The following is a 144,179-nucleotide window of genomic DNA, read 5'->3' as shown; positions in this document are numbered from 1 at the left end:
AAATGCTCATTGTACGATTGTTGAAAGTTTTGAACATGCATGTCATAGTCGGCTTGATCGTACCCATAATCATCACTTATTAGTGGACATCTTGGTATACATGCTATAATGTGCTTGACACCGAACTGATCTACGCATACACTAAAGGTACGACACCCACTTCCTTACGGATTAACCTGTGGTTGTGGCACTCATATCGGATTAGGGTAACGGTAAGAAGTACACTTATACGAACCATCACTCTGTGTGTTTGATGTAGTGAATGACATAGTGTCGAACTCTGACATCAAGTGATCGACGCCATAGACACTACCAGAGGACATGTAAGCTCCATATCCTTGTTGAAAGTCACCGCCATAATCACTACCATAAGACATGAAGTGCGTCGATGCTCTCTATGTTCCACCGCCGTAATACGATCTGGTCTCAAAGTCAAAGTAGTCTCCCATCCTGTGAAGCATATAATATATTACTTTCTATATCAAGCATACTTACATTGTTTGAGAACTCCGAAATAAATAAATTTGAATACACTAACCTGTCTGATCTTTGACGCCGTGCCCCGTGATCTGAATTGTGTGGCTTGATAACCTTGGTCCATATTCCACGGATCGTAAAGTTGACCTCCACCACTACCACCACCAACATCTTGACTAGCAGGAGATCCGCCAAAGTCATCACCGCCTCCATCATCGTCACTGTCATTAGGACCACATCCATCCACTGATGATCCATGCAAAGTCTGACCAACGTCTTCACTCAATACGGTGTCCACATCAATTCCTTCCTCCCGAGCCTGTGAGGCAATGCGTGAGTCGGTGTTCTGGTCTTGATCATCGATGTGAAATGGTTAGATCCATTGCACGAGTCCATCATCATCGACATTGTCGCCCATTAACTACAATGATCTTTCGATCATATCCAAAGGATCTTTCCTGTCAGCGACATTGCTTTCAATGTCTCGTAATTACAACTTCATATTGTAGCTACAAAAAATGACTTCCTCCAATCTCTTGTACGTCAGTCGGTTTCATTGCTTACTGTGGACACTGGGAACGTGCTCCAATTTCTCTCGCACGCCGATGAGGAAGCAGTCTAAGACAAGATTCTCATTGGCCACTTTCTCAAAGTGCGGGTTTTGATTCCAAACATGGTCCACCATTCTCCTACAAAAATGATCAAACTCCATAAATATTAAGCTATTAAATATTACTACTATGATTCAAAGATGTAGTTCTTACCGAAAGCCATCGTTCTTCTCGCTATTGTGGTTTTGCTACCGAACATGCCTCTCACGTCGCGGAATGCCAGAAGTTTGTTTCTAATGCCGTCGCATTCATCATTCGGAAATAGCCGTTCAAACACTTCCGTAATCGCTTAAGATGCTCGGGTTGCATGACAATCTCCGAATTATATTGAAACTTTGGATTTAAGTAGTGAGCTACAAGTAAACCAATCAAAGATACCAATTAGAAATTATACAAAGACGTTCGCAATGAATATGTGAAATGAATTTTACCTGCTTGGCATAGCAGATGGGCAAGTTGTCTTGTCCATATCTCAACACAAAGCAGAGTAAATAGGCTCGAACACCTTGCACACACCATCAATATGTAGCCAAAAGTTAGTGTCCAACACTTTTGATTTCACAAATTGCCCAGCTGCAGTTTGACGAAAAGAAGATCGGTCCCACCAATCCGAAGTTAACATCTTCTTCCACCCAGATCAATTGCTCTGCAGACTTTTAAGGCTAAGTAGTTTGTGGTGAACCTTGTCGGACCTGGATGGATTACCCTTGACATTCTTCTCTCATCTTCGAGAAGACTACCCCGCGGTTGTAGATGAACTTCGTCACTTCTCTAAAAATCTTAACAACTTCGGCGACAGTTGCTTGTTTTCCCACGTCCTCGAGCATCAAATCAATACCATGTGTGGCTCACGAAGTCCAATAAAGATGGTAGCACCTAGCGAGTTTCAGACCAGCTTTCTTGTTAGCCGACCCATTATCTGTGACAACTTGAACAACATTATGTTCTCCAACTTCTTTAACCACCGTAGACAGAATCTTATAAATGTATGTAAAGTTCTTTATCTCGTCCAACGCATCAACAAACTTCAAAAATACAGTCTTACCAACCGAATACACCATAACATTTATGATGCTAAAAAACATTGGTCCCGTCCAACCGTCCGACATTATGGTGCATCCATATTTCCATTTGTTGGTCGATGTAGTTCTTCACAGATGCGACCTCGTCTTTTAAGTATGTATTATAAATCTCGTACGGAGTCGGAAGTGGGATACCTGGACCTGTAAAGTTTGAACAACAAGTATAGTTTTTTACTATAACTGCCACGACTTCAGTGATCATATGTTGAAAGTGAGGGGACTTCACTTTGTTTGCTGGAATATTTTCGTGAATGACATAGCTGTTTTAAATTTTAAATTCATCATATCGGGAATAGATTTTTGTCGCCCACTATCTGGCCGAAAATGAGGAGATGGTGGTGCACTCCCTGAACCCCCACCAAGGCCCGATATCCCAGCATCCGGCTGCGTTTCTTGTTGGCTTCTCTAAAGAGCTTGCAATATATCATGTTTGTATTGTTGGTCGGGGTCAAACTCTTCGTGAGTAAGACTCGAAGCGTGCTCGTCAACAGTTTCATCAAGAACATACTTGTTTTTCTTTTTCTAAACAGTCACCGCCACTAACGCTTTCATCTCGTCCTGTACTTCTGTAGGAAAACTCGTACAGTTCTTGACATTTTGTTCAGATCGTCCCCCCTTAAGTGAAATTTCATCCACATGATTTATCCACCCCTCGTTACCTGATGAGCGCATATTTTATGTGTGAATCTGCCCTCATTTTACTTGAATCGAGCTAGTCATTAAGTGTTTTTAACGGTTATTGTGACTTTTTGCAACATATTTAAGGAAAATGGTGTTATTTGAGAGTCTCGGAGTATTTGATGACAAACGGAAGCATTTTTGACAAAAAACGAGTCAAAATGAAGCATAGAAGAATTAGAGGATGAATTCTGGAGCTCCTCGCACCGTGATATTCTTTCGGCTTTCGGTGGAACTCCTCCAGCAGCATTCCCCGCGCCGCGACATCCTCCAGAGAACATCCTCGCGCCGCGACCTTTGTCTTGCGTAGCGCGAGAGAGCTTCGATTTTGGCGTGATTTGTTTCCGTTTTTTAAGATTTTGGGCCGAATCAACTGAATTAAAAGCCCATTTGAGCTCCGAAAATCACTATAGTTCCTATATAAACAACTCTTGTAACCTAGAAACACACTTTTGTTTTTTATTTTTAATTTCCTTATTGCTTTTACATTGTTTTTGAGAGCTTTGCTAAGAGAGAGAGCGTACTTCGTTGGAATCAACAACTCCGGCGTCGCACTTGAACTCACAACCATTATTTCTCCTTCTGCCTCTACTTTTATGTTATTGCTATCTCTTAAATATTGTTGAACATCGTTTAAATTTCAATGTGAATTTGTTTTTGCTTCCCATGCTCATCTTATTGCTTTTGATTATTTTGCTTTGCGTTTTGATTATCATGGGTTCCTTTAGCGACTAGATTCTTATGGGGTTACGATGTAGCTAGGGTTGACAATGGGATGGGGGTTTTGTTCGATTAGATTATGCTTGTTTGCTCTATCTATTAAATTGCTTGTCATGAATCATGTTTAATACTTTCTAGTTCTTGATCACCATTAGAACTGTTATATAGGATTGTTTATTACTCGAGAGAGAATTGATAATCGTGCGTCTATTCATGGCTTCATAGTTGTTCCTAAGTTAAAAAAATCTAGGCAATTTATGTAATCGTTTGAACTCTTGTTTCATTGCGTGTGATTGTTTTAATAGGATTAAAAGCCAAGAGGTTAATAATCCATCAATTGCATAGGTCTGCTAGATCACTCGAGAGAGGCTAGTGAATATTTTCGACAAAGTGAGATTAGCGTTTATAGGAGTAGATTTGTTGTTCGAACCCGAAACCCCCCGACCTAGTTAGCTCCGTTGAAGTCGTGACCCCTACCTTCTCTTCTTGCAAAACTCGTATTTAATTCTCTGCTTTAGTTTTATTATTACTCTTGTTACAAACATCTTCTTAATTTTACTTGGAGTTAATTAGCATCAAGTTTTAGGAAATCATTGTTTCTCTTGTCTCTATGGGTACAATACTCGAATTTACATTCTATATTACTTGACTGACACACGTACGCTTGCGTGCGCGGGTTATTTCGCAAAATTACCTGCCCACAATAATTTCACGTTAAGTGGTTCGGATTTGTTGCAGCTGGTGTACAATGCTTATGAACTCCTTCGTCGCTCGTATTTTGATATACCTACATATTGCATTCAAAATTTCAATCGATTTCATTTCAATATTACAAACTTTCAATCAATTTAATTTCAATTACTTTCAATTCCAACAATTTCATTTCAATATTTCAAACAATTTCATTTCAACATTTCAATAAATTTCATTTCTGACAATTTCATTTCAATTCAAAATATAACAATATCATTTCAAACTCTAACAATGTCATTTCTAGCATCAATGACAGTTTCATTTCAATTCAAAACGTTACATTCAATCTCTTACAATTTCATTTCTAGCATAAACGACAATTTCATTTCAATTCAAAATATAACAATTTCGTTTACGTATATGTTATTTAAAGACACTAGCTTACTTAAAAATACATAAATTAATTGTTGAAGATCTGATTTTTGAGTCGTCGGAAAAAATAGTGGGTTCCCGGAAAAAATGTGGTTCTCCGGAACTCGTCAAAAAAATCTGAAAATATATGTTATAGATCATCACAATACAAACATTAATGAAGTTGATTATATGAAAAAATAATCAAATTTCAATGTAAAATCAAGAAATTAAAATCTTGGTTTGGGTTAACACCTAAAAACGAAATCTGGAAATTAGTTCGCCGATTCTCGTCAATATTTTGCCGAAATTTCACTCAGCTTTATGGAAACGAAAGGAAAGGGCCCAATTTTTGCCGATTGTCACCGGATTCGTCTTCTTCCTCGTCGCCGGACTGTAACGCAATAAATCACCCAAATTTTTTATTTTTGCCCGAATGTCGTCGATTCTCCTCGATTATATCAGCGTTTTGCTCTTTTAAATGAACAAAAATAGTTGATAATTTTTGGTGCGAAAGACATGTCGTTTCTCCGATAATCGGATGATAAAACATGAAAAACAACTACTGTAAGTTCGTCGGCCGTTTTACGACGAAAACAACAACATCGGAGAAAATCAAAGATTTTCGGCGACATTTAAATCACTGTCGCAAAGGCAGTGCCTTTGGCGCGCACTCCAACGCTTAACATTAGTATGATTGCTATGTGAGGTAGGGGGCCATTATTCATTAGTTGAATATTTTTAGAAAGGTGTGCTGACAGAGTAAACGAGGGGGGGGGGGGGGGAGGGTCCTCGGTAGCGTTTCCGAACTTTGGAATCGAGTGATCTTGAGAGAGAATGTATGTGTTCACCAAAGAAAAAGTGTGTACCTGACCCTATCTGTGGAGGGGTATTCATAGTGGATGTGGAGGCTAAGGACGGCCTTTGAACGCATGGCATGAAGCGCGCGGGCATGATGCGCCACTTGACTGACACGACGCGCCACTTAACAAGCGCGGTGCACCGGATGTTGTGCGCATGCCAAATTTTTTGAAGCAAGCACACGCGAGGAGACCGTTGGTGCCTAGTTGCGGCGCGCCAAGCACTTCGCGTGCCGCATACCTCACTGCGCAGTACGCGGGTGAGCATTGCTTTGTGGATGATCAAGATGGGCCTCTTTTGAGTGAGCCTTAGCCTGTATGGACTTTTGATGGGCTTTTTAGTGACCCAGTCTGTTGGACCTTAGAATTCATAATTCAATGCAATAAGTCACATAGAATTAAATGTTTTCAGGTTTTCTGAGAACGACCGACAACACGTAAATATTGCGAAATATCGTGAAAATATATGTAGAGTGTAATGTTACAATTCTAAATATTTTGTAGCGTAAGCATCTTTAATATTAACATAACTTTCTTACCGGAGATGTTGGCGATGGAGGTTGCACAAAATGATTACGATGGAGGTCACTGAAAATGTTGACGGTAAAAGTCGTCGGAGATGGCGAGCGACGGTGACGTTGGAGCTGGGGAGGTGGGTTGCGTTTTTTTTTTAATCAGGTTTTTTAAAACAAATTATTTATCTTATTGAATAAAAAAGTATTTGTATGATATTATAAGTTTCATTTAAAGAGGAGATTATGACTTAAATTTTGGTAAGAATGGATCATTCATTAAAAAAAAACACTCACCCTCTCACTCTCTCTGTTTACCGGGGGTTAACTTAATTTGCTCGTTAAGGGCAGGGATAAAAAGGTAAATTAATATGATTTTATCAACATCAGACAGGCACCCAAGCTTAAACCCTTTTCGTTCAATTGGGTGTTTGTGTTTCATAGTCGAACTTCTTCTCTTCATTCGCACACACACAAACGAAGAAAATGATTCTACAGAGTTCTCTGAAGAACCCGAACGCGTCTCTGTCCTCAGCGCTCTCATACTCTCGGCCATTCCAACCCGTAGCACAGAGTTTTAGGCCACAGAGCTGCGAGAGAAAGAGGTTCGTCAGAGTGAGATGTTCAGTGTCGAAAGTCAAGAGCCACGGCGCGGTGGACTACGAGCGCCGTCCGACGACGAATTGGAGCGTGATATTCAAGAAGTTGTCGATGATGAAGAACCCTGAAATGGGCTCTCAGTCTGTGCTCGAACAGTGTGATAGAGAAGGCAAACAGCTCCGGAAATGGGAGCTCTGCAGGGTTGTCAAAGAGCTCAGAAAGTACAATAAATATGCTCGTGCTCTTGAGGTACGTTTACACATGGAATAAAATAAGGTTCTTGCGTATTTTGTGTGTTCTTCATATATGGGTTTTGGTTGAAATGGTGGGCTTTGGATAACGTTTTAGGGGTTTTCTCAGTGTTGGCAGGAAAAGAAGGGATTTTTCTGTGATATTTTTTGGGGACTTTTTTCTGTAGCATTAGTCGAGAAGTGTTAGAGCTTAGACAAGCTGATCTTATTCCGTGAATTTTCTTGATAGGTGTGCTGCTTTTTATTTTCTTTCTTTTTTAAAACTGGTGTGTTAAGGAATTGAACATTCAAATTGTTTTGCTCCATATAATTATTTAGGAGGAGAGTCTTCTCCTACTCGCAGATGACTTGAAACATTCAATTTTTTTTCTGTTGTTGCGTGAATATTGAGAAGTCGTTTATAACCTCATCAATAACTAGAATTGCTACTTGAGGTTTGTGAGTGAGAGATGCAAGTTAACATTAACATTTTCATTTTGTAGTATAGGCTTGAGTGAGCTTGAACGCCATCTCTTAATAGACTAATGTTCTTGCGAATCTCCATGATCATGTATTAGTGCATCGTGATTGCACAAAAATGATTGTGTATCTCCACTCTCATCGGCCTCAACTTCTAACATTTTGTCCGTTTCTGTTTGCAGGTGTATGAATGGATGGGAAGCAGAGGAGAGAGGTTCAAAATGTCCTCGAGCGACGCTGCGATTCACCTTGATCTGATAGGCAAGGTTCGCGGGATCTCCGGGGCCGAAAATTTCTTTCTCGGCCTCTCGGAATCCACCAAGGACCGGAGGGTATACGGCTCTCTCCTTCACGCTTACGTACGTTCCAAAAGGAAAGAAAAGGCGGAATCGTTGCTCGATCAGATGAGAGCCAAGGGTTTCGCCACAGACACTCTTCCTTTCAACGTGATGATGACCCTTTACATGAACCTCAAGGAGTTCGAGAAAGCCGAGGCGATGGTCGTGGAAATGACTGAGAAAAAAATCCCGCTCGACGTCTACACTTATAATATCTGGTTGGCCTGCCGTGGAGCTCAAGGCACGGCACAAGGGATGGAAGAAGTGTTTGAGAAGATGAGATCGGACGAGACGATCAATCCCAACTGGTCGACGTACAGCACGTTGGCTGCGCTGTACATCAAGATGAGGAATTTTGGGAAGGCCGAGGAGTATCTGAGGATGGTCGAGAGCAAAATCACCGGCCGGGACCGGATTCCGTATCACTACCTCCTGAGCTGTTACGGAAGCATCGGCAACAAAGAGGAGATTCTCCGCGTGTGGAACATTTACAAGGCAGTTTTTCCGACAATTCCGAATACGGGTTACCACGCGATCATCTCTTCTTTGCTGAGGATAGGCGACATCGAAGCGGCTGACGAGATGTACGAGCAATGGTTGCCGTTCAAAGCCTCGTACGACTCCAGAATCGCAAACTTGTTTATGAACCACCACGTGAAGAACGGGAATCTCGAGAAAGCCATAAAGTACGCCGAGCACATCGTTGAGGTCGGTGGGAAGCCTAATGCGGGGACGTGGGAGGCACTCGCTGTGGGACACCTGGCAGTGAGGAAACTCTCTGAGGCTCTGTTTTATTGGAAAGAGTCTTTCGCGGCCGCGGGCCCCGGGAACTGGAGGCCATGGCCTTCCAACGTCTCGGCCTTCCTCGATCTGTGTGACCAAGAAGCGGATCTCGAGAGCAAGGATGTTTTGATGGGAATGTTGAAGGAGGCCGGGCTTTTGAGTAATGAAAGGTATGTCTCCCAGATCGGATTTCCCCACAAAGACATCGATGCCACTGAAGAGAACACAGAGAGTGAATCTGCTTTCCTTCTCATCAACGAGTTGTAGGATATGAATAACCTGCGGGTATAATTTTCATTTAAAGCCAGAGCTCTAAAGACAGAACGGCCTTTTTAAACGCATAGTCGCATTTTTTTTTGTTATTTTGTATGTTTTTGCTTACATGTTGTGGTAATTATGAATAACTTTTTTTGTTGAAAATATATATTTCATTATTGATATCTTAAATAAGCTTTTCGTTCGTTTATTTCCTGTCGAGCTGTGGACATTGCTAATTGCTATAAGGAATGATACGATTTTAAGCTTTCTAAATAAATGAGTAAATTCTTAGCTGGGTCGAAAACGGTAACACAAATAAATAATGGATCACAATGATACGGTCGCGATTATACAGCTGAATTCTAATCAATACGATCATTGAATGGTGAAAATAATCGAGACTACATGATTAAATAATGGACTAAAAACAACACGATAACGATAATACCACTAAACTATAAGACACATCGATCCATATATTAGCCGTAAAGGTAAAGGCTTTCATTTAAAAATTATGCAATGATTAGATTCGAACGAAATCTAATATTGTGATTATTAGTCTAGTATATATTCATCATTATTCTATTGTATTTTTCCATTCTCATGTTATTATTCAGACTTTTTTTTTTTTAATCTCTAAAGTTTCATGGTATCAGAACCATCTCCTTCACTCATGATTTTGTTGATCGATTGAAGAGAGTTAACATATCAACTACGCTTCTCGTGGATTGAACTCTGCGGTGAGTTCGCTGGGGTTAAGAGGGGTTCGCGGATCGGCGAGTCGAGCTACGTTTTTTCGATTTGTGGATGTCGTAATTTCTTGGATAATTGTTCTGTCCATCGATTTGGTGTTGTTTGGATGCGTTGCTGATTGCAATTTTGGATTTCGATTTGGGGTTTCTCTTGGTTTGTTTAGATTACTTTTTTTGGAGTACTTGGATTGGTGTTTTCGATATGATGTGTCGTAGAGATGATTCCATTCAGGCGATTGGTGTTCAATTGGATGTAAAAAATTACTCATATTGGAGTTATGTTATGAGGAATTTTCTATGTTGAAAATCTATGTTGAGTTACGTAACCGGTGTGCGGCCTAAGCCCTCTGATGAGAAGGCAACTGATTTTGCGACTACGATTGACGTTTGGGAGGCTAATAATGCGAAGATTATCACGTGGATTAACAATTCTGTTAGCCACTCAATCGGTGCTCAGTTGGCGAAGTACGAGACTGCGAAGGAGGTCTGGGAACATTTGGAGAGACTCTATGCTCAGTCTAACTTTGTCAAGCAGTATCAGTTGGAGATGGATATTCGGGCGCTTCGGCAGAGCGGTATGAGTATGTAGGAGTTCTATTCTACCATGTCCTTGTTGTGGGATCAGTTTGGCATTGACTGGGTCAGCTGAGTTGAGGGCATGAAGGCTTACATCTCTCAACGCAAAGAGCATCGATTAGTTCAGTATTTATGACGTTTCACGACGACTTTGAGGGATTGCGTGGTGCGATTCTTCACCGCAGTCCTTTTTCTTTCGTTGATTTTGTGGTCAACGAGCTGCTGGCCGAAGATGTTCCTCTCAAGTCTAAGATTGACAAGGAGACTCCACCACCCGCAGCCCTGCTGTCCTTACTGTCCCGTATCGGCCGTCCAGTGGTAGTGCGCCCAAGCCATCGATGATATTCCCTCTTGATAAGTGTGTTTTTTTGTAAGGAGAAAGGGCATTGGAAGGTTCAATGTCCAATCTTGTTGAGCAGAGGCAAAGCACAAGAATATAACAACGACCACCTCAACAACAATGCCCACCCCAGTCTCAGTACTGCCTGACGGCTCCGTGGACACCTCGTCCACCTCAGTTCACCTACGATGTTTTTTTTCCTATTTGTGGATCCATACATATTTGAGTTGTTCCAACAATTCCTTGTCTCATAGCCTCATGCTATGTCAGCATCTTCGTCAAAATTTTTGTCCTCCTCGCCAGCCCCAAATATACCATCCTCCTGGTGGATACTTGAATCGGGTGCCTCCCACCATATCTCTCATCACTTCCATATTTTGTGTCATTGTCTTGTCGTTCATCTCTTCCCATTATGACCGCCGATCACACCCCAATGCCATTGGAGGGTGTTGGTTCTGTTGTTACATCTCATATTTCTCTTCTTTATGTCTACTATATCCCTAGTCTTGCTATAAATCTTGTGTATGTCAATCAATTCTGTGAATCTTGTTTCTTAGTCTCTTTTTCTTCTTCCACTTGTTATGCTCAGGATCACGGTCTCAGACGATGATTGGGACAAGCCGTAGGCAGGGGAGACTCTATGTCTTGAATGAACTCAAAGTATCGGATGTGGCTGCCTCAAGTATGGATTTATCTTCTTTTCGTTTGAGTCATTTGTCGACTGATTATTATTTGTGGCATTCTAGTTTGGGTCATGTTTCAGCATCTCGTTTGTATTTTTTTTTTCTACGGGAGCTTTAGGACATTTGAACTCCCATGATATTTCTAATAGTAGTGGTTCCAAACCAAAAAAGTGTTTCGTCATCTCTTGCTCCCTTTGATATTGTGCATTCTTATGTGTGGTGACATTCTCTCATGTCTACTAAGGGTGGTTCTAGATATTACGTTTCATTTATTGATGATTTCACTCGTTACACTTAGGTTTATCTAATGAAGCGTATAGATATGATTTTTTTTGGGCATTTATCGTGATTTTAGAGATCTTGTAAAAACACAACACTCTGCTGTCAGTAAATGTTTTCGTTGTGATTTAGAGGTTAAGTATACTTTTGACGATTTTTGTCAGTTTCTTGCTTCTAATAGGTCCATTCAGCAAACCTCATGCACCGACATGCCTCAACAAAACGGTGTCGCTGAAAGAAAACAACATCATCTTGTTAAGACCACTCACTCATTCCTATTGTCCGCCGAGGTTCCCAGTTTTTTTTTTGTTGGGTTGGGGGGGGGGGGGGGGGGAGCTATCCATATCGCTGCGTATGTCATAAACAGAATCCCAGAATCTCAACATCTCACAACTCAAGTTTTCCTCCTTTGAATTGTTGGGAAAAATGTCAATGATTATGCCCCTTTGCGTGTTGGTTCCACTTGTTTTGTGCTTTGACCTCATGTCGAGCGCGATAAATTATCTCATAAGTCTGTTTTTTGTGTCTTTTTGGGTTATGGTATTGGTCAAAAGGGATATCGTTGTTTTGATCCGGTTAGTAAAAAATTGTATGTCTCTTGTCATGTTGTATTTTTAGAGCATATTTCTCTCTTCTATGCTCCTGCTAGTTCTCATCACATGACCCAGGATGAACTTATTCGTATTGATCCTTTTGATATTGATACCAATGACTGATACTTTGGTTCCCAAGACACACACACACCTCCGACCTCCCTTACTCCGATTGCTCGACCATCGCTAAAGATTGCGAATCATCCTTCTCTGCGTCAGTCCACTTGTCCTTGCATGTCCACTAAACTTCCCGACTTTGCTTATTCTTCATACTCTACCTCTTTTATTTCCTTTCTCGTGTCTCTTCACTCTTTGTCTGAGCCTTTGTCCTACAGATGGTTGTTGTTGACCTCATTTGGTAGACTGCTATGGCTGATGAACTTACTGCTCTACATTAGACTCACACTTGAGACTTCGTACCATTGTCATCAAGGAAGCGAGCCATTGACTCTCATTGGGTCTATAAGATCGAGACCAAATCTGATGGGTCTGTGGAGCGGTACAAGGCTCGTCTTGTTACTAAAGGCTATTCACAAGATTAGGTATGGATTATGAAGAGACTTTTACTCCATTTGCAAAGATGATGACCATCCGCACTATAATCGTCATGGCTTCCATTCATCGGTGGAAGATATCTCAGATGGATGTGAAGAATGCTTTCTTGTATGGTGATCTTCACGAGGAAGTCTACATGACATCTCCTCCAAGTGTTGTGCATCAGCCCGGTCATGTGTGCAAGCTGCGCAAAGCTCTCTATGGTCTAACACAAACTCCTCGAGCTTGATTTGAGAAGTTATCCACCGTGATCTCCTCCTTTGGCTTTCTTCCTAGTCAGCATGATTCCACCTTGTTTGTCAAGCGTACAAGTACACGTCGTATCCTTCTGTCCTTGTATGTTGATGATATGATTATTACCGGCGATGATTATTATGTGATTGAATCATTGAAGTCTGACTTGGCTCGGTGCTTTGCTATGAAAGATCTAGGTATAGAAGTGGTTTTCTCTCCGAAGATCTACCTTCTATCTCAGTCAAAGTATATATCAGATATTTTTTAGCGCACTCGTCGCACTGACAGCAAGACTGTTACACTCCACTTGAAACTAATGCTCGCTGCTCTCCATCTAACGGGTCTCCTCTGCCCAATCCTAGTCTATACCGCACGGTGATAGAGAGCTTGCTTTATCTCACGGTTACTCATCCTGACATTGTGCATGTTGTTCGTGTCAGTCAGATTGTCACTGTTCCTACCATAGTTCATTGGGCTTATGTTCTTTGCATTCTCAGGTATCTCCGTGGTACTCAGTTTCAGAGTCTATTGTTTCCTTCCTCGTCTTAGTTAGAGTTGTGCACCTATTCTAATGTCGATTGGGCTGGCGATCCTATGGATCACAAGTCTACCACTGGATTCTGTATTTTCCTTGGAGGTTCACTCATCTCGTGGAAGATCAAGAAGCAGGATATCATTTCTTGCTCTTCCACCAAAGCTGAGTATCGCGGTATGGTCACGACTACATCTGAGACTGTTTAGTTATGTTGGTTACTTGCTGATCGAGTGTCACTCTTCATCATGCTACGCCACTGTACTGTGATAATCAGAGTATCATCAAGATTACTTATAACTTGGTCTTTCATGAGCGCACAAAGCATATTGAGATTGACTGTCATGTCACTCGTCATCATTTAAAGCTTGGTACGATCGCATTGCCCTATGTTCCCTCTTTTTTTTCAGATTGATAATTTGTTCACGAAGACTCACTCCATTTCGCGCTTCCCCTTCTTAGCTGACAAACTCTCAATGCTTATTGTTGTAGCATCGTGAGTTTGAGGGGAGATATTAGCATAGTATATAAATGTCATTATTCTATTTATGTAGGGTTATTTTAGTTTTTTCTTTATTTAGTTGTATTAGGATTATATACCCAAACTATTGTATTTTCCCATTCTTACGTTATTATTTTATTATTCAGACTCTCTCTTTTTCTCTAAATCCCTAAGTTTCAGTGATAGGATGTATAATGAGGGATTGGGGAAGTGAGAGGTGTGGCAATGGGTCGTCATGCGCTGATGAAATGTAGGGTGACAACTAAATTATGGAAAGTGGCAGATTTGGATCCTTTTAAAGGCCGGGAGGGTGTGGTGGATTGGGCTAGTTTTCTCGGAGATAATGGAAGAGCAAAAATAAAAGGAGGATCTTGATACTCTTCTGGTTTTTCCTCTGACATACTTTGAATTTGCATTCAAGGGAGGCAACATTCTCGAGTATCGATGCTCAAGTGGTCTTTTAGCTTCATCTTCAATTTATGTTTTGTGAATCACAGGACAGCCACAACGATTCCCGGTCATTTGGTACCATTATAATTAGGATTTCTCTGGCATTTTCTACGAAAAGGTTATTTGAATTATAATGAAATTAGTGGCGCATTTTATTCTTGATTAATATCCGGTAAATGTTAAGATTGTGTTCGCCAATCGGGGACATTCACGAAACGATCAATATCGTGCAGCCAGCAAAATCATGTGTTGAAAAATGAAAATGATTTGGCATGTAAGCTTAAGAAATTAATTTATGCTCAAGTTATGCGTCTAGATATGCGTTGGGCAGAAACAACTTAGAGATAGCCCATTGGAAAGTAGCTAAATTAGTCTTGCGGCAGTTAGAGAGAATCAAGATCGCTACAGGTTTGAAAAAAAATTTGAACTCTAATATAGCAAACTGAAACAAAAATAAGACATAAGTACACTCATGCACTCATATCTGATGAATGAGAATTCGTCACATTTTATTTCATTTATTTTACTGTTCATAGAAGAAAACAAACACCCAATCCTAAATCATGAAACAGTTGATAATTAAATATAAAAAAAACACAATAAATCATCAAGACTAATAGTAGTAACAAAAAAAAAAAAAGGCAAGCTAGACTATCTCTAGACGTGACTAGTTGAAGACCGGATAAACGGGAGTCATATCGGGATAAAAGAGGCCGAAGTTCTGTTCGACGCCGGGGGGCTTGAGATTCTCGTTGAAGGTGGCGAAGAGGTAGCCCTCGATGAAGGCGCCGGGCCTCTTGGGAGTGCCGATCTGGGACTCCATGCGGGCCACAAAGTTCTTGTTGTAAATGGAGGCGAGTGTAGGGGTGGTGTACTCCCCATTGCCGGCGGAAGGCCAGCCCGTCTCCGACACCACGATGTCGACGTCGGCCACGCCTTCCCTCTCCATGGCCCACACAAACGAGTCCACCATCGCGTCGAACAAGTTGCCGTAGCTCAAGGGGCCGTCCTGCACCACCGCCCCCGTCGCCGTGAACAGCGCGTAGTCCAGCCGCACCTTCACTGGGTTCTTCGCGTATGCAAAGTACGGGTACACGTTGATCATCAGCGGCGACCCCGCCGACGACAAGAACCTGTGCACATAACCAATACATTATTTTAGGGGCTAATTTGAAAATAAAAATCTAAAGGGAATTAAATGTTTTGTATAAAAAAAAAATTAACATTTGAGAGGAGGCTCTAAGCTTACTTCCCTCCTTCCCTGACTCCATCGTCGATTGTACTTTTTTATATTAAGAAACAAAAATATGGATAAAAAGATCTGTATTCAGCATTCGTCACAAATGTATATTTGCTACATGAAATTATATTATAATACGAGATTAATTGATTAGCAAAATTGTAAAAGTTTTAACATTTTTTCAGCAAATTCTGTCGTAAAATATATTAGAAAATAAAAATCTAGAGAGGGTTAATATGAAATTTTCTATACAAAAATAATGAAAAACAATAAATTAAAAATAAATTAAAAAAAAAAAACATTTGAGGGGGCTCTCAAGAAACAAAAATACTGATTAAAGATTTGTATTTATTATTCGTCACAAATGTTAATTTGCTACGTAATAATAAATTATAATGAAATACTCTTAATTGCGTCAGTTTCGCGTCGTCCCTTACAAACAATATATGATATTTCAGTTAGTATTAATTTGGCTCCGAATAAATTATTGTGGTTGATAGTGTAGTTATGACCTGATAACGCCTCTCATCTCCTCAGCGGCTTGAGCGGAGAACTGGGCGGTGGAAGGAGAGTCAGACGAGGACAAGGCCGAAGCAGGGACGACGGTGGTGGCTTTCACGCCGGTCCACCGTTTCGAATTGAGCACGGACTGAACCCAGTGCAAGACCGGGACCACGAACTTGCCCAGCGTCCCCGGAATGACCTCGTTGCCCACTGTCACGTAGCTGAACACCACGTCGTTGATGTACGGCTCCATGTGGGTGGCGATCCACGTGGCCACGGTGGTGCTCGGGTCCGCCGCCATGAGTTGGAGGTCCTCGTTTCGGATTCCCAGGGAGACTTCGATCCCGCTTCCTCTCAGAGCCTCCAGAACCTCTGGGGCTGGCTCCAACAGCCTAATCTTCGCCACCTTGTTGCGCTTCAACAGCTCGATCACCTCCCTCGCCGGAGGAAGGTTGTTGCCTTGGGTTCCATAGTTAACGCCAACGAAGTTCAGCGACGACTCGGCGGCTGCCAGGAGTGTCGCGAGGAGGAATAGGAGAAACAAACCTCTGTACTTTTCCATTACTAATTAAATTGCTTCGCTCTTGTATACTGTTTCTTTTAGTTTCTGCTTTTTATAGGCCATGCATGTTGCGACCGAAGATGTAGTCAACGGATTGTTTATGCATGAATCCCAATATTTATGGTATGTAGATTCGTTGTCCTATTATTACTTGCATTCGGATAACTGTGCGGGAAACCAACCTTACTTTTCTTATTTCCATTTTTGTTGTAATTAAGCGGATATATTTCATTATATATTCTCAGTGTATATCTTTATCCAGGATATTTATCTTTTCTTATATTTCGCATCCCCGTTAATTATGGCTTGTGGTATCAAAATCACCGCTTACCTTTTATTTTATTATCTATTTACCTTTCCTTTTCTTTCTGAGACAAAACCACTTACCCTTTCTTATTTTACTTAATTGCTCTGATGATAGTATCCTTTAACAACATTTCTAACTGTTTGTGGCTTAGTCAGTCATTTGAATTCGTTTAATTTAATAATGAAGATAATGATAATTGTATCCTTTATCTTGACATTAATTGAATTTTTACATCATTATTTATATTTAATATTACATCATTATTTATATTTAATATTCAATATCAACCAAGCTTTTGAATGGGCAATTTTAAACTTCCTAAAATGAATAATGTTAACAAGTATTAAGGATCTGATAACAATATCCAACAACTTAAGAAATCCTGTGGTTTTATAAAAGTGTTATTCTAATATGTTACCCCGTAAATTTGAGCATATACTGATCAGCATTGACTCGGTATATGCCGAGGAAGACGTATGCCATGAGGCCGGTATGAGTTTAAATGACTCGAGGATCATTAATAGAGGAACATATGGCTCGTAATTAAAATAAGAGTCAAAGCCTCCCGAACAGAGGCGGCTCAATGAATTTGGGGGCCTTGGGCGATAGGTAAAAATAGGCCTTTTAATAATTTTGGTTCCTATTTCTATTTTATTTGAAATCTTCATGATTTTCAAAGCTTTCTAACTATATTATATTTTAACATTTATATCCCAATATATATTTCCTATTTGAGATATTTAAGGCTAATTAGTTTATTATTGCTAAGAATTGAAAAAATGAATCAATGACTTATAAAATAAAATAACAAAACAAATTTAAAAAAAATGAAGAAAGATAACATATGAAAATAGTTTGTTCATGATGCATATGTACTAACTTTTTTTTTTCTATGAATTATGTTGACAGTTTTTTATTTTTTGAATTATCATCAATTTTTTTGTGGACTTTCTATAAATCAATTGAATTAAGTGAGTATAACCGTATAAATAAGGGATCAAAATACAGTTTCAACTTTCAATAATAATAAATAAATAAACGTTATGATAGCATATTGGATCAAAATGCTATTTTGTGTCTTGAAATTTGGGTTGGACTTTATTGGCCAAGACTACACAAACCAAACAAATGCTATGGGCTTTGTTAGTTGGAAACATCACAGCCCATTTAATTTAACTACATAAAAAATAAAAATAAAAAGCTATCTGAGATGGGGCCTTTTTCTGGAAGGGGGACCTTGCCCCCCCCCCCCCCCTTTGGGCCGGGCCTGCTCCCGAATAAAAATTGGGAGATAAGAAAAGTTGGCAAGTCGTAGACTAGTCAAAATAAGAGCGTAGAAACATCATAAAAACAAGAATAAATCACATTTTTGCCTCCTGGACTCGTACATCGGTTACATTTCATCCCATGTACTCGGAAATATTGCAGAACTCAACTCAGAACTTAGACACGTGTTACAACTAGCCACTTCCGTCAGTACTTGGACGTTAAGTCACTAGTACAAAAAAAGACTTTTGGGTGTGAATTTTTTCGCAAGCAAAAGTCCTTTTTCGCACCCAAAAACACCTTTAGGTGCGACTTTTTCGCACCGGAAAGTCCGCACCTAAAGGTCTTGGGTGCGAAAAGTCGTCACATGTTTAAGACGTGTACTGTTCTGAAAGGGTATAATCGTATTTTTGCATATAATGAATACTTTTAATGTTTAAATATTACAATTGTTTCAAAAATATAAATACTTTTTAAAAAAAATGAAAGAACAAATCCCGCGTACACACAAATCTAGGGGGGTTTGTTCTATCATCGCGAAAATGGTGAAACCTTCGACATCCAAATCTCCGGCGAAATCGAACCCTAGCAGCACTGGAGGAGGTTTCAGAATGAAGTCTCCGGCATAGAAAAAGAAAAAAACCTTGCCAGCGAAGTCTCCGACGGCGTACTCGAAGAAAAAATCTCAGGCTCGAAGAAAAAAAACCCAAGTCTCCGACGAAAAGAAGAGATGGTCGAGAGACAAATTCATCAGAGAGCGCATATATGGTGAGAAACCCTTTTTATGTATGTTTGGATCTGTTTTTAGGGTTTGAAAAGTGTAGGGACCACATTGTCTGGTTTTGGTTGGAGTTATGTTTTGATTTCGTAAAGAATCTAAGTAGGGACCACCATTGTTTTGTTGTTTCCTTAGTTTTGAGCGTTAGAAGCTTTAAATACAAAATAATGGGTGGACTAGTGGTTGTTGTTTTCTGTTTTTGGTTTTGTGTCCTTTTGAATTTGTTTAGTAGTTGTATTTTAATACTACTTTGGTTGATTTTAATTAAAAAATTGTTTGATTATTGTTTCAGTTAAAGGGTCTGGTATGTTCACGTTCAAAGTTCATCATGGGGGTAGAGTGGAAGTGGTGAATGAGCGTTTGACCTACGTTGGTGGTCGGATTGACTACGTAGACCACGTAGACGTGGACAGACTGTCGTTGTTGGAGCTAGACAAGATTGTAGAGAAAAATCTTGGATACTCAGCGATTCTCATGTACTATCTGGAACCTTATGGGGAGTTCTTTGCCCTGGACTGTGATCTGAGCCTGTTTATAGCAGTGTCAAAGCTGTATGAGGAGTTTGAAGAACTGAATTTGTATCTTGATTACCCTGTACAAGATGCATCTGTTGTAGAAGAGTCTGGACTATTGCCCCAGTGCCTACAGCTGAAGAGTTTGGAGCTGAAGAGGAAGAACAAGTTTAAGACTTTGAAGTGGAAGAGCCTGAAGAAGTTGAAGAGGGAGAGCCTGGACAGAGTCAAGTCGTGGATGAGGCATAGAGTCAAGTTGAAGACCCTGAGCATGATGGAGACGTTGAAGTTCTTATCGAAGACCTGACTGAAGCTCAACCTGAATTGAGTCTGACTCAACCTGAAGACCCTATTCACAATGAAGACCTGGCTTACCCTGAACCAGATTGACTAAGACTCAAACTGAGTTGGGCCAAAATGAAGGTGAGTTGGGCCAGACTGAAGTGGATTTGTGCCAGCCTGAAGCAGGGAGTGAACAAGATGACTTGGGCCAGAGTCAAGCAGATGACTTGGGCCAGAGTGAAGCAGAGGAGTTGGGCCAGAGTCAAGCAGATGACTTGGGCCAGAGTCAAGCAGAGGAGTTGGGTCAGAGTCAAGCACATGACTTGGGCCGTAATCAAGAGTTTGAGGAGTGTCAAGACCATCTTTATGACCTTGAGCAAGACAGTGGATTTGAGAACAGTGAAGACGAAGTTGAAGTCAATGGCGTTGCTATGGACCGTGGTCTAGGATTAAAGGGCAAAGGAAAGCTACCTCTTATTGATGGCAAAGCCGGTTCTGATGAGGACAGTGACTATAACGAGGAGGAAAATATTGTGCTGGAAGAGGAGTCGTCTAGTGAAGATGAACCTGAGCCTAAGCCTACTAAATTGTCCAGAAAAATTCTCCCCAAGTTTCAAGAATTCCGTGAAGACATTGACATGGCAGACCTCAAGATTAAGTTGGGCATGGTATTTTCAAGTGGGGCAGTCTTCAAAAATGCCATAAGGGAGTATTCTATCAAGGCAGACAAAGAGTTGAAGTTCAAACGGAATGATCGAAACCGAGTTCGAGCAGTTTGCAAGGACGAGTCATGCAAGTGGGTATGCTATGCGTCTGAAATGAAAGATACCACAACATTCCAGATTAGGCTCTTATGCACACCAATATGCCAGGTTGTGGGACTATGAAGCCGAGTAGAAGAAGACCAATTCAGGAACAACAATCGATTTCTTAACAGAGGCAGATGAGGAAGGTAATCCAATATTTAAGAGAGTTTACATTTGCTATGGTGGTGGTAAGGCAGGATTCAAAGCTGGCTCTAGGGCACTGATTGGGTTGGATGGTTGCCACATCAAGGGACACCAAACTGGGCAACTTCTCACGGCCATAGGAATTGATCCTAACAATGGCATGTTCCCTGTTGCCTCACTAGTACAAAAAACAGCATTGGGTGCGACTTTTTTCGCACCTAAAAGTCAAAAGTTGCACCCAATGATACATTTAGGTGCGACTTTTCCGCACCCGAAAGTCCGCACCTAAAGGTCGTGGGTGCGAAAAGTCGCACCCATGGTCATGACTTTTAGGTGCGACTTTTTAGGTACGGCTTTTTGCACTCACATTCGCACCCATAAGTCACAAAAGTGATGCGAAAAAGTCCGCGGGAAGGCCATTGGGTGCGACTTTTCGCACCCAAAGGCCTACCCGCCAAACCTTTGGGTGCGACGAGTCGCACCCAATGTCCTTCCCGCCAAACTATTGGGTGCAAAAAGTCGCACCACCCAATGGTCTTCCCGCCATAATTTGGCGGGGAATATTGACCTTTGGGGCGACTATTCGCACCCAAAAGTCTACCCGCTTCATTTTCGGGTGCGGATAGTCGCACCCGATAGTATTTTTTTTAAATGTTTTTTTTTGTTATGCTTATAAATTCTATGATTGTAATAAAATAATATGTACTAAATAGTTTATTAATTAGAAAATTCATTAATTAATATTCATAATTATAATAAAAATTATCCGTTTGTTCTTCGATTACAATAATAATTATAATGTACGACAAATAATTAAAAAAATGTTCAATCTTTTTCTTTATCTTTTCCCTTTCCCTTTCCCTTTCCTCGGTTTGTAAATCACTCCTTGAATGTTTTACTTCCTCTTCCGCCAAATCTTCCTCCGAAACTGTTGCTACCTTCTCGTGCACTACCACTCGTACGCTCTCGCTGGAACTCTGCTGAAGCTGGCGGCGTCCTTTGAGCATCTGCCATTGAAACTGATGGCGGCATTATCTGATACATAGGGTGCATCTAAGGCGACGGGTGCATTTGAGGCGACGGCATCGTCTGAGGCATCTGAGGCGACGGGTGCATTTGAGGCGACGGCGTCGTCTGAGGCATCCGTGGCAACATGTCGGGCGACATCTGAGGCATCTGTGGCATCATGCCTGGCGACATCTGAGGCAAGGGCGAAAGCTGCTGTGTGAACGCGAACATTTGTCGCTGCATCTCCTCCATCTGCTGTTGCGAGGCTCGCCTCATCTCCTCCATAGCGCCTTGTTGTGCCGCCAACTGAGCCTGGAGCTCGCCAACCACTGGATCTCGAACGCGCCGCGATGACGAACCTTTGCTGTTGTGGAGTCAGAGTGTAAAGAGTCTTGGGCATGGTTTCTAAATTATTTGAGAGATGATATCAACATCTACAATGGATACCATTGGACTTTCATAACAGACAAACAGAAGGGCTATAGGCACTCAATGGTATGTGGGAGGAGGGTTCTGTGCAAGCTGAGCATAGGCATTGTGCTCGTTCACTTGCAAAGCAATTTTACTCGGGTAAAGTAACTTCAAACACTTTCTATTTTGAATTTTCAAATATGATTTCAGTAGGTTGCATAAGAAGTTAACAGTTTCTTGTTTGTTTGTAAAATTTGGTTAGGTATTTAAGGGACAATTCTTGAAACACAATGTCATGGCCGCAGCCAAGCAGTATTCTGTGGAGAAGTTTCACCAAGAGATGAACTTAATTAGGGATGAGGATGAGGAAGCCTACAACTGGTTGTGTGAGAAGAATCCAGTGCATTAGTCAAGAGCCAACTTCAGAACTACTCCAAGATGTGATATACACCTTAACAACCTCTGTGAGTGTTTCAATGGTAACAGAACTATTTTACTAGCTAGACAGAGACCCATATTGTTTATGCTAGAGAGGATTAGGATGTATTTAATGAAGAAGATGACCAAACAACACCTCGCTAGCTGTAGAAAAATGGCATGGAGACATAGGACCTAAAATCTTCAAACTAAAAAAAAATAAACCAATAATATGTTCACATATGCAGAGAAATGATGATGTGGAGGCATTTATGAAAATTTATGAGGACGTTTTTTTTTTCCACGTTGTCTTTTACTCTAATAAAAATGGGAAATCTATTTATTATGACGTTTTTTTTTCGGTCACCATAGAAGATTCTGAAGACATTATGGAAATAAAAATAATAGCCAATACTTCAAATAAAAAGCTGTAGTCCTTGATTGTCTATCACGAAGAAGGCTCAGATTTCTTTCTTCTTTTTTTTTTTCTGTAATCAGAATACCCAATAATTATTCTTATTGAAACACAAATTGTCCATCAACATTAATATTTGTGTGATCAAAGTTTATTCCTTCAAAACATGCTGATGGGTATTGGTACAAGGTGTTCATTCTTGGGCGTTTCACGCGGGGCAAAGGGATGATTGCCGGACCTGGCCTCAACCACTTGATTGGCAAAACATTTTAAAGGCGTCCTTGAACTCTTCGCGCGCTGCTGAGATGAAGCCCGCCATTCAGCAGTACAGTGGGATCAAATTGACATTCCAACAACACATTGATTAAGCTATTTACCACGTTAAATTTGGGTAAATTATTGATACTGTTGTAGATATGGCTTGTAGAAACGGAAACCATTGAGCAGCTTAGAACACAAGCAATCTTTGAAGCAAAGAACGCTAACAATAAAATGTAATAGATGTTTGATAAAACAATATAATAGATGAAAACTCCTTCCAAAAATAATACATATATAGATATATATAATTCACTAGTACAAAATATAGTATCAGGTGCGACTTTTTTCGCACCTGAAAGTGCAAAAATCGCACTTGAAAGTACTTTCAGGTGCGACTTTAGATGCGACAAAGTCGCACCCGAAAGTCCGCACCTGATAGTCCTCTTGACTATCAGGTGCGACTAGTCGCACCTGAAAGTCTTATATTATCAGGCTGAAAGTCTTGACTATCAGGTGCGACTAGTCGCTCCTGATGCTCTTTATCTTTTTAAAAAAAAATTAATATGCTGATTATATATTACAATATATAATCAGCATATTAAAACTAAAATTTGAAGAACCATATCGGGTTCCATATAGGGAGTTATTCTATGATTTAAAAACTAAAATTTAAAAGTTATATCCAAGTCTATTAACATAAATATGAATAATACAAATGTTCATATTTATTAGATTTAAAGATTTTAACTATTAAATTATCCAATAAATTACTTACAAAAAAAAGGAAAAAAAAATATTCATTCATTTTTCAGGAAAATTTAAACTTAAACTAATCATACAAATAACCTAAACTTAATTTTAACCTAAACTAATCACATTATTATAACCTAAACTTAATTTTAACCTAAACTAATTTTAACCTAAACTAATTTTAACCTAAACTTAATTTTAACCTAAACTAATAATTATATAAATAATTTAATAGAAACACTAACCTAAACATATTACAAAGCATTAACATGTTATCAAATTAATTACAATTACAATTACAATTAACATAAACTAATCAAAATTAAATTAAAACAACTAATCAAAATTAAATTACTAACTATCTAATTAACATTTACAATTATTAACATATATTAACTTACATATTTCACATTAATACACTAATATATATTTATCAACCTAACTAACCTAGCTAACTAACTAATATATGATTATATAAAAAAAAAACTAATATATACACTAACCTAGGACGGCCGGCCGGGGACTCGGGGACAGCGGCTCGGTGGCTGGGACTCGGAGGCAGCGGGGCCGGGGCTGAGCGCACGGCGAGTGTCACGGCCAATGAATCACAGCAAAATCACAAACTCATTTCAGCCAAGTCAAAAGAATTCCCGACAGCCTGACCCACTAGCGCTTAAGCCATCATAACTCGAGCTACAAAACTTGAAATCGATTGATTCTAGCGGCAAATGAAAGTAGACTCATGTAGCTTTCTAACGAGATATTACAAGCATATATATGACAAGAATAGCTATCTCAAAAACAGCCCGTAATTCGCTGTTACAATTATGGAAATCCCGTTTTACTGCTGCGAAACACAAACTTTGGAAATTCATAACTCATTCAATACTCAATGGATTTACATGTTCTTGGTCATTTTAGAAAGCTCATACAGTCTACTATCCATGAAAAATATCCAAAAATAAGAACTCAGGTCATACAGGTCTGTCCACGTCGATTTATATAACCTCTCATATTAAAAAAAAAAACGTCAATTTCCTAACTCATCACATGACTTCTCAGATTCTAGGTTTCAATTCACGGCCAAAACAATAAACTCATATCATTTCAGCTCAAAACACACAACAAAATGCTTAATCATTTTCAGCCAAAATACACAACCCGCACTCTCGGCCAAAACCAAACCAACAGAGACCAAAAACACAAAACCAACAACGTGACCCAACACCATCAACATAGACTCAGCAAGCTCAACATTTACAACAATTCAGATTCCATATCCAACTTTCTGCCAAACAAGCTCAACCAAGTCACCTTATCGGTCAACACAGAGGCAATGAGAGAAAATTCCAACAACCAATTTAATCCATAACTAAGAATCATCATCGAATCCAAAACTCAAACAACCCAACGAGCAAAATTTAGACATAAACGAGAGATTTAAACCGGATTTCACAAAAGCCCCAAATCTTTAAATCTGAAACCCTAGAAATTGGGTTTGTGGTTGTACCTTTGTTCATTTTGAGTCTCGGTCGGAGATACTCGTCGCCCTCTTCTTCCCCACGGTTGCCTTGCGCCTCCGCGAGATCTCAACTCCGCCGCCGCCAAAATTCCTCGCCGCCACTCCTTCCTCTTCTTCTTCTCTCGGCCTGAAGCGCGCGGTGGAGGATGGGTCACGGCGGCCACGGCGAGCTCGCGGCGGTGGCGCTCTGCTCGGCTGGGACGCGCGCGCGATGGAGCTCTCGGTGACGTCTCTTCTCGGCTCCCTCTCTCTCTTTCCCTTTCTCTCTTCTTTCTTCTCTTTCTCTTTCCCGTTTCATTTCTTTTCTTTTAATTTATTTCTCATTTTAAAACTGAATGAAAAAATGAGGGGGAGAATTGGCCCGCTTAAAAATTTTTAACAATCAGGTGCGACTTTGTCGCACCTGAAAGTTTTTTTAACAATCAGGTGCGACTTTGTCGCACCTGATACTCAAAAGAAAAAAAAAATTAGCAAAAGTTTTTGGACTTCTGGTTGACAATCTGATGCGACTAGTCGCACCAGAAAGTCATTTAGATGCGACTTTTAGGTGCGACTAGTCACACCTGATAGTCATGCGCATCAGAAAACTATATTTGTAGTAGTGATTGGTGAGAAAAGAAGCCCAAATCTGGGATTGGTAGCATAAATCTTTCTTAAAAAAACGTCCCCGCCAAGTGATCGGATAGAGACCGGAGGACACCCAGTCGATGTCCTTGACGCCGTGGTCTCCGACAGCGAATCCACAGGGCTAGTCACAACTAAACCATCTAATATTCGCTACACTTTCATAATCATCACAACTAATAGTTAGGTAGGCGAATTGCGGCGGCGGAGGGAGAGTCGAGATGGGAAGTGGCCGGAGCTTGGGCTCGACAAAGATGGAGTTCGCGGCGGTGAGGGAGTGATAGATGAGAGGAGTGGAGTTCCGTCGGAGGAGGTTAGGGTTGTGAGGAAGAAAAGGAACGGAGGAGAGACGATCGGAACCTGAATCGAAGAACTAAGTAAAGAAGTGGCGGTGGTGAAGAAGACGGAGAAGAGGTGTTCTTCATCTGTGAAGGAAAATCAGGGAAAATGATCAAACGATGATTTGTTTGTTTCACGTTTCAACCTGAGAATGATAGGCGAAGATTAGGTGGTTTAGTCGTGAAGATTATAAAAGTGCGTGAGTTGTGTCCTTCAAATTATTTACCGCTTTTTTTTAATTTTCCATTCATTGCTACACCCCTTTTTTTTTTTGTATTGGATTTTGAGTGGGAATTTTTTTAAAATAATCACAAACCAGAGCATCGGTGAAATCTGGAGAGAGAGTGAGAGAGAAGAGATGAATGTGGGAATAATTTTTTATTTTTTTATTTTTTTTTTAACTTAAAATTGACTTTACAATTTTACCATTAAATATTACTCCATGTAAGTGTTTTCAGTTTAAGGTAGGTTAAATATTTGATAGAAGGACTACACTTGTTATGATGTAAGGCAAGTTTTGTACAATTTTTAACATTAAAGGGCGAAGTCTTAAACGTATAAGAGTTAAGAGGGAATCATTGTAAATAGTCCAATCAATTTTTTTTGTTTTGTTTAATTAGGATATATGATATCAATGCCCCTTGACTTTTTACGTGTGTAATGACATGTCCCTTGATTGAAATTTTATTGACAAACGTTTACCCTAAATTAATGATTGCTTACAACTCTAATCCTTTTGTTTATTTTCTCTAAAAACCGTTAAATATCTAACATAATAATAAAGGGTAAAACTGTAAATAAAATGCTGCAATCTGAACAAAGTCCAAGCAATTTGAACTCTTATGTGAGCAAGGATTGAAATCTCGCATCTCGCGGTCATACCGCACTTTTAATTTTGGGGGTATCTCGTCTCGAACCGTAGTATTCCGTGGTATTTGATGAACGTTCGGGGTATCTCGTACCATGTGGTAAACTACATTCCGCGGGATATACCGTCTAAAAAAAAGTATTCCGCGGGGTATTTAAACAATTTTTTAATTAAATTTTATTTAAATTTAGGATACACAAAAAATTAAATTTTAAAGTAAAATTTTCAACATTTCACACACATAGAATTCTAATAGAGTACAAATCAATTCACATTTAGATCAAATTAATTACAAATTACATCTAAATCAACAAAATAAATAATTAAATTCGGATTAAAAAAAACTCATTTTAAAACAACATCAACATTAACAATATCATGTAATTATTCAAATAACTACCTAAATTCGGATTATAAAAAATCCATATAAAATCAAGTGAACAAATACTCAAAGATCAAAATCTATGTCTTCTTCTTCGTACATCATAATTTCATTAAAAATCATTCAAAAATCAACATCTAAAGTCTAAATCGGGCGGAAAATCCATTCAAAAATTAACAAAAAAAAATCAAAATAACACCCGAACACTTATCCTGCATAAAATGGCGGAAAACGGCAAGATTTGAGCAAAAATGAACATATGACGGACGAAAAATGAAGATATCTCATGATCGAGATTGAGAGGGATGCGAGAAATAGCGCGAGATTTTGCGAGAAATGCAACAACTTGCGGGATAAGATCATACCTTTCTCGCAGCTTTCATTTTTTGCGAGATCTCGCGCGGGATACCCCCATCTCGCGTGAGATTTTAACCCTTGGATCTGAGAGAGAGAGAGAGAGAGAGAGAGAGAGAGAGAGAGAGAGAGAGAGAGAGGAATGAATAAAACATTATATAAAAAAAATATGATTTTACAGTTTTATCCTTTAAGTATTTAACAGTTTTAACAGAAAGTAAACAGAAGGACTAGAGTTGTGAGCAAGGATTGCCTTACCGTTACCGTTACCATTCCGGGACTTCAATTTTGGGGAGAAACTGCTTACCGGAGTGGAAACCGATGGGTATTCAGAAAAAAAAAAAAAACAAACAAACAAACAAAAAAAAAAAGAAATCTGTACCGGTAAGAAACCGCTTACCGTAGAGGAAACCGGAAAAATATAGGAAACCGATGGGTATTCAGACTAATATTTTGCAAAAATAAACATACTTTTTCATATTTTACAAAACTATATTACTTTGATTACAACACGTACGACAAAATATAAAACACAAAGTTCAAACCAAGATAAAATTCAACATAAAGTACCATAAAGTCAAACCTTGATTACAACACGTACGATAAAATATAAAACACACTAATTAGTAATTAATTATACGTGGAGTGTCTTGAATGTCTCGTCAATCATGAATGAAGAATCGATCGACGGCTTTGGCCAACCTCTTGACCCCGGAGTGCGATCTTCTTGGATCAGATAACCCCGAAGATCCACCGGGACCTTCGTCTATTTCTTCGTCAGAGTCCCCTAGACTTTTTCGGAGGTCAGCTCGCATTGACTCACACAAAATCCCACGTTCCTTCTTCTTTTGATAGCGTACGTAGAGTAGCTCCCACATTTCCTCATGTACTTCATGAGGAACCTTGTCGCACATCTTCACACTATTTGTCTTGTCTATGTTTGTCAAATGATTTTTCACACGAGTGATTCCACCACCGCCAATGATGTACCCGTAAAATTTGCATTTGCTTGCATTCGGTCGTCTTTCGACGGGGTCGCAATACTTGTATGTCGGGTCGGACGACATACTTCATAATCATAATCATTTCAATTCCACATATTCACAAATCACCATAACAATCATCAAATTAATTTCAATTCAACATAACCATCACAATAATTATCAAATTCATTTTACTCATCATTTTCATTCAAATTTCATCAATCTACTGAAGATTAATTCAACATTTCAAAATCATCATCATGACGTTAATTTAAATCAATATTTTAATTCAACTTAATAATGAAAATAATCAAATAATCTCGAATTAACATATTGGGTGCGGAAGGGTATTAGGTGCGACATGTCGCACCTAATAGTCGCACCTAAACCAATATTAGGTGCGACATGTCGCACCGGATATTAGGTGACTAAAAAATTTCGCTAATGTTTAGTGGTATTAGGTGCGACGCTGTCGCACCTGATATAAAATTGTCGCACCGAATACTATTAGGTGCGACATTCGTCGCACCGAATACTATAAGGTGCGACATTTGTCGCACCCAATGTTTTTAAAAATTAAAGTTGTCAGCAAATTCCCTCCGAATATTTTTAGGTCTGGGAAATCATATTGGGTGCGACATGTCGCACCCAATATGCTTATTAGGTGCGACAATGTCGCACCCAATATGGAAAGGGGTTATAACTCGACTGAGCCTTCTTCTTCTCTTTCACTCGGTCAAACCTCAGTCTTTACTCCCTCTCACTCTCAGTCTTCTCTCTCTCGCCGCCCGAGTCGCCTCCCTCTCCACTGCCCTCTCTCTCACCGCCGCCACGAAGTCGCCGTCGCCGCTCTCCTTCAAATCTGCTCTCCGCCGTCCCCCTCCACTCCCCGCTCTCCCTTAACCCGCGCCGCCCCTCCCAGCCCCCCGACCAAATGCTCTCAGGTACGTCCCCCCCTCTCTCTCTCTATCTCACCGTCTCTCAATCTCACTCTGTCTCTCTCTCTCTCTCTCTCTTCCAGCCCCGCCGGCCGTGACCTGCCTTGTCCGCCCCGCCGCCCGGACCAGCCTTGCCCGCCCCGTCGACCTGACCAGTTTCCCGCCCCGAGCCGCGCGCCTCAGCTGAGCCCTCGACGAGCCCACTCCATCCTTGACAACAAGCCTACCCCGCGACCGTGGAGGTATGAGTTCCTCTCGTTGATTTTTTTTTTGGAACGTGATTAGTTAGGTTATAAATTTTGGATTAGTGAGATTTTGGATTGGTTAGAGATTTTGGATTGGTTAGGTTCGTTACGTTTATGTGAATTTGAATTGAAATGTTTAATTTAGTTTAGTTTTAGATTATCGTAATTATTCGAATTGAAATTGAAATTGAAATGTTTATGTAATTGTTACTTAGTAATTTCGTTAGTAAAGTTGAATTGAAATGTTTAATTTAGTTTAGTTTTAGATTATCGTAATTATTTGAATTGAAATTGAAATTGAAATGTTTATGTGATTGTTACTTAGTAATTTCGTTAGTAAAGTTGAACTGAAATGTTTAATTTAGTTTAGTTTTAGATTATCGTAATTATTTGAATTGAAATTGAAATTGAAATGTTTATGTGATTGTTACTTAGTAATTTCGTTAGTAAAGTTGAACTGAAATGTTTAATTTAGTTTAGTTTTAGATTATCGTAATTATTTGAATTGAAATTGAAATGTTTATGTGATTGTTACTTAGTAATTTCGTTAGTAAAGTTGAACTGAAATGTTTAATTTAGTTTAGTTTTAGATTATCGTAATTATTTGAATTGAAATTGAAATGTTTATGTGATTGTTACTTAGTAATTTCGTTAGTAAAGTTGAATTGAAATGTTTAATTTAGTTTAGTTTTAGATTATCGTAATTATTTGAATTGAAATTTAAATGTTTATGTGATTTAATTAGTTAAGTTAATTTCAAATAACAATTAACGATTCACTCTCAAATTCATAGCAATTCACACTAAAACTATTAACGATTCACTCTCAAATTCATAACAATTCGCTCTAAAACTATTAACGATTCACTCTCAAATTCATAACAATTAACGAAATTCATAACAATTCACTCTAAAACTATTAACGATTCACTCTCAAATTCATAACAATTCACTCTAATTTCAAATATTAACGATTCACTCTCAAATTCATAACAATTCACTCTAAAGCTGTCGATGAAGTTCAAGTGCGGGAACTTAATGTTTTCGGTTTGAAAATTGTGTGCCTTTCGGGATGATGAAGCCGATAGTTTCAGACAACGACCAAAAAAGAGGATGTCTACTTCAGGTCAGGACCCATCAGGAGGAGAGCGTGACCCCCCACAGATGCCGAGGAAGAAACGAGGACCAATTACTGGCATCGTTTCTGCGAGAGCTGGTCTTGGGACCCCTGGAGCGAACACAGTTCGCTACGATCAGAATGCGCAGGCGTTCTACCAAGACGTCAGCGAGCAAAATCCGTTGATCGGGACGTTCCAAAACCGATTAGGAAACCTGATCAAGAGTACCATTCCAGTCGACCTCCCAGACTGGAACCATGTGCCTGCGCAGAGTGTGGCGGCTCTTATGAACTCGATTCATAACGAGTATCACTTCTTTATGAACATCCCGAGAGTGGCGAGCTTGTGCCTGCAGATCCTATTCGCAACGAGATTTATATGGCTATCATTCGCGATGCGAAGAGGATGCGCCGTGGCCAGAAGTCGAGGTTGTCGCAGCTCTTCTTCAAGACATTTTGCGGGAGTAAGGATCTCGCTAAAAACGAAACTCCCGAAGGCTATAACCAGGAAGCCTGGTTGAAAGCAATAGAGACGTTCGACTCGCCGGAGCATAAGGTATGAGTTGAACTTCCGATGGTTATTCGAATTTCTTAAAATTAAACTTCACGTATTTATGTCTTGCATGCGAAATCTCTCCGCAACCGGGAAAATTCGAAGATGAAGAAGACGAAGGCGAGGCAAGGCTCGCTTAGTTTTTTTGGTCATCGCTCGAGGAACGTAAGTCTCTTAAAATTAATATGCAATATATATGTGATTCATATTTTACTGTTGAAAAATTACAGCGAAGAGAAGATGGGAGTATAGGCTCGGCTTTAGCGATATGGTTAGAAAAACACCAGGACGCTAAGGTATCGTGGACGACGGACTTCGCGAAGTCGCAATACGTAAGTTAATTTTTTTATTTACTATATTTAATTACTTTATTTCTTCTTATCTGATAACTTTTTGTGGTTTTTTTTAGGATCAAATCACCGCCCAAACGATAGATATTTTGCGGCAAGCGGCGGAGCAAAACGCCGTGATCTCCCAAGAAGCAGCGGAGACGTACGCGATGCGCGATGTTTTGGGAGTACGCAGAGACTGGGAAGTCGGTTTAGGGCCTTCGATCCCAAGGTCATCGTTGGTTGTTGCCCAAACGCTAGATAGAAGCTCGTCAAGTTCGTCATCTCAGACCGATCCACTGGTTGCTGAGATGCGAGCTCAGATGGATGCCCAACAAGCCGAGCTGCAACTGATGCGGCAACAGATTGTTGGAATCGATCTAGGGTTTAAGAAAATAATTAACGCTTCGGGAAGCGGCGGAATTTTAAAAATTTTCTTTTACAAGTAAAAACGGTTTTTACTAACCTAGACAAGTGCAAGTACATGTAATTAAAAACTAATATGAGCTAAGAAGTTTACTAACCTTTCTTGAAGCTTGATCTTTGAGAAGCTCTTAGAAAGTTGCAACGCTCGTCTCCCCTCGCAGCACGTCTCTCTTCCTTTTCTCGGCACCTCGAGCAACCACGAAAGTTTCTATCACTTGATCACTCGAAATAAAGGAATCAGTGAGTGGGCACTTTTAAACACTACGACTTAAGAACGAGTCTTGAAGTCGCAGAGCTAAACTCTAGGTCAAATGAGGACCTAGGTGCCAAAACAAAAATCGAAATTGAATAGAGAGAGAGAGGAGAGGGGCAGCCAAGCTAGAGAGAGAAGCTCTCAATCTCTAATACTTGGAATGAATGAAATGTGAAGAATAAGGCTCCTATTTATAGGAGAGGTCTCACATTCAATAAGGTAGTTTCCTCTTCTATAGAATATCACATATTCATGAGCCAATTTCCTTTTCTTCTCCTTATTTCACACGGCCAAAGAGGATCCAAGATATCCTCATATTTGTTTCCTCTTTTGACTCTACTTGGGCGCCCATCTTGATTCCTCTTAGAGGAAATTTGTTACCTCTTTTTCTTTTGGCAAGTATCTAAATACATTAATGCACAAAATAATCTCTCTTTCACACTAAGGGCTGCACGAAATTTGGTCTCCCATTCACTTGGGTTGGACGGCCAAAAGCCTTCTAAAAAGGCTTTCTAGGTTTTTCTTTAATTGTTCATGACAACATAAGAAAAGCCCATTAAGAATTTTCAAGTAAAATTCTATGAAATGAAATTAATTCACAAGGCCCAATAAACATGTTATGGCCGTGTGATATAATATGTCATCATATGACATTGTCAAAAAAAATTATTGACATTCATTTCATGCCATGTCCAAAAAGACAAAATTACCCTTTCGACAATTTTCGTTCTTGTTTTGACTTAGCTTCCAGTTTAACTATTCCTACTCGATGTGATTCGTGACAATGACCTCATGGACCCAAATGAACAAAGCTTGAGCTAAACACTTGGACTCAAAAGTTCACAAACCTTTTCCAAGTTTAGCTTAATGCCAACTGACTCCACTAAGAGTTGACACTGAAAATCTCTCGGTTCAAATGAATTTATTTTCTACTCAAGAATTCAACCTAATTATGATGAGCGGATCCACTGAATATTATCTATGCTACCCTTCATGAATGTCATCAGCTAGTCGGGATTTACTAAATTACCATTTTACCCTTCTAGCTGTTATTTCCTCAACTCCTTTGTCGCTTGTGAATAAGTTAGAAATAATGTATATGACGAGGAGCTAACAAGTCACATTGTTTCATCCAAAAGAGTCAGGACTCAATTTGGACACTGGCCAGTTCATTTATTCACACTCCAAGGAACAAAGCATGAGGTGACATACATTGCATTTCAGCAATCTTGTACATGAATTCCATATCTATGAGAACTTCACAAAGTTACTCATGACATACTCACAACTTAGTACTTCACCAATAGGCCCTGTTCGGAATCACATAGTGAGTCCGAACTCTGACTTTCTCAAATGAGAATACTAAGGTGTGAAATGACATGTCTCATTTCAGGATTAAGGTAAGCATGATGCAATTCATACATAGTGACTTCGAGACATAAGAGGTTAAATGGTTTGTTCTTATCTTGTCTCTAGAAGTGCACTGGTCAATTCAGTACCTTCGGAAGATACCTAGAAGAACTATAGAGTCCCCAACTCTCAATGCCTCATAACCAGACATCATAGATTCTTCTAACAATCATACTGAGGTCAATAGTCCTTTGACCCTTAGATTGCGAATGTATCGTTTTAAGCAAACTACGAAGAGTTTGTTCATGCAAATCTACATTTGTCTCTTCGTAAGTTGTTTAGTTTGTTTATGGACTAAAGACTAAGGTTTTATCATAAAGCTTCAAACAAGGAAGATTGAATGAACGTTTCAACTTTTTATTGATGAATAAGCAATTACAAGCAAGAGTCTTCGTAAGACTATATTACATCAAATGTACACAAATAGACACTACTACTCTTCTTGTGGGCACCATTGAAAACACAGATCGCCCTCCTCAGCCAGCAGCACAACCAGCCTCCCACGACTCCTCAACGTCCGCCTGCATCGCAAGCAGGTGGGACGGATCAGCAGACGCCAGGTTCCACGCCGGGTTCTATGGATTACTTGCGAGACCGTTCTTACGGAAGCGGCGGAACGAGCGGCAGCGTGTCAGGCAGCGGTGGACGAGGACGCGGAAGCGGTTCTCGAAGTTCTGGCAACTTATTCGGTAGAAGGAATTCTACTATCTATAAGTTTTATAAGAAAAAGAATTAGGAATTCATTTTTTTTGCTTTTTTTGGAAAGAATTTGTATTTTTAATTAAGAATTCTATTTTCAGAATATTATTTCTAATTCATTTAGAATTTTGTTAATTAATTTTTATTTAATTTTAAATGAATTTTAATTTACTTTTTTTATTTTGTATTTTTTTTAATTTAAAAAACATATTCGGTGCGACAATGTCGCGGCGCGAACGGCAATAGGTGCGACAGTGTCGCACCCGATATGTATTTACCCGCCAATTTTATAAAAATTGACAGGAAAATAACTTGGGCATTAGGTGCGACAATGTCGCACCTGAAAGTGTCGCACCTAAAGGGGGACTTATTAGGTGCGACATGTCGCACCCAATACCTTCTGCGACGGGTTATCCAGTGTGACGCTGTCGCACCCAATGTCGCACCTAATAAACTTTTAGGTGCGACATTTTAAGCATTGGGTGCGACATTCGTCGCACCGGATAACGTATTTTGTCCTAGTGACATAGAATTCTAATAGAGTACAAATCAATTCACATTTAGATCAAATTAATTACAAATTACATCTAAATCAACAAAATAAATAATTAAATTCGGATTAAAAAAAACTCATTTTAAAACAACATCAACATTAAGAATATCATGTAATTATTCAAATAACTACCTAAATTCGGATTATAAAAAATCCATATAAAATCAAGTGAACAAATACTCAAAGATCAAAATCTATGTCTTCTTCTTCGTACATCATAATTTCATTAAAAATCATTCAAAAATCAACATCTAAAGTCTAAATCGGGCGGAAAATCCATTAAAAAATTAACAAAAAAAAAATCAAAATAACACCCGAACACTTATCCCGCATAAAATGGCGGAAAACGGCGAGATTTGAGCAAAAATGAACATATGACGGACGAAAAATGAAGATATCTCGCGAGATTGAGAGAGATGCGAGAAATAACGCGAGATTTTGCGAGAAATGCAACAACTTGCGAGATAAGATCATACCTTTCTCGCAGCTTTCATTTTTTGCGAGATCTCGCGCGGGATACCCCCATCTCGCGTGAGATTTTAACCCTTGGATCTGAGAGAGAGAGAGAGAGAGAGAGAGAGAGAGAGAGAGAGAGAGAGAGAGAGGAATGAATAAAACATTATATAAAAAAATATGATTTTACAGTTTTATCCTTTAAGTATTTAACGGTTTTAACAGAAAGTAAACAGAAGGACTAGAGTTGTGAGCAAGGATTGCCTTACCATTACCGTTACCATTCCGGGACTTCAATTTTGGGGAGAAACTGCTTACCGGAGTGGAAACCGATGGGTATTCAGAAAAAAAAAAACAAACAAACAAAAAAAAAAGAAATCTGTACCGGTAAGAAACCGCTTACCGTAGAGGAAACCGGAAAAATATAGGAAACCGATGGGTATTCAGACTAATATTTTGCAAAAATAAACATACTTTTTCATATTTTACAAAACTATATTACTTTGATTACAACACGTACGACAAAATATAAAACACAAAGTTCAAACCAAGATAAAATTCAACATAAAGTACCATAAAGTCAAACCTTGATTACAACACGTACGACAAAATATAAAACACACTAATTAGTAATTAATTATACGTGGAGTGTCTTGAATGTCTCGTCAATCGTGAATGAAGAATCGATCGACGGCTTTGGCCAACCTCTTGACCCCGGAGTGCGATCTTCTTGGATCAGATGACCCCGAAGATCCACCGGGACCTTCGTCTATTTCTTCGTCAGAGTCCCCTAGACTTTTTCGGAGGTCAGCTCGCATTGACTCACAAAAAATCTCACGTTCCTTCTTCTTTTGATAGCGTACGTAGAGTAGCTCCCACATTTCCTCATGTACTTCACGAGGAACCTTGTCGCACATCTTCACACTATTTGTCTTGTCTATGTTTGTCAAGTGATTTTTCACACGAGTGATTCCACCACCGCCAATGATGTACCCGTAAAATTTGCATTTGCTTGCATTCGGTCGTCTTTCGACGGGGTCGCAATACTTGTATGTCGGGTCGGACGACCTACTTCATAATCATAATCATTTCAATTCCACATATTCACAAATCACCATAACAATCATCAAATTAAATTCAATTCAACATAACCATCACAATAATTATCAAATTCATTTTACTCATCAATTTCATTCAAATTTCATCAATCTAATGAAGATTAATTCAACATTTCAAAATCATCATCATGACGTTAATTTAAATCAACATTTTAATTCAACTTAATAATGAAAATAATCAAATAATCTCGAAATTAATTAAAATTCAACAATATCAACACAATTATCATCATTTCATAAGAAAAAATTGAAAAATAAAAAACGAAACCCTCGGATGATACCTCTCGGGTTCTCCGGGATCTAGACAAATTGTGCTTGAGCTTAGCGGGATCCGGCGGGATGCACACCAATGTCGACGGAAATTGCGGGATCTGGACGGGATCTGAGCAAATGAAGAAGAGAAAAAAAGGGTTTCGATCGGGACGGGTTCCTCTGATTTCAAACTCGGGAGGATAGGGTTTCAAGAAATGAGGAACAAATTCTTTATAAAAAAAGGGACTCGGTCCAAGGGATTCCGGACCGGTTCGACCGGGTTAAGTTCACGGTTTCGGTTTTTGCCAAGGTTTTAAATCCCGGGGGAACCGGACGGGAACCGGTCCGGTTCCCCCTTTTTTGAACTCCCCGGCACCGGAACCGGACGGGAACCGGTCCGGTTCCCCCGTTTTTGAACTCCCCGGCACCGGAACCACCAAAACCGGAAGTTTCCGGTGGTTCCGGGGGAACCGGACCGGGAACCAGTAAGGAAAACGGTTCTCACTTACCGGTCCGGTTCACTTAAAAAAAAAAAAAACCGGCTATAAAAATCCGGATTCCCCTAAAATGTTGTCATGTGGTTCGGTTTGAGCTAGAAAACTTTCCGACGCGACCCAAGCTTTTTTTTCCCAAATCCCGCTCGGATCCCGCCAAACTGCCACCTTCCCGACGCGAGCACAGCCATTTCCTCCCAGATCCCGCCGGACCCCGCCTTTCCCGGTGAGGTTCCCGTCGTTGATAATTGTGAGCATGAATGTAGTTTTTATTTAAAGTTTGTGTTGATGTTTGTAATTTTTTTGTATTTAATCCGAATTATTTAGTAATTTTGTGATTAGTTAGTGATGATTAAGGTTATGTTAACTTGTTTATTGATTTATGAAGAAATTGTTATGAATTGTTTTTAATTTTAGAGTTTGTGTTGATGTTTATAGTTTTTTTGGTAATTAATCCGAATTATTTAGTAATTTTGTGATTAGTTAGTGATGATTAAGGTTATGTTAAACTTGTTTATTGATTTATGAAGAAATTGTTATGAATTGTTTTTAATTTTAGAGTTTGTGTTGATGTTTATAATTTTTTTGTAATTAATCCGAATTATTTGGTAATTTTGTGATTAGTTAGTGATAATTAAGGTTATGTTGAACTTGTTTATTGATTTATGAAGAAATTGTTATGACTTGATTTTAATTTTAGAGTTTGTGTTCATGTTTATGATTTTTTTGTAATGATTATGGTTATGTTAAACTTTGTTATGAATTATTTTAAATTTTCATTTAGATCCGGGAACCCTTTAGAGTTTGTGAATATGATTCATGATTGTCAGTGTAATTTAATTTACTAAAGGTGATTTGTTAATTTGTAGATTACAACTTGCAAGAATGTCGGCCCCCGACCCAGCTAGGAGGTATTGTACACCCGTTCCCGGAAAAAGTAGCGCATACCAGTGTATATTTTGCGAGCACATTATGGGAGGTTGCGGCATCACGAGAGTGAAAAACCACCTAGCCCATGTAGACCCAACGAAGAGTGTCAAATTTGTGAAAAAGTCCCTCCCGAAGTGAAAACAGAGATGCAAGCTTTACTTCAAGGCAATGTCGTAAAAAAGAAGAAGAAACAATCGTTGGATTCTACACTTCGCAAGACATTGACTAAAATGTTGGCGTGGAAGAATCAGACGAAGAAGACTATGAAGCGCAATTACGAGCAGTGATGAAGAGGTCAAGACAAGAGGCGGCTAAGAAGGAATGGGAGGCTCGGATGATGTCAGGGCCCGGCAGTGGTTCTATGGCAAAATCTCCACCAGCTGCTCCGTCATTATATAAGTCAGCGAGTGCAAAGCAAACAAAAATTGATGAGATGGTGGATCCGAAGAAGAGAACGTGGCTCGAAGACACATAACAAAATTCTTTGTTCACCAACATGTGCCGGCGAGTAAGACCGCCTCGCATGAGTTCAAAAACATGATAGCATCCGCTCAAGATCTAGGTAATCCTCAATTTGTGATAAATAATTGTATTTGCATATTGTCGAATCGCATGTGTTCTTGAAACGTTAACTTGATGTATATTGGCATATTGCAGGTCCAGGCGTTCCTATACCAACTCCGTATGAAATTCATAAAAAGTACCTCGATATGGAGGTTGCAGACGCGGAGAACTACCTTGAAGAACAAAAGAAGCGGTGGGTAAAATACGGCTGCACCATACTCACTGATGGTTGGATGGGGCCGACCAGACTGAGCATCATAAGCATTATGGTTTATTGTGCTGGTGCAACGGTGTTCTTAAAGTCCGTTGATGCATCAAAGCATACGAAAACAGGGGAGTACATCTACGGAATATTGAGGTCAGTGCTCAAAGAAATCGGAAAACACAATGTCGTCCAAGTTGTGATCGACAACGGTTCGAACTACAAGAGTACCGGGTTGAAATTACAACGCAAGTACCATGTGTACTGGACACCTTGCGCCGCACATTGTCTAGATCTGATGTTTGAATTGGGAAGAGAGATAGTGTTAAGCATACTATCAAAGCTGCGAGGGATGCGACTAAGTTCATCTACAACCACAGCACTGTGTTTATGTCACATGATTGCAGGTGAGTGGTGAGAGCTTTACGGAAATTGGACCCCGACTTTACAGACGTTGGCCATTCGAATTTTGTCACAAACTTCATCCGCCTCCGCTTGTGAGAGGAATTGTAGTACATTTGCCCTCGTCTACACAAAACAAAGGAACCGTCTAGCGTACAACAGACTCGAGAAGCTTGTTTTATGTTCATACAACATGAAGTTGCAGCTCCGAGAAGCAACTCGGATTCACGACAACAACCTCACCCCGATGGATCCTTTGGATATCATCGAACGAGCTTTTGAACGCTCGGGGAATGACAATGAGGGAGACGATGAAATGCTCCTCTGGATTGACGAAGTTCACATGGACGACGTCAACCAGAACCTGGATCCGGCAGTAGCTGAAGCGGCTCGAGAGATTGGAGTTGATCCGGAGCGAGTGCTGAACGAGGACGTCCAACCTCAACGCAGATCCGGAGACAGTTCGGATTCAGATGACAGAGATTCAAGCCGTAGATCAAGCGGAGCAGATGGAGGTGAAGGTGACGGTGGATCAGGGGGAGGTGGTGGAGGTTCATATCGGGCTGGAGGTTCCTTTACTGTTGGAGGCACTTCATTTGGTGATGTCAGCGGTGCTCAACTTGGATACGCACCATCGCAAGAAGATTTCGATCGTCTTCATCACCCTGCCTTTTTTTATTCAGGATACGGGCGCGGAGGTCAGGGCGGAGGTATGAATGATGCCATGTCATTTACGTCTAGCAATGACGTTGATGACTTGTCCTACAACTTCAGATCGGTATCAATTGGTCCTCAAGGCACAGAGTCATCTTATGATGACGGATCTTCCAGTTACAACCAGGACTCCTATGCATCAAGTTACGCTCCCGAAATGGTGCGACCAGTTCCAGGTTATCCCCTCCACTCCATGTCTGTTGCTTCATCTCAGTATGAGTACGACTATCACTTGGATAGGTACTTTCGTGCATGTGCTCATTATATGACTTGGTATGATTACTGTATGACCACTGCATACGGTCGCTTTGAGTAGTCATTTGTATCCCTCCTATGTTGAATTTGTTGAACAATAGTATTTGGTGGATTGTGTTGAACTTTATCATTTTGGTTATTAAACTTACTTTTTGTTGTATTTGTAATTTGGTATTGTGTTGAAACATTCTACACTATTTTTAATTTTATGAATTTTATCCTACGTACTTTGTATGTTTTTTTTGTATATTTCTTTTCTGAATTCCCATCGGTAAATACGGTATTTGACGGTATTCCTCTACGGTAACGGTAAGTTCAACGGTACCGGTTTCCTTTTTTTTCCTGCTTCCCCCGGTATTCATTTACGGTACCGGGGGTTACCAGTAAATTCGAAAGCTCGGAACGGTAACGGTAACGGTATTTCGATCCTTGGTTTTTGCACGTTCCATCCCGGTCCCCTTCGGTTCGCTGAAACCCGTCCGGAACCCCCGGAAAGACAGACCTTGGTTGTAAGCGGTCATTAGTCAAGGGCGTGTTGCGTAAACATTCAAGGGCATTTGTATCATTTATCCTTTTGGTTATAATAAAGACATCGATACCACTGACGTCCAATTTGGGTGTTTGGGCTTTCGATGGCCTCAGCCCATGTTCGTCTCGGACTCGGCTGCTGAGTATTGGGCCTGGTCATCTTCTCTAGAGTCTAGACATGGTGTCGTGTATCAAATTACATGAAGGATAAAGATGCAAATTGCAAGCTGTCACACAATCGACCTATAGAAAGACCTTCTCGTTCGGATATGTGCTTCTTTTCTTCATTTTCCAAAGGAAGTGAAGGAAAATAAAAATGATGTTGCAGAGTTCTCTGATGAACCCGAACGCGTCGCTCTCGTCAGCGCTGTCGTATTCTCGTCCGGTCCAGTCGAAGGCGCAGAGTTTGAGCGAGAGGAAGAGGGTGGTCGTGGCGGGGGTGAGATGTTCGGTGTCGCAAGTGCACAGCTACGGCACGGTGGACTTCGAGCGCCGTCCGCCGATGAAATGGAGCGCGATATTCAGAAGAATATCGCTGAATGAAGACCCCAAACTAAGCTGTGGGAGTGTTCTCGAGCAGTGGGAGAGAGAATACAAACCCCTCACCAAATGGGAGCTCTGTAGGGTTGTCAAAGAGCTCAGAAAGTTCAGCAGATATCCCCTTGCTCTTCAGGTTCACCGCCCCATTAAAGCCTTTTTTTTTTTTTTTTTTTTTTTTTTTTGTGGAGCATGTGGAATTCCTCTAATCCTATCAGGCAGATTAATATTTTGTGTGTGGATATTAAGATCCCAGTATTACTCGGCTAGCTACTAGAATTTAGAGTCTGAGTTTAGGACGTCACATTTTGTAGTCGAACCCTAGAGAGCTTAAATGAAGTGATATCTCTTCAGGATCTTTCAAGTTCAATACTGCTTATGTTTGTTTATTTATCTTAGTCTCAATGCTTTTGTTTCTGTTAAAATACGTGTTTTTATTGTAATTCTTAGATTAGTACATGGTGCGATTGAGAGAACATAAGTTAATATATCTCACACTTCAAGCATTCCTATTTTGCAGGTGTATGAGTGGATGGGCAACAGAGAAGAGAGGTTTAGACTGTCCTCGAGCGATGCTGCGATTCAGCTAGATTTAATAGGCAAAGTGCATGGGATCGCCGACGCTGAGAAGTTTTTCCTCGGCCTCTCAGAAACTTTAAGGGACAAGAGGGTATACGGTTCTATGCTCAACTCCTATGTTCGGGCAAAAAAGAAAGAAAAAGCGGAATCTTTATTTGATCGAATTATAGCCAAGGGTTATGCCACACACTCTCTGCCTTTAAATGTGATGATGACTCTCTATAGGAACCTCAACGAGTACGACAAAGTTGAAGCATTAACTTCGGAGATGATCGAGAAAAAAAACATCAATTTAGACGTGTATTCGTATAATATCTGGTTGTCCTGTCGCGGAGCTCAAGGCACGGCAGAGGGGATGGAAGAAGTGTATGAGAAGATGAGAGCAGATAAAACTGTTAATCCTAATTGGACAACGTTCAGTACGATGGCCACGATGTACATCAAGATGGGTTTGTTTGAGAAGGCCGAGGAATGCCTGAGGAAGGTCGAGAGTAGAATCACTGGTCGGGACCGTGCGCCCTATCACTTCCTCTTAAGTCTTTATGGCGGTATCAGCAAGAAAGACGAGGTTTATCGTATTTGGAATGCTTACAAAACAGCTTTTCACATTATTCCAAACATGGGTTACCATGCAATGTTCTCTTCTTTGCTGAGACTTGGTGATATTGAAGAAGCTGAAAAGATTTACGAGGAATGGTTGCAGGGCAAAGCCTCGTACGATCCTAGAATCGGAAACTTGTTCGTGGGCTGTTACGTGGCAAACGGGAATCTTGAGAAAGCCTTGAGCTTTGTGGACCACATCGCCGAAGTCGGAGGAAAGCCTAACTCGGGAACTTGGGAGGCACTTGCCGCGGGACTCACTGCAGAGAGGAAAGTTTCGGAGGCATTGGGTTATTGGAAAAAAGCTTTTGCGGCCGAGGGATCCAACTACTGGAGACCGAAGCCTTATAACGTGTCCGCTTTCTTCGATCTCTGCAACGAAGAAGCAGATCTCGAAAGCAAGGAGGTTCTGGCAGAATTGTTGAAGGAGGCTGGGCATTTGAAAGACGAATCAGACCCCTCAGAAACGGGATTAACTCAAGAAGCTGTGGATGAAGAGTCTACTTTGGCTCTGTACTAACTCGAAGAAACAGAAAGATCTTCTTTCCTGTCCTGTTTGTGAGTATAGTTTTCGCTTAATAAACCCCTTTGCGCATGGGATAACATTTCACTCGTACGAGCCTTTATCTCCCTTGCCTGCGGGTTTGAGCAGATTTGAAGAGTATCTTTATCCTAGAGTAGAGTTTTGCTTGATAGTCACAATTCAGCAATTTGTATGTCTGTCTTTTGGAACAAGTCTTTTATGTAAGCCCTCCTACCATCCGAGGTTTGATGTTTTTGTTTTTGCCTTGCCTTAGAACTTCATGACTTGAAAAGATGTACGTGAAGAAAGTCTTCAGGTACTATGTTTACTTGTTACTGAAGAGATCACTGTCCGTGTTAGTTTTGTGAGCTTAATAGTCACACATCCTGGAGAAAATTGGTGTCAGTGTTAGCTTAGATCAGTTATTGAATTATGTCTTTTTTTTCTTTTGATGTATGTTGAAACTTTTGCCCTAACTATTGAGATCGTTCTTAAACAAAAGATGAGTCTAATTGCTACCAGATTCAAACTTGCAAGCATAAACAGGAGAAAAGAACACAATCAGATTTTTCCTGTGCTTCGATCAGAAAGATCTACGTGCACGTTGAGTTTCGTGGGAGAAACTCGGTTTGTACAATGTTCCTCTTTTTTTTTTTTTTTTTTTTTTTTTTTTTTTTTTTTTTTTTTTCGAATACACCCTCCTCCGTCTCGCCAATCTCTCAATCTCATCAATACAATTGCTCACACTCTCAAACAGGCAATTATTTTTACCAGTTTCTCACAAGGAAACACGATCAAGATAATCGCTTGAGAACAAACCACTTAGAGAGATGAAGAAGAACATAGAAAACCTAGCGAACAATACAACAATGCGTAATGACACTCAGAACCAGGTCTAGGGCTTCTTAGGTAGTACATTCAGCTGGAGAGATAACTGGACCATTGGATCAGGGAGCAATAAATGGTTTCGATCCAAGCAAGCGCTACGATGCCGTTTCACTCAAACGACATAGCACCTTTGCAGTTGGATGACATCCACTTGAAGATTTCTAGTGGGCTTTTCACTTAGGCTTCGGCAAAGTTCTTGCTGGGCTTCCAAATCCAACAATGTAAGATTTTCAATTTCATGTTTTGACTTTTGACCCTACTTTGTAGTTTTATGTTTTCTCGTCTCGCTTTGGAACATACTTTAATGACCACATATGGTGTCCCATTTGCCTAAGTTATAAATACTATATGGATTTTGATGATTGGCGTAAACGGATTAACGACTGTTTATCTGTAGAACTACAATAGTAATGTGGACTTTCTCATTGGCATATATAATGCTGTTAATAGTAACTAATTTAGGCGTTGCCAAACAGATTTTACTTTTGCTACGAACTCTATTGAAAATGCCACGCTTCTCGAATCACAGTTAATTTTTCAAAGACTTGTTTGGCACTTGGATGTTAATTCTCTAAAAAACGTAACGTTTCAAACTTTCCAAAAATACTTCGTTATTTTAATTTTCATACAAATTTGCCCATATTTTAAATGAAACAGTTGAAACTGTAGACCATAAAAATAAACTGTTATTTTTTTTATTTATTATGTGGCTTATGTTATTTTCATTAAATAACACTAATGAAAGGATAAGACTAATAATGAGAAGACACAAGTAATTTTTGATGGAAAAATTATAACTGCCATTTTTTAAATATATTGGTCCCAACGGTTACCTTAGAATTATTATAAATAGACCTTTCCTCATGTTGGGGTAGTTATCACTTCCATTTATTCCGAAAATATAACTACCCACTAAGCCATAATTAAAATGTAAGGAAAACGCCAAGGTCTCCATCATTTTGTCTAAGGAAAATCGATTGAAGATCAATATTTACGCTTCCGCTCAAGATGTCGTCTCTCCAAAACTGTAAGTTCTTTTACATTTAATGGTTTGCTATTTTATTTTGAATTTATTGATTCTGGATATGTTTTGTGTTCTTTCTGTTATGCTTATAAAACACTTTACGTTTTCATGATTTCTAACATTATGGTATCAGAGCCATCGTAAATTCAAATAAGATGCTTTACTTAAACTTTTTTTTCTTTTCTCACTGATATATATGGATTCTTTTTTTTTTTTTTTTTTTTTTTGAAAAATCTGTAACCTTTTGACCGATCTTGTGAACCTGTTATTGTCGATGGTCTGTTGTCAAAACTGGTTGCTCATTTTCTGAAAAAATTATAGTTGAAGTGCATAGCCTGTAAAACAATTTTCGATATATTGCTATTTAGTTCTTTTTGGACTATATATGTTTATAAGTTTTTTTTAAAGTGTATATATAATAACTAACCCAACGGAAGTTATTGAATATATACTTATGTTAATTAAGTAAACCCTGGAAATTTTTTTTGAAGGTGACGGTTATGTTAACAGTTACTATTTTTATCAACTTTAAATTTGTAACTGTCATGTAGTTTTAAATGTAATCGGCACTTAAAAGGTTTTAACTTTTCGTTTAATAAATTATTTGTTGTCAATTTTACCAACTTTAATTGTCAGTACAATTTATTAAATGTTTTGATGCTTTCATTGATTCAATTGTTTTCTGCCCAACGGTGATATGAATTGAATTCTTTTGGAACAACTGTTATATATTAGAACTGGAGTATTTGTTTGGCGTTTTTTTTTATTTATCTCAGTTCATTTTTTTGCAGTCCCTAGATATATACAGTTGATTTAATGTTATATATTTTATGTGGATTTATAGTTGATAATAGTAAGCATTTCTTTTATTCTGATTCTAATGCAGCATTGAATAATATTCACTCTCAAATCTCTGGAATAGTACCATTAAATGGAACTAACTTTTCCACCTAGAAAGAGCAAATTGAGATTTGTCTTGGTGTTCTGGAAATGGACCAGGCATTACGAATGGACAAACCTACTATTATAGCTACTAGTACTGCTGAAGAAAAAAATGTTTTTGATAAATGGGAACGATCAAACCGTATGTCTCTCATGATTATGAAAAGTACTATTACAATTGCTATAAGAGGAGGCATTCCGGAGAAGGATGATGAAAATAATGCCTTCACGGCTAAGCAATATTTATCATCAGTTGAAGAACAGTTTAAAAGTACTTCCAAGGCTAATGCAAGTGCTCTCATAATGAAGATGCTCACTTCCAAGTATAACGGGACAGGCGGTGTACGTGAACATATCATGATGATGAATGATATGGCTGCAAAGTTAAATGGCATGGACATGGCAATTTCTGAAGGTTTTTTAGTGCATTTTATTATGACTTCTCTTCCTGCACAGTTTGGTCCTTTTAAGATCAACTATAATACGCAGAAAGAAAAGTGGAAAATGAGTGAGTTAATTGCCATGTGTGTTGAAGAAGAAGAAAGGATTAAAACTGAGAATCCTGACTTTGCACATATTGCCATTCAAAGTCCAAAATGGAGGAAAAATAAGGATAAAGGTAAAGGTAAAAATAAAGCGGACACGACTGTTGATATCAACAAGGCTGGCATATCTGGTACAAAGCCCGTACATGCTCCAAAGTGTCACCATTGTAAGAAGCGTGGACACATGAGGAAGGATTGCGTGAAATTTAAAGATTGGCTCGCTAAAAAGGGTAATGATTCAAGTTTTATGATTTGTGAAACCTTTTTGGTTGATGTTCCTTTAAACACATGGTGGGTTGACACTGGTGCTTCTGTGCATATTACGAACTCATTGCAGGGATTCCATTCCGTGAGGATGCTTCAAAAGGGAGAAAGGAAACTTAAAGTTGCTAATGGATTAGAGGCGGAAGTCGAGGCTGTTGAATCTCTTCGCTTAGTTTTGAAGAGTGGCTTTATTCTTGATTTGTGTGATGTAGTTTATATTCCTAGTGTAATTAGAGCATCTTTAATGGTTTAGCTAAATGTATTGCTTAGCTAAATAGTATTTTTGCCACATAGATTTTTCTAGAGCTAAATAGTTAAACAACTAGCTTAAATTAACTAATTTGCTTAGATTTGCTTAGCTAAATCAATAGCCAATATGCAAAACAATGGTTAAGCAACTAGCTAAATATTTTTGATATTTACAAGCAAATCCCTACAATTGTTAAGCAAGAAACCATTAAAGATGCTCTAAGGAATCTAATTTTTGTTTCTAGACTTGATGCGTGTGGTTTTGTATTTCAGTTTGGAAACAATGAGTTGAAACTATATCAAAACTCTAAGTTTATTGGTTCTGGATTATTATGTAACAATCTATATAAATTGTGTTTGAATTCTTCCTGTTGTGATTCTCTATTTTCAATGAATGTTACTGGTGTTAATCCTAAACGAGGGGTAAAGAGAAATTGTTATGCTGGAAATTCTTCTATTCTATGGCATCGCCGATTGGGTCATATTTCTAGAGATAGAATGCAACGTCTCATAAATAATGAAATGGTCCCGACATTAGATTTTTCTGATTTTAATAACTGTGTAGAATGTGTCAAAGGAAAATTTACTAAGGGAAACAAGAAAGGAGCCACTCGAAGTGGGGGACTATTAGAAATTATTCATACTGATATATGTGGACCGTTTCCTACTACGGGTATTAATGGGCATAAATCGTTTATCACTTTCATTGACGATTATTCTCGTTATGGTTATGTATATCTTATAAATGAAAAATCTGAAGCACTCGATAAATTCAAAATTTTTAAAGTTGAAGTTGAAAATCAGCATAACTTAAAAATTAAAGTAGTGCGATCAGATAGAGGCGGGGAGTATTATGGTAGACACACCGACCTCGGTCAGAGTCCAGGCCCGTTTGCTTTATTTCTACAAGAACATGGTATTGTTCATCAGTACTCTATGCCCGGGGATCCTCGGCAAAATGGAGTCGCTGAAAGACGTAACCGTACACTAATGGACATGGTACGGAGTATGATATGCAATACCACATTACCGGATTTTTTATGGACTGAAGCTTTAAAAACAGCCACACATATTCTAAATCGGGTCCCTAGTAAATCTGTTCCAAAAACACCTTCCGAACTATGGACTGGAAGAAAAGCGCAATTAGGATATTTTTGCGTGTGTGGGGTTGTCAAGCAGAAGCAAAAGTCTATAATCTTCAACTAAAGAAACTTGATTCCAGAACTGTTAGTTGTTATTTCATTGGTTATCCAGAGAGATCCAAAGGTTTTAGATGTTATTGCCCATCTCATACCACAAGAATTGTCGAGACAAGACATGCTGTATTTTTTGAAAATGGCAATGTCAGTGGGAGTAATGTAAAAAGAGTTGTGGACCTCGAAGAAAATCGGATTTATGTTCCAATTTCGATAATTCGAGAATTGACAAATTACGTACCTCATGAACCAGAAAATAATGGTGAAGCCAATATTCCGGATATCCCGAATGTTGATGAAGCTCCTATTCTGCAAGAAGAACCCTTACCTAGATCGCAAAGAGAGAGAAGATCAGCCATACCTAACGATTATATCGTTTATCTCACCGAGGAGGGATGCGATATAGGTCATGGAGAAGATCCTAACTCTTTTAAACAAGCGATTATGAGCGATAAATCATCTCAATGGTTAGAAGCCATGAATGACGAAATAAAATCTATGCATGATAATGAAGTTTGGGATCTTGCTGAGTTACCTATCGGTGTTAAACCCGTAGGATGTAAATGGGTTTATAAAACAAAAACTGATTCTAAAGGTAACATAGACAGATTTAAAGCAAGATTAGTCGCTAAAGGGTTTACACAACAAGAAGGTGTACATTTTGATAATACATTCTCTCCGGTCTCAAAGAAAGATTCATTAAGAATTATTTTAGCTCTTGTGGCTCATTATGATTTGGAGCTACACCAAATGGACGTGAAAACAGCATTTCTTAATGGTAACTTGCATGAAGAAATTTTTATGAAACAACCCGAAGGGTTTGTGGTAAAAGGCAAGGAACATATGGCTTGTCGGTTAAAACGTTCAATATATGGGTTGAAGCAAGCTTCACGACAATGGTATCTCAAATTTGATGAGGTCATAACCGAATTTGGATTTAAAGAAAACACTATAGATCAATGCATATACCTCAAGATAAGTAGGAGTAAATTTATATTCCTAGTTTTGTACGTAGATGATATTTTATTAGCATGCAATGATTTGGACATGTTGTATGAGACAAAACGTTTTCTTTCAACTAAATTTGAAATGAAAGATCTCGGTGAAGCCTCTTATGTTATAGGCATTGAAATTTTCCGTGATCGGTCTCGTGGGATCTTGGGTTTATCCCAAAGAGCATATATTGAAAAAATGCTTAAAAGATACAACATGCATAAATGCTCCCCTAGTGTCGCTCCTATTGTAAAGGGTGACAAATTTAGTAAATTTCAATGTCCTAAAAATGAATTAGAACGTGCTCAAATGCAACAAATTCCTTATGCTTCGGTAGTAGGGAGTCTAATGTATGCACAAGTTTGTACACGACCTGATATTGCATTTGCAGTTGGCATGCTTGGCCGATATCAAACTAATCCAGGGATGGAACATTGGAAAGCTGCCAAGAAAGTCTTACGCTATTTGCAAGGGACAAAAGATTATATGCTTACTTACAAAAGGTCAAATAACCTTGAAGTTATTGGTTATTCTGATTCAGATTTTTCTGGATGTATCGACAGTAAGAAATCCACATCAGGTTACATATTTATGCTTGCAGGGGGACCTATTTCATGGAAGAGTGCTAAGCAGTCGATAACAGCATCTTCCATTATGCAAGCAGAATTTGTAGCATGTTATCATGCTACTGGTCAAGCGGTTTGGTTGAAGAACTTTATTCCAGGACTTCAAATCATAGACACTATTTCAAGGCCATTAACCTTATTTTGTGATAACGAGGCTGCGGTTTTCTTCTCTAAGAACAACAAATCAAGTGGTGCATCCAAGTGGATCGACATTAAATATCTAGTTGTTAGAGACAAAGTCAAAGATGGTACTGTTGCAATACAACATATAAATACAAGAGCAATGTTAGCTGATTCTCTGACTAAGGCGCTACCACCCACTCTTTACAAAGAGCATGTTGCCGGCATGGGTTTGGTTGATGTATTATAATTTTATTGTTGTAAAAAAAGGTATGTGTATATATATATATATATATATATATATATATATATATATATATATATATATTATGATATACATAGATGTCCAGTATTGACTCTAAATTTATGAATTTGCTTGTTATTTCGATGCGCATCATTTACTTATTAAACTAAGCAAATTATTTTGTAGGACCAATGAATATTACAACCATCGTTGGATAGAATACCAGTGCTATGATTGATGGGGATCAAATAATGATATTGTTATTTTGATTACATTAGTTTGGTTTGGTATATCTAACTGAACAGGTTTATGTTGATGAAAATTGTATTAGCTAATTTTTTTATTTTTTTTATTTTTCATTCCTTGATTATGATATAACATTACGGCCAAGTGGGAGAATGTTATTTTTTTATTATTTATTATGTGGCCTATGTTAACACTAATGAAAGGATATGACTAATAATGAGAAGGCACAAGTAATTTTTTATGGAAAAATTATAACTGCCATTTTTTAAATATATTGGTCCCAACGGTTACCTTAGAATTATTATAAATAGACCTTTCCTCATGTTGGGGTAGTTATCACTTCCATTTATTCCGAAAATATAACTACCCACTAAGCCATAATTAAAATGTAAGGAAAACGCCAAGGTCTCCATCATTTTGTCTAAGGAAAATCGATTGAAGATCAATATTTACGCTTCCGCTCAAGATGTCGTCTCTCCAAAACTGTAAGTTCTTTTACATTTAATGGTTTGCTATTTTATTTTGAATTTATGGATTCTGGATATGTTTTGTGTTCTTTCTGTTATGCTTATAAAACACTTTACGTTTTCATGATTTCTAACATAAACTCCTAAAAATATTCAATTAAGACTGTAAACAAATAAAATACTGTAAGAAAAGAAGAATTTGAAGAAGAAAAAAAAGATATTTAAGTGATTAAGTTAAAAAGAAAAAAGTTATTTCCACAACTTTTGTTTTACCGTTTTAGCTTTTTCTATCTGTTCTTTTTTCCCCCTTAAATACACTAAAAAAAAAAAAAACGCTTTATGATTTTCAAGTTAATTTCGATTGACCGAAATTTCAACGACCTTAATTAATCATTCAGTAAAATCGATTAAATAAGCTCTGAACAGTTGGAATCAGAAATCATTATCTAAAAAACGTTTCTGATTAGCATTGGTCGACCATTTAAAAAGTGTAATTTATCACCCTTTAATAACTATACAATGTGTTGTTAGTATCCCCAAGAACCTAGCTTGGGTGGAAGTAAGTGCCTCCTTCATATTCGGTCTCTCTCGTATGAAGGCGTGAGTTCGATCCTAAAAAGTTTGGAAACTGTCATCATTATTGAAGCTTAAGATTTTTTTTTTTTTTTTAAATCTGTCATTCGTAGTATTATTCTAGCGCTACATAAGCTGCAGCAACATAAACTTGAGATCAACTGTAAATGTAATATATATACGTGAATGAAAGTCAAAGTAAAGTGATGAGTTTCAATCACTTCAGTCGATACTCTCGTTCATCTTCTTCTCTCTATTCCCTTTACTTGAAACGTATTTTTTAGTTGATCCTGCACACGAGCTGTTAAACCAGATTACAGAAACACTAGGAATTCTACAAGTTTGCTTGTATTAACAAGGACACAGAGTATGGTACTCCTTTGCCTTTTACACAGTTCCAATGTGTTCTACAGTTAAGCACCTTATCAAATGATAGCGAGTTGAACCAGGACAAGCAGAGAACAGAAGCAGCAGAAAAACCAAAACGGAAAATCAGGGCATATTTTGTTGGCTTCTATTGCGTCTCTGAGAGCTTTATTCTCTTCCCTGAGCTGAAAAAGCATCGAGCTAATGTTTAGTACACATCATTTAGGAGCTAATTCTTAACCAACATCTCAGCTCCATTGCATAAAGATGTTTTAAGCATTTGATCACTACCAGTCGATGCTCACGTTTTCTCTTCTCACCTCTTCGATTTTAAGAACAAGCACTGGATTTGCTTGTTGCGGAGCTGGGATTGCCTGTTTGACAACATCCTCATAAGCTGATTCAGCCTCTTCGAGTGAATCAGGGCCAAATATAATCCCATTAAGCACGAACAACTCCTCAAGTAGATTCACATCTTCTTCGTTTAAATGCTCCCGCAACTACAATTATGATGCTGCGATTATAACCCATGACAGAAAGATTTCGCAAAAAATTAATATTCAATGCACCTCCAATTTTAACCTTTCTCAAAATCTTCTCATGCAGTTCCTCATTGTACGGAGAAGGATCTACATGTCTTTTAGCGGGTTTATCCTCCACACACTTGACACGCGGTGACGTCCTCACATGACTTGCCCTACTCAAGTGACATTGTGTAGCAAAACTCAAATAGCTAGCAAAAACTTACATTCCTCAAATACTACGTATTGCATAAACCAGAGTTTGGTAGAGGTGTAGACTAACATACCTTGCACCAAATCGAAGAGTGGACAGAGTCTCCAACGCATTTGAAAAGCTCGGGGAGCAGCAACATAGTAAGGCAGTTCGAGAATTTCCACCCTGTAATAGTGAACATTGAACAAGCCTTGTCAGTAACTACCGGTGAGAAAATGATGACGATAAAACAAAGAGGACTAACTAGGGAATCTTTGAGAATTCGAGTGAGCTTGGAATCGCGGTATGGAATGTGGTTTGCTTTTCCTGCAGAACCACATGTTAGAGCATTTATCACATTCCCAAGGGCTGAGAGAGATTTGTTAATTGTCTTGGCTTCTTCAAGGACTTTCCCCTCAGCTCCAGTCTTTTCTGCTTTCTCAGACCCAGCCAAGTCCACAAGAATTAGCTTCCCAGTTTTCATCCTGTCCGCCAACTCAACGGTAACTAACTTCCCAGCTTCTGTCTAGTTATAATGATAATGACAATTCATACCATAAAACTGCAAGACATGGAAAGAAACAGTACTTGTTATCTTGGTTCGATTCTTGCTGTACCGAGAATATGTAAATGCAATGACTTCTGCTGCTTGTTAGGTTCATTTCTGTGGGCGATAAGGACCATGAACAATTTTTTTTTGGAAGAATATAATTTGTCTCCCAGCAAGATATCAGATCTGGTATTGTGTTGTCTTCGGAATCATAAATGGTGTCGGATACGAGTCTCTCCAACAGCTCTGTAAGCTATCCCTCTCTGCATGCCCAATCACATTTTTAGACAATCATAATAACTATGAAATAAGTCACAATTTTGAAACAATCAATTCTTACCGCTAGGTTTTCCAACGCATGTGCACTGTCCAAGATTGAAATCTGGAAAAAAGGAATGTAACACGCTCTACTTCGTCATAGAGTTCATAGGTTTGAAGAACTCCTTTAGTCATCATAATTAGTATTGTATCATGATATCTGTTATGGTGTTCCCAGTAGAAGGTGCATGTATTTGCAAATTCCTTGGCATGATCGTTCCACATATAAAATTCCTAAAATCATCACACCCAAGCATTCTAACTAGAAATTGTTGTCATGAGTTTAAATGAAAAACCATACTTCGGTCACTCCTTGTAAGAAAATCCCTTGATCTTTATTCTCCTTGATCTGTATATTGTCCTTTTCCAAATCGAATAGGTCCCTGAATGAAGAGAAACACAATACTCATCATGTCGTAACTAATCCTTTTGCAGATTTTGTAAAACTCGAGGTTGGACAGTTGTGAAGTTTGAATATAGTAACTGTGTTAATATTCACAATGCATACCTAACCCTCTCCATATAAATTTCCACCTGAACAAAAACAAACGAGAAAAAAAAAAATCATGATTGCTAACCAGAGATGCTAGAAGATCAAAACCAGCGTAGAATTATCAATACCATTGACAATTTGATGGAGTACTTGAGAGTTTCCTGAGAGGATTTCAAGCATTCGAAGATGCCATCAACTACTCTGGGAAGCAAACCTTTCTTCTTTTCTTCACATTCCAGTATGCTCGGACCCTACTCAAACGATTCGAATCAGCCATGAGCACCATTACATAGATGCGAATATCCATGTTAGTTTCGTGGCAGCAGTCACACAATACCTCCATGCTGTATGTTTTCCCAGCCCCAGTCTGTCACATACGAAGATTGTCAATAAGATAAATTAGTATAATATCAGGAGCGGTGCAAAACACACAAGAAATAGGAACTCATGTTTTACCTGTCCATATGCAATAATAGTCCCATTAATTCCGTAAAAAGCATCTGCCATAAAAAGTCATCCAGAATAGTGAACAAACTCTAACTATTGTTCCAATAATGAAGAGTTGGAACTAGACTACTTTAAAAAGAACATTTCCCACGGTTTTTGCCTCTCAGGTGGAATGACAAGAAAAATAATATTTCCCGAGCTGAGAAGAAAAATGACGCACGGAAATGCGACAAAGCCAATCTACGCGATTGGTGACAAGGTAATGACGATCGTAAAATTCAATTAAACTAACAATTAAATCGTGCAAGTAAATCTCAGTAAGCAATCTTCTATTAATTCCACCTTTATGTATAGTTGATGAGTCGGAGTCATACCTTGGATGATCGGAAGAGCAACACAATCATAGACATCAACTTGCTCGGAGTTATCATAGAAAACCTTGTCGAAGCTGAAACCGAGGCTTTCCTCTTTTTCATCCTGCAATTATTCCAATCACTTCAAATTACCAAAATTCCAAATTCAAAATTAAGCAAACCTAGCATCGTAATACTGAAAAGAAACCTTGAAATTGAAAGTTTCTGAGTCGACACATTGAATACAGACTTTATCACAGTGATCGCTTATTTCTCTGGAGCTCAAAGGCCTAAATCGAGCGCAAACCGTGATGTGCGACATTTTCTGCTGGATTTGATGCTTCACAGAAGTAAACTGAGAAAGTTACGAGGAAACTAATAGGGGAAAAAAAATCAATTCACGTTTATCGTATACATAAATTGATTGGACATAATTACGAGACGAACATGTATTCCTATCCAATTTTTCTTGCGAACCAAAGATGAGTGAAAGAGAGAGAGCTTGGAAATTGCGCGGGAAAAGAAAAAGAATGAATAGAAAACTAACGATTCGAATTTATACTTCCTGTTCTTTGATTTTTTTTAGAAAGATACAACTTTCTTCGCTATACAGTGGAAAAATATAACATTTGATGAATTACTATTTCTTTTTTTTTTTCTTTTTTTTTTTTTTTTTTAAATTTTTATCTAAGAGTTAGAGTTTTTTGTTTTTATTTTCGCCCTGTAAGAAATTAGGGGCCTACTTATGTAAAAACAAATTTAAGTGGGCCTAAATTAGCCATTTCACTAGCTATTTAACTCATTATAAGATTTTAGCCCAAATATAATTTTATTAAAAAAATAGTTCGGCAGTTAATTTAATGTACTGTGCCCTAGACTATTTTTTAATAAATTAAACTTTGATTACTTTTTAAAAAGAGAATGAATTATTGGGTTGCCGGCTTAATTATCACTAAAAAAATAAGAATTAGCAAAAATAAAATAAAAATCAGAAAAATAGATACGATTACTCTATTTTTTTAGCAGTTGGTACCAATGCTCATTTCAAGTTTGTTTCCAATTCAATGTAAAAAAAAATATCAGAAAAATAGATACGATTACTTCATTTTTTTAGCAGTTGGTACCAATGCTCATTTCAAGTTTGTTTCCAATTCAATGTAAAAAAAAAAAAAAAAATTGGAATGTTGAACATTTTTAGGAACAAAACATTACTGTATCTTAGAGTTCGAGTTTTTTTTTTTTTTTTTTTTTTAAATATTTTTCACACACCCTGTAAGAAACTAGGGGCCTATTTATGTAAAAAAAAAAAACAAATTTAAATTGGCCGATATGTAACTTGTTGTTAATTGAAATAATAAAAAAAGAAAAATTAGTTGATCTAAGCCACAACAAAAGTTACAATTGTAATCTAGCTAACGTTTCGTTTAATTTTCGAATCTAGCCAAATTTGATGACGTGTCATATTTATGTAAGATGGTATTTACTATATTAGCCTTGATTTGGTTTCAAAAATACTAGCCCACGTTTTGAAACTTGGTTTTGTAGCCGAATTTGTTATATTCGGTTTATATTTCGAATTTTAAAAAAAAAATTCTATATTTGGCAAAGTTGGTTATTGAGCGTTTTTTTTTCTTTAATGAACATTATAGCCGTGTAAGCAAATACAGTGTAAATGTTCGTAAATTTTCGTTAATCTCTGTTGATTTGTTAAATTCTGTTAATTATGGTAAATTTACATATGTGCAAGTAGAGCCGATTTATTTCCTTTCCTTTAATACGCATTTAATACGGTATTTTTGTTTTCCAAATTTATTTTCTAATTTTGAACGGGATTTTATCATAATTACGTGTATTCATTATCTTGTTTGACTTTATTCAATCAAATAAATATTTCATTTCCCTTTTAATTACATCACCGAATCTCCAATTATGAATTCAAAAAGCTGAAATTAAATTGTTGAAATTATAGCCGTGTAAGCAAATACAGTGTAAATATTTGTAAATTTTTGTTAATCTCCGCTGATTTGTTAATTTCTGTTAATTATGGTAATTTTTTTGTGCATTTATTGCATTAAATTTTCTCTTTTAATTACATCACCGAATCTCCTATTAAATTAGCTAAATATCCAATTAAATTGCGAAAAAATTTGAAATTAATTGGCTGTATCAAACCGGTCAAACGTGCGCTAGTGTTTTGATCAAGTAAGTATAAGAAAAAGGGTAAATTAGGTATTTTATATCCGTAAATTTCAGTAAATGGTTAGATTGCAAAATTTACCAAACGTTGGCTAGATTCCAAAAACTATGTTTCAAAATGGCTACGTTGCTAGTTTACCCAAAAAAAAAATTGTTGTAAATAGCCATTTTACTAGTTGTCTTGCTCATTTTAATATTTTAGCTCAAACTTTATTTTATTAAAAAAAATAGCTCTCCAAGTCTGCAGTTAATTTAATGTACTGTGACCTGGACTATTTTTTAATAAATTAAATTTTGACTACTTTTTAAAATGAGGACGAGGTATTGGGCTGCTGGCCTAATTGTCACTAAAAAAAATAAGAATTAGCAAAAAAAAAAAAAAAAAGATACGATTACTACATTTTTTTAGTGGTAGGCACCAATGCTCATTCCAAGTTTGTTTCCGATTCAATAGAATTTTTTTTTATGGAATGTTGGACATTTTTAGGCACAAAACATGAAAGATGCATAAAAGCCTACCATCAACAATTAATTCATGCCATTTCCCCAAATTTTAGGTCGTTCGTTGTGTTGATTTTGGTCGGTTCTGATCCCGATTTGAAACTATTTTGAGCTTCTATTTTTTATTTTTTTTTCTGTTCCGATAGTTATTTATTAATTTTTTTTTAAGTTGTAATAAAATAGCAAAATAAAGAAACCCAAACTAATTACTTGATAAAAAAAGTTACAACACTTAATGGCCTAATTAAAAACATTATTAGGTAGAGCATATGGGATCATAATAAATACTTAATTGAAGGAAAATAGTGCGATTTTAAACAAGAAAATATTACAATAGTGGAATAGTCAGGGACTTTGTAAGGCTGTTAGCTACTTACTCAGTGGGCATATATCTGACTTCTACGGTCTTTGAGGCCATTCTCACGTATGAAGTGAGCATCTTTCTATATATTTCGACCTGGCACGAAAAATCGTATTGGAGGCTAGTGATCTGACACCCATGTTATCACTCCAGATCCAGGTCCTTATTTAATTTGAACCCCAAACTTGGTGAAGAATGATTGAAGCCAAACGATCTTTGGAATGACTAAGGATATAGCCCTCTATTCATACTCGGTAGAACTGCGAGTATCCACTTATTTCTTTTTGGATGACCACGAGATGATGATATTGGGAGCGAGGTAAACACATGTGCCACTAGTTGATCTTTTGTCATCTAGATTTGACGCATAATCAGCATCTACAAAGACACTAAGAAGCAATCTATGAGTTATGGTGAAGCGGAGACCATGATGTGGTGCGCTAGCAAGAAATTTGAGAAGTCAGTAGCAAGCAGCCAAGTGTTTGATTGTAGGGGTTGAAGATATTGAAGTGAGCTAATTGTGTTTCTGTATTGTAAGTAATGTTCAAACTGTTCTCCATCCCCTATTTGAAGCTCGGTACACATAGGGGTAAGATTTGGATTTTACCTTGTGAAATTCTGATTAGTCGCAAAGACAAGATGTCGCACACAATGTGTTGACAATGTGTCCGACAACTTGCTTGAACACAGATATGGATAAACAACAAAACAGAGCAGAGAACAAGAAACACACGATATGGTTACCCAATTCGGTGAAACACACCTACATCTGGGGGCACGCTGCCAGTGAAAAGGATTTTCACTATCTTGTAGTCAATAGTACACACAAGGTTTATATCTGATTACAATCAACAAATCAATAAAACCTAGAGACTATTACTACCAGTGATCACCTATGTGAAACCCCAAAACCTCGCCACCAAAGAATTAGAATTTTGAATTAGTATTTATTTATTTTTCTTGTGTTATGTATGTGTATATATATTTATGTATGTGGGTATATATATGTATGTATGTATATATATATATATATATATATATGTATATATAGGTGACAAAATGTTCAGCTAATATACTGCCTTATATCCTTTTATTATGTCAGTACTAAAATTGGTATGTGTTGATTTAGGAAGTAAATATATAGATAGGATAGGAAGCTGGCAAACACGTATGTATATATTTATCATACATATATAAGGTAGCTATGAAAAAATAGCTATTGTAATTATACAGTATAATTATATATGTATATATTAAGTAAATGTACCAAATATAGCTATTAACTTTAATTTGAATTTTTCAATCTGTAGTAGTCTAGTGCAAGGCTTTTTTTTTGTTTTATTATACATTTGGAGTCAATCACAATCTTTTTCTTACTCAACAAAGAAAACAAATCTAACAACCCAATAATGCACCATTAATGAAATTAAAGTGCATTTTTTCCTCTTTTTGCCTGTTACGGAATGAAGTGTTGAAGCTAAAACAATTCTTACTTTTCAGCCTTTCTTTACCCACTTCCCTTTTCTCTTATGCTCTCTAAATCATTTTCTTTTTCCTCTCCATTTCTTATTCCTTAAGAAAATTTTTACACAAAAAAATATAATAGTTGAACCTTTTGTTCGCGGACCTCTAAGGAGTATTAGAGTTAAGCTTTTCATCACCCTCAAGGTATTTTCGATGTTTTCTTTTTGTTCATCTCTCTTATGGTGTTCATATTGTTGTTAGGTAAGATATATTTATGAAGAAAAAATATATATATATAGTCTTAAACATGTTGTATTTGTCATATTTTAGGCAGTAAGAAAGCGTATGAATCATTATTAGCTACGCATATTATTTTAGTCTGATTTTTTTATACCGAAATAATAAAGATGTTTATAATATGTATATTAAATTTCATAATTTTTGGACAAACCGTTTTGTTTCTAAAATTCAATTATGATCAGCGCGCATAATTTTGTTTTCTGTTTCAAACAGCAAAGTTTTGATTCAAAATAAAATAGCTAACAAAGGAATGGTGATTTGATATTTTTATACCTGAATAGTATAGATGTCTTCGGTATGTATTTAAAATTTTATGATTTTTAGTTGAATGGTTTATTTTATAAAAAACATTTACCATCGGTGCGCTTATAGTTTTACATTGATTCAATCAGCAAGGTCTTGTTTTTTTTTTTAAATACCTAGAAGATGTATTTTTGAATGAAATTTTTATACAAGATACTTTTATATGTTTATAATATATGATAAAATTTTTATGAGTTTTTAATTAGCAGAACTATTTCTAAACTGAAAAGTCTTATGCTTTTAATTTAGTTATGTTAATTGGGATCCGATTTTGGTAACACCTCTGAAGATGAAAATGTTCAGTTATTTATTCTCTAGCTTCTGTAAATTTTTCAGAATTTTTTTTCCAGAAAACGTTTTTCCCCGATACTTTAGGATTAAGGGTATTTTGGTCTTTTCATGTCCAATTTTCATTTCTGGAATTCTTTTTCCAGCAGCCTTGTATGTTTTTTTAAGAGTACCAGAGATAGTTAGTGATAAGCTTTATTTATTCTTTTTTTTCGTTTAGGTCCCGAGCCAAATACGTTTTCCGATCGTTCGATAGTTTAAAGTCGCACGTTCCCGAAACAAGGTGAGAATAATCTCACTACAATACGGATTAGCTTAAAATTAATTACGATGAGTGTGTGATCTGATTTGGTTAATATGTGTTATACGATTGATTGTGTGATATTTCTTATATGCGTGTATGTGATTTTGAGTAAATTGTGATTGTTATGTTATGTCTTCTTATAATGAGTTTATGTATGAGTTTAGTACAACTTTGATATAACATGTTCTATTTATTAGCATGTTTTATTTATGTTTATGTCATATGTCATCTTTGTATGTAATGCAAATAATCAAGTGATAAGATAAGTAAGAGAGTCGTACCGCCTCGAGCTACAGAGGTATTAAGAGAATTCTCTCGAGCCGACCTACGGGCTCATAAAGGGAGTTTTCTCATATGATATGTTTATTAGATGGTGCGAACTATGGGAGGTCGCAGCCCCGTAATTCGTTTCCAAAGTGTACACTGAAATTGGTACTACTACTCTAGGGGCACCCCGAATAAAATATGATAAGATTTATGATACGAAAGACCATGACACCGTTAGAACTAAAACACTAATTAATCGGTCATGCATTGCATTACTCATCTCTTTTTGTGAGTCATAGTTATTCTCGCTGAGCGTTAGCTCATATTATGTGTATTCGTCCGTATTGTAGGTAAGCAACAAATGAATAAGTGAGGAGGGTGGATCAGCGGCGTTCGATGGCTAAGGGGTTGGGTTGTGGTTCCGCTCACTTATTTAAAAGACTTCCGCTACGAAATTTTCTAAACACTCGGTTTGAGATTTTTATGCTTAAGATACTTTCCAAGTTTAATTATTTTTGCAAAACTGAAGTTGAATTTTTATGGTTTTATTTTCGTTGAATATTCCAACCATTTACTTTGGTTTGGAATTCCGAATTAAGTATTTCTCTTATATTCATCAAATATTTTTGTAAGATTTCAAATGTTGGTTATTTTCAAATATTGTTCTATTTTAAAGTCCAAACTTTATAAATTTATGAAACGATGTTTTAAAAAAAAAATTACCCATTTTTTTTTCTAAGAGAAAGTATAAAGCTTAGTATGACGGTCCGATAAGTCGGGTCGTCACAACCTAGACAGGGACTCCCCCTGAATTTGAGCTCCGTCTCAATTCCACCCTTCGAGCAACCTCCTGGCTCGGATGACCTTTTAGTCTTCAGCAGTACGTGAACCTTCAATCACGAGAACACAAAACCCAACTCTCACAGACACTCAATCTTTGTGGAATAGTGTTTGAGAGAATACACCACTTATAACCAAAAGACACAGCCTCCCAGTCCGCCGGTCTTGCACGTCTAAGAGCTCTGAGTGTTTGATCAAAAGTGTCAAGGCTGCTAAGGGGGAGCGCATGACTTTTATAGCAGCTGTACAAACCTGGAAGGTATCTCGGGTTTCCTTACCCGGCCTCAAGCGAATATCACAAAGTAAAGACTCCATCAAGGTGAATATCGTGCAATGAAGATAGCATCGAGAGAAATCTTGCAATGAAGTCACCAGCGAGGCAGATATCTTGTAATGAAGACAGCAGCAAGGCAATAACTCAGCAATAAGACACCAGCGAAGCAATCTGAGCAAAACTGGAAACTTGCCTGAAAAAGAGTCTTCATACAGGAGGAAAGATGTCAAACCAGAAGTGAAAACATAACAACCGACATCTTTCCATACATCTTGCACTAAAAAATAAAGCCAACAAAACAACGTATCAACAATCTCCCCCTTTGGCTATTTTTTAGGCAAACACTTCCAGGACCAGTTCTCATACAAGCGTCATGATCAGAGAGAGAGAGTCAAAATAAATGACCTCATGACACCTCTCCCCCTGATTGCCTCAAAAAGATACCAGGCAAGGATCGACCAACACAGAGGGAGGTGTCTTACAAACCATCCAGAAGAAAAAAAAAACATCAGTTTGAAGCACACATAAAAAGTAGCGAGAGACCAAAACGATGTCTAAAAGGATGTTTAGATGTTACAGACCAGAACAAAAAGACATCAACCAGAGGGATCAGAGACATTGTTGGCATGGGAACCCTGAGAATCGCTACTGACACCATCTTCTGTCTCTTGTTCATCAGGACACGCAGAGGGACTTGGTTGAGAAGTGGAAGCACCATCCGTGGTAGAGGGGAGAGTCATTACGGAGATAAGACGCTCACATGCAGTCTTTCTTCGAGAGGAGATAGCAATGACTTCCTTAAGTGCAGCAACTTCTTCCATCAAACCCTTGAGAATATCGCTCTTGACACTTTCTGACAGGGGAGCCACTTTGATGGTACCACCAAGCGAGACAGATGTTGCGACAGATGGCATGACAAGATCCCTGGCATGTTTCCCTTCAAACAACTTAGGACTGAAAGAGAGTTCACTGGGAGGTTTACCTGCAACGTCGCCAGCCCTGAGCAGATCCCTCTTCTGAGCTACCAACATGCCTGACAGGAGAGAAGGGAAGCCAATAGGAAGCTTCTCTGCATAGGACTTAGCATGCTTTGCCAGGTGGCTGAAAACAAACTCCCCAAAGTCGAAGGACGCCCGAGTACCAATCTGATAAATGAGACATGCCAGGTCGGAGTTGATACTTGAGCCGTGAGAGGAAGGGGCCCAATTCGCAATCCCAATTCTGTACAGAACAGAATACTTCGCCGAGAGATCTGAGGAAGGCAGAGAACCCTTGGTGGGCCAAGTCTTCTTCTCATCGTTAGTGAGCTCTTTGGCAACCTCATCCAAGGATGGAAGCCGATCAGTAGTGACAATTTTTCCTCTTCCCAGAAACTCGTTGATGGCAGTGGGCGAAATATCAAAGCAATGTCCACGAACAAAGACCTTCCCAAACTCAGGGTGATGAGGCTGGTCAATCTCAGAGGACAAATTCACAATGCACTCTTTCACCAGTCTAGGATAATAAGGCCCGACCCCAGAGACAGTTTTCCCAAGTTGAGCATCGGACAGAAGTTCCATGATCACATCAATCTTTAGTGCCTCTTTAGACAGTTCCTTTTCTGGAAAAATAGTTCTGTGATAGACATACCTCCATTTTCTGACACGATCTTCCTCATGGAAGGAGACATTATCCAGAGGAGCGGCGGGGACATCCTTGGGAAGCTTTTGGCCTCCGACAGATTTCCTGGAGATGGGAGGCACGGCCTCAGGACGGCCAACATCCTCTTCCTCTTCCAAATCCTTCAGGACGTCTGGGATTGTCTCTTCAACAGACTTTCCCTTCAGCTTCTTCTTGTTCAAGCCCATCTCCACGTGTTTCTTCATCTTCTTTTTAGCAGGGATGGTAGTGGGAACAGCTGCTTCCACCAGCTTTCTTTTCTTCTTTCTCTTCTCAGACAGAAGAGTGGCAAGGCACATGTCGTCATCTTCCTAAACTTTCTCTTTCAGAGAAGAAAGGATATCCTCTCCAACATCCTGGACAGGGTCAGTCGTTCTTTCTTGCCCCTGAGAAGATGTAGGCACATCTTTCGCAACTTCTTTACTCAAGCCCAACATGCCTCCAATGGCATCTTCAGGAGTAGGCTCTTGAGAATGGGGCAGCGAATCCCTATCCCTAGGATTGACAATAGGAGAGACAGAGGCAACAGGATTACCTAGCACAACTTTGTGAGGGCTTTCGATGGGGGAACCCCCGGTGAGGGTTTCTTCTTCTGGAGCGACGTCGTCTCTTCTTTCTTCCTCAGACGAACTGCTGGAACTTACTTCTCCTGTGATGTCAGTGATGGAAAGAGCAGCTTTCTTGAGGATTGCGCTTCTGGCGGCTGAGAGAGATGGATTCTCAGGAGGAGCCGATGACCCAGCGATCGCACCTCCGGCCTGACCATCGGCGCGAACACTGGGTCGAAGACCTCGAACCCTAACTCCGTGCATGTTGCTTTCAGCGCCAGGCTTTCTTGTCGTGACATTTTTCTTCTTCATTGTGGCTTTCACCTTTTCAGAGGGGGTGGTGGTACTGATCCCACTTCTTGTGCCAACCATTTTGAGAAGAATTTTAAGGAAACTGCCACACAGGTAACTGTCAAGGAGGGTAAGCGAGCAAATATGAGAAACAAATCTTAAGAACACCGAAGAAAAACGGGAAATTTCAAAGTTCAAACAAGAAGTAACTTCCCCTTCTTTCTCGAGAATGTAACCGTCTGCATGAATGAGAGCATGGCAGGGAGTAAAACGGTGTCGTGACTTAAGGTGGGCCTTGATCGTTCTTAGGCCCAGAGAGACAATAATTGACCAGATACATGGGCCCATGAGAGAAAATTCACAACAACAATCGACGAAGGATTAGCACAGAAGTTAAGACCAAAAATTCCTCCGATAAACAGTAATTGCTATTTATCAATAACGCATAAACCAAGAGAGGATCTGAGATTTTCAAACCGGTTAGCATCCAAAGCCTTGGTGACAATATTGTTGTCAATGGTGCCCACAAGAAGAGTAGTAGTGTCTATTTATGTACATTTGATGTCATATAGTCTTACGAAGACTCTTGCTTGTAATTGCCTATTCATTCATTAATAAAGTTGAAACGTTCATTCATTCTTTTTCTTTGTTTGAAGCTTTATGATAAAACCTTAGTCTTTTAGTCCATAAACAAACCTAACAACTTACGAAGAGACAAATGTAGATTTGCATGAACAAACTCTTCGTAGTTTGCTTAAAACGATATATTCGCAATCTAAGGGTCAAAGGACTATTGACCTCAGTATGATTGTTAGAAGAATCTATGATGTCTGGTTATGAGGCATTGAGAGTTGGAGACTCTATAGTTCTTCTAGGTATCTTCCGAAGGTACTGAATTGACCAGTGCACTTCTAGAGACAATATAAGAACAAACCATTTAACCTCTTATGTCTCGAAGTCACTATGTATGAATTGCATCATGCTTACCTTAATCCTGAAATGAGACATGCCATTTCACACCTTAGTATTCTCATTTGAGAAAGTCAAAGTTCGGACTCACTATGTGATTCCGAACAAGGCCTATTGGTGAAGTACTAAGTTGTGAGTCTGTCATGAGTAACTTTGTGAAGTTCTCATAGATATGGAATTCATGTACAAGATTGCTGAAATGCAATGTATGTCACCTCATGCTTTGTTCCTTGGAGTGTGAATAAATGAACTGGCCAGTGTCCAAATTGAGTCCTGACTCTTTTGGATGAAACAATGTGACTTGTTAGCTCCTCGTCAATACATTGTTTCTAACTTATTCACAAGCGACAAAGGAGTTGAGGAAATAACAGCTAGAAGGGTAAAATGGTAATTTGGTAAATCCCGACTAGCTGATGACATTCATGAATGGTAAACATAGATAATATTCAGTGGATCCGCTCATCGTAATTAAGTCGAATTCTTGAGTAGAAAATAAATTCATTTGAACCGAGAGATTTTCAGTGTCAGCTCTTTAGTGGAGTCAGTTGGCATTAAGCTAAACTTGGAAAAGGTTTGTGAACTTTTGAGTCCAAGTGTTTAGCTCAAGCTTTGTTCATTTGGGTCCATGAGGTCACTGTCACGAATCACATCGATAGGAATAGTTAAACTGGAAGCTAAGTCAAAACAAGAACGGAAATTGTCGAAAGGGTATTTTTGTCTTTTGAGACATAAGGATGAAATGGATGTCAATAAATTTTGACAAGTTCATTTGATGACTTAATGTCACTCGGCCATAATATGATTAATTGGGCCTTGTGAATTAATTTCGTTTCATAAGAATTTTATTGAAAATTCTTAATGGGCTTTTCTCATATTGTTATGAACAAATGAAGAAGCTTCTAGAAGCTCCTTCTAGATGAGGATAGACGCCCAAGTACCCAAGGAAAAGAGAGATTATTTTGTGCATAAATGTATCAAGATACTTGCCAAAAGAAAAAGAGGAAACAAATCTCCTCTATGAGGAAAGTAGATGTTCGGCCAAACAAGCCAAGAGAAAGTCAAAGGCAAGGCATGGAATAAAAGATGAAACTAATCCCTTGGGGATGTGTTTGATGTAGGCGCCCATTTAGGGGATTTGGGCAATAAAAGATTGCTCAAAAAGGCTTGGAAAATAAGAGGAAACTACTTCCTTCCAAGGCCAACCCTTCTCCTATAAATAGGACCCTCATTCCTCTCATTCCATTCATCCCACACAAGTTAGAGATTGAGAGACTCTCTCTCTAGACATTGTGGCCGAAATCCTCTCTCTCTCTCTTTCTAGTTTATTTTCGATTTTTCTTGTTTTGGCACCTAGGTCCTCACTCGACCTAGTGTTTAGCTCTGCGACTTCGAGACTCGTTCTTAAGTCGTAGCGTTTAAAAGTGCCCACTCACTGATTCTTTCTTTTCGAGTGATTTAGTGATAGAAACTTTCGTGGTTGCTCGAGGTGCCGAGGAAAGAAAGAGAGACGTGCTGCGAGGGGAGACGAGCGTTGCGAACTTTCCAAAAGCTTCTTCAAAGTTCAAGCTTCAAGAAAGGTTAGTAAACTTCTTAGCTCATATTGGTTTTTAATTACATGTACTTGCACTTGTCTAGGTTAGTAAAAACCGTTTTTACTTATAAAAGAAAATTTTTAAAATTCCGCCGCTTACCGAAGCGTTAATTATTTTCTTAAACCCTAGATCGATTCCAACAAATATCTGCAAGCTGTTTCTTGGTGTGAATGAATTCGAGTTTGATCTTCTTTTCTTCCACAAGGTCTCGAATGAAATGATGTCTGATCTCTATATGCTTGGTCTTACTGTGTTGAACAGGGTTCTTGGAGATGTTGGTTGCGCTAATATTGTCACAGAACAATGTCATGACATCTTGTCCAACATTATATTCAGTTAACATCTGCTTCATCCAGAGAAGCTGAGTGCAACTACTTCCAGCGGCGATGTATTCAGCTTCTGTTGTGGACAAGGAAACACAGTTCTGCTTCTTGCTGAACCAGGAGATGAGATTGTTTCCAAGATAGAAACATCCACCAGAAGTACTCTTTCTATCAACCGTGCTACCTGCCCAGTCAGCATCACAGTATCCCACAAGCGTAGAGGAGGTATCATAGGTATACAATACACCAAAATCAGCAGTTCTTGAGATGTACCTTATGATTCGCTTAGCTTGAGCCAGATGGCTAGCTTTGGGATTGGCTTGATATCGCGCACACACTCATACCGAGTAGGCTATGTCTGGTGGGCTGGCAGTGAGGTAAAGAAGGCTGCCAATAATACTCATGTAGAGGCTTTGATCAACAGATTCTCCATGCTCGTCATTAGTGAGTTTGATGTGAGTAGCGGCAGGGGTCCGCTTGTGAGTAGATTTTTCCAAGCCAAACTTCTTCACAAAGTTTTTGGCATACTTACTTTGGGAGATGAAGATACCATCACTCATTTGTTTGATCTGAAAGCCCAGAAAGTAGTTTAACTCACCGACCATACTCATTTCAAATTCAGACTGCATTTGTCGAACAAAAAGATCCACCATCTTGTTTGACATTCCTCCAAAGACGATATCGTCAACATAGATCTGAGCTATCATGAGATTGCCATTCTCCTTTTTCACGAACAAGGTCTTGTCAACTCCACCTCGGGTATAATCATTCTGCACAAGGAACTGGGTCAGTTTCTCATACCATGCACGAGGAGCCTGCTTAAGGCCGTAGAGAGCTTTTCTGAGTTTGTAGACATGCTGTGGTGAGCTAGGATCTGTAAACCCTTTTGGTTGAGCTACATAGACTTCCTCATTCAGATACCCATTGAGGAAAACACTCTTAACATCCATTTGGTAGAGCTTGAATTGCAGGTGACAAGAGATTCCAAGCAAGAGTCTGATGGCTTCAAGTCTCGCCACAGGGGCAAATGTTTCATCAAAGTCTACGCCTTCCACCTGTGAATGGCCCTGCGCCACAAGTCTAGCTTTGTTTCGAGTTATATTACCATGTTCGTCTGATTTATTCTTAAAAATCCACTTAGTTCCAATGACATTCACATTGTCAGGTTTAGGAACTAGTTCCCAGACTTCATTTCTTTCAAACTGAACAAGTTCTTCTTGCATAGCATTAACCCAGTATTCATCATCACTAGCCTCATTAACATTCTTAGGTTCAATCTTAGAGACAAATCAGAGATTACCGATCATCTCCCGATAGTTAACAGGAGGTTTTGGGCGAGTCTTTATTCCTTCACTGATTTCGCCAATCACCTCATGAGCAGGATGATTTTTCTGGATTCTTCGGGAAGGAACTCTTTGTTCAGTCTCAGGAGGAGATCCTTCATCTGGAACAATGTCGCTTACTTTGTCATCACCATCCGTCCTGACATCAGTAGGGATGTCATCCAAAGAGTTTTCAGCATCTGTCCTGACATCTGTGTTACTACGAAAAACTTCATCCTCATCATTAGTACTGTTAGAAACATCATGATCATCGTTTACCACCACATTTATGGATAGTGCGTTTGTTAAAGATACGATAGGCACGACTATTTCTAGAATATCCAAGAAATATACCTTCATCACTTTTCGGGTCAAATTTACGCCGAGGATCTCTGTCAGCAAGTATATAACAAACAGAACCAAAGACATGAAAGTATTTCACATTCGGCTTTCTCCCCCTCCATATTTCATAATGAGTGCTGGAAGTACCTGGACGAATAGTAACTCTATTGTGAATATGGCAGGCAGTATTGAGAGCTTCAGCCCAGAAATGTGGTGGAATATCTTTGGCCAACATCATCACTCTCGCCATCTCTTGGAGGGTTCGATTTTTCCTTTCAACAATTCCATTTTGTTGTGGTGTGATTGGGGCAGAGAACTCATGGGCTATCCCTTCTGTAGTACAAAACTTAGCAAAGCTCATGTTCTCAAATTCCCTTCCATGATCACTCCGGATTCTGATCACTTTGCCTATGCTCTCTCCTTTTTCTCTTTGGACCTTCTTACATAGAGCTTCAAAAACAGCAAAAGTGTCAGATTTCTCACGAATAAAATCAACCCAAGTGTACCTGGAGTAGTCATCCACACACACGAACACGTATCTCTTTCCTCTAAGACTCTCGACCTGCATCGGTCCCATCAGGTCCATGTGAAGAAGTTCCAGAACACGAGATGTGGTAAGATGTTGCACCATCTTGTGAGACTTCTTGACTTGTTTCCCGATTTGGCACTCACCGCAAATTTTTCCTTCTACAATCTTCAGGTTTGGGACACCGATGATGGCTTTCTCAGAGACAATTTTCTGCATGATTCTGAGATTCAGGTGACCAAGCTTTTGGTGCCACAGTTTGGTTTCGTCAACTTTGGTCAAGAGGCAATTGCTGTTTGGTACGGGAGACCACATATAGCAGTTGTCACGAGATCTGTTTCCTCGCATAAGTTCATCTTGTTCCTCATTAATCACCACACACTTATCACGAGTAAAGTTGACATGCAAATTTAGATCACAAAGCTGACTAATACTGATAAGGTTAGCAGTAAGTCCTTCTACCAACAAAGCCTCAGTCAAGCAAGACATACCAGGATAGTTTAATTGACCTTTACCCACAATTTTGGCTTTTACTCCATCTCCAAAAGTAACATGACAGTTAGAATAAGGTTTCACGTTGGTCAGGAAGGTGTGATCACCAGTCATGTGGCGAGAGCAACCACTGTCGAAATACCAGTCATTCCCGGTGGATGCACTCAGAGATGAGTAGGCAATATTGGCACGATAGGAGGCATTTTTCACTCTCCATTCCAGCCCAGTAGTAGGACGAGATGGAATATTCCAGTGAATGGACCTTTGCTGACGGACATTTCTCCCATACAACCGATAGCAAAAAGGACGGATATGTCCCTTCCTACCACAATAATGGCATACCCAACGAGGTCTGTTGACAAGAGACTTGGTTGATCCAGAGAGATGATGCCGAGAGAGATCATGAAAATTGTTGTTACCAGATGGTTGAGGCATGTTTCGTGACATCTGGCTAGTCTGCTTTTGGGGAACGAACATAGTCTTGGATGATGAAGCTCCATGGGTATATCCAAGCCCCTTCATGTTCTTCGCAGGTTTGCCAATGGTGAGGATTTTGTCAAGGCTGTCAGTCCCAGAATTCAGCATTCTGACAGTTTTGGTCATGTGATCGAGTTCGCCATTCAGCCGACTGACTTCCTTCTTCAGATCCACAATCGTCTCTAGGAGCCTTGCCTTATCTTCTGTCAGGGAAAGAATAAGAGCACTTTGTTTGTCTAGAATCTGGGATTCCTCAACCCATTTGGTGTGCAAGGTATTGTATGCTTCATTCATAGCATCGTCAGATAGTTCTTCATCGAGAACATATTTCTGAGAGCATTCATCAAATTCATTAGTAGACTCATGAGTATGGACAGAGGCAGTAAAGGCTACGAAGTTACTTATCTGATCTGAGTCGCTATCTTCATCTTCTTCATCTGAAAGAGTAGCGTTGTATCCCTTTTTCTGTTTCTTGAGGAAGTTGGGACACTCCTTTTGAATATGTCCAAAACCTTCACATTCGTGGCGCTGAATGCCTTTGCCTTTCCCAGATCGTTCACCACTTTTACTATTCATGTGAGGATTAGTATTCTTCTGAAATCGTTGTTGGAAATTGTCCTTGACATCTTGCGGGACATTTTTCTCATTCATCTGGTTGAGTCTTTTCATGACCCTGCCATAGTTTTTTGCAAGCATAGCTATAGTATCGTCAATATCGTTGTCAGAGTCTGAATATACCTGTTCCCTTTGTTCATGAACATAGCTTTTGAGAGCCATCCCTCTGTGTTTCTTTTCCACCTTAGGAAGGGAGAGCTCAAAAGTCATGAGGGATCCCATTAGCTCGTCGAACTTCAACGTCTTTAGGTCATGAACTTCCTCAATGGCCGTGATTTTCATCTTGAACCTAGAGCTCAAGGTTCTCAGGATTTTTCGAACAAGATCTTCATCTGTCATTGGTTTCTCGAGAGAATATGATTCATTGGCGAGATCACGAATGCGAACGTTGAACTCAGCAACCGATTCATCCTCGAGCATCGTGAGGGCTTCAAAGTTGGTTGTGAGATATTGGAGCTTCTGTTCACGGACCTTTTGTAGTTCCCTCATAGGCAACATCGAGGATTTCCCAGGCCTCTTTGGCAGTAGTGCATGTATTTATCAACCTGAAAACATCTTTATCGACTCCGTTAAATATAGCATTAAGGGTACGAGAGTTACCAAGGGCCGCCTCATCTTCAGTGGGGGTCCAGTCATTTTCGGGTTTCGTGCCAGTACGGGCTCCTTTGTCATCAGTCGTCATAGGAGCTTCCCACCCGTGTATCACAGCTTTCCATGTTCGGCTATCTAGGGACTTCAAGAAGGCGGTCATGCGTGCCTTCCAATATACATAGTTGGTTTCGTCGAGTACTGGAGGGCGATTGACAGATCTTCCCTCTCGGGAACTATCCATAATAGGCAATTAGAAAAAAATCCAGGAAACCACCTAAAGATCAAGGTGCCTGCTCTGATACCAAATGAAATTCTGATTAGTCGCAAAGACAAGATGTCGCACACAATGTGTTGACAATGTGTCCGACAACTTGCTTGAACACAGATATGGATAAACAACAAAACTGAGCAGAGAACAAGGAACACACGATATGGTTACCCAGTTCGGTGAAACACACCTACATCTGGGGGCACGCTGCCAGTGGAAAGGATTTTCACTATCTTGTAGTCAATAGTACACACAAGGTTTATATCTGATTACAATCAACAAATCAATAAAACCTAGAGACTATTACTACCAGTGATCACCTAGACAGGGACTCCCCCTGAATTTGAACTCCGTCTCAATTCCACCCTTCGAGCAACCTCCTGGCTCGGATGACCTTTTAGTCTTCAGCAGTACGTGAACCTTCAATCACGAGAACACAAAACCCAACTCTCACAGACACTCAATCTTTGTGGAATAGTGTTTGAGAGAATACACCACTTATAACCAAAACACACAGCCTCCCAGTCCGCCGGTCTTGCACGTCTAAGAGCTCTGAGTGTTTGATCAAAAGTGTCAAGGCTGCTAAGGGGGAGCGCATGGCTTTTATAGCAGCTGTACAAACCTGGAAGGTATCTCGGGTTTCCTTACCCGACCTCAAGCGAATATCACAAAGTAAAGACTCCATCAAGGTGAATATCGTGCAATGAAGATAGCATCGAGAGAAATCTTGCAATGAAGTCACCAGCGAGGCAGATATCTTGTAATGAAGACAGCAGCAAGGCAATAACTCAGCAATAAGACACCAGCAAAGCAATCTGAGCAAAACTGGAAACTTGCCTGAAAAAGAGTCTTCATACAGGAGGAAAGATGTCAAACCAGAAGTGAAAACATAACAACCGACATCTTTCCATACAACTTACACTAAAAAATAAAGCCAATTACAAAACAACGTATCAACACCTTGACATATTAGGCTTTACATGTAGATCATGAAGGTGTTTTTTTATGAATCAGATAAACCCATGTTCATCTCTAGAGGCCTCAAAGCCAAGGAAAAAGTAGTGAACTTAACATCCATAGCAACTTTCACAAGGGGTTAGACTAAGCATCATAACAATATCATGCTCTCCAACAATATAAAATAAAAAGGATTCAGTAGTAAATGTTTTTGGGGAGAGTTTGCGTTGATGTTTTGGGGAGGGTCGAGTAGGTTTGAGGATATAATTGAACTAGAAAGGGGTACACTACTACAAAATACCTATTCGAAGTCGCTATTTTTGCGTCGGATACATTTTAAAGCGACGCACAAAATAATTTTTTGGAGCTCGGTTGACGTGGAGAAGAGTAAAATAAAGATCATTCAACCAGAATTGGCCACGTGGCCTCGCGTCGCTCAAAAAGCGAACGACGCCACGTGTCGTGGGGCGTCGCTCGCTTTTTGAGCGAAGCCACACCACGTGTCATTTGGCTTCGCTTGCTTTCTGAGCGACGCCAGCTGTTTGAGCGACGCGCAAGACATGTGGCCTGACGTCGCTCATTAAATAAGCGACTCCCCATTTTAAATATTATATATATATATATATATATATATATATATATTGACGTATAGTAGAATACGTATTTTTAAAATTAAAAAAATAATAATATTGGAGTCGCTCATTAAACAAGCGACTCCCCATTTTAAATATATATATATATATATATATATATATATATTGACGTATATATAGTGGAATACGTATTTTTAAAATAAAAAAATAATATTGGAGTCGCTCATTAAACAAGCGACTCCCCATTTTAAATATTATATATATATATATATATATATATATATATATTGGTAGGCGTTTTTATTCTTTTAAATCGCATAAGTCCTGAAATCTCACAGCAGTTTAGATCTTCATCTTCTTCGATATTCTCTCCAAAAAACCGAAAAACTCCATTGAAATCCACCTCCACCACCACCACACATCTCCACTGACTTTACTCCAGCCGCGTCGTGTTCTTTCATGGTGAGCGTTTTCATTCTTGGCTCACGGGTAAGAGATTATTTCTAGGGTTTTTTTAGGTTTTTTTTTTTTTTTTTTGGGTTTTGATTTCAAAATGTTATGAGTAAGAATTTTTGTTTTTTGTAGTAGTAAAAGGAAATCTAATAATAGCCAAACAAAAGTACAAGGACTTGAGTTTGTAGACTCTCTCTGATCCTCCGATGAAATATAGCAATCTAATACTCCCTTAGATCAACGACTCTTTTCTGTACAATTCTCTCCCGAAGATTGTCTCAACGAATCAATGTAAACACACGTCACCCATAGGCTATGCACAAATAAAGTACCACACTAGCAAGTAATTTCTTGAACTATTTGTCGATGAAGATCTCTGGTGTGGAGAGACTGCTAGTTCAAGAATAAATCAACTGTGTGAAACTTTAAAATCTAAAGTGCAAAACCCATGAAAACCATTGGAGAGTTATATTAAGTTTGCAACTAAATTTTTCGTAAATCTGGATAACCAGAAATTAAATTCAATCATATCTTTACCAAAAATATTAGAACTAAAAAAAAAAATTTTTTAGTTTAATTCGCGTGAGGAGGATAAATGTCTCGAATAACCCGATGTCTTGAACGACTTGTTACAAAAAAGTCTTGAAGAACTTTACAACTATTTTGTCAAACCACTACAACAAACAGTGGCAACAGCCACAAATTTTATTCTCGGGAATAGCCACGACAAGTCGTGGCTAAATCGCCGCGACATTAGATGAAATAGCCACGACTTGTCGTGGCTGTTTCTATTTTCATCTATTCAGTAGAGCGGGATTATTCTCGCGCTCATTATTTGAGATTATAGATTAGCCACGACAATTTTCGTGGCTAAATAATCAACTGCCACGACAACAGCCACGACTTGTCGTGGCTGTTACTAGTTTCAAATTTTCATTGGAGCGGGCTTGATTCTCGCGCTCAATTTTTGAGATTTTCTTACAGCCACGACAATAGCCACGACAAGTCGTGGCTATTAGTAGGTTTTGATTTATTTTACTCAACTTTGTCTTATATATTTTTGTTAGAAATAAGAATATACCCTCAGGAAAAAAAAAGCTCACCCTCGAACTCTTCTTCTCCTTTATTTCTCCTCTGAAAAACAAACATCTTTTTAACTCTAAAAATCGCAGCTCACCCTTGATTGAACCCCTGTAGAAAAGCTTGGCTCCGCCATTAGACCCAACCTCACAACCAAAACGAGCACTCAGCTCCGCCGTTCCAAATAGACCCCCAAATCCAAATCCCCGACCATGACCATGACCAGACCGTGACACCCAAATCCAAATCCAAATCGAAGCCCTAGAATTTTATAGACCCGAAATCAGAAACCCTAACCCCAAATCGAAGGACTCCGCGCTCGGACCAGTCGCTCGGACCGCCGCGCTCGGACCGCCGAGCTCGGACCACTCGTCGCCTCACTCGTTTCTGTTTTGATTCTTCTGTCGCCTCACTCGTCACTTGGACCGCCGTGCTCGAACCACTCGTCGCTCGGACCGCCGCGCTCGAACCACTCATCGCTCGGACGGCCGCGCTCGGACCGCCGTGCTCGGATTCACGAGTACGCGATTCTTCTGATTTGATTTCTGGCGTGAAATTGACCTCTGTATTGTGACCTCGAGTACAAAAGGTAAGCTTGTTTGGCTCTGTATTGTGACCTCTTTGTATCGCCGAAATAGCTTAGTTTGGTGGTGTACAAACTTTATATGTTTGAATGATAATATTCTGGAATGTTGGACTTGGTTATCTCGTGAACTTGTGATTCTCTATGGTTTTGATGTCTTCTTTATAATCAACGGAATTGGTTACAGGTCTGCTGTAAAAGATGGTGACGAGTGGCCTTCAAAATATTCCAAGGTTTTCATAGAAGTAAGAATTCTGTAGCTCTCTGAATTGTGGTATTCCATTGTGCTATACTGCTATTACATTTCATATTACACAATGTTCAGAAGATGGTTTTGTGGGTTTGATCAGATTTGGGTATTTTTATTGTGCGCAGAGTTATTTGGCGAAATACTAAGAGAACAGTAGAGAGATGAGGCGAACTTGAGGTTGAACCAAGCGGAGAAGGTAAGAGAAATAATGTTACATACCACGGTTATTTTCAATTGGATGATTAAAATGAAGTTTTGTGTGACTGATATGTATATGTGTGTGTATGAATCTGTGTGATGGTGTTTTGTTTGTGAATGTGTGTGCGTGACTGGAATGACTTGCTGATTAGGAAATAGGAAAAAGTATTTTGATATAAGTTGATTGCACACCTTTTGTTTTCGGTTTTATAAAACTCAAGTTACTTTTCTCTTTAATTTCTCTTGTTCTGTTTAATATGTCTTACGTGTATTTGATGAAATTGAATGCCAAATATTCATGATTTTGCATCTGTGATTAGCGAATAAAGACTGCATAATCTATGTCTCAAAATTGTAATTCATGTTGATGCTATCATTCACTTGCTGATTAGGAAATAGGAAAAAGAATTTGCATAAAACTCTGGATTGTAGCAAATAAATAGTGTCTGTGAACTTGTATGACTTAACCTTAGTATTACAAGAGGAGATTATGAACTTAAACTTGTTAAAATTTTATAGCGAGTTGTATGTTTAACTTATGAACTTACAAATTAAAATTTTTAAAAACTTAAACTTGTTAGAATTCTTAGGATTTAAACTTGGAACAAATTGAAAATGTGTTTAGTCTTTGAAAGAACTGAAAATTGTTAGAATTATTAGGATTAAAACATGTTACAAATTGAAATTGTGTTTAGTAATTGTATAAATTGAAAATTGTTATAATTTTTAATATTTAAACTTGTATAGGAAAATTGTTTATCACTCTTAACAGGTTTCATGACAAGTCTCTTGATAGCATTGTAACATGTATGTATCTGTAGGAAGGTCCATATTTGTATGCGAATTGTTGATCACTCTTAACAGGTTTCATTACAAGTCTCTTGTTACCATAAATATATAGGAAGGTCCATAGTTGTCTGCAAATTGTTGTTCACTCTTAACAGGTTTCATGACAAGTCTCTTCAAACCACTATGATGTACATGTGTAAATATAGGAAGATATGGATACCGACGCCGAAGAGGTGGTAGAGGAAGAAAAAGAAGAAGCCGATGATAGCAATGAAGTCAAGGAGACTATCGACACTGAAGAGGCCACGGAGGAGAAGAAAGACGAGAAGCCTTCGGGGCGGACAATCACCGCCGAAATGGTGGACGCGTGGGCCGAATCGGTGCGAGCGGAGGCGAAGCTGTCTTCGGTGCGGTGTCTCATGAGAGGGTTTCGGATGGCGTGCCACTACGGAGACGACAGCGGGGACGACCCGGCGAGCAAGTTCGGGACGATGTCGAGCAGTATGTTATATTTTGGTTTAGTAGCGTTGCGAGCGTTATTTTATTTTAGTATTGTATTTTAGTTTATTAGTATGAGATATTTTATAAGTATAATCATGAATTCATCACATGAATGAAATATATTATTTTGGTAAATAAGATTTTATTTGTGTAATTATTTTACATTTGAAACATTTAAAAATTGGCGGGAAAAATTACTCAAAAAAAGGGCGAGAAAAAATGGTGGGAAATGGCTGGAAAACATGACGGGAAAAAATTTGGCGGGAATAATTGGAGGGGAAAAGGTTTCCCGGCAAAATTATGTGGTCGAAATCAGCCGCGACAACAGCCACGACTAGTCGCGGCTGTTTTGTCGCGGCTGATTTTAGCCACGACAAGTCGTGGCTGTTGGTCAACAGCAACGGAGCAACAGCCACGACTTTTGTCGTGGCTGTTGTCGCGGCTGAAGTACCAACAGCCACGACTTTGATAGAAACAGCCACGACTTTTGTCGCGGCTGTTGCCAGTTTTTGTTGTAGTGAACTTAAAAATCATGTCACAGAGGATCCAATAGAGGAGATTGACATGAGGCACATAATTCATATAGAGTTGCAACTGATTAATGGAAGCTTGGACATATTAGGATCGTTAATTGCAAGAGATGTGGTTGTTTTCACCGACGGATACGCCATTATATATCAGACGAGAAGCTTGAGAAACTAGCCCTTACCATGACAGAACACACACACGCACACATATATATTGAGAGAGAGAGAGAGAGAGAGAGAGAGAGAGAGAGACTGTTTTCATTGACTAAGAGTTACATGTTCGATATAACTACAATCACGAGCTCTAATCTGCGCCGTTTGCTGTCTTACTAACTCTAAAAGACTTTGATCTAACACACTTAATAAGACGCATCAGCGAAGAAAAGAGGAAATAAAAAAATCAGCATTTAAGCATCTCTCAACTAGTTAAACTCTTCAGTATACAATTTACGTACGCCAATGCTACTATGGAGACTTTAGTCGATCTAAGCCATGCGCTTTCTGCAAAATATAAAACAATTAGAACTTATATATATATAGAGCTAGCATAAAAAAAAAAAAAACGTAAAATGTATATATGTACCAAGCATGAATAGATATCTTCCAAAATAGGTGTGAGCGACGATACCAAGATCTGCATTTGATCGTCAATGGAGTCCGAGCTTTGATGGTCTTTGGATTTGAGAGCACTTGAGAAGGTTTTGTGATCAGGAACTAGCTTTAGAGCTACCTGCAAATGTAATTGTCTTTGTCAAATAGATAAAGAATGGCGTTAAAATAGTTGAATTGTCCTAACAAAAAATATTTAGGAGAACTAATTAACATGTAATCATGGGAGAGAACAAATGAAATTAGCTATGTCATATGAAGTTGTATAATAGTTGAGGAACTAAAAGCAATAAATATAAGCCAAATAATGTAAAAAGGGATGAGAAGAGGTTACTCTAACAGCAGTTAATGATATCCATCCGTGCCAGTTCTTCAAAGTGGTGTTATAAGAATCCTCAACTATTGTGCGCATGTCATTATCCGAGCCTCTTGTTGAGAAGTTTTGTAATAAAGCTACACTAAAATCCAAGGACCTGAAATTATAATAAATTTACAATTATATTGCAAAGATTAGTAAGCACTTCATATATATCTTTAACATCTTCTATTGTACGTACAGTCATACACAAATGAAACAAAAAAAGAAAAAAAAAACTCGATCCAATTATACACAGTACGGCGGATTGGCTCCGATAACATGTCAATAAATAGATTAAAACTTTGTTTTCTCAATATATTTTGTAAACATTATTATATAAAGATTAGTTGATAACATTATTGACCTTTTTAAAAATATAGGTAAATTTCCTCGATATGATTTTTTTTCGTAAAAACATAATAATAGACCTTCCTGCTGAGGTTTAAGACCATGGCTAAGAAAATTAATACTGCTTCTCCGAATTTTAGTCTTATTAACATATATTTCTAATTATGTTTAATCATAAACCAATACGGTTCATCTTATTTAAGAGTTGAGAGATTCTGCCAGATCAGACAAGTCCTGGGTACATATTAAGAATCATTTATACTTTATTATTACAGGACTTTCGGCTGGTTTCTTCTTTGTATTACTTTAAGCTGTCTCGTATTTTATTCTAAAGTCAGTATACTTGCTATATTTCCTTATAGGAAGCAGATCTAGGTATCACCAATGAAAAAAAATGAAGAACATTTATCATACAACGAAATATTAAAAAAAAACCATTTTTTACGTTGTGTATATGGAAGGTGTACGGAATACATATTATAATTCATGACATCTTAATTAGAGTAAACATCTTACATGGACTCGTTGTCACACCATTGTAGGGGGGTTACTCTATCACTTCAATTCACAAAATTATATCAATTACCCGAAGTTATGATAGTCACACAATTAGAATAAATAAAGTTATAGAAATCACGTGGGAAAATGCAAGTATTCTTAAATCAGAGTATTTAATAAAATTATACTTGATTTTGCTAGGAACATGGTTTAGAAATTTCCGATGCTGTTCTATAAAATAAGAACTAAGAAAAAAAAGGACAGCCTATTTATGATGTTTTCATTATGTACGTGCATTGTACAAGCATAGGCTGGGTAGAAAAAACAAATCTATTATTCTTTTCTCCGGGCGATGTTTATAGTCATTTTGAAACATTGATTATAAGATTAAGTAAAAGCTGCGACGTCTAGGTTTCGGGTTTATTGTTATTAATTATTAAACCTTGAGTGTTGCACTAACCATATTTTATCACATATTGTTCTATGTAGATGAAAGGTTGTAATGTTAATAACGTTATAATAATGATTTGAACATCAGTAGCTAGCTTACGACAAAATCATGAATATTTACGCTAATCGAATTACTATTCCCAGCTAGCTATGGACATAGACAACAACAATATAAAAAACAGTTAATTAGTAAAATACTTAAAACTGATAATATATATACGTGTGAATTAATAGATCAAGTCACCTGGTAAGCCAAAGAAATGCTTTACTACTGCTCTCAACTTTTTTTGCTGTGCCTTCACGAGCTTCTTGGTTCAATATCTCAACCAAATTCGAATACTTTGTTGGATCAATTTCATGTACTTTTTCCAGCCTCTACATTGTCAGAATAAGTACAAGTAACATGAGTCTATTAGTAAATACAATTATCCTAAGACAAAAATATTGTCCAAAAACTCCAAGGTTTATTTTTTTTGTTCATTTGCAAGAAAAACAAGCTGATGGTAAGAACTTAAATATGTCTATTTGTTTTGTATATACCTGAATATTCTGATGAATGTCTTGTCTCATAACAGCCATTGTTGGTCCAATTTTATCTGCATATGGCGACAATAGATAAATATAGAAACGTTTTTATTGAGTCATATATGTACACACATAATTATTTTAGAAGAAATAGAGTGAAAAATATATATTACCAAGAACTTGAAGAACCAACTTGCAGAGAGATATAAAAGGCTTATAGGGGATGTGAGTTTCACTAGCGTTGAGTTTAACCAACATGGAAACCTCTTCGATTGCCAATTTTATATCCGATTTCTCCAACGAAGACATGGACGTAGAAGACATTTCTGATTTTGGAGTACTCTTCATTTCTTACCAGTAATTCATTTCATTTATTAAAGTCTCCAAAAACCATGGAATGATAAGGAAGAGGGACAGTTTTCGTACTACTCATGAATGTCGATTGCTACTTATAAAGGGCTTCTTTTATTATATATCTCAAGATTAGATAAGCATGGTCATGTCAACCTAATCATATCATATTTTATTATAGCTAAGTTGTATTATTAACTTGTGGAATGAACTTTCGAGGGAGGCTGCATCAGGAGTTCAAATTTAATAATAAGTTGAGATTCCGTTTTTTTTCTTTAGAATGTCAAGCAAAAAAATATCCTATAAAATCAATTATGCTGACTTCCCTGCTCAATTATAAGGTATTTTCGAAAAAAATCTTTGTTTTTTTTTTTTCAACTTTTTGTGTTTCAGATATATAGATTATTAGAATAATAAACCATGCATATGTCATTCATATTTTTCCTGGAAAAAGAAATATAGTAAAATATGATCTTATATATATAGTTTTTCAACGGTACATGAGTTACAAACAACCTACATTTCAGCTGTGATTTTAAAGTGTCTAAATCAGATAATCACTTCTTCTTCTGCAACTTTAAATATAAAAGCAAAAGAGAGGAAAGTACAACCTTAAGATAAGACCATTTTTTTTATTAATGCGTTTGAATCTACTGAGGGAAACGCGATTTACAAGCTGCCAGTTAATAATTATTAATAGCATTCCGTACGACATTAAAGTTTGAAAATATGCATATGTACTCTTTCAACTTCTCGTAATTTATAATGTTTCTGGTTTCCAGTAATGTGAAATCAACATATGCACGTAATATAAGTTCTATTATAATGGTGAAAATTTCTTCCCCTAATAGTATTTTAAATATGATACAATAAGGTACTAGTATATTTACAATTACAAACAAAAAACGTCTTTACTCTTTCTAACAGAGTGTGCACCAAATACTTACGCTTTTGCGTACGATCAGAACCAAATAATTTTTTTAATTATATATTTTGAATCAAGAACCAAATAATTTAAGAGTTTATTCATATTTTAAAAAATAATGTGTAATTATGAAACTATTGCTATTTAAAAAATAACTTGTATAATATATCAAAAGATATGATTAAGCAAACTTGTTTTATCTTTCTCAAATATCTTTCATACTTCATATTACGTACTGGATCAAAGAATCGTTACACACGCATATATATTATACATACATATATATATACACTTATTTTATGTACGAGAAAATATATTATCTGCATTACCTGGTAAGGAAAAAATAAACATTAATGTTGTACATTTAAAATTAATTTTATACATTTAAAATTAATTTTATACATTTAAAATTAAATCTAATAGTTTCGGATGAAGTATATGGATACAAGGATACCAAATATTAAATAAGAGGAGGTAGTTTTGACAGAAATATGTTAATTAATTACCAGAGTTCCTTAGTTTTGAAAATATTTATTTTATAATTTTCATAACATTCAAGGTATGGAGTATTGTTAAAAAAATTATCAGCATAAGTTAAATTGTCATTTATTCATACATAAAAATATCGAAATGATCAGCACCATTATCGCGTTCTTCTCCTCACAGAAAGTAAATTATATAAAAATATATACTATAGAGTATAGTTCTAGCTGATAAGAGGGAAAACTAAAAGGAGTTGTAACCTCCCTTGAGTAGAAATTACATCTTGATATAGCCAAGTACGATAAAACATTAAAACTAGAGTTTACATACCGCATTTTAGGTACATCATCGAACATAACTTTACTTATGTCAAACAGTTAAATAATAATCACATTATTTTATTAATGTAACTCCATCTTCTGAATTAAAAAAATGTAACGCGAATATAGCTAGCAATATACATAAAGGTGCAGCTGAGGAAGGTGCACGTATCGGTAGCTCAAGAAAGGGAAGGAAATAAATATCAATTTAACTTAATATTGCAGAACTCATATTGCAAATTCAAATAAAAATATATATTATGAGCTGTGCTAACTAATAAGTTGTCAAACTGTGTACTTCTGAATCCACCCGTTTCTTTGCTTAAATATTCTTATATATGCATTATGCATATACACTAGATTATGACTCTTACTCATGTGTCATTGTATAAACTTGCGGCTTAAATTCTACAACGTTTCGCCTGCAAGCCCCGAGAGCGCTTTAAAATTTAACCTAGTACTAGATGATTATATATTTCTGAGTGTCTACATATAGTTCGCCGATTAAAAACTTATCTGCCAAGCTTATAGTTTCTTGGGACTAGAATATAGCCAGGCCTTTGGTGATATAATGAGATTGCACTTGTTCTGATTTTATTTATGCTATTTTCTTATTTCGCGGTGAATCGAACTCGTCTCATTGTTAATGACATTAAGTGTTTACATTCTGCGTTAGCTCCTTTGGTCTACTTGTACCGGATTTTTACCGTCATCTATAGTTAGAGGTAATAATGCTGATCACCGACTAGAGGCGGCTGGTTGAGGAGCACGGCCTTCTGGGAAACTTAGCTGCATGAGATGAGATCACAATGAGGATTATAATTCCTAGCAAGCTAAGGAGAGAAATCTAGTCAATCTCGTCTTTGCAGATGCTGCTGGCGTAGTCTGAGCCCTCGTAGCTGGTGTCGTAGTCTGAGACTGCGGTGTCGTGGCCTGCTGAGCCTGTGGACTTGGTCTCAAGGACTCTGAGCTCCTTTACCGCAGCTTTCATCTACTGAATCGTGACTGCCTGGGACTGCACATGAGTTTGTAACTCGTGGATCTCTAACTCGGATGGCTGGCTATGCGATGATGAACTAGACTCGGGATGATCACGAGCTGAAGCTCAGAGCAAATCTCTCCTAGAGATCAAGGGTCCTATATGGTTTCCTAGTCTGGATGCTCCCCAAGAACTTCGTTCATCGCTGCCTGCTCTACCTCATCGATGTTCAACTCCATGCTTTGGTCCGTCGCTTGCCACTGAATGTCGACAATTTGGGTGGTGATTCAATCCTTTACACATTTTGAAAGAAAACAATTAAAATAATCATTTAAGCAATAATAAGTAATTAAATATAAATGAATGCAAAATACAACTTACATATGCGGTTTTTGCGGCTGTCATCGTCAACTGCCCATTCGTGTGTTGGTGGAAATGCACCCACGCCTCAAGTGCGAAGCCTGAGGTCCTATCTGGCCTCAGCTGCAAGGATTAATCAAAAGCAACGTAACGTGTTAATACTTATTAAATATATAAATTAAAAATTATTGAAATAATTAAAACTTACGTTTGCATGATGATGAATACTGAAAGATATCTACCCTTGTCGGCTGAACGTCTTCTTATGGTTTTGATTTTCCTTGTTGTGACCAGATAGTTTCTGCAAAACTTAAATTGAGTTAATTCGGGTTCATAAAAGTTAAAAAATTATATGAAAATGTTATCTTGAACCCTTCTGTCTCAAACCTAGCGATCATCTTTTACGAATCGGCCTGAGAGATGCCCTTTGGTGTAATCTGTTTTGCAAGATCTGTTGTCCGCAAAGAGTAAGTTTGAACTTTAGGCTCATTTTCAACTTTGCATTACGAAAAATTTTCTTTGCATCACGAATGATAGTTGCGTAGATCTCTGAGCAAAAGTGGTCTGCTAAGCGTATATCTCCGGTCTCAACATTAGTGTACACGAAAGTGAACTCACTATGGAGACCATTCAGAATAGTTGCCTGGGCCTGATGCGTTACTTCAGACCAAGCAGGGGCGTGTGGCAGAATCTCCGAGTGGATCCATCGCCCTAGGCAGTTGGCGAATAAGCCTATCTACTTGTTCTCCCCTCTCACGATCTGGTAGAACGTCTGCAACTGAGGGTCGCATCCAAATACGTTCTCACCTTGGACCCCTCTCTTTCCTCTTTCGGAAGTGGTGCCTATCATTGGTCCCCATTTATTCTTTAAGACGGAGGATCCCGGTGTCATTGGGAGATCCTCGGGTCCACCTGCTCCAGTGATGGATGACATATGGTAAAATGAAAACAATATAAGAAAAAAACGTACTTGTTTGATCAAATTAGACAATTAAAAATAGTAACAAAGTATTAGTTATTCATTGTCAATGTATATAATGTTAGTGTAATCTATATCAACATCAACATCTTCATCCTAAAAAACAATATGTGCTTCATCTTCTTCATCATTGTCTACTTCTTTGTCAACATCAGTCACAAGCTCTGCTTCAGCTATTTCATGTCGATGACTCTGAAGCTTGAAGTCTGTTTGTTGTATTAATGGAGCTATGGCGGAAGTCGGCTGGTCAATAACATGAAGGTCCCAAATCCCTCGATGACTGTGTTCCTCAACAATTTCTCATTCGCCACCTTCGAGAAAGTCTTCTATCTAAAATACATACTTCGCTTGAGTGGTGAGTATATATAGCTCGTATGTGAACCACTCTTTCTCCATGTAATGCTTGTCGTTCCACAAATCGTATCATCGTGAACTTGGTTCTTCGTATCATACTTGTCACCATACCAAATACACTTGAATAATATGACACATAAGTTATATATATAATTCAACACGAGGACGTCCTCCACCGTTTCATAGAAATACTCATCCACAAGCACACATACATAATTGTTTTGAGTGGTTCGTTGATTATCACGACGACGGGTGATAAACTTGACGTTGTTAACCACACAACTCGGATACTGATGGGTAATTTGAAAGGGCCCGACAGATAACTTGTAAAGCTCTTCAGACACGTTAGTGCCACTAGCTTTGAGATTATAAATCTAGTTACGAAACAAAGCTTTGATTAAAACTTGCATCATATGGTAAAAATATTAATTATCGCTTACCCTTTTCGCAAAAAAAAAAAAAAAAAACTTTGAATTCCTTCCTATGCGCAGCGTCAACGTCACATACTCTAGTTTCTCTTATGAGTTTCTAGTGCTCATTGTTTTAAAAATGTTACTCAATTAGTATCTTTTATGAGATAACATATGGAGAAATAGACAGATAAGTTACGCCAAATATGGATCCACTTTTGTACAGTTGGTCAAGATGCACCACTCCACAATCTCACTCTGTTTATCATCTACTTGTATCGGGTTCATCAGTCCATAAGGCACACACTTCTCAGATAAAAACGAAGAGTTCACGAACTTGATCTTTAACAAAATCTTTTTGATCTTCAATATACCCTACAACAAACGTTAAAGCTTCTTCTACAACGTATGCTTCGGCGACAGAACCTGGTTTAGCTCTATTTTTAACAAAATGCTTTAACACTCCAAGGTATCTCTCAAAGGGGCACATCCACCTCAAATGCACCGGGCCACAATACAACGCTTCTTCTGGTAGATGAATCACCACATAAACCATGATCGTGAAAAACGCAGGCGAGAAAATTATCTCAGGCTTTTACAAGATCTCAATGATGGAATCTTGCGCTTTTTCAAGATCCTCCACTCTAAAGGTTCTAGAACTTATCAACTCAAGAAATTTGCAAAGTTCGGCGATCATCACTTGTATAGGCTTTGGCACAGCCAAAAACCTCAACAGGATCACGTGGCAATCGTGCAACGTCAAATCTGTCAGCTTCCCGTCAACAGTTACATTCTTTTTTAAATTATCAGCGAGGCCATCCAGAAATTTGACAGACTGGAGGAACTCTGTAAACCGATGTCTCTGCTCAACAGTCAAAGTTATGCTGTTGACGGTTTGTACCACCCATCCCCACGTTTTTGCAAGTGTAAAGTGGTCTTGATCATCATGTCCATCAAATCATGCATGCCTTTCTCAGTGTCCTTGTTCTTTCCTTCTAAGCTGAGCATAGTCCCAAGAAAATTCTCACACATATTCTTCTCTATGTTCCTGACGTCCAAGTTGTGCTTAAACTCTAACTCTGACCAATATGGAAACTTGTAAAATAGCTTTTCTTTGTCCAATTCAGTTTGAACGCGTCACGCCTTCGTTTTCTTCCCATAGAGTTGGCGTGTTTGCTCGATGTCGTGCGAGAAAAATTCTTCAACTGATCGATTATGTCTTTTGGAGTCAACTTCTTTGGTGGCATGTGTCTCTCGTTCCATACTAGGTAGTGATCATTACTTTTTCTCAATCGGTATGAAAGTGGAAAGTAACGACGATGGTTGTAGTAGACGATTCTGTTTCTCACACCCATCGATGTCTTTCAGAGTTGCACGTGAGGCAATCAAGATACCCTTGTCCACTCCATCCCGATAAATATGATCGTGCAAAAAAAAATCATCTATCGTCCAGAGTGGTGAGGCACGCAACCAAAATGCCTAATTGTTGGCTCTATCTCGCAACTGGAATCTAGTATCTCACAATTCTTACAGCTCTTCAACAACCGGCTGCAAGAAAATGTTCATGTTTTTTTTTGTGTGCTCGACCCTAGAATTAGAAGCGTCAACATTACGTACTCCGACTTCATGCACAACCAGAGTGGCAAGTTATATACAATTTGTATTACCGGCCATAGACTGTATGCTAAGATCATTTCCCCGAACGAGTTGAACCCATTAGAAGCGAGTCTAAGCTGAATATTCCACGACTCTATATCAAAGTCTGGATATCTCTAGTCTAGATTCTTACATGTCATTCCATCAACAAGATGTCGCATAATGCCTTCTTCTCCAACACGCGCTCTATCGCGCCACTACATTTCAAGCGGCATGTGTCAACATGTGTACAAGTGCTTCAGTCGACCTTTCATAGGGAAGTATCGAAGTATCTTTTCCGGTATTTTTTTCCTAGCAATCATCCATCGGCTCTCGTTGTAAATGATGGAAAGTTATCTTAACTAAGAAAACTTACACGACGCAAAACATATGTGTCCTCAAATAGAAAATGTGCAAAGAGCAGAGTTATCGATCTCATGAGGACTTCAGATGAATTTCAATGTAAACTCACTAGTTTTTCTTTCCAAGTTATTAAAATATGAATATGGGTTTTTTTATTTTATATTTTTGAGAGTGAAACTAATTTAATACAAGAGTAAATAAAAACAATCAACAATGATTAAAAAAAATAATAAAATCAAGGGGCGCTACTTCGTTAGTTCATCGAAAGGTATGTTTCCCTTTACAATCACCTAACAAATTATATAGTCCCAAAAGGTATGTTTTTGGAGCATTTGGGACCCTTGGATGTGATCCAAGGGCCAAGATCAGCTCAAAAAGAGCTTTTAAAAATTGCTAACAAGGAACCACCATGCAACGAGCTAGGGAAGGCACACGTCGCGTAGCACGGATGCGTCGCATGGTTTCTTTGACATGTCCCGTCGTAGTGCAAGAATGATTCTTGACCGCTTTTTCTCCTACACGACGCGTGGGTTTTATTTGTTGATTTTTCCATTGACTTTTTCCATTGACTTCAAACGGCCATAACTTGGTCGATTTAGCTCCGATTTAGCCCTTTTTGCACCATAACCTTATCTTACTCTCTTATACCAATAATTAAACTAAAAACTACCAAACAATATAAGAAAAACCTAAGAACAAGTTTTGATTCTTGCTTAACAGGTGAAGATAAATGTGAATGAATCTCACTTATCGTAGTGCTTTTCTGGAATTTGGTAACCAAATAAATGAGACTTCCTCAGAAGTTGCAAAAGTTCAATGAACGATTTGTTCATCCAATGGTTCGTGACTTCGAAGTGCATCAACAAAAACAAGAACGATAAAGTCAAAAAAATATTTGCAGCCGAGGTACAATTCTGCTTCCAAATCTGCAAAGAGATCATCCACTTGCTCTTCTGCACGTAACTCACTCGGGGTTGGATTCGCAAGATCATTGAAATCCTCGTGATCCATGATATGATGGATAGCATCGTGCAATCCTCCTATACATCTTTGATCAATACCGATATCGGCTTCTTGGGTAATGCGAGTACGTCGTGGCTCGCCATGATGATACCATTCAATGTAGTTCGGGGTAAACTCATATATTAAGAGGTGCGACCTTATGACTCCAATATCATGTCATATCACATTGTTGCAAGTCTTGTAAGGACACCTATATTTATCATCTCTGTTTGATTGGAAGCGCGCAAGGTGGATAAATTCATTTACGCGGATAAACTCATTTACACCTGATTTATTAAGCAAGCTCAAGCGATCATTCTCATTAATCCAATCACTACTTGGATTTGGCATTTCGCTGAACGAGATGGGAAAGAGAGACAAAGAAAGAGAGACGGGACATTATATTTAGTGAAGCGAGGTAGAGAGGACATTAAATTCAATGAAGCGAGACAGAGAGGATATTGAGATCAAAGACTGGCATAGTGTATTATTTAAAAACTAATACTCTACCAAAATTTTGGGAGAGTTTTCCTACAATATTGATAAACCAAAAACCTGCAATTTTATATAAAAACATATAAAAATCAACCAGGACGATCATATTCATCAACCTCGAGCCACAGTGACTCGGTCACAACATTTTAACAATTAAAATCGAAAAATAAAAATAAAAATTTGACATGACTTATATAATTCCAATTTCATTTCTAATTTCAATTTAATTAAATCAATATTACTTTCAATTACAATTTCAATTTCAATTATAAATTTAATTTCAATTAAACTAAAAATTTAACTAAATAATTTTTTATTTTAATTACAATTTCAATTTCAAAATCAATTTTAATTTCAAACAAGCTAACTAAATTAAATCATTACAATTAGAATATTAACATTTACAACTACAATTAGCCAAACTAATTTAGTCATATTAATATTTATAATTACAATAACTTAAACAACACTATAACAGTTACAATAAAAAAAAATCAGAACAAGTAGACAATTTCAATTACAATTACAATTAACCTAAACTTATCAAAACAAAACAACCTAAGTTGAATAATTTCATTTACATTTACAATTACATTCACCTAATTAAACACTAAAAATTGAATTAGCATATTACATTTACAAATACTATAATTACAAGTTATTAAACTAATACATATAAAAAAAAAGAAAAAAAGCGATTAACTAACCTATCTTAGAACCGAGGCAGAGACGAGGCGGGTCACATGGCATGTCTAGAAGTGCAGCGACGTGGCGGTGACGAGGCTGGAGCACGAGCAATGACATACAAAGTGACGAGGTCTTCGAGCTGCGAGATGTGATGGTCATGTCAGTGGTGGCGTTAGAGAGAGTAGTGAGAGCAACAAGAGAGATATAGCGAGAGAGATAAAGAGAAATAGATTAGTCAGAGGCAGCCTTACCAAGGGAGACGGAGGTGTGGTCAGCAGACAACAGCATCATCTGTGTCTCGGGGTGATGATGAGTTGTTGGTGCAGTTCTTGAGAAGCTGAACTTCAGTCATAAGCTGTTTGAGGAAAAACATGCCCCTGACATTGTAAGGCCATCTAATGGGCCTTCTATTGGTATCGACCTTGGTAATGGAGACTAAGTTATTGAGGTGGCCCCTCTGTTTGGGCCAATGCGCAGTCATATTATGAAAGTCTTGATCCATGAGGCTCATGCTTGGCAAGTGATCATTGACACCTCTACCCATCGGAAAGCTGTATGTAACGGTTTGATCAAGCTGATGACTCCGACGGCTTGCACTAATGGTGCTTCCAACTCCCAGCATTCCCCTTCTAGTGATGTTAACGAAGAAGTTCAAGATGAAGAGGTTGATCTCGACTCTGGTTCTTCTAGTGGCTGTTGTCAATGGTGCCCACAAGAAGAGTTGTAATCTTTATAATGTACATTTGATGTAATAAAGTTTCATGAAGACTCTTGCTTGTAATTGCTTATTCATTAATAAAAAGTTGAAACGTTCATTCACTCTTCCTTGTCTGTTTGAAGCTTTATGATAAAACATTAGTCTTTAGTCCATAAACAAACTAAACAACTTACGAAGAGACAAATGTAGATTTGCATGAACAAACTCTTCGTAGTTTGCTTAAAACGACATATTCGCAATCTAAGGGTCAAAGGACTATTGACCTCAGTATGATTGTAAGAAGAATCTATGATGTCTGGTTATGAGGCATTGAGAGTTGGAGACTCTGTAGTTCTTCTAGGTATCTTCCGAAGGTACTCAATTGACCAGTGCACTTCTAGAGACAAGATAAGAACAAACCATTTAACCTCTTATGTCTCTAAGTCACTACGTATGAATTGCATCGTGCTTACCTTAATCCCGAAATGAGACATGCCATTTCACACCTTACGTATTCTCATTTGAGAAAGTCAGAGTTCGGACTCACTATGTGATTCCGAACAAGGCCTATTGGTGAAGTACTAAGTTGTGAGAATGTCATGAGTAACTTTGTGAAGTTCTCATAGATATGGAATTCATGTACAAGATTACTGAAATGCAATGTATATCACCTCATGCTTTGTTCCTTGGAGTGTAAATAAATGAACTGACCAGTGTCCAAATTGAGTCCTGACTCTTTTGGATGAAACAATGTGACTTGTTAGCTCCTCGTCAATACATTGTTTCTAACTTATTCACAAGCGACAAAGGAGTTGAGGAAATAACAGCTAGAAGAGTAAAATGGTAATTTTGTAAATCCCGACTAGCTGATGATATTCATGAAGGGTAAACACTGATAATATTCTGTGGATCCACTCATTACAATTATTGAATTCTTGAGTAGAAAATAAATTCATTTGAACCGAGAGATTTTCAGTATCAACTCTTTAGTGGAGTCAGTTGACATTAAGCTAAACTTGGAAAAGGTTGTGTGAACTTTTGAGACCAAGTGTTTAGCTCAAGCTTTGTTCATTTGGATCCATGAGGTCATTGTCACGAATCACATCGAGTAGGAATACTTAAACTGGAAGCTAAGTCAAAACAAGAACGAAAATAGTCAAAAGGGTATTTTTGTCTTTTGAGACATAGGATGAAATGAATGTCAATAAATTTTTTGACAAGGTCATTTGATGACTCAATAACACTCGGCCATGACTTGATCATTGGGCCTTGTGGATTAATTTCATTTCATATGAATTTTATTGAAAATTCTTAATGGGCCTTTTTTCATGTTGTCATGAACAAATGAAGAAGCTTCTAGAAGCTCCTTCTAGAGTTGAAATGGGCGCCTACTACCCAAGAGAAAGAGAGAATATTTTGTGCATATATGTATCAAGATACTTGCCAAAAGAAAAAGAGGAAACAAATTTCCTATGCATGCCATAAGGAAATTCGACCAAGGCTAGAGAAAGGAACAAAATAGGAAACAAATCAAGGCTTCTAGAATGCCTTGTTGGCCGAGTATCTCATAGAGGAAAAGAGGAAATTGGGTCATGAATATGTGATATTCTATAGAAGAGGAAACTATCTTATTGAAGGTGAGACCTCTCCTATAAATAGGAGCCTCATTCCACACATTTCATTCATCCAAGTTTAAGAGATTTGAGAGACTCTCTCTCTCTCTAGAACTTGGCCGAACTCCTCTCTCTCTCTCTAGTTAATTTTCGGTTTTTGTTTTGGCACCTAGGTCCTCATTTGACCTAGTGTTTAGCTCTGCGACTTCAAGACTCGTTCTTAAGTCGTAGTGTTTAAAAGTGCCCACACACTGATTCGTTTTCTCTCGAGTGATTTAGTGATAGAAACTTTCGTGGTTGCTCGAGTTGCCGAGGAAGGAAGAGAGACGTGCTGCGAGGGGAGACGAACGTTGCAACCTTTTTCCAAAAGCTTCTCAACGTTCAAGCGTCTAAAAAGGTTAGTAAACTTCTATGCTCATAATAGTTTTATTTATATGTACTTGCTCTTTGTCTAGGTTAGTAAAAACTATTTTACTTGAAAAAGAAATTTTTTTAAAATTCCGCCGCGAAGCATTAAAATTTTTCTTTAACCCTAGATCAATTCCAACAGTGGCTTAGGTCATGAATATAGTACTTTTGTTATGTGTCTCCTACCATTTGATTTGCTTTGGTATGTACATATTTTGGATATTTTCTCTTCTACTTGTGTGTTTATATTCTGAATACTTGTTTATGGTTTGTACTCCCTATGGTTCAACTACTCTATGCTCATACTCCATACTTATGTTTGTTCCGAATTTATGACTTTGTCGATTCTACTTGCGTTTGCTTTAGTTATATTTGTATTTTCTCAGACTTGTGCCTCACTCTGAGTTGGTCTATCCTTGTCTTTGGTCTTTTTTTAGGCAAACCGTGGGAGAGATAGTTCATTTGCCATTTATTTTGACTTTTTATTACTTGTCTGTGTGGAGTATCTATTTATTTTATTTACTGAGACTTTGTCTGATGAGTACTAACTCTAGAAGTGCTTGCCTCAAACATAGCCAAATGGGGAGTTTGTTGTTACATTTGTTGTTGGCTTTTTTTTTTTGCGGCACGTTTATCTCAACAATTTTGTCTCACCAATATGTCTTGCAACAATCTCCATGATATGTTGAAATTTTTTTTATCACTGTGCACATTATCTGTATATTTGGCAAGTTTTCAGCTTTGCAAGGATTGTTAGCGGAAGACCTTCTACGTATATTTTATCCGCGTGAATGGGTAAGGTATTTGACTTCTAGAGGTTTTGACCAATATAAAAGAATTTTTTGGCCTTAGTGGTCTTTGACGCACTCATTCACACAATTAGAGTTCTAAGATGTGCAAGACTAGCAGATTGAGAAACTAGTTGTGTGATGTGTGTGGTGTAGTTCTCTAGACAGTATTCCCAATTCATAAAGCGTTAGAGTCTCGTTTGGGTTTTTTGTTTCTTGATTAAGTACTCACGGTTGTTGACATTGAAGATAAACAAACATGTGGGGAGTGTTTGAGTGGAAGCGATGAGATCTCAGATTCAGGAGAAGCTTGAGTTGAAATTCACAGGTAGTACTATGAAAAGGTATTTTAAGTGAGATCATTCATATAAGACCATCGCATACTATTGACTATTTTTAAACAATGAATTTCCTTTCCATTGAGCAAACTACCCCTAGATTAAGTGACCTTGCATCGAACTGCGTCTTTGTTGTGACGTGTGTTGTTGACTTATTTTTTTACTGCAAGTTTGTTTGGTAAGATGTCTTGTAACATGCTCCAGGATATGTGGAGACATCTTGGCCGCTGTGCGCATAATTATAATTTTAGTAAGTTTCCTGTTTCTCAAAACTTGTTAATATAATATTGTCTACATATATTTTCTCCGTGTGAATGGGTAAGGAAACCCTATTTTGACTTCATGGGATGTATGACCACTATAAAAGAGAGCCGATGCCCTTACTAGTGTTTGACGCATTCATTCACACAATTAGGGTTCTTAGACATGCAAGATCGGCGGACTAAGAAACTAATTGTGTGGTGGTTGTGGTGTACTATGTACGCTGTTTCATCGTCTATTATTTGAGAATGGAACTAGGAGATCTCAGATTTAGTGGGAGCCTGATTAGAATACTGAACACTAGGAGAGTGTTTGAGAGTGGAATTAAGGGAATCTCAGATTCAGGGATAACCTGATATGACATTCACAGGTAGTAATAAGAAAATGGCCTTGAAGCGGGGATCGTTCATATAAGTCCAGTGTTGTACTATTGACTACTTTTCATATAGTGAATTTCTTTTTCACCGGGCACTGCCCTCCAGAGTAGATGACATTGAAGTGAACTGGGTTACCATTCTTTGTGTCATTTACTTTTACGTATTGCTTTTTATTTATAAGTCTATTGCATCGGAACAGATTTTCGCATACATTGATTCTACATTATGTGTGACTTCTTGTCTCTGACTGAACATAATTTTATTTGGTATCTGAGTGAGCACCCAAATCTTAGGGTGTGGTTCATGTGTTGTCGACCGTTTCATTTTGTGATAAATAATACAAGAGAAGGCGGATCCGTTAATCGTCCACCGGCGCTTGACGGGACAAATTATGCCTACTGGAAAGCTCGCATGTGTACTTTTTTTAAGTCTGTTTACAACAAGACTTGGAAAGCTGTTAACAATGGATGGTTTGCTCCTACTCTCATAAATAAGGACTAGAATATTGCATAAGATGAAGATACCCTTGGTAACTCACATGCACTCAATGCTATTTACAATGGTGTTGATAAGAATATTTCAAAGCTCATCAATACATGTAAGAGCGCCAAGCAGGCTTGGGAGATCCTAGAAGTTGCTCATGAATGCACCTCCAAAGTGCGTAGTCAAAGACTCCAGCTTCTCACTACCAAATTTGAGGCCATGAATATGCTTGAAGAGGAGACCATGTCTGAATCCAATGTTCGCATCTGAGGTATCGCTAATGATTTTTTCTCTTGGAGTTCCTGTGAGTGATGAGAAACTTGTCCGAAGATTATGAGATCTCTCTCTAAAAGATTTAGAATGAAGACTATTGTCAATGAAGAAGTACATGATCTATTCCAGATGAAATTCGGCGAGCAGATTGGTTCTCTCATGAATTATGAATTGTCTTTTCCTAAACCTAGAAGAAGAATAAAGGTGTAGCTTTCAAAAACTCCATTACTAATTAGAGGGAGCAGGTCCATTCTGAAATTGATAATGATGTTGGTGATTCTATTGATATGCTTTCCAAAGAATTTGGCAGGATCATGAGGAGGCTCGATAGGAGATCCAGGAAAAATGTCTCACATGCTGACATGTTGTCAAAGGCAATCAGCCGAGATAACAGTATCAGAATGGTGGAAATTTTTAGAGACGTGAATGTGATGGTGACATATCAAACATCAACAATCCCAACAGATCCAAAGGGACACTGTGCCGTGAATGTAAGGGGTTTGGACACATTCAGAAAGAGGAAGTAGAAAAGAGACTACACTGCTACACTCTCTGATGATTAGTCGGATGATGAGATGAATCTGATCAAATAAGCCATTTTGTGGCCTTTACAGCCTCTATTTGTGATAATATCACTAATGATTTCAATATTGTTGCCAGTTCTTCTAATCGTGTTGATATTTCCTATTCTTGCCACTGATGATGATGAACTTTTTGATAAATTATGCTGATACTTACAAAGTTTTTTTTTTTTTTTTTTTTTTTTTTTTTTTTTTTTTTTTTTTACGATAAGTGGATTGAAGAACCACAAGTTTTGGAAAATTAGAAATGATTGATTGAGTCTCTTACACAGGACAAGACTAGATTTTCAGAGACTATTTGCGACTTGAAGCGTGAAGTGAGACATCTAAACTCTGAGCTTGAGAAGATGACTGAGTCTTTAAGAATACTAAACTCATGAACTGATAACATTGATAAGATTATCACTTTTGGGAAGCCTGCAAAGAACATGAAAGGGATTGGCTACAATCATGGTGGTTCCAGCTCCAATACCGCCTTTATTCCTCCCACTGATAAGGGAACTGAACATACGCCTCCCAAGATGACGTTGACATCTGGCGCTGATATGCATCAACGCAAATTTCATCATTAACCTATTATTATATCAATGAGGTCTCATGTCAACAGACCTTGTTGGATCCATCACTATTGTGGTCATCGTGGTCATATACGTCCTTTTTGCTATTGTCTATATGGAAGAAGAAATCTTCATCGCCCTCAATTCTCTCATAGACCTCAAAATGTGAAAACTTTAAACAGCCGCAGAGTTTGGAGAGTACTTAAAGCTGGTTATTAGGCTAATAATGCATACATCTCTCTTCGAGCTTCAACCAATGAAAATTAGTATTTTGATAGTGGTTGCTCTCGCCACATAACAAGTGTCAAAAGCTATTAGTTGATGGTCTTACTGCTAATCTTATCAATATTAGTCAACTTTTTTTTATCAAGACTTTCTTGTCAAATAGTGTGTTATGTCTGACAAGTAATAGGTCAAACTTATGAAAGGAATTCGGTCCTCTGATAATTGCTATATGTGGTCCCCTGCAAAAGCATCATTAAATCAACCTTGTCTTATCTCAAATGAAGAAACCAAGTTATGGCACTACAAGCTTGGTCACCTGACTCTGAGAAGCATGCAAAATATCATATATGAGAAGGCTATTCTAGGAATTCCTGAACTCAAGATCGAGGAAGGAAATTTTTTTTTTTGATTGTCGAGTCGAAAAACAGGTAAGGAAGTCGTACAAGATGGTTCAACATCTTACTATCTTGTATGCTCTAGAATTACTTCACATGGATCTCATGGGTCCAATGCAAATGGAAACTTTTCGAGGGAAGAAATATGTTTTTTTCTGTGTGGATGACTATTCTACGTATGCTTGTGTTGATTTTATCTGAGAAGTTTGATACTTTTGTTGTGTTTTAAGCCTTGTATCATTGCCTACAACATGAAAAAGGCGAAAGTATTAGAAAGAATGTGTGAAGTCAAAGTGATCATGGAAGAGAGTTTATGAACTTGAGCGTCTCTTTGTTCTGCAGCTCTGAAAGTATCTCTTGTGATTTTTATGTTCTCATTACCTCTCTGCTATTTCGTGGAGCGAAAGAATCATACTTTTCAAGAGAGGCCAAAGTGATTATCTATGCCAAATATTTCCTCACCACGTTTGGGATGAAATATTTAATAGTTCTTGTCATGTCTCAAATGGAATGGATGTTGTCCGGGTTCTTCTACCACTCATTATTAAATCTGGAGGGGAGAAAGTCCAACGTCATGATGCACAATCATGCAGATATTGAGAGTTTGGATGAGGAGGACTGTGCACCTGCCAGTACTGATGTCGAGAAAGATGTTTCAGATAATATCGCTGACATGACTTATGGAAGCATGATTGGAAGCTTGCCTTATCTTACAGCCAGTATGCTGGATATAACATTTTATGTTAGAGTCAGTGTTCGATATCATACAAACTCTAAGGTTAGTCATCTCACTTAGGTAAAACGCATCATCAAATATATTGTTGGTATTGCTTTGTATAGTCTCTTGTATTATTTTGATACCAAATCCATTCTGGATTATTGTTGTGACGCTGATTGGGTTGGGAATGCTGAAGACATAAAGAGAACACCTGGTGGTTATTTATTTCTTGGGAATGATCTAACTTTGTGCTTCAGTAAGAAGTATATTTATGTCTCCTTGTCCAATGCAGAGACATAATATATTGTTGCAAGAACTAGCTGCACTCAACTCTTGTTAATGAAACAGATGTTTGCTGAGTATGATGTTCCTCAAGATGTCATTAAATTGTATTGCGAAAATATGAGTGCCATCAATATTTTCAAGAATCTTGTTCGACATAGCCTAAGCACATTGATATTTGCCACCATTTTATTCATGAGCTTGTGGAGAAAACAACTTGCTGATATATTTACTTAAGCTCTTGAAGCTAATCAATTTGAAGCACTTCGATATACTTTTGGTATTTGTGTGATGTACTTGTAGCAATTATTGGGTCTAGGCCAGTATTGCTCTTCATAGGCCCATTTATCTAGCTAGCCCATTCGACTGACCAGTGGATATGTGATTATCTCTCTATTTTACTCAAGGAGCCATTTATCTAGTTGGCCCATTTGACTGTACAACAGTTTTCTGATATATTCTTGTTCTTTTTCACGGGCCCATATATATGGTTGGTCCATTCGACTGCACGATAGCATTTCACGTATTATTCGTTTTTGCTCATGGGCTCAACTTTCTGGTTGGCTCATTCGACAGTGTTTCGGTATTTTTCAGTTGTCTCTGGTGTGTATTTATTTTCGTTGCTCTAGTTAGCCCAACAGATTGTGCGACATTGTTTTGAACTTCTATGCCTCTCAGTTCACGTGATAATTGATTTATTTCTGGAGGAGGTTAAATGCAATCTCTCATATTTTGAATTTTACCAACTTGATTTTTCTTGAAATTTTGCTTACGCTATGTGTGAAAATTCTGATTGCTTCTTCGCGTATTTGTGTTTCTCGAATTTTTCTTCTTTTTTTACTGTTTTTGTTGATAATGGTGAGAACGAGAAGTGGTGCCAGGACTTCTGTCCTCGTGAAGAAGGCTTCGAAGAAGAAGATTATGACAAAGAAAGATGTAAAGGGAGAGACGAACATGCACAATATTCGCGTGATGGGAATGATCTCTGGTAGAGGTGCCAATGGTCAGTCCGGAGGTGTCTCACCTAAGGTAATTCCCACCCGCAAGAGAAAATTCTCCACTCGAAAAACCACGAAGAAACTGAAGAATGATGCCTTGTCTATATCAGATATCACTGGGGATGCGTCCCGCAATGACTCATCTGAAGAGAAAATTGTGCTTTCATCTCTATCGACTGAACATGAGAATCATCCTGGCCATATTGAGGATCAGCCCAACATCTCTTCATTTGAAGTGCCCCATGTGATGGTTTATGCTCCTATTGCCTCTATTTATGGCGATGATGATGAAGAGAACGTAGATGAAATGGCTGATAGAGGTGATGTTGAAAATGACCAAGGTAATAGGTCTTGGAATGTTGAAGTCGTGATCAAGGGCTCTGATAATCTTGAGTGTCTTTTGGATGCCACTGATCCCTTGTGAATGGGCATGATTCCATTTGTGATTTTTCTACTGTTGTGGTTGGTCCTTCTCTTGAGAATCTTTCTCATTCTGTTGATGATAATATTAAGAAGGATGCCCCTCCTCCTTCTAACTATCTTGCTGTTGAGAGCATTATTGTGAAGAATTTTGTAGAGGCACCTGTTGAGACTATGCATGTTGTTGTTGGTACTGCGAAAAATTCCTCGAAGAAGAGCAAAGTTTTTTATAAAGATGAAGTTGTGTTGGCTTCTTTGGTGCCTAAGAAGAATAAGGTTGCTGAGAAGGGTAAAAAGAAGAATGTAAAGAAAGTAGTGAAGAAGAACTCTGTGAAGAAGACTCCTGCTATTGAGTCTCTTGTTAAAGATGTCGAGCAAGATATTGTTGACATCCTGGGCGACATTGAGGAAGAAGAATAAGAAGATGAGCGAGCTGCCAAGCGCTCTAAAGTTGGGAAGCACTCAATTGATGAGAAGAATCTTCATAAGAATGTGTCCTCAGTTCCCATCATCAATGTCCCATCTCACTCTAAGCATAATGTGATCGAGTGGAAGTTTGTATTTCATCGCAAGATTGTTTATGAGAATGAGCTGATAGAGAATGATCAGAAGCGTGCTAAGATCATGGAGTTATTGAGTGATGTGAACCTGATGAAGGTTATGATTGGGATTGGTCCTTATTATCCCATGTTGGTGAATGAATTTGTTATGAATCTGCCTACCAGTCTCAACATACTTGAGAGTTCTATCTCCAGGAAGGCATGTGAGAAGTCAGTGTCTTGATTTATCTCTGGTTGTTATTAATGACTACATGGGGCAAGGTAGGTTAATCTATGCCGATAGTCTATCCTCCATGAAGAGTATTGTGCATGTGCTATATAAAGATGTTAAGAATGTTTGACCGAAGAAGAGAATGTTGCCTTCGAAATTTTTGAGTGCTAAGTATTCAATCCTCTATAGGATTAGAATTGTTAACTGGGCATCATCTTCTCATGGCTTATGCGTCACTCCTTCTCTAGCATGTCTTCTTTATCAGACGGGTGCACATGCTGTTTTCGATTTGGTTAGTTTGTTTCAAGCATGTACTGAAGCATGCCAAGTGCTATGCTATTAAGCGGCCTATTGGTTTTCCTTCTTTGATCACCTGTATTCTCTTTTCCCAAAAGAGAAATAGTTTGCATGATGATGATGTCGCTGGTGCAGTTCCCGAAAAGCTAAATTTTAGTAACAAGTTTGTTGAAGGGAAACATGGCATTGATATTGTTAGGCCATCTAATGGGCCTTCTTTCGAAATTGAGTTTGGTACATGTGATGTAGCCCCCCCCCCCTCCCCGTTTGTGCCTTTGCACAGTCACATTTTGAAAGTCTTGATCCATGAGGTTAGTGCTTTGCAAGAGATCAACGACTCCTCTACTCGCCGAAAATCCGTGTGATGGTGCTTCATAGATCATGCTCCTAGCATATGTTGCTCACAATGATAGAGCTTTCTTCTCCCAACATACTCATCCTGCTGAAGATACTGGTGATGCTTAAGAAGAAGAAGATGTAGTTGGTTTATAATCATCTAATGTTTATGATAATGAAGATCGTACTTCTGGTTCTCTGTCTCCTAGAACTTGATTCGTTTGCTTGCGTCTGTACACCATTTGGATATTTGCTCTTCTGCTGGTATGTTCACATTCTTGATATTTGATGATGGTATGCACCTTCTTCTTGGGTTTCAGATATTTGCTGATGACCGTATTGTTTTAGACTCTGCTCTATGGTTGAATTGTGTTGATCAGTATCTTTGCTTCTAGTTGTATGTTGATCAGTCTATATGCTTCTAGTTGTGTGTTTAGTCATCTACATTCCGGATTTGTGTTTGCTTCTGCTATTTGCTTTAGTACTCTGTGTGTTTATCAGAATTCTGCCTCCATGTGTTTTGGTTGATCATTTCCTATGTTCTATTTTTTAGGCAATCAAGGGGATAAGTAGTTAATTTATCATTTATCAGAACATATTAATTACTAGCCTCTATGTTCGAGTGTCAATTTATTTTTTACTAAGACTTTATCTGATGAGTATTGCTCTGGAAGAGCTTGCCTAAAAAATTTCCAAAGATGGACTTTTTTGTTACGTGTGTTGTTGGCATATTTTTTTTATTGCAAGTTTGTTCGGCAAGATGTCTTGCAACATACTCCAGGATATGTTGAGACATCTTGGCCGTTGTGCGCAGAACTGCGTTTCGCAAAAATTATCAATCGAAGATTTTCTACATATATTTTCTCTGCGTGAATGGGTATGGAAATCCTATTTTGACTTACAGAGATGTATGGCCACTATAAAAGAGAGCATCTGCCCTTAGTGGTCTTTGACGCATTCATTCAAACAATTAGGGTTCTTAGACGTGCAAGTCCAATGGACTGAGAAACTAATTGTGTGGTGGTTGTGGTGTAATACTTTGTACGCTATTTATCGTCTTATTAAGCGTTAGAGCTTCTATTGCGTTCTATGATTTCCTGATTGAAGTTTTCACGATCGTTGACATCGAAGAATACAAAACACTAGGAGAATATTTGAGAGTAGAAATGAGGGGATCTCATATCCGGGGGGAGTTTGATTAGAATACCAAACACTGGGAGAGTGCTTGAGAGTGGAATTGAGGGGATCTCAGATTCAGGGGAGCCTGATTTGTAATTCACGGGTAGTAATAGGAAAAAATGGCCTTGAAGCAAGGATCGTAAGTACATTATTGTACTATTGACTACTTTTCATATATGGAAGTTTTTTTTCCACTAGGCACACTGCACTCCAGTGTTGGTGATGTTACACCAAACTGGGTTACCATTTTTGTGTCATTTACTTTTACGCACTGCTTTTTATATATCTGTGTGCATCGGAACAGATTGCCACATACATTGACTCTACATTTTGTGTGATATATTGTCTCTGACTTAATATAATTTTAGTCACTATTCTTTGTGTCATTTACTTTATGCACTACATAATATTTTCCATCTATTGCATTGAAATATATTGCCGTATACATTCTCTACATTATGTGCGACATCTTATCTTGACTAACCATAATTTCAACTCGGATTAGGCCCACTTACTTCAAGATTAGCTATGATTTCATTAAGTAGCATGAGGTAAAAGGCATCATCATCATCATTGAAACATTCATTTGTTTACGTATGTGTTCTGATTTATAAGTCTTTTTCCTTAAACTACTTGCAACATGTGAAAAGTCAAAATTCATATTTGCGTACATTTCTTCATTATAATCGTAGTTTAAAAGTAATTACCATAATTTTAGGAATAAATGGACAATTTATTCCATTAGAAAAATATTAGGAGAACTCGTGATGTTTTGTTATAAGACATTGTTGAAATTGATCTAGGGTTTAAGAAAAAGTTTAACGCTTCGTTAAGCGGCGGAATTTTAAAAATTTTCTTTTTCAAGTAAAACGGTTTTTACTAACCTAGACAAAGAGCAAGCACATGTAAATAAAAACTATTATGAGCATAGAAGTTTACTAACCTTTCTTGAAGCTTGAAATTTGAGAAGCTTTTGGAAAGTTGCAACGCTCGTCTCCCTCGCAGCACGTCTCTCTTTCTTTCCTCGGCAACTCGAGCAACCACGAAAGTTTCTATCACTAAATCACTCGAAATAAAAGGAATTAGTGAGTGGGCACTGGCCAGTTCATTTATTCACACTCCAAGGAACAAAGCATGAGGTGATATATATTGCATTTCAGCAATCTTGTACATGAATTCCATATCTCACTACCAGAAATTTGGCCTCGAACTACTGCCGAACGCCGTAGTCATTTTAAATCCACTACAGTTTACTGACTGTCATCTATTGCACTGGAGTCTTATCTCTTTGATTATGACTCTAGTGTTTGGCCGTAGTGTATCTGTTTTATAAGACTGTAGTTAAAATATATAACTACATTGTTTAGATGTAGTCTTACTAGTGGCATCTATAAACACTACAACGTTAATTAGACAGACTACGACGTGTTTGTGGCATCTATTGCACTGGAGTCTTATCTCTTTGCCTATGACTCCAGTCTTTTCTGTTGAAGACTACATTTTTATAATGTAGTTGTTCAAATTTTGAGTCAATAAACACTACAGCTTTAAAGAGTAGTTATAATTAATTGAGTTGGACAGACTACGGCGTTTTTGTGGCATCTATTGCACTGGAGTCTTATCTCTTTGTCTATGACTTCAGTCTTTTTTGTTGAAGACTACATCTTTTAGGTGTAGTTTATATTCATGAAGTTATATTTTAACAATATAGACTACATTTTATCTATGTAGAGAAATTCTTTTTAATAAAAACATATATTTAAATAAAAAATACATTTATATTAAACACAATAATAATATCCAAAAAATCTCATATTTCATTAAATCAATAATAAATATCATTTACATAAATATCCAAAAAAACACCAAATAATGATTTCCAAAACAAATTCCAAATTGTACCTAATGAGTTCTATACATATAATATTCTAACTAGGATTGAGGCAATAGACATGGTATCTTTTCAGGAAAAAAAGAACAATATAGCTTTTCATGAATGTGACCTGTAAGTAAAGTTTCAACCATGAATACTTGAGTTGATGTAAACAAAGCAAATATAAGAAACTTACTAACAGTTAATGGTCTAAGAAACAACTAGAGATCAGAGAAATTAACACATCACAGCATCGACAACCCTGTGAGCAACGGCGCTTCCGGTGCCAAAGGCCATTCCTGCACAAACGGGATAAAAATAGCAGACACGTTCATTTACCAATTCACTGCGAAGATGATCTGTAATGCATACATTAGATGGTTTTGGTTTGCGTCGAAGAATTCGAAGCATACCTTGAGCGATCGTGGATCCAATACCGCTTAGCATCCCACCACCACCGCCTTGTTGGACAGGAGCCGGGGGAGGTGCTTGATGAACTGCATCGAATCAGAAATTTGTTGATTAAAAAATTGCACATAGCTTTATTTGGTTTAATCAGGTATTTTTCAAGTAAAGCTTTTAAATCAAAGAATCTTGTATTGTAAATAATTATGATTTCAGTAATACACAGAATGAAGAGTAAATACCTGGGGCGGGACGGGGAGCAGCACGGGGTGCTGGGCGAGAGGCGGATCGTCCTGAGATAATAAAAAAATCCCATAAGAAACATTGAGTCAACGAAGAGAAAAATAGGATATTTCACCGCCATTATTGACCAAGAAGAAATCTAGATGTGTTATTCCCTATTAAGTGAAAACAATCTGCAGCAAATCTCATTTGGTAGGAAAATAAAAATAAAAACACGTAAAACCCTTGTTCCGATGCAGTTTTCAAAATCGAAGATATACTATTCCGACTATATTGCAGAAACCAAGATCAAATAAACAAATCACAGTCCTAATGAACATCTCTATTGAATTCCAGGCATCTTTGTGGTAGGGCTTACGAACCACATCTATGGAAATTGTCTGATTCATTCCAGTGCTACCTATGTTGATATTAAACTTTCTTAATGCATTTAGTTTTAATATACATAGACAATTCACAGAAAAAAAAATGTGTAAACATAACTAAGACAAACAGGTTTCTTTTCATTATGTTATAAATCTCATGATCTAGAGTTTAATCGAAAGAGAGAAGAGAAAAATTACTCAAAGCTAGGAGTGGAGAGCTTGAGAGTACGGATAACAAGAGTGAGTTCATAAATTTCAGTAACTGTAGAAGCACGATAACAAGGTGTATAATTCAGGTAACTGTAGCATCTCTTTTTTTTTCTTTCCTGAAACTGAAAGAGCACGCATGTTTCAATACCGTAAGCTAAGTCTAATTCAGATTCTAATAAGACAGATATAAACCAGAAACCAAAATAAGGTGAAGCTGAAAATTGAAGCACATAAGACACTGTATTTTACAAAAAGAAAATGCTACAGATAACTGAGAGAAAACAATCGAATAGAGAAAACATGATGAATATCAGAAAGGAAAAATGGAAAAAACAAATGTGAGAGATAAAGAGAACCATATCAGCTTTGAAATATCAACGATAATCTAGACCTGAGCGTGAAGAACACAATCGCGACCAGAGAACAGAGTCGGCAAAGCTTCCTTTGCAGAGGCGGCAGAGAGTGACGGAGCTCCGGCTATCAGATTCGGAGGCGGAGCGGAGAGGCTGAGGTTCCAATTGATATTGACCAAGCAAGACCTTGTAGATGACAAAATGCAACTACACTTAAGATCTGTGTCACTATAAGTTTAGCGTCTTCCTCTGTATACTTTCCTCCTCTGCAATACAGGCAAGAAATTTGAACATGTTACGATTCATAACAAACCAATATCACATACACACAAGAGATACAATAACTACTACCTCAATAGAATCCTGTCAAGAAGTTCTCCACCTTCACACAACCTGAGAGAGAGAGAGAGAGAGAGAGAGAGAGAGAGAGAGAGAGAGAGAGAGAGAGAGTGTGCATTATGAGGTGATTGGAAATGCAGATGACTTTACAAAACCTCAGCAAGAAGATGGTAACAATTGGAACCGGTTTTAACTAATACCATAGAAACCTAGTCAAGAATGTAAAATTTCAATGGCCAAGCGATTCATAAAAGATTTTTTCTCTCTTTTTTTTTTTGTTCAAACTTATAGGTAAAGAACAAGAGAATACTCACTCCATTACTATATACACATTGTTGCTGTCTTCATATGCATCATAGAATTTAACTAGATGTCTGTGCCCGGATAAACCTTTCAAGATCTTCACTTCTCGCCGTACATCTTCGATGGCGATAGCCGTAGTCATCTGCAGCGTTAAATTTTTATTTTTATTTTTTTGTTCACAAATGTCCTTGCTATTTGGCCGGTAAATATGCCTAATGCCATACCATGAACATGGAAATTCAGATTATTCCAAATAGCAAACAAGTGTTGTGAGAAAACAAAATTCGTAATTTCTACAACACAAACATAAACCATCCACGAATAAACAAGTATATGCGCTCTTGTTTGTTTCTGGCTCGATTTCTGAAGACACAATTCAACTCACGCTAAACTTATAGTGACACAGATCTTAAGTGTAGTTGCATTTTGTCATCTACAAGAGCGGAGCTCCGGCTATCTGAAATTGACCAAGCAAAAACTCCAATTCAATTCTCAAAACGAAGACCCAAAAATCAATTAACAGGTTCAAGCTAAACAATATAGAAAAAACCCAATTTCTTTACAAATTTTCGGCCAAAAAATCAATTAAAATTCAGGAACCCTAACTCAAAGAATTTCAGATCAAGAACAACAACAAACCGAGCCCAATCCAATCCATATACCACGGAAAAACTGGACTTACTTGCAAATGACTTGACTTCGTCGTTTGTGAGTCCATCGACTTGCATCAATTCTCTAATCTGCTTTGGAGTTGCACCTGTGGAAAATTACAGCAATCCTCACAACTTGTATTTTACATTTAACTTGTAAAATTACAGCGCTGATGAATCGGCTGTGAAGCTCCAGCGACCACCACCGCCTCTGATTCCTTGCGGCGGCAATTGGCAAGTAAAAATCCATTTATGTATTCTCTAGAAAAATAAATAAATAAACAAGCAGAGGTATGAAAAGAAATATTTCATTTCTTTTGTGGCTATAAACACTTAATGCAAATATTACCCTTTAAGAACACGTCACAAAACCGAGCAAATAATCTGAACAAAAAATTAGAAATTGAGCGAATAAAACTCCAACTCAACACTTAAACATCGAGACCCATGTATTAATCCAATGATTCAAGCTTCAGATTGTAAAAACCCCAAATATTAAAATCCAATTTTCGGCCAAAAAGAAGAGAAATTCATAAACACAAACCCTAGCTCACAAACTCTAATTAGAAATAAGCATAAACCGTGCCCAAGCATAAGCAAACCACGAAACTCAAGCTAAGAAATTAAAACCCCTAATCAGAAACACTAAAATCGGACCAAAGAGGAAAATATTTTCAAATCGAAACTCCTACCTTGTTAATGAACGAGTCACGGGCCACGAGCTATCTCTCGGAATCTCTCTGGCTCGCTCTCCCTCGCGAAATCGCCCAGACTAAAGTCCCATTTCTTTTTTTTTTCTTTTTTTCCTTTTGTTGTTCTTGGTAGTAATGTGACGAGAATAGAAGCAAAGAGAAACTTCAAAGGCTTCAAGTAGGGCCAAAGGCGGTCGAGCGCATGACAGAGGTGATGAGACGGATGCAGTGCGTGTGAGAGAGGGAGAACGGGATGAGAGTGAGACTTTGATGAATAAAAAAATGGTAAATTGAAATTAGTATAAGTGAATATAGTGTTGTTTCTATACTTGGTGGAATTTGAAGTTTTCGTACACCGCCAAAAAAACAAAATCTTTTGTGGAAAATTTCCCTCCAACTAAAATTTTGTTAATTTTTTATATTTTAAGTATTACAACTCATTTTTTACCTTTGACTGTTGTGTAAATGTGTCAAAATTTTGTGGGAAATTTCCCTCCATTTAAAAATGGTGAAATTTTGATCATTTTTAATTTTTTAGTATTACCACTACTTTTTTATATTAGCTGTAGAGAAAAATAGACCATTCTCTACAGCTTTATATTCGACTGGAGTCTAATATAGGCCTAAAAAAAGGTGACCGTAGTCTGTATTGAAAGACTCCATTAAAAGGTTAAACTGGAGTTAAAAAAAAAAAAAAACTGTAGTTGTATCCCATATTTCTGTTAGTGTCTATGAGAACTTCACAAAGTTACTCATGACATTCTCACAACTTAGTACTTCACCAATAGGCCTTGTTCGGAATCACATAGTGAGTCCGAACTCTGATTTTCTCAAATGAGAATACGTAAGGTGTGAAATGGCATGTCTCATTTCTGGATTAAGGTAAGCACGATGCAATTCATACGTAGTGACTTCGAGACGTAAGAGGTTAAATGGTTTGTTCTTATCTTGTCTCTAGAAGTGCAATGGTCAATTCAGTACATTCGGAAGATACCTAGAAGAACTATAGAGTCTCCAACTCTCAATGCCTCATAACCAGACATCATAGATTCTTCTAACAATCATACTGAGGTCAATAGTCCTTTGACCCTTAGATTGCGAATATATCGTTTTAAGCAAACTACGAAGAGGTTGTTCATGCAAATCTACATTTGTCTCTTTGGAAGTTGTTTAGTTTGTTTATGGACTAAAGACCAATTTTTTATCATAAAGCTTCAAACAGACACGGAATAATGAATGAACGTTTCAACTTTTTATTAATGAATAAGCAATTACAAGCAAGAGTCTTCATGAGACTTATTACATCAAATGTACGATATAAAGATTACAACTCTTCTTGTGGGCACCATTGACAACAGACATGGTGTTGGGGACTCTAATATTCTAAGACCGAAAGTCTAAACAATTTAGCTCTGAAAGTCTTTAAGTCACTACGTATGAATACACTCAAGCTTACCTAAATCTTGACACTAGACACAATCACTTGTGACTAGTCATCTTCCTTTAATGAGCCAATGATAAATGTTCTTCTATAAAGTCATAATTAAATAGTAGTAAAAATGGCATAGTTATGTTGGGGATATGTGCTCTCATAAATATGAAATTCAGAAATACGATTGCTGAAATACAATGTATATCACGTTATGATTTGTTCTTTGTAGTGTGAATAAATTAATTAGACTTATTATTTAATTAAAAATATTCATTGAATTAAAAAATTGTGATATGGTAACACCATCCCATAAAGAATGCTTGTGCGTATTTATAAACAACATAAGAGTAGGAAATAATAACTAGAAGAGTATAATAGTAATTTTACAATTCTCATCTAGTTAATGAGATATTCATGAAGGGTAAACCTTAACAGATATTCAAAGGATCCCAACGTATTAAAGTAGTAATATACATAATAGAAGACTAAAACATATGAGCGAACATATTTTCAGTGTCAAATCTTCGGTTGAGTCAATTGACATTATGAATGAATTTTGGAAAAAGGTTTGTGAACTTTTAAATCCAAGAATTCAATCTTAAGCTTTTTTATATGGAACCATTAAGTCTCTCCAACTAGTAAAATAAATTAGAAAATGTTGAATTAGTTAAATTGGAACAACATTCAAATGTTGTGTGAAATTTATTTTGTGAAATGCAACTAGAAAAGTCACTTTTTGCATATGATGCTAGAGGAAATCAATACTAGGAATACGGCCATGTCATTTATATAAAATTAAAGACAAATTTTATCCTTGATTCTACGCATGTCATATTCCTATTAGTCTTAGACTAATTAAATTAGATTAATGAATTGTAAAATTGTGATTGGTTGATCACAACGTCACAAGGATCATGCTTGTCCATGATTCCCCTTAGGTTGCAAGCCAATTGGGTCAAGATTAGAGAATTAGACATGTCATTTTGTTGATTTATTTTAAGTGATAATTACATAACTTAACTTTGTGCTTTAAAGAAAAAAAATCGTTAACAAGGACTCACTCCTCTACAAAGCCAATCAGGTCAAGATTAGAGAATTAGACATGTCATTTTGTTGATTTATCTTAAGACAATTCGGTCAAGATTAGAGAATTAGACATGTAATATTTTTTATTTATCTTAAGTGATAATTACGTACCTTAACTTTGTGCTTTTTTCTTATTTTTTTTTTTAAGATTCTTTAACTATGACTCACTCCTCGGCTGTGTGACACATACAGGGGTTTTGATTCAGCCTACATGATGTGTTGGCCTTGTTTTGAAAGGCTATAAATAATCTTAGCCACGATGAAAGGCATATCAAGCAAGCCTCATTTGCTTCTTTAATTTTGAAATAACTCTCTCTCTCTCTCTCTCTCTCTCTCTCTCTCTCTCTCTCATACACACATAGGACCTTGTTAGTGTAGTCTAAACAAACGACGTGTCGTTTGTTCATTTCGTTTAAATTGTTGTCGTTTACTTTCTCTTGTTTGAATGTCGTTACTTTTAAATACATGTAAACGTCACATCAGTTGAATCAGCAATGAGAGATCTTCTTCTTCTCTGAATTGATCCAAACACTCTCTCTCAAAGTTCTAACATGGTATCAGAGCTTTTCTCGTTCGACGCTTGATCGAAGATCTTCTTCTTCTCCGATCATCGTCCTCTGATCCTTTCTTCAAACACCTTATTTCTTTTTACAACTACATCGACAATCATGGAAGGAAACGCAAATCAGGCGTTCGTGACATTTGCTCATCCAATTGCTTCGAAACTCGACAGCAACAATTACATTGTTTGGCGAAAACAAGTGCTCTCAACTCTGCGAGGTCATAATCTGCAGAAATTTTTGCTACCAGAAGTGATAGCTCCACCAGAATTTACCAACGAACGAAATCGAGAGAACGGAATTGTCAATCCTCAGTTCACAGCTTGGGATAGGCAAGACCAGCTCATCATTTCGTGGCTCATGGCGTCAATGAGCGATAATCTACTCTCGCGAATGGTGTCGTGCGAAACTTCAGCTCAGATCTGGAGTACCTTGAAGACATACTTTGCTTCTCAAATTACAGCAAAGATCTCGCAATTCAAGACTCAATTGAATGGAATTAAGAAAGGCTCGATATCGATCAATGACTAGCTTCTCAAAATTCGGAGCTTAATTGATCTTCTGGCCATGGTTGGTGAGGAATATAAACCAAAAGACCACATCGATGCGATTTTCAGTGGATTACCAGAGGAATATGAGATGTTCATTATGAGTTTGGAGATGAGAGTTGAGCCGCTCTCAGTTCTTGACGTCGAATCTCTACTCCTCACTCAGGAGAGTATAATTGAAAGGAAGTCTCAAACTCTGAACCAGATCGAGTCTCCAATGGCGAACATGATGATGTATAACAACAGTTCCAACTGGAGTCGAGGCAGAGGCTCCAGTTTTGGCCGAGGTCAGTACAACAATGGAGCTTATCGTGGTAATCAGTATTCGCCAAGAGGTGGACAATCATCTCAGTGTGGTGGCTACGGAAACTACTCCAACTACAATACTGGCAGAGGATTCTCTCAGTCCAATCCAAATCGTGGTCGTGGTTTTGCAAATCGAGGACGCGTTCAGTGCCAGCTGTGTGGTAAAACAGGACACATTGTCACAGCGTGCTTCTACGGGTTTGATCAAACCTTCTCAGGACCGGCTCAGCTTCAAGATGATGCTCAAGGTCACCTTGCTGAAGTTGGTGATGAAGGAATTGGCGACTATCAGTTCAATCTTGGCACTGACGAGTACTATGACATCTCTCAGAATGATTTCAATCCTTCAGCCATGCTAGCCACACCGTCTACAAGCCAGGACTCCAGCTGGTACCCGGACTCAGGAGCTACACACCACATTATATCAGCTGAAGACAATCTCATGACTAAACAAGGCTTCACTGGTTCAGAGAAGGTGCTTCTTGGAAATGGTATGGGCCTCACAATCTCTCACATAGGTCAATCTGTTCTTAGCTGTCCTGATCACAATCCTCCTCTTGTCCTAGACAAACTCCTTCATGTTCCTGCCATTACAAAAAATCTTCTTAGTGTGTCTAGGTTTGTAGCAGATAATGATGTCTTTTTTGAATTTCACTCTACTCATTGTCTTGTGAAGGATCAGGTGTCTAAGTCGGTTCTAATGCGTGGTCAACTTTACAATGGACTCTATGTCTTCGACAAAAATCAGGTCCTTTTCTGCTCAAAGTCAAGTTGTCAACCAGACTTACAGCCTTCCTCTACAATCAAGTTAGTCAGAAATTCAAATAGTACTGTAAATGCTCTAGTTTCTAGCTCAAAAACTTCATGTAATAATGCTTTCGATGTTTGGCACAAGAGATTAGCTCATCCCTCTGATAGAGTTGTTAAGTCAGTTCTTCACTCGTGTAAAATCTCTTATGTCAATGAAAATTCTTTTTCAGTCTGCACTGCTTGCTGCTTAGGAAAAATTCACAAAAATCCTTTCTCATCGTCTAACACAGTCTACACAAAACCATTACAACTTATTCATACTGACCTGTGGGGCCCATCACCACATCTCTCTGCCTGTGGCTACAAATACTACATACATTTTGTAGATGCCTTTTCGAGATATACCTCGATATATTTGCTGAGACAAAAGTTAGAAGCTCTACATACTTTTCAGCTGTTTCAAAAACAGGTTGAGCTACAACTTGGTCATAAAATTTTAGCAGTCCAGTCTGACTGGGGAGGTGAGTATAGACCGTTCACAGGGTTTCTTAGTGCTCAAGGAATCATACACCGGAACTCATGTCCTCACACTCACCAGCAGAATGGTCTGGCTGAACGAAAACATCAGTAGATTGTAGAGACATGGCTCACTCTACTGGCTCAAGCAACCATGCCAATGCAATTCTGGGATGAAGATTTTCGTACAGCTGTTTACATTGTCAATCGGCTTCCAACTCCTGTCCTGAACATGCTGTCTCCTCTTGAAAAGCTATTTCAGATCAAACCAACCTACTCTCAACTCAAAATCTTTGGTTGTGAGTGCTTTCCAAACACAAGGCCCTATAATAGCCACAAACTTGACTTCCGCTCAAAACCTTGTCTCTTTCTTGGGTATAGCCTTAACCATAAAGGGTACAAGTGTTTAGATTCCTCTGGGAGAGTGTTCATCTCCAGAGATGTAGTCTTCAATGAGGCAGTGTTCCCCTACACCACCATATTTCCTCAAACACAGCTTTCATCTCATCAACTTTCACACACACACACACTCCAACTCAGCCTCTAGTAGGTCTTCCAGGTAGTGCTCATACTGAGTCACGATCTATGACATCCTCTCAGTCCTCAGCCTCTCAATCCTCCTCTTCATCACATTCCCCATCATCATCATCAACCTCAACTCACTCCACACCCTCAACACCCTCTCCACAATCAACTCCTTCACATGAACCATCCTCAACCTCTCCCTCATCACAATCTGTGAACCATCCTGCACATGAGCTGTCCTCATCCATTCCTATCCCTCCCAATCCCACCCCTCCACTGACATTATCTCATCCAATGGTTACCAGGAGCAAAAATGGTATATTCAAACCCAAAGTGTTGTATGCTGCTACAGAACTTGACTCAGTATCAGAGGCTCTGTCTTCAGAAGCTTGGAAACAAGCCATGACTGATGAGTATCTAGCACTCATACGCAACAACACTTGGAGCCTAGTCCCACTCCCACCTGACAGGAAAGCAATAGGTTGCAAATGGGTGTTTAAGCTGAAGCAAAACTCAGATGGGACCCTGAACAGACACAAAGCCAGACTGGTTGCTAAAGGTTTTGAACAGGTGGCAGGGTTTGATTTTCATGAGACTTTTAGCTCTGTTGTAAAGCAAACTACAATCCGGGTGGTTTTAACTCTTGCCCTAGCTAAAGGCTGGCATATTAGACAGCTAGATGTCAATAATGCCTTTCTTAATGGTGACCTAAAGGAGGAGGTTTACTTGTAGCAACCTGAGGGGTTCATAGATGCAACCCGTCCAAGTCTGGTGTGTCGTCTTCACAAATCATTGTATGGACTCAAACAAGCTCCACGGGCATGGTTTGATAAGCTGCACTTGGTGCTTCTCTCCATTGGATTTAAGTCAACTCAGTCTGATCAGTCCCTATTCATCAGAGTTACACCTGAGTTCACTCAGTACATACTTGTCTATGTGGATGATATTCTAGTGGTCAGCAGCTCCCACTCTCACCTTGAGACCCTGAGTCAGATCTTCATCAGTAATTTGCTCTTAAGGATCTTGGTCCTCTAGGGTTTTTCCTTGGCATTCAGGTTCATCATGTCGTCTCTGGTCTTTTCTTGTCTCAGAAGTATGCCTCAGACCTACTTGCTAAGGCTAAAATGCAGTCTGCTAAGGGAATTGCCTCTCCCATGACGTCTGGTGTGAAGCTGTCTGCGTGTGGGAGTGAAGAGTTTGACTCACCCTCACTGTACAGAAGTGTAGTTGGGGCTCTTCAGTACCTGACCATCACACGCCCAGAATTGTCATACTCAGTGAACAAAGTCTGCCAATTCATGCAACGACCTCTAGTGTCCCACTGGAAAGCGGTCAAGCGTATTCTTCGCTATGTTGCTGGCACCATCGATTTTGGACTTAGAGTTGATCGTCAAAGTATGGATAACATGTCCTTAAGTGGATTTAGTGATGCTGACTGGGCATGTGATGCTGATGATCGTAAGTCGACGTCTGGCTTCTGTGTGTTTATGGGATCAAATCTGGTGGCGTGGTCGTCACGCAAGCAACATACGATATCTCAGTCTTCAACTGAAGCTGAATTTCGGAGTCTTGCTAGTCTCACGTCTGAAGTTCTGTGGCTTCAGTCTCTCCTTGGTGAGCTCGGCCATGACTCGCCTCGTCGGCCTGTTCTTTGGTGTGATAATCTCAGCACTGTGATGATTGCTGCCAACCCGGTGTTGCACGCGCGGACTAAACATATTGAAATCGATCTGTACTTTGTTCGGGAGAAGGTCCTACATCGCCGCCTTGATGTTCGTCATGTCCCAGCCGTTGATCAAACAGCGGATGGCCTCACCAAGTCAATCTCCAGCCTCCTATTCCCTTCCTTGCGGTCCAAGCTTTGCGTTGCATCTCTCTCCACGCTCAGCTTGCGGGGGGGCTGTTAGTGTAGTATGAACAAACGACGTGTCGTTTGTTCATTTCGTTTAAATTATTGTCGTTTACTTTCTCTTGTTTGAATGTCGTTACTTTTAAATACCTGTAAACGTCACATCAGTTGAATCATCAATGAGAGATCTTCTTCTTCTCTGAATTGATCCAAACACTCTCTCTCAAAGTTCTAACAGAGCTCGACCCTTTCTTGTATACAAGTTCGCCTAGAATTCCTTGTAATCATTCGACTATGTAAAGTGCATCTCTAATAACTTGATTCATTTGTACCCACACACAATTTCTAGATTGTTTCTTTTTAGCATAGTTCTAGATTTTTTTTTGGTTGTGGTTTATCATGTGCATCAAGCCAATGCTAAATCAGGATATGGAGTCCAAAATGCAACATCTTTTCAAAGATGCATGCTTCAAGAGATTGGTATTATTTAACATGCGATCATGCTCGTTGTTTTAACTTTCGTAAAACTATTTTCTTGAAATAAGAAAAATTTTGAATGCCACCACAATGAGTTGTGTAAAAAAAAATTCTTAACCTCAATACCATTTTCAATAAGGACGGGGTTGGGATATTTTTTTTTGGGCAGAGAGACAATTTAAACCGCTTAAAATTTAACGAAAGTCACTTTTAAAAGATTTTATATCTTTTAAATCGACAAGTAAAAAAATACACACAATCACGTACTTTATATATTTTATAGTAAAATGGATTAGAAGCGAAAGCAAAATGTTGCTTCAATAACTCTAATATGTAGTAGTGTTCAGTGGCGGATACAGACTCGGAAGGGGGGTGGGGAGGCCAAAACTGAATTTTGGCCGAAAAAAAAAAAATTTAAGCTTGAATTTTTTTTTTTGGGGGGGGGGCTCAGGCCTCTTGGGCCTTCAACGTGGGTCCGCCACTGGTAGTGTTACCGCCGCAAAATGAGATCTTTAGTCCAAGTAAGTCTTATTTTTGTGTGGTGATTTTTCTTAAAAAAAATTTCAAAGGGAAATTGATCCATGGTAAAATATTTATTTAAATACTCATTTGTACACATAATAACCTATTTATAATGCATTAAGTAGATTCCTAACAAATCAATTAATCAACCATTATTTTCAATTTTTGACGTAAAATCAAATTGCAATTTTGAATAAGTTTAATTATCAATTAAATTAGTTGTAAATTTTTATACGAGGTCAATTCATTTATGGAAATTTGTTGCGGCTCTATCTATAGTTGTCGTGGGTAGCAACGATATATCGCGGTTAAAAATGTTGTGGGTGTTTTTGGTAGTTGTTTCAAGATTTGTTTAAAAATAGCTATATGTGATCACAATGATTTGGAAATTTAGTACATTGATATTAGTAAGAGTTATAGAGGATCAAAGACTACCGTCTCAAACAAAATGTATTGGTCAACATCATTTACTGTTGAAGTCAATAACTTAAAGTTTTATAAAATAAAAAAAAAATAAAAATAAAAAGTCGAGAACGAGAACTGATATACTGCTCATAACATGTTATTATAAGAAATTACATATATTCTGATTATGTGAATTTTTTTTTATTTTTCTATATTTTTTAACAAAACGATTCAAGTGTTTTGAGTTGATCGCTGGCAATACTGTTTTACCGTCGGTGATATATGATATAATATCGACCTTTTAATTATATCTTCAGTCGGTTGTTAAATAGTTGTTTTTTTATTTTTTATTTTATGTAAAATAATATCATCAACGCATTACTCTCTCCTTATCCTGTCTAAAAAAAAAAAAAAAAAAAGTCGGTCAAGACTGATTCCTAAATTTTCAAATTTGGAAAAAGATTTCATTCATGAACCAAATGATTTCCTTTCGTCACCATGATATCATATTCTCATTAAAATTAATCCTTAATTGAAGACATGATACATTTTAATAATTTTCAGTATTCAAGTAATATCGGGTAATCGTGTATGTTTCGGGTTTGCGACGCACATGATGATGCATGCTACAAATTTAAGTTACACTTACTTTTTTTTATAAAAAAACTTAAATTAAATACGAAACGAAGTTTATTAATTGTAAAAAATATTATAAATTTTGGATATTTTTTAAGATAAGATCTTAGAAAGACGGCAATATACATATATATTGCTCTTTCCCATTAATCGAACCGCATGAGAATCCATATATAGGAATGGCTTATTGTTAATTCAATGCGTACGGTCGGAATAAAATATTCTTTTATCTGCAAGGTGTTGTACGTATATGATGCAATAATGTATATATATGTGGTGTTGGATTTATGTTGGACATGATTATCAAATGTTTACTTACTATCATATCATATAAGCTTATGGCAATGATTGGTTAATCTGGATCTGGTAATGTACAGCTCAAACTAAACAAGAATCTATGGTCCTCTCTCTCTCAATTTGTTAAAAAAATATATATTTTTTTTTCGATAAAAGCACTGTTTCAATTTTGTCGACGGCTGATTTATGTTCAATGTCTGCAAAATACAAAAGACAAAAATATTGTAATTATATTCCACAGCTTTCAGTAATGTTATAATTTTAATTTGTAATGTCAATTTGTTGATGAACCGACAATTCTCATTATTTAATATATACGTGCCAAATTGTTCCGCATTTAGAAATATACGTGTAACTTGATCACCTAAGAATAAGATTATATGTTATCAAGTTATGTATTTTTCATCTAATTAATATGATCAGTTTTATCCACTGGGTAGTGATTACTTGCTATCCAGTTCTATGAACAATAAAATACAAAATACATCTTGAAAATTGCTTGGATTTATGTCCACGAAAACAGGCAATAAGACTCATATTATATTGATATTTATATATGTGATGTTAAAATAAGAGATAATAATGTTGAAACCTTTTATTTATTTAATTATGAGTTTACTATTATCAATCTTACACTACGTTTAGTTGGAGGAAATGAAAATGATAAAGGTGGAAGGAATTTTTTTTTTATATAGAAATTAACTAATCTATTGTGGTGTTTGATATTAGGTACATTGAAATAGTGAAAATTAAGAGAGATTTGTTTTTGTTTGGGTGTCTGTTGATGTCGGATTCGTTCCCTCAATAATCACGAAACTATATATATATATAGTATATTTGTTTATCATATTTATTTGTATTTGTGTAGATCTCAAGAATTCGTCGTATAAGAATTGAAATAAAACTTGAAAACATTGCAAGCTAGTCAGGCTGATTACAACTGGGGTCGAGCTCAATCACAAACCGAGAGTTGACGAGCTCAGAAGTACAAAAATAATACAATAATTAAAAGCAAGAGTATGAGGAATCGCGTGCGTGTGAAGTCCTGCTCTTCGCCTATTTATAGTAGTGGTCGTCGGAGCTCTATCGTCGATCTGGGGGGACACGTGGTCGGCCTGGAGTGAGTTGAGACAACAGGTGCACGCTTGCTTGCTTCGTAGTCGCGAGGAGATCGGCTAATGACCGCTTCTTTCGGGCTGAATGAGTGATGAGGATTGACTTCTTCCTGACTAGAGGCTAGAGTACTTTTTAGGCGGACTGGGCTTGGGCTGTTGACGAAGTGGATGGGTTGAGTTTGATTGTCTTCTCTTGTTGAGCTCGAATTTGTGCGCTTGGGCCCGATTGATGAAATTAGGTGGTGAGGTCATTTCCTACACCCACAATTAAATAAACTAATGTAAATTAAGCTTTTATTTTCGAGGATTAATTATTAGCGGCAATATATGCGTCCAAATTTTGAATTTTGAAAACCGGTGTCTGGCTTTCGAGTGACCTGGGACGCGTGTCGCGCTGAGGGACAGTTATGAATCGACGCTTCAGCTTCCTCAATAGAATCCGTTGGGATACCTAATCAAGTGGGTGATTTGAACTGATTGACGTGATTGGCTCTTCAATCGACGTCAATAAATAGGGAGATGAATTTTTCTTCATTACATTGTCTCGTTTTTATACGGCTTTGGTGAAATCTCGAGGTCAGTTCTCCTTTAACCCTTCTTTTTATCTCGCTTTTTAGTAGCTTTTTCTCTCTAGACTTTGAAATTTTCAAAGTTTCGCCTTTGAGTTTCTCGAGTTCGTCCTGATCTTTCCCAGATTTTTCAGAGTTCAGCTCATGCTTTTGGTGAGATTTTAGGGTTCACCTATAATCCAAATGTCGACTCCTGAGAAATTAGATGAGGTTTCTAGAGATTAGAGATCTCCAACGACTATCACTGGTGAAGATTTAGAGTGATATTTTGAGGAGTTTGATATTCCAGTGGAGGTCAGTCTAGCTTTGGCGGTTGATAACTTCAACGCGGCAACTATCCAAGAAGGATATTGCTGTGTTTATGAAATCTCTTTTAGGGAATGCGGGCTCAAATTCCCAATCTCTCATCTTCTGTTAAAAAATCTAGATTCTCTTAGGAATTCTATCCCTCAAATGTGTCCCAACTTTCTTAGGACAGTTTTCGGACTAATTACTCTGGCCAAAGAGAGCGGGATCAATCTCACTATCATAGATTTAGCCCGACTTGGTGATGTGAAGCGTAATTCGAAACATTCTCCCTCTACTTTTATCTATCTAAGGCTCCAGATTGCAGCATCATAGAAGGTCTCCCCGGAAAGGATCTTCATTGGGGTAGGATATATTTTTATTTTGAAGTCAATGAACACTCGGTCGGTCCATTTCATCATCGTCTTCTAACGGAGTAGGTGTCATCACCCGGTAATTTTAGCGAGTCGAACTCACTTTAAAAAAAAAAAAAAAATTAGATGCGTATACACATTTTTTTTTTATTTTTACTTCATCTATTGTTCTTGTAGCTAAACTTGGAGCACCGAAGCTGAACAAAGAGTTCGACGACAAGCTTGCCGCGTTGCGAGCCGGTAAATGTGATTGGAAATATTTCACACCATCTCGGTTCTTCCTCGCAGGATATTGACCGAGATCAAGTTTGATTCCAGCATCCCAACTTGGTAAGTATCGCGCCTTTGTTTTTGCTTTAACTACATCATTATAGATATCGTGCTAATCACAAAATAATTCTCATGTGTCAGATGAAGATACAACGAGAAATTCGATGGACGAGGACATTGACTACATCGCTGAAAAGAAGAGGCTCAAGCAGGCCAAGAAGGAGGCTCAGAAGAGCTCGCCTTCCAAAGTCAGTGAAGGCTCGATTCCCAGCTCGTCATTTCCAGTCGTGGTGGAGGCCAAAAAGGTCATGCAAGCTCCGAGCTCGTCCGTTGACTGGGCACCGTTCAGCTCGATGATAGTGCAGAGGTGAAGGCGACAGAAGACATCTATTCGTCTGACATTTCGGCTGATGGCGCTCTGCTAAATATCATGGTGAAGAGGAAGTCCAATCCATCGAAGTCGAGCTCGGATGTCGGAGTCACACCATCAGCCAAAAATTCCAAGGGGAAGAGATCCTTGTTTAAAGATGCCGAGCTGTGCGCTGTTCCACAAGATAACTTGGGGGAGAAGGAGGGTGAAGAAGAGGAAAGAATAAGGAAAGGGAAAGGGAAAAGAAAGAGGATAAGAAGAAATGAAAGAAGAAAAAGAAGAGCGAGGGAAAGAAAAAGAAAGATGCGGAAGGCAGAGATGAAATCGTCTAAGCTGAGGGGGAGCGCGTCGAGAAGGGAAAGGATAAAATTTTTGAGCCCGTGCGCGATGAGGTTGTTCCTCTCGTGGGCGCTTTGAGAGAGCAAGCTACCCCAAAAAGCGGTTCTCTAACCTCATAAGGGCCTTCTTCCTTGGGGTCGAACTCGGCTTCGAGCTTGAAGCCGAGCAAAGTGGTGATCGACTTTGAGTGTGAGCATGGGATCTACGAGGATGCGAGCTCATTGGCGTTTTTGCTTCTGCAGATTCGGTATCCAACCGCACCTTTGGGCAAGGTGAGGTCTCTGAATGGCGCAAATATCTATAGGGGAATGTCGCTCGCGAGTACCAAGGTATTATACTTTATGTATTTCCCTTTGGTGCGAGCTGCCCCCTACCTTTTTTTTTTTTTGTGTGCCTACTTTGACATGTGTATTTTTGTAGTATCAAGCTGAGATCAACAAATGGGTTTACGCATAGGAATACAAGATCCGTCAGACTGAGAAGAAGATTCATGAACTGTCCAAATCGCAGGATCGAACTGATGGGCTCGTGGCTGAAGTCGCCTCCCTAGGGGAAAAGCTCGAAGAGTGCAAGGCCAAACTGGGCCGTAAGGATGCCTAGCTCAAAGAAGCTGTTGTCGACCATCAATCTTTCAAGGACATGACTCTGAAGGTTAAGAAGTCTCGTGCCAAACTGGAGGGTAAGTCTCGTGAACACAACATCTCTACAGCTTAAATCGAGGAGCTAGAGGGTCAGGTTGTCCGCTTGGAGGAGGCGAACAAGGACCTTTCTCCAAGTATCGTCCAAGCCACTGCTGAGCGTGGAAGATTGAATGCTCATGCAGCCTAGCTTCATCGCGGCGCGCAAGCGATCAAGGCTAAGGCTACTAGATTGGGGAGAAAGACTGCTTCAATAAAGTACAAGAGCATCATTGCCAAGTATCGCGATCATCTCGATGCCCGGGATAAAATGGCCAAGATCCAGTGTAAGCTGGACCAGTATCGTGCCGCGGTCGGGGTGCTTGAGGACGTGGTGCAGAATGAGCTCAAAGATACACCTGGAGACCTGCAAGAGGCTAACGACAACATCAACAAATTCACCTCGGCTCCATATTCTCAAAGGGTGTCTTCCTTTGCAAGAGCCTATTCCTTCCCTTACGGATGTTGAAGGCATTGTTTTCACTCCATATTCTCAAAGGGTGTCTCTTGATGATGTTCCTGAGGAACGTCCATTAGGATGGAGGTTGATCAATATGGATCAAATTTGGCGCCGCCGAGCTCGGCTCTTGCGGGCATTGCTAAGGGATCCAAGGCTTGCTTGCATATGATTGAGGCGGAGGTGGATGTGACCCTGTCTGAGGAGCCGGTTGGGGGTGTGCAGTGATCGGGGTCAACTTTCAGTAGCTCTTTCCTTTACTTTCTTGCTTTCAATAATCTTTTTGAACAATTTTTTATTTCCTCTTGGGGTCGTTGTTTTTTGGGCGAAACTGCTTTATTATCATATGTTTGTAATAATAATTTTGGGTACGGCGAGTTCGGCCATGGGGTCGTTTTCGTCGTATCATATTTTGGAACCTTTAATTCGTCCGATCGGCTGAGATTATCTATTTCTCTCTTTTTCAAATATTTTTCCAAGTGTTTCTGTTCGACATAATTGCTTTTCTGTCATGAAATGCCACTCTCATTTTGAAAGTGAAATTTGTTAAGTATTTCAGCTCGACTTTCTCACTTCGTCGATCTAAGATGCTTTATTTTCAAAATGAGATTAGTTAAGTATTTCAGCTCGACTCTCTTAATTCATCGATCTGAAATGCTCTATTTTCAAAAATAAAATTTGTTAAGTATTTCAGTTCGACTCTCTTAATTCGTCGATTTGAAATGCTCTATTTTCAAAAAATGAAATTTGCTAAGTATTTCAATTTGACTCTCTTAATTCGTCGATCTGAAATGCTCTATTTTCAAAAATGAAATTTGTTAAGTACTTCAGCTCGACTCTCTTACTTCGTCGATCTGAAATGCTTTATTTTAAAAATGAAATTTGTTTTAGTTTGCGTCTTTTTTGGTTGTCATTAGGGGAATCCCAATTGGTGATGTATTTTTAGATCTCGTACCTCCAGTTCCCCACTTCTATTGTCATTATTGATTCAACATTAAAGGCTATAGAAGGTTGTTTGACTGCTTCAACTGGGATGATCCTAGTGAGTCATGGGTTAGAAGTTGAAGCTAATGCTACCAATGTGTCAGCAGATGTGTTATCCCCCTAGGGATCCTCGTGAGTTCGAAGATTTCAAAGTTTTTTGCCAGGTCTCGGACTATCTTCACGTAGGCTTCCATGCGTTCATCTCGCGTCTCGAACTCTCCGGTAAATTGATTGGTGACAAGTTGTGAGTCGTAATATGCATTTACTTTCTTGGCTCCACAGGGTTTAGCTAGTTGGATTCCGGCAATAAAGGGCTTCATACTCGGCTTCATTGTTTGACGCAGTTTAGTCGAGTCGAAATGGCTGTTCGACGATTACCTCACCGTGGGGTGATGTCATGTGTATTCCTACTCCGGAATCCTATTTTAAAGAGGCACCATCCACATTCAAGGTCCAGACACCGTCGTTGAGTTTGGCCTTGGGTTCCTCTCTTGACAATTCTATGAGAAAGTCGGCCAAAACTTGTGACTTGGCACAAGTTCTTTCCCGAAATTCAATGTCATACTCGCTGAGTTTGACTGCTTGCTTTGTCAATCGGCTGGATTGGTTTGGACTGTGAAAAAACGTCCTTAATGGTTGAGTTGCCATTACGATGATCGTGTGTATCTGCAAATCTGGTCTTAGTTTCCTATCGGCAATGACTACGGCTAGTGCCAATTTTTCCATGGCTAGATATCTTGTTTTGGCGACGACTAGGGATTTGCTTACATAAAATACTGGCTTTTGGTCCCCTCGATCCTCTCTTACCAATATGCCACTTACGGCTGCATTGGAGACTGCGACGTATAGGTAAAGGGGTTATCCATTTATAGGCTTAGCCAAAATCGGAGGAGTTTCCAGATATTCCTTGAGCTGAGTAAATGCTTCTTCGCATTTTTCGTTCCATTCGGCCTTTTTATTGGCTTTGAGTAAGCTGTAAAAAGGCAAGCATTTATCGGTTGAACGAGATATGAATCGGTTCAATGTTGCGATCCTCCTGGTTAACCTCTGCACTTCTACGCGATTACGAGACGACGATATGTTTCTCAATGCATTAAGTTGGTCGGGGTTAGCCTCGATTCCTCGTTGTGTGACTAAGTAACCGTGAAATTTTCCTGAAGAAACCCCAAATGAGCACTTAATGGGGTTTAACTTCATTTGATAATTGTTAAGTATCTCGAAGCATTCTTCTAAGTGTGCCACGTGATCCATTTTTTGGAGCGATTCATATCATCGATGTAAACATCCATATTCTTTCCGATCTTTTCGGAAAACATTTCGTTCACAAGTCATTTCTGTGTTCTTTAGACCGAAGGGCATTACTTTGTAGCAGTAGATCCCTCGGTCTTTGATGAGAGTCGTTTTCTCTTAGTCCTCAGGGTGCATCAAAATTTGGCTATATCTTGAGAATGCATCCATGAATGAGAGCATCTTGTGCCCTGATGTGGCTACGACGAGCTGATCGATGTGTGGTAGGGGAAAGCTATCCTTGGGACAGGCTTTGTTCAAATTGGTAAAGTCTTTGCAAACACGCCACTTACCATTCTTTTTCTTTACCACGACCGTATTGGCTAGCCAGTCTGGGTATTTTTGTTGGAATCAAGGAATCAAATGTCGCCGAATTTCCAAGAATTTCGGATGGAAATTCCATTTCGGTGGGTCAACGGCCGACGAAGAGCAAGTTTTTCGTTTCGTCGTCGTTTTTCGCCGAATATCGTCGTTTGCTGCTTATGTCGTTTTTAACTTAAAAATTAAAGCTGGACCTGAGATTCGAACTCCAGTCACACGCCTGGGAGGGTCTGGATATACCACTGTACTGAGCATCAACTTTGTTATATTATGTATATGTTTAATATAAGATTTGTACATAAAAACCATCAACTTAATATAAAACATAATTAAAATATAAATTAATTATTGATAAATTTATATAACATTGTAAATTAAATTATAAAAAATATATCACATAAAAACTTAAAAATCTCATCTAGCTTTAAGAAATAATATTTTTATATATAAATAATACATAGATATATCCATATATATGTGTGTGTATAAATTTGTGTATTGGGTATAAATATGTTATGTGAGATTCAAATTAACAAGTTGTGCGTATTGAAATATTATATATTAGATTTGTGTATAAATAATTACATATTAAGATTATAAAATATAGTTTCCAATGGATTGGTGAAATTAACGAGTTGTTGGTATTATATATTACATTGGTGCAAAAACAATTAGGTATTATAGATTATAAAATGTAGTCGACATAAATTTCAAGTTTAAAAATTGAAAGATATATATATATATTTAACATATTATGTCACATTATTTCCGTTCGGTTTTCCGTCGGCACGTCGGTTTTCCATGGAAATCGGCATTTGAAAACGGCATTTTACTTGCATTTTTCCACAATTTTTCCGTTGGAAATTCCATCGGCATGACGATTTTTCGTAAATCAGGAGGTTCGAAACGGCAACGAAAACGGCGTTTTTTTCCTTGATTTATATACAATATATGATACTAGTTGACTAAAAAAATAATGACATGAAAGTCCTTCTCCGGGCTCTCTTTCTTGGACTTTGCATTGCTACTACAGTTTAATGCAAAAACCATTTATTACTAATTATTAACTGTTTTTAAGTACATACGATTTATGAAGAAAAAAAATCAGAAATTAAAATATTTATTAATAGTTATTATCGATTATCAACTATATGTGATTTTTTTATAAACAAAACCTATATTTTACGAACGAATTCAGAGAATCACTAAATCAATTAAGGATTTAATGACTCACATTGTAAACTTCGTTTTTAGAACGTAAGTGAGACCATCTGCCATTGGTGATTGGAAAACGTATCGATAGGCTAGAGTCCCTATCCGGCGAACTTTCATAGCGGTAAATAAAAACTTTCACTCGATACAATGGATCTTATCTTCAAGATCTCGTCACCACAAATTCATAACACTTGTAATTGCTTAGTTCCAATTTCATATGAGAGAAATATGAACTTTTAAATTTGAAGGAGAAAAAAAAATGAAACTCTAGAGGGTTTGCGAATGAGAGAGTAATCACATAAATGGAGTAAAAAGAATGAGTAAAAAAAAAAAGAGATAGAATACAATAATTGATATTCTAATGGGTATTGAGATCTTAAAAATTAGGAAAATTGGGTTTTTTTTAGTTAATATTCTTATTTAACTAATTGAGTATATTAGATATAAAATAGCTGATAAAAATTGAAACTTTTGGCTAAAATTAAATTAGTATGTTTAAAGTGGCTTAGGGATCCTAAATATAGACTATAGACTTAGTTTGGAAAATCATATTTTTTTTGTAAATCATGTGTGTCAATAGTTAAGGTATTGGGCGCTCAGATTTAGCCATAAAAAAAAAAAAAATAGTTAAGGTATTGGGCAGATAAAAAGGCCGTAGTTCATTCATGATAGGAGGTTGTGAGTCACAAAAGGAGGGGTTTATAAAATATTTTTACAGGCTATGGCTTCTTCAGCTTCCTGCGCTTACTCAATCCGCCTGACGGCCACGTCACCAGCAAAGTCTCAGTTCTCTGGACCCGGATTGAACCCTCTGCGGACCGGACCCGCAAGAAGACGCCTCTCATTTGTCGTTCGAGCTGCCCGGACTGAGTCGAAAAAAGTCTCATTGGGCTTCAGACCTCCCGAGTTTGAGGTCCTTTTGAATCATCAAACTCTACTTGATTTCATATGAATTTTGTAGTCTCTATCGTTACATTTCATATGAGTTTGGTATTTGTAATTTGACATTAATCTTTTTAGTTATAGCTGACAGAGCCGCTGACTGGGAAACTATGGAAATTGGCCGATTTCGAACCTTATCCTGCTTTACTGGTATATCTCCTTTCATATTCATCATATTTTCGTAGTTCAACTCATTATCATTTCTTTTTTCCAAAATTATCACTTTACAATTCATGTCGTGTTTGGAGATGTAATTTGATTTAGGACGATGTGTTAATTTTGCAGGTTATGTTTATTTGCAACCATTGTCCGTTCGTTATACACCTGAAGAAAGATATTGTTAAATTGACCAAATATTATATGAAGGTACTGCTCAACTCTAATCTAAACCACTAAAAGTCGAGAATTGAATACGTATTCCTATTGGTTTTGTACACCAAACGGTATATGATCATGAATTGATCAGCCTAAAGTTACTTTTTATTTGAATTCTTATTCATGTCCATTATAAAATAAGGGAGCTGACACTTGATAAATACGTTTATTTTTCTTGTACTTTCTAACATATTTTAGATTTTCATTTTCTATAGAGATATTTAGCACTGAGATTTTTGTTCTATGTGAACAATCTTAGAGTTAGAGGGTCAGTTTTGATTGATCTAAATAGACAAATAGGGGTGGTAAAATTCTCACGCTTAGTGTTAGATTAAGACGCTGGTGATATCAAGGGGTTTTATTCTTATAACCAATTGACGATGGGAGAATTAACTGATTGCCTTGTAAACATGGTTAAGATCTCTTCATTTTTCTTATATGAGATCCTTTGTATATTGCAGAAAGATCTCGCGGTCGCAGCAATATCTTCAAATTCTGTGCTGACTCACCCACAGGTTGTATGAGATCTATGCTTTCTGGTTTAGACTCTGTTCGGTCCTCCAACACCGAATTGTTTTCCTTCATGTTCCAGGATGGACCAGAAGTCATGGCCGAGGAAGCTACACTTCTAAAGTACCCTTTCCCGTATCTATACGACGAGGCATGTTAAATTCAGTAAATATCCCTTCTAGCCCAATCTTATATTCATTTTTGTACTTATATTGAAGCAACTTTCTTTGCATATCATGATACCGACTTATGTTTCTTTTATTGTTTAGACTCAAGACGTTGCAAGAGACTTTGGGGCAGTTTGCACACCTGAGTTCTACCTTTTTAAAAAGGTGAAAAGTAATGTTAAAGCAGATTAGTCTTTACATGTTTAATCAATCTAGCTGTCAAAATCTGCTGTTAAAATGTGGGTTATCGATGATAGCTCAATCTAAGAAAAATTGATTTCCTGTGGAAATACGAATTGACATTTTGAAAAAAAAAATGCCGATTTGAAATATTTTTGATGAAAAAGTCACTGTTTTCTATAATTATATATAGAAAAAAAAAAAAAAAAAAACTTTGCCAAGTTTTCTTTGGATTATTTTTTTTCTTACACCTATTGTATTTGTTGCCTCTCCATATGAAACATCTAATATCAGGATGGTCGGAGGCCATTTGAGCTGGCGTACCATGGACAATTTGATGACTCGAGGCCGAGTAATAACGTTCGTGTAACAGGAAGGTTTGCCCATTATCAATATCGACTTTTTGCTTGTCTCTCTTTTCTCCCACTGTAACTAATGTTACATAATTTTTGTAGGGATTTAAGCTTGGCAATTGACTGTGTTCTTAGTGGCCAACCCGTACCATTAACTCAAAAACCTTGGTATCTTCCTCTTTTACTGATCCTTTTTTTCTTCTTTCTTTTTTCTTTTTAAATTTCTTTACACTGAATGGTTTTAAGATGTCTCATCCTTGACTAAATGTGATTATTGATTTTGCGAAAACAGCATTGGATGCAGCATAAAGTGGCACCCTGCTGAGACTAAATTGTAGCTGTTGAAAATTCCCAACAGTAATTCCATGATGCGCCGGTAAATCCCAAATTTTATTTGTCCATATTTATTGTGTACTTGAAAGTGGCCATTTTTCTTACCCAAGAAATAATAATTTTACTTTTCCACGTTCTGTTTGGTTTTGAATTTTCCAAGCGGAAGACAAAACGAAAAAATGTAATTTGTATTCAATTTAATTTGCAAGTTGCAATCCAATTATGTTGTATATAATTTATGATCCATCACGAAAATAGTCAACTTAAACGTTTTATATTGCTAAATAACCAACGTTTGATAAATTTCAGGTAAATAACCATTTTCATGTATTTACAGATGTAAATAATAGGTACTTTCACATATTAGGTCACGTCATTATTTACGGCTATTTATCTAAGATTTAACAAACGTTAGCTATTTAGCAATATCAAACGTTTAAATTTGTTTTCCTTTTTTGTATAATTTAAGACCTGCATAAGAGGCTTTGAAAGGTTAAAATCAAGTAGCAGTCCTTGGACTCTTTTTTTTTTTCTCAAGATTTTCATCTCCTAACTTTACCCATCGCTCAGAGTAACCAAAATCGCTCGGGGACATTATATTAAACACCAGATATTCTACAACACTCCAAATGGATAATAATAGCAGCTGTTTGAGAATGAAAGCTTTAAGCATATGTAATTTTCAATTGAGAACAATTGAAAAATTGGAGGTCAATACACTACAACAAACTGTATTTTAGGCGTGGGAAGTCGTGCCTGTTTAAGGGCAATTTTTATATTCTCATAATAACATATCTTCAATTTTCTCTTATTTCAATTCAATTAAATTCATATCGAACAATTATAATTCACAATCACATTAACTATCATCTCATAATAACGTATCATATTCAATTTTATTAGATTACAATTCAATTCATATTGAAAAATCAAAATTTAAAATTGACGGTCACAATAACTAATCTCATAATAATCTATCATATTCAATTTTATTTTATTTCAATTCAATTCAATTCATATCGAACAATTACGATTCACAATCACAATAAGTATCATCTCATCATAACGTATCATATTCAATTTTATTTTATTTTAATTCAATTGAATTCACAAATAAAACCCAGGTTTTAAATCGATTTTGGAATTTCGATTTTAAACCTTGTTATTGTTAATTTATTCTTTGAATATGATTTTAGAACTCGGTTTTGTGTTTCTTTTGAACTGATGTTCGTGTTTTAGGTTTTCAGTTTCTTTAAATCATATGGGTATTGGTTAGAGAGTCACTCGTTTTGTATTTTTTGAATCTGTGAATGTGAATTTGGGTATTGGTTATGTGATTGTTGAACTTTTGATTTTCGTATTGTTGAACTTCTGGTCTTAGGTATTATTGAACTTCTGATTTTGGCCAAAGTGTAAAGTGTATTTGTTTTTGGTGCATTTTTACAAGCTATAAATGGATTGTGATTCTGAATCAGTTGAACAAACAGTGTCGATGTATCCATTGAGGAAGTGTTGGGGAATCGAGCGCGTATCAGACACGAACAATCGTTCTGATGCGACTCGTTTGAGATGATTCCACCATATAACCATATTAATGCGGAAAAATAATTAATTACGTTGATCATAAGCTAATTAAATTATGGTTATAATTAACAAGATCTAGTTATGTTTAATTAATTTAATTCACGAGAGCATATTTATCAAGCAACCGATTTGAACGAAAAACGAATACTTACATTGATTTTCGGTTCAGCTACAGAACGCTCCTAAACCAATCACGTACTTCTTGCGTCGTCTTGATGAAGGACTCGAGGATGACACCTTAGTCTTCCGAAACGTAATCTCCGAGAAGAATAAGAAAGATGAGTGGGCACAGTCTTTATCTCACTAGATCACGAAACTAGGTGTTTCGAGATCTCTCTCTTATTTTACTAAGAATGGAAACGAATTTCCGAGGGGAGGGAGAGGCAGAAGTGCACGGCCAAGGTAGGCTAGAGAGCACGAAATTTTTCTCAAAAAATTGATTATTTTTGCCTTCTCATGAACCCCTATTTATAGTAGTAAAATGAGATATTCATGGAATCTTCAAGAATATTTTATTTCCTTTTATTGTGTTCACACTAGTGGATTAAATCTAGGCCATTGGATCTCAACAAGTGAATCCTACTTTTTTCTCTCATCCATCAGATCAATATCTATGAGATATTATTCTCTATTTAAATAGAGAATATATTATTTATTGAGAGAATAAATGAGAATATATTATTTCCCTTTAAATATATTCTCATATATTCTCCTACATACTTTCTTTTAAATAAGGAGAAAATATAGGATAATATCTTATATTATTCTCTCTCCTTTATTTAAACAACTAAAGAGAAAATATTGGTAAATACCAATATTATAAAAATCGGTTTTTAGGCACACGGCCAAGGGGATTTGCGCAACTCCCATGCCAAAATTCCCAAATCCGATTTTCATATTTTGTGCAAGGCCCAATTGCTTAAAACCCAATTAATTATTTATTTACTTGGTCAAACAATAAACAAATAATTAATAATTGTTTATTTACTTGATCAAACAATAAATAAACAATTCTACCATAAATATGTATTTAATTCTGCGAATACCCGTTTTCCAGAATTAATGCTGTCAATCACAATTACAGCAAGTGAGATTAATAATGATAAACATTATTATACGAAAGTTCTTATCCGCCTTTATCAGAGCCGAATCGGGGACTATGGACCTAGTAATAGAAGTTTAACAAATCCGATGAAAAAAACGAAATAGTCATTTCTCTTTTTCCATCGATTCGTCTAATCTTGGTTAAATACTCCACCTTGTAAGCCAAGACTGAACTCTCCTTTACACTAGAATTATATTTACTCATCGTGACGAGTGTCCACTGATATAGTCAGTTCGTGATCAAGATCCTCCAGGTTCAACCCGTGTCAAGAGAAGTCAATTTTTCAGTTATACTTCTCTTGATACATATCAGCCCTAAGCATTGTTGCTTCCCCAGCGAAAGATTCTTTCGAACGTTACTTACTTCAAAAGTGCTAGCAATCTATCGGTTCTGGAATCAACCCTTAGGTGAGTGAACATTAACCTTCTTTCAGGAAGGCTGGATTCCGTATCTGTAAATCACTTCCCACTCGAATTATGCTCTGAGAGAACTCCCAAGACATAAGCTGTGATTAGCATGAATAGCCTTTTAGAGAATGAGTCAAAGAGCTCAGTAACATAACCCAGTGTCCATGATCACTTCAGGATTTAGATCAAGTCTCACTGTGACCATCATAGTGACCTCGGTTAGTGTGTCGTAACGGTCCTTAAACGACACATCTACAACCAAGACCTGTCCAAGTCGTACACTTACCACAAGTGTAGAATGCTCCCACATAGTGATCAGCCTTCACCTATGTGTTCCACATATATGACTTTAGATATAGCTTTCCAGGCGTATATCAGTCATCGACCTCGTTTTAGCTCACCGCCCGAACTCAGGTGCCCAGCACATGACTCAGTTTAATACGGAGGCTATGGAAGATAGTTGTTATTGATTCTAATTGTTTAGAACTCAATCCACTAATCATATAATGCTAATAAAGTAATCTTATTATCGAATTTAGTAATCATTTATTCATTATTTTCAAGTGGGCAATATTCCCAACAGGAAGCTAGTGCAAAAAGAAAGAGGACAATTATGATCTTATCATTATTTGTTATTCTGTTTTGTACTCTATATGTTGTCGTTTAATGGCTTAATGAGAATTATTGAATTCCTAAGTTTCTGAAACTTTCAAAATACATGTCAAATTTGAAAGTAAAAATACTAAATAAAATAGAATTAGCGTTTTAGTTTTGGGATTATAACAAAACTATGACGGTTTAATATTTTTTTGACTAAAAACCATTACTTGTTTCTAATTCCAAAACTATGACCAAGTTTGTCAATAAACACAATTATTTATTGACAATATTTTTTTAATAAATAGTCATAATTTTGGAATTAGAAACAAAAAAAGTTTTAAATGGTCGTAATTTTGATATAATCCTAGTTTGTAAGTCATCTCTTACCAAATGTAACATGGAGTTTTCAATTTTATATGAATTTTTTTTAACAAGGGAAAATACGATACTAAGAAGACGAATTAAAATGTTAAATAAAAGACTACAATCACAACCTAAACTGACTGGTCTAACTGAAAAGGATATGGCTCGGCAACCATCGAGATATGGTTCATGAGTGAACATACCGGGGAAAAAAATGGAATTTATCCTATTTTCCTTCAAATTATGTGCTCTCTCACACACAGGCTGCTCTAACTTTATGCTTTCTGGTTTACGATCTGTTCGGTTCTCCAACACCGAACTGCCTTCCTTCGTTCCCAGGATGGACCAGAAGTCATCTCCGAGTAAGCTATACTTCTAAAGTACCCTTTCCCGTATATATACGACGAGGCATGTTAAATTCAGTAAATGTCCCTTCTAGCCCAATCGAATATTCTTTTTTGTACTTAGGAGCAGTTTGCACTCCTGAGTTCAACCTTTTAAAAAAGGTGAAGAGTAATGTTTAGCAGGTTAATTTTTACATTTTTAATCAAGCTAGCTGTCAAAACCTGCTATTAAAATGTGGGTTATGGATGATTGCTCGATGATAGCTCAATCAAATAAAAATTGGCTGCCGATGGAAATAACAATTGACTTTTTGAAAATATATGCTGTTGCAGCGGAATACCAGTTCTTTGTAAAAACAGATAAGAACAGATAACTTCAGACACACGCAACTGATCAATGAATGTAAAATCAACGCAAGAACACCAATTTTATCCTGGTTCGGCAATTGCCTACGTCCAGCCTCTCTGTCATGATGATCCACTATATGAAACAATCAACAATACAACAAGTTCTTGAGACTCTCAGAAATTCTCACTTTTCCCAAACCCTTACAAAGTTCACTCAAAAGTGTTTCCCAAATTTCTAATCTCTCTATCTCTCCTGTTTGTTTTCTTATCTCCTCATATGTCCTAAACTACCTTGCTTTGCTATTTATAGACTATAGCATACGCAAGTTACACGATAGAACTTACAACACCAGATTACTTCCTATACAAGTAACTAACTGTCTAACAAACTCACTTTGCTGACGTGGCTTCACTGATGGCTTCACTGCTGACTTGGCTTCACCGTGAAGATGAGATCAACTCCAATAATTCTCCACCTTGAGCTTGTCTTCACTTCCTTGTAGATCACCATAACTGTTCTCAGGCCTTAGCCTGATCCTGAGTAACTTGAACCAGTTCTAAGCAGTGTGAAAACTTGTTGCTTGGAACTGATTTACTCAACATGTCTGCAGGGTTGTGATCAGTAGAAATCTTCTGAATCTTCACATCTCCACTGTTCACTATGTCTCTCACAAAATGCATCTTAACGTCTATGTGTTTAGACCGTTCATGAAAAACCTGATGCTTTGACAAGTGAATTGCACTTTGGCTGTCACAGTGCACTGTCACTTGATCCTGTGGGAATCCCAGTTCTGTGATCAATCCCTTCATCCATATGGCCTCCTTAATGGCTTCAGTAATTGCCATATATTCGGCCTCAGTAGTGGATAGAGCAACTACTGATTGGAGTGATGATTTCCAACTCACAGCTCCACCACAGATTGTGATAACGTACCCTGTCAAAGACTTCCTTGAATCCAGATTTCCTGCATAATCTGAATCAACATACCCTTCTACCTTGATATCAGTAGAACTTTTCTTCTCAAACATCAATCCAGTCTCAAGTGATCCTCTCAAGTATCTGAGAATCCACTTGACAGCATTCCAATGCTCCTTTCCTGGTTCTGACATGTATCTGCTGACAACACTCACAGCATGAGCAAGGTCTGGTCTTGAGCAAATCATAGAGTACATAAGACTGCCAACTGCACTGGCATATGGTACTTCATTCATCTTGGCTTTTTCCTCTTCTGTGGCAGGTTTCTGAGAAGAGCTGAGCTTGAAATGCTGAGCCAAGGGTGTTGACACTGATTTGGCAGTTTCCATATCAAACTTGTTAACCACCTTTGACAAGTATTGTTTCTGTAGAAGCTTGAGCCTTCCCCTCTTTCTATCTCGAGTAATTTCCATGCCAAGAATCTTCTGAGCTGTACCTAGATCCTTCATTTGAAAAACTGATCTCAGCTGATCCTTCAGTTTTTCTATTTCTTCTTTTCTTGGACTGATGAGAAGCATGTCATCTACATACAAGAGCAAGTATAGATGACATGCACCAAGCTTCTTCAGATACACGCACCAGTCATAATCACTCCTGGAGAAGCCATTTGTGATCATGAACTGGTCAAACTTCAGGTACCACTGACGTGGTGGCTGCTTCAGTCCATACAGAGACTTTTTCAGCAAACACACTTTTCCATCTGCTTGGTCATATCCTTCAGGAGGCTTCATGTATATGACTTCATCCAGTTCACCATAGAGAAAAGCTGTCTTCACATCAAGCTGCTCCATTTCCCAGTTGAACTGTGCAGTGAGAGCAAGTAGGGCTCGGATTGATCTGTGCTTCACCACTGGAGAGTATATTTCATTATAATCAATACCCTTTCTCTGTGTGAACCCCTTTTCCACAAGCCTTGCCTTGTATCTTTGTTTTTCAACTCCAGGTATGCCATCCTTTATCTTGAAAATCCATTTGGATCCCACAAGTTTTTGACCCTTTGGAGCTTGGACCAAATCCCAGGTCTTGTTTTCAGCAAGTGAGTCAATTTCTTCCTGCATAGCCTTTTTCCATTTTTCACTGTCCTGGCACCTCATAGCCTCTTTCACAGTCCTTGGCTCTTCTGTATCAATCTCACCAGCAACCATTAGAGCAAAAGATATCAAATCAGCATGAGCATACCTTGATGGAGGTCTGATGTTGATTCTTCTGCTCCTATCTCTTGCTAGCTGATAATCTCTGGCATTCTCAGGCAACTGGTCTGCTGGTTCTTGATGAGCTTCATGATCATCTTGTTGCTGATAAGGATCATCTTGTGGCTGATAATGATCATCTTGTGGCTGAGGGTGATTTTCTTGAGGTTGTTCAGCTTCCCCAAGCTCCACCTCAACATTAGCTTCCGTGTTGCCTTCAGCCTCAAGCAATGACTCATTTTCAGTGTGAACAGCTCTTCCCAGAAAATCATCTTCCTTGAAAACCACATCTCTGCTGATGAACACCCTTTTGTGCCCCATTTCAGTGCACCACAGCCTGTATACTTTGACTCCCTCAGGATACCCAATGAAAATACATTTCAAAGCCCTTGGCTCAAGTTTTCCCTGCCTGATATGAGCATAGGCAGTGCAACCAAAAACTTTGAGCCATTTGTAGTTTACCTTATGATCTGACCACATTTCCATAGGTGTTTTCAAGGCAAGAGCTGTAGAGGGACATCTGTTTATGAGATAACAAGCAGTTGAAGCAGCTTCACCCCAGAAACTGTTTGGCAGTTTGGCATGTATCAGCATGCACCTGACCCTCTCCATGATGGTCCTGTTGAACCTCTCAGCAAGGCCATTTTGCTGAGGGGTTCCTGCAACAGTCAGGTGCCTTGAGATGCCATGATCTCTACAAAATTGGTTGAATTCTTCAGAACAGAATTCCAACCCATTGTCTGTCCTTAGGCATTTTACCTTGTTGCCTGTCTGGTTTTTAACCCTGTTTTTCCAGTCCTTGAACACTTGTAGAGCTTCATTTTTGTGCTTGATCAGGAACACCCAAACTCTTCTTGAGAAGTCATCAACCAAGGACATGAAGTATCTATTGCATCCATGAGAAGGAATCCGAGATGGACCCCATAAATCAGAGTGAACATATCCTAGAACAGAATCAGTTCTATGTACACCTCTGGTGAAACTTGCCCTGACAGATTTTCCAAGAACACAGTCTTCACAGAATTCCAACTTCCTTAGTTTCTCAGTGCCAAAATATCCTTTCTTTGCTAGTTCTGAGATGCCTTTATCACTGACATGTCCTAGTCTTAGATGCCAGGTTTTAGCACAATCATTTCTCAGTCCATCTAGGGTACATGCAGATCCTATGATTGTGCTTCCTAGAAGATAGTACAAGCCATTGTTTCTCATGCCTTCCAGGTAGATAAAAGAGCCTTTTGATACTACCAGTTTTCCATATTCACATTTGAAACTATAGCCTTGTTCTTCTAGTGTGCCTAGAGAGATTAAATTCCTCTTTAGTTCTAGCACATACCTGACATCCTCAAGAACTCTCTCATCCCCATTTTGAAGCTGAATCCGGATATTTCCTGTTCCATTGACTTTGCATGCCTTGTTGTTCCCAAGAAGTACTTTGCCGCCATCTGTTTGAGAAAAGTCCTCAAACCAGTTTCTGTTTGGAGACATATGGAAAGTGCAGCCACTATCAAGAACCCAAATCTTGGACGAGTCTTCAGTGCAAATGTTCAATGCCTCTGCACTTTCATAGCCTTGATCTTCAGCTATGGCTGCATTCCCATTCTTGCCCTCCTTCTTGTAGGTTTTGTCCTTATTTGGACAGTCCTTCTTCATATGACCTACTTCATGACAATGATAGCACTTATAAGGAAATTCTTTATCATCTTGTACCTCTTTGTTCTTGCCCTGCTGAGATTGCTTCTTTTTCGGCTTTGATTTGTTTTTCTCCGACCTTCCTCGCACATTCAAGCTTTCAGCTGCAGGTCGTTTGTCTGATCTGGACTCTCTCTCCTTTGCCTTCAGTGCAGCTTGAACATCTTCCAAAGAGAGAGATTCCTTCGCATATTTCATGGCTTCCACAAACGTCGAGTAGGACTTCGGAAGCGCATTCAGAATCATGATGGCTTGATCCTCATCCTCGATTTTGATTTCGATGTTGGCAAGATCGATAATCAGTCGATTGAATTCATCAAGGCTCTCTGAAATGGGTTTGTCCTCTGGAATCTTGAAACCAAACAATTTTCCTTTTAGCAGGACTCGATTCGATAGCGATTTCGTCATGTAGAGCGATTCGAGCTTCAGCCAAATTCCAGCTGCGGTGGTTTCTTTGGAGACTTCTCTCAGCACGCGATCGCCGAGATGGAGAATCAGCGTGCTGTAAGCAAGATCTAGGGCTTCTTGCTTTTCCTCCGGGGACGTAGTTTCTGGAAAACCCTTGTCGCCTTGAAGAGCCTTCGCGATCTTCATCTGCACAAGAACGGCTTTCATTCTTTGTCGCCAGAGACTGAAATCGCCTTTGACGTCGAAACGCTCCACCTCAATCTTCGCGAATCCCATTGATCAGTGTAGGCTCTGATACCAATTGTTGCAGCGGAATACCAGTTCTTTGTAAAAACAGATAAGAACAGATAACTTCAGACACACGCAACTGATCAATGAATGTAAAATCAACGCAAGAACACCAATTTTATCCTGGTTCGGCAATTGCCTACGTCCAGTCTCTCTGTCACGATGATCCACTATATGAAACAATCAACAATACAACAAGTTCTTGATACTCTCAGAAATTCTCACTTTTCCCAAACCCTTACAAAGTTCACTCAAAAGTGTTTCCCAAATTTCTAATCTCTCTATCTCTCCAGCTTGTTTTCTTATCTCCCCATATGTCCTAAACTGTTGGAATCGATCTAGGGTTTGAGAAAATAATTAACGCTTCGGTAAGCGGCGGAATTTTAAAAATTTTCTTTTACAAGTAAAACAGTTTTTACTAACCTAGACAAGTGCAAGTACAAGTAATTAAAAACCAATATGAGCTATGAAGTTCACTAACCTTTCTTGAAGCTTGAACCTTGTAGAAGCTTTTGGAAAGTTGCAACGCTCGTCTCCCCTCGCAGGACGTCTCTCTTCCTTTCCTCGGCACCTCGAGCAACCACGAAAGTTTCTATCACTAAATCACTCGAAAAGAAGGAATCAGTGAGTGGGCACTTTTAAACACTACGACTTAAGAACGAGTCTCGAAGTCGCAGAGCTAAACACTAGGTCGAGTGAGGACCTAGGTGCCAAGACAAGAAATAATCGAAAATAAACTAGAGAGAGAGAGAGAGGATTTTCGGCCAAAGTTCTAGAGAGAGAGTCTCTCAAATCTCTTAAACTTGGATGAATGAAATGTGAGGAAATGAGGCTCCTATTTATAGGAGAGGTCTCACCTTCAATAAGGTAGTTTCCTCTTCTATAGAATATCACATATTCATGAGCAATTTCCTCTTTTTTCCCTTTGAGACACTCGGCCAACTCAAGGCTTCTAGAAGCCTTGATTTGTTTCCAATTTTGTTCAAGGCCTTGCCTTGTCTCTCACTTGGCCGATTCCCGCTTTCCTCTTGGAGGAAATTTGTTTCCTCTTTTTCTTTTGGCAAGTATCTAAATACATTTATGCACAAAATAAACTCTCCTATTTCTCTATTAGGGTAGGCACCCAAGTCTCTCTAGAAGGAACTTCTAGAAGCTTCTTCATTTGTTCATGACAACATGAGAAAGACCCATTAAGAATTTTCAATAAAATTCTCATGAAATGAAATTAATTCACAAGGCCCAGTTAATCATATTATGGCCGAGTGACATTAAGTCATCAAATGAACTTGTCAAAATTTATTGACATCCATTTCATCTTTATGTCTCAAAAGACAAAAATACCCTTTCGACAATTTTCGTTCTTGTTTTGACTTAGCTTCCAGTTTAACTATTCCTATCGATGTGATTCGTGACAGTGACCTCATGGACCCAAATGAACAAAGCTTGAGCTAAACACTTGGACTCAAAAGTTCACAAACCTTTTCCAAGTTTAGCTTAATGTCAACTGACTCCACTAAAGAGCTGACACTGAAAATCTCTCGGTTCAAATGAATTTATTTTCTACTCAAGAATTCGACCTAATTATGATGAGCGGATCCACTGAATATTATCTATGTTTACCCTTCATGAATGTCATCAGCTAGTCGGGATTTACTAAATTACCATTTTACCCTTCTAGCTGTTATTTCCTCAACTCCTTTGTCGCTTGTGAATAAGTTAGAAACAATGTATTGACGAGGAGCTAACAAGTCACATTGTTTCATCCAAAAGAGTCAGGACTCAATTTGGACACTGGCCAGTTCATTTATTCACACTCCAAGGAACAAAGCATGAGGTGACATACATTGCATTTCAGCAATCTTGTACATGAATTCCATATCTATGAGAACTTCACAAAGTTACTCATGACAGACTTACAACTTAGTACTTCACCAATAGGCCTTGTTCGGAATCACATAGTGAGTCCGAACTTTGACTTTCTCAAATGAGAATACTAAGGTGTGAAATGGCATGTCTCATTTCAGGATTAAGGTAAGCATGATGCAATTCATACATAGTGACTTCGAGACATAAGAGGTTAAATGGTTTGTTCTTATATTGTCTCTAGAAGTGCACTGGTCAATTCAGTACCTTCGGAAGATACCTAGAAGAACTATAGAGTCCCCAACTCTCAATGCCTCATAACCAGACATCATAGATTCTTCTAACAATCATACTGAGGTCAATAGTCCTTTGACCCTAAGATTGCGAATATATCGTTTTAAGCAAACTACGAAGAGTTTGTTCATGCAAATCTACATTTGTCTCTTCGTAAGTTGTTAAGTTTGTTTATGGACTAAAAGACTAAGGTTTTATCATAAAGCTTCAGACAAGGAAGATTGAATGAACGTTTCAACTTTATTAATGAATAGATAGGCAATTACAAGCTAGAGTCTTCATGAGACTTTATTACATCAAATGTACAAAATAAAGACTACAACTCTTCTTGTGGGCACCATTGACAACATAAACTACCTTGCTTTGCTATTTATAGACTATAGCATACACAAGTTACACGATAGAACCTACAACACCAGATTACTTCCTATACAAGTAACTAACTGTCTAACAAACTCACTTTGCTGACGTGGCTTCACTGATGGCTTCACTGCTGACTTGGCCTCACCGTGAAGATGAGATCAACTCCAACATATGCCAATATGGAAATACCGATTGAGCATTTGAGAGAGAGTTTTTTTTTCCCCCTCTTTTCTTAAAAAAAAAACATAAAATGACTATATAACGGTAAGTAGGCTCTAAATATGCAAGTTTATTGGCCAGTTGCATGGATTTGTGAAATTTAACTGTACCTTTGGCTAAGAGTAACACTAGTTTATAATGGGTGGGAGGGAGGGAGGGAGGGAAAGAGATAGAGAGAGATTCTTTTTTTTCACATTAGGAATTTGTTGATAAACAGAGCCAAAATGACATTAATATTTGTAAATATTCGTTAATAATTGTAAATAACCATATCATACTCCAATGGCATAAATAGAATGCTAAAAACGTCCAAACAATGTCACATCACCATAATAATTATTTACTTACAATTTACAAAATATTGGCTATTTAGCAAATTTTTAAATTGTGATGGCTTAATTACTCAATTAATTATTATTTAATTGGTAAAATTCCTATCAGTAGGATTTCTAGTGGGATTCGGTTCTAAGTCAGACCTTACCTATATCATTGTAGTGATTATGAATGACAACGGGTACGGGTATGAACGGATGCACCCGACTCGATAGAAAAAAAGTATTCGTCAACCCGTTTTCTCAAACGGGTCGGGTAAGGAGTGATACCCTCCGGGTAGCAGGTGTAAAATTTCAATACCCGTTAACCCGTTTCACAAATGAAAAATAAATAAATTAACCACTCAAGAAATTTTAATTTAGATTATAAATTACAATTTAGAGTCAATTATAATTTAAACTGGAAACATTAAAGCAAGTTAAAATTCATAGCTAGAAAACAAACAATTTAGAAGTAGAAAAGTAACTAATTTAAAATAATATTAAAAATTTTATAACGGGCCGGGTTAATGGGTTAGCGAGTCAGGTAAAGTTATACATGTATCCGTATCTATTTAAATGTTAATGGATATTACCAATTAACCCGTGTCAAACAGGTATTACCCGACCCGTTTAGACTGGGTAGCAGGCGTGTTGAACACAACAAGCTCGAATTCCAGTGACCACTCACAGCCAACCTTGGAAGTCACATCTCTCTATTTCCTAGGATAATTCTCATTATTTCCATGTAAAGCAATCATTTCTACTTATCTCATTACTTGTATGAATAGAGGATTATTTTCCCCTCTCCTAGGTGAAATATAGAAAATATTCTCCATATTCTCTCTAAGTCATATTACAACATGGTATTAGAGCCCAGAAAATCAATCACCACAAACACCTTCGAAAACTCATCCGCCTTTAACACCACTTCGTCCACCTCGCAAACCATCCCTACTCAGTCGAACTCCGATCCGTTCTCCCAACATATCACGAGTCACAAACTCAATGGCCACAACTTTCTACAGTAGTCTCAATCCGTGCTCATGTTCATCTCAGGACGGAGCAAAGACGACTATCTCATCTACACGGCTATAGCTCCGAAGTGTGAAGACCCTGCGTTCAAGAGTTGAAAGGTTGAGAACAATATGGTGATGTCCTGGCTCATAAACTCCATGCAATCCGAAATCGGGGAATCCTTCCTTCTTTACTCCACAGCGGTGAAAATCTGGCAAGCAGCTAGAGAAATCTTCTCCAATTCAGAAGATGTGTCCGAACTGTTTGAAACCGAGAATACCCTCCACACCCTTCGTCAATGAGAGATGTCTGTTACTCAGTTTTTTCAGTTCGCTTACACATCTATGGCAGAAGATCGATCTCTACGAACACCACCAGTGGACCTACCCTGAGGACGCGAAACTCTACCGCAAGATCCTGAAAACCAAACGTGTGTTTAAACTGTTATCCGGACTCAATAAAGAACTTGACGAGGTCAGAGGACAGATACTCAGTACTAAACCACTAAAATCTCTCCGGAAGCCTTCTCCACGATTATACATGAAGAAAGCAGAAGGAAAATCATGCTTGGAAGAAATCAAACTCACACAATCTCAATTCCGAGTTCAAACTCATCAGCCTCACTTCGTGTAATGAAAGCCTGGCAGCTCTCGTCTCGACAGAGAGACCTCGCAAAGCATGACCCTACTGCGATCACTGTCGACGACCTGGTCATGTTCGAGAGTCGTGCTGGAAACTCCTTGGAAGACCGCAAAATTCGAAGTCAAGTCATGACACCAAAAATCCGAACTTAATAAAAAATTTGGTATCCACCTCGTTCGCTGCATCAACCTCGACCTCGAATTGCTCTCCATTCAGCAACGATCAGCTCTCCATGCTTCAGAAACTTATCCAACAAGTCTAAATCGATGGTGAAAGCTCAGACATTGGCCCTCTAGGTAACTCTCCTAGAGCCCTTCATGTAAGCGTGGAGATTCCTTCAGCTTGGATTGTTGACTCCGGTGCTTCAGACCATATGACCGGTAATCGAAATCTATTCACAAACTACTCTAAGTGTGGTAAAGGCATATCACTCACCGTTGCAAACGGATCAAAAACCGAAGTGACCGGTATTGGAACCGTGATCATATCGAAGTCCTTGAAATTAGAATCTGTATTCTTTATTCATCAACTTCGCTGCAATCTCCTATCTGTACACAAGATCAACAAAGATTCCAAATGCCGAACTTTTTTAGATGAATGTTCACGTGTGTTTCAGAAACAGGTCATAGGGAGACAAATTGGTAATGTCGAGCTGAGCACTTGACTCGATATCCTCAAACCAAACATGTCTGATGTCCATCTCCAATGCAAGATGGCTCACTCCTCGCCTCAACACAAAGAGCTCATGTATCTCAAAAGACTCTTTCCTTCATTATTTCTTAATAAAAATGTCAGTTCCATTTAGTGCGATATGTGTGAGTTCGCTAAACATTCTCGTAGTTCGTATCATCTCACTTCGTACAAACCATTCCGCCCTTTTGCAACAATTCACAGTGATATATGGGGCCCCTCCAAAGTTTCAAATATCACTGGAGCTCGCTGGTTTGTCCTCTTTGTTGATGACCATACGAGATTAAGTTGGGCATACATGATGAAAGAAAAGTAAAAAAACAGCCGAACTGTTTAAAACCTTCCACAAAATGATCCAAACTCAATTCGACACAACCATCCAGATCGTCCATACATATAATGCCCGAAATTATTTTAACTTAGAGCTCGAGTTCTTCTTTAAAAATCAAGGCATAATCTACTCAAGCTTATGTGTGTATACCCCGCAACAAAATGGAGTCGCGGAGAGAAAAAAATTAGCATCTCCTTGAGGTCGCTCGGGCAATTATGTTTTCCTCAAACGTTCCATCTCATTTCTGGGGAGAAG

General features: G+C 38.0%; 6 protein-coding genes, 4 long non-coding RNA genes and 1 pseudogene across 11 annotated transcripts; 6 read left to right on the top strand and 5 right to left on the bottom strand.

The window, feature by feature from the left end:
- Window positions 1–6,442: 6,442 nt before the first annotated feature.
- Window positions 6,443–8,941, top strand: LOC149390469 (pentatricopeptide repeat-containing protein At1g02150-like). The gene is made up of 2 exons (XM_089621048.1): window positions 6,443–6,893; window positions 7,537–8,941. Exons 1-2 carry the CDS (start codon window positions 6,531–6,533, stop codon window positions 8,740–8,742), a joined length of 1,569 nt encoding a protein of 522 aa, XP_089477174.1. The 5' UTR covers window positions 6,443–6,530; the 3' UTR covers window positions 8,743–8,941.
- Window positions 8,942–14,896: 5,955 nt separating this feature from the next.
- On the bottom strand, window positions 14,897–16,535 carry LOC149390468 (putative glucan endo-1,3-beta-glucosidase BG4 pseudogene; annotated as a pseudogene).
- A 25,102-nt stretch (window positions 16,536–41,637) lies between these two features.
- LOC149390467 (Tetratricopeptide repeat (TPR)-like superfamily protein) lies at window positions 41,638–44,033 on the top strand. The gene is made up of 2 exons (XM_089620173.1): window positions 41,638–42,071; window positions 42,456–44,033. The coding sequence occupies exons 1-2, from the start codon at window positions 41,715–41,717 to the stop codon at window positions 43,632–43,634; spliced, it is 1,536 nt and encodes a 511-aa protein (XP_089476299.1). The 5' UTR covers window positions 41,638–41,714; the 3' UTR covers window positions 43,635–44,033.
- A 690-nt stretch (window positions 44,034–44,723) lies between these two features.
- On the top strand, window positions 44,724–50,949 carry LOC149390465 (uncharacterized). Its single transcript, XR_016300172.1, has 3 exons — window positions 44,724–44,746; window positions 45,461–45,552; window positions 50,915–50,949. It is a non-coding gene; the product is annotated as an uncharacterized LOC149390465 (long non-coding RNA).
- On the top strand, window positions 46,525–47,555 carry LOC149390466 (uncharacterized). The gene is made up of 2 exons (XM_089620174.1): window positions 46,525–47,266; window positions 47,374–47,555. The coding sequence occupies exons 1-2, from the start codon at window positions 46,540–46,542 to the stop codon at window positions 47,418–47,420; spliced, it is 774 nt and encodes a 257-aa protein (XP_089476300.1). The 5' UTR covers window positions 46,525–46,539; the 3' UTR covers window positions 47,421–47,555.
- Window positions 50,950–51,951: 1,002 nt separating the features above from the next.
- LOC149390464 (ATP binding microtubule motor family protein) lies at window positions 51,952–55,816 on the bottom strand. The gene is made up of 16 exons (XM_089618552.1): window positions 55,703–55,816; window positions 55,464–55,610; window positions 55,277–55,379; window positions 54,912–54,955; window positions 54,793–54,822; window positions 54,584–54,706; window positions 54,471–54,496; window positions 54,264–54,345; window positions 53,985–54,026; window positions 53,874–53,907; window positions 53,683–53,758; window positions 53,360–53,579; window positions 53,189–53,280; window positions 52,963–53,077; window positions 52,701–52,880; window positions 51,952–52,565 (listed from the first exon to the last, which is right to left on the bottom strand). The coding sequence occupies exons 2-16, from the start codon at window positions 55,575–55,577 to the stop codon at window positions 52,440–52,442; spliced, it is 1,407 nt and encodes a 468-aa protein (XP_089474678.1). The 5' UTR covers window positions 55,578–55,610; window positions 55,703–55,816; the 3' UTR covers window positions 51,952–52,439.
- Window positions 55,817–75,395: 19,579 nt separating this feature from the next.
- Window positions 75,396–77,863, top strand: LOC149390463 (uncharacterized). Its single transcript, XR_016300270.1, has 4 exons — window positions 75,396–76,040; window positions 76,222–76,279; window positions 76,410–76,480; window positions 77,478–77,863. It is a non-coding gene; the product is annotated as an uncharacterized LOC149390463 (long non-coding RNA).
- A 720-nt stretch (window positions 77,864–78,583) lies between these two features.
- GLTP2 (glycolipid transfer protein 2) lies at window positions 78,584–81,457 on the bottom strand. 2 transcript variants are annotated; one of them, XM_089620927.1, is made up of 6 exons: window positions 81,261–81,457; window positions 81,103–81,158; window positions 80,807–80,937; window positions 79,243–79,381; window positions 78,883–79,029; window positions 78,584–78,800 (listed from the first exon to the last, which is right to left on the bottom strand). In XM_089620927.1, the coding sequence occupies exons 1-6, from the start codon at window positions 81,433–81,435 to the stop codon at window positions 78,765–78,767; spliced, it is 684 nt and encodes a 227-aa protein (XP_089477053.1). In that variant the 5' UTR covers window positions 81,436–81,457; the 3' UTR covers window positions 78,584–78,764. The 2 variants fall into 2 exon arrangements, with proteins under 2 accessions (XP_089477053.1, XP_089477054.1); XM_089620928.1 differs by having other exon boundaries at window positions 78,928–79,029.
- A 23,315-nt stretch (window positions 81,458–104,772) lies between these two features.
- Window positions 104,773–105,682, bottom strand: LOC149390461 (uncharacterized). The gene is made up of 3 exons (XR_016300336.1): window positions 105,512–105,682; window positions 104,948–104,998; window positions 104,773–104,797 (listed from the first exon to the last, which is right to left on the bottom strand). It is a non-coding gene; the product is annotated as an uncharacterized LOC149390461 (long non-coding RNA).
- A 398-nt stretch (window positions 105,683–106,080) lies between these two features.
- Window positions 106,081–106,721, bottom strand: LOC149390460 (uncharacterized). Its single transcript, XR_016300370.1, has 3 exons — window positions 106,530–106,721; window positions 106,228–106,269; window positions 106,081–106,142 (listed from the first exon to the last, which is right to left on the bottom strand). It is a non-coding gene; the product is annotated as an uncharacterized LOC149390460 (long non-coding RNA).
- Window positions 106,722–126,642: 19,921 nt separating this feature from the next.
- LOC149390459 (Thioredoxin superfamily protein) lies at window positions 126,643–129,127 on the top strand. Its single transcript, XM_089620261.1, has 9 exons — window positions 126,643–126,945; window positions 127,059–127,124; window positions 127,260–127,340; window positions 127,811–127,864; window positions 127,942–128,010; window positions 128,129–128,191; window positions 128,501–128,583; window positions 128,662–128,727; window positions 128,852–129,127. The coding sequence occupies exons 1-9, from the start codon at window positions 126,754–126,756 to the stop codon at window positions 128,895–128,897; spliced, it is 720 nt and encodes a 239-aa protein (XP_089476387.1). The 5' UTR covers window positions 126,643–126,753; the 3' UTR covers window positions 128,898–129,127.
- Window positions 129,128–144,179: the final 15,052 nt, after the last annotated feature.

Source organism: Urtica dioica, chromosome 7, assembly GCF_054948205.1.
Source record: "Urtica dioica subsp. dioica isolate 48M chromosome 7, U.dioica_male_clone48M_v1_H2, whole genome shotgun sequence".
NCBI classification, from domain to species: domain Eukaryota; kingdom Viridiplantae; phylum Streptophyta; class Magnoliopsida; order Rosales; family Urticaceae; genus Urtica; species Urtica dioica.
The sequence above is the reverse complement of the archived record's forward strand: the minus strand, read 5'-3'. Positions and strand labels throughout refer to the sequence as shown.

What these genes read in the sequence shown, in the direction of transcription:
- LOC149390469 (XM_089621048.1), top strand. Translation starts at nt 6,531, where the DNA reads ATGATTCTACAGAGTTCTCTGAAGAACCCGAACGCGTCTCTGTCCTCA. An exon ending in AATATGCTCGTGCTCTTGAG is followed by an intron (nt 6,894 to 7,536) that starts GTACGTTTACAC and finishes TTCTGTTTGCAG; the next exon opens with GTGTATGAATGGATGGGAAG.
- LOC149390467 (XM_089620173.1), top strand. Translation starts at nt 41,715, where the DNA reads ATGATGTTGCAGAGTTCTCTGATGAACCCGAACGCGTCGCTCTCGTCA. An exon ending in GATATCCCCTTGCTCTTCAG is followed by an intron (nt 42,072 to 42,455) that starts GTTCACCGCCCC and finishes CCTATTTTGCAG; the next exon opens with GTGTATGAGTGGATGGGCAA.
- LOC149390466 (XM_089620174.1), top strand. Translation starts at nt 46,540, where the DNA reads ATGGACCAGGCATTACGAATGGACAAACCTACTATTATAGCTACTAGT. An exon ending in AGATTGGCTCGCTAAAAAGG is followed by an intron (nt 47,267 to 47,373) that starts GTAATGATTCAA and finishes AACTCATTGCAG; the next exon opens with GGATTCCATTCCGTGAGGAT.
- LOC149390464 (XM_089618552.1), bottom strand. Translation starts at nt 55,577, where the DNA reads ATGTCGCACATCACGGTTTGCGCTCGATTTAGGCCTTTGAGCTCCAGA. An exon ending in ATGCGTTGGAAAACCTAGCG is followed by an intron (nt 53,908 to 53,984) that starts GTAAGAATTGAT and finishes TTGGGCATGCAG; the next exon opens with AGAGGGATAGCTTACAGAGC. An exon ending in TTGTTCTTAAAATCGAAGAG is followed by an intron (nt 52,566 to 52,700) that starts GTGAGAAGAGAA and finishes ATGCTTTTTCAG; the next exon opens with CTCAGGGAAGAGAATAAAGC.
- GLTP2 (XM_089620927.1), bottom strand. Translation starts at nt 81,435, where the DNA reads ATGAAGAGTACTCCAAAATCAGAAATGTCTTCTACGTCCATGTCTTCG. An exon ending in ACATTCATCAGAATATTCAG is followed by an intron (nt 80,938 to 81,102) that starts GTATATACAAAA and finishes CTGACAATGTAG; the next exon opens with AGGCTGGAAAAAGTACATGA. An exon ending in TATCATTAACTGCTGTTAGA is followed by an intron (nt 79,030 to 79,242) that starts GTAACCTCTTCT and finishes TTACATTTGCAG; the next exon opens with GTAGCTCTAAAGCTAGTTCC.
- LOC149390459 (XM_089620261.1), top strand. Translation starts at nt 126,754, where the DNA reads ATGGCTTCTTCAGCTTCCTGCGCTTACTCAATCCGCCTGACGGCCACG. An exon ending in AGTTCTACCTTTTTAAAAAG is followed by an intron (nt 128,192 to 128,500) that starts GTGAAAAGTAAT and finishes ATCTAATATCAG; the next exon opens with GATGGTCGGAGGCCATTTGA. An exon ending in AACGTTCGTGTAACAGGAAG is followed by an intron (nt 128,584 to 128,661) that starts GTTTGCCCATTA and finishes TAATTTTTGTAG; the next exon opens with GGATTTAAGCTTGGCAATTG.